We start from the raw sequence: 144,179 nt of genomic DNA on the forward strand, positions 1-144,179 counted from the left end.
ATAGGTGTTTACATATGTCCATCTCAACTCAACTTTCAATACATTTTACAGAGTTCTTAAATACCAATAAAAAATGACAACACATATAAAAGACACAGGAGAAATTAGTAATCACTGACCAGCAAAACAAAAATGCAAACAGCAAAATTTCTTTTCGGCAAGTGCACCAATTTTCAATAAAGAACTCAAGTGAAAAACTTATTTATCACATTGAAAAATGACTACAATACAGAGTGAAAGATTAAAATGTTGGAAGTAGGGGAGTCTGAGTGGCTCAGTCGGTTAAGTGTCTGACTTAGGCTCAAGTCATGATCTCACAACTCCTGGGTTTGAGCCCCACATCAGGCTCTGTGCTGACAGCTCAGAGCCTGGAGCCTGCTTTGGATATTGTGTCTCCCTCTCTCTCTGCCCTTCTCCGACTTGTGCTGTCTCTCTCTCTCAAAACTAAATAAACATTAAAAAAATGTTGGAAATATTTTTTCTTTTGTGCCAACATTTAATATTCATCAACTTTTCAGAATACAAAAGTTTCAGCAACCAGTGTTTTTATACACTTTCCTTTTTCTAAATTATATATATATATATTATATATATAATATATATATACATTGTATATTATATATGGCAAAATTTCTTTATTATCCATAAATGGAAATCTGAAAAACATATGAAGTTAGATTCTATCTTTTTTTCCTAGATCTGATTTTCTAAAGAAAGCAGAAACCATTATTTTCTCGATGTTCCAAATTTCCTTTGCTATTCAGAAAATTTAGAAAAACACAAGACAACTTTATGTTAGACATCAGTAAAGGGATGTTTTCAGGGCAGTAACAAATCTGTGATTAGCATCTGGGTAAGAAGCAAAATGCCTTCTGTTAAGTGAAAAGAAAACAGTAAACCATAACATTCTAGGGAACTGGGAACCAAGTATTAAACTTCCTGAATTAAATTGTTCCTCTTTTCAAGAGCTAACAGAAACATCATACTGTGCCCTGCCCCCAAAATTCAAGAATGAAAGACAAAAAGAGCATACATAAAAAAAAAAAATGGATGACAATGAAACAGTTTAGCTTGACATGGAAGAAAACAAGTTTGGTAGCTTCCTGAACTACATGTATCTGGAAGTATTTTATTTTCTATGCTAACAAGTAACAATACAGAAGGAAAATTCAAATTCCTTACAATGGGAATCCAAAATCATTTGAGTTATATCATCCTAGGTATAAATCATAAATTTACAATCTATAAAAAATGCCTGAAACTTTTATGCTCTGGTTATTGGTGGGAGGGTTGTAGTGTTCCAAATTTTTGTTATATTTGCCTTTATAGAAAAAATTTGAATTTGCAAGACATTTCACAAGAGTCTGATTATTTTTCTCATACTGAGCTTGACATTGTTGTTGTTATGAGTAGGTGTCATTGGCACTGTTAGTATTAAGATGTTAGAGTTTACCCCAAGCTCTACATGAGAAATAAAATCATCTTATCCACATAGCTGTGCTTTGCTATAAAAGTGCAATAATTTATTAAAAAGAAAAGCATGGATTAGACCAGTATGAATAGAAATTAATAATAATCAGAAATGCAGTTAGCAGCAATTTTAAAAAGTTGTCGGATGCATTGCATTATTTAAAAATTTTTCTTAATTGTACTACTGTGACTTTTTAAAGCATTCTTACAAATTAAAATGAATATCAAGAAGCTAATTGCAAATATTTTTGACATAACACCTTTATATTATAAGATTATCCATGTTTAACATTTTTTCTTGTAAGATAAATTACTTTAAATTTTTAAAAATATGAAACACAGCTCCTAAAGTAAACATTTTCATTTTTACTCACTCATAAGATATCCTCACTTTTCTATGATACTATACACTTGTCTTAATTTCCTTAAGTTACCTTTAATGTCAGAGGCAATAATGTATTTAAAAGTGGCTTCATTTACTTCTGGCACTTTTTTTCAGCTACTTAATTTCCAGACCCATGAAAGGCATTTTTAAGATTATCTGTGGAAATGCTTACTTTTCATCTGTCTTAAATATACTGAAAACTCCAGCATGTTGGCTGTTATGTCCACTGGTATTAATTTACCTAAAGAGTTGGAAGCTCTCACGATTAAGAGAAAACACAGTATTAAGTATCACAAACAGCAGAAATAAACCTGTTGCCTGGTTAAGTACTGCAGATATCTGATAAGGAAGGGCTGGAGTATGAAAAGACTGGGGAAATGGTGGGCCTATGTGTGGTCTACAAACGGTTTACCTAACACTTGAAGTGTCTTGTAAAGACCCAAGACAAAATAGGATCATTCATGAGAGCCGGAGGTGCTACGGCCTCCTGGCTTTTATTTCTGTTGGTTAAAATATTCTCGTCTAGATGGATTTCCTGAGGCTGCCGTAACAAACCAACATAACCTGTGTGACTTGTGTGACTGAAACAATAGAAATGTCTCATAGTTCTGTAAGCAAGAAATCCAAAGTCAAGGTGTTAAAGGGTTGGTTCCTTCTAAGAGCTTTAAGGGAATATCTGCTTCATTCCTCTCCCTGAACTACTGGTAACCTCAGGCATGCCTTGGCTCAGAGATGGTGTTCTCCCTGGGTATCCACATCATCTTCCCTCCATGCATGTCTGTCTCGTGTACACATATTCCCTTTTCAAAAGGACACAGTCATGTTGGATTAAGACTCTCCCTAATGCCCTCATCTTAACGCTGTCATCTGCAAAGATATGTACAAAAAAGGTCATTTTTACATGTACTAGGGGCTTAGGACTTCAACATCTTTTGGGGTAACACAATTCAATACCCAATATTGTCAATCTGCTCATTGTATAGTTTAGGTAATTTCTCTTTTTCACTGTTAAAATAAAAATAAAGTATTTTTTATTGTGAAGTTATTTAAGTTTATTTATTTATTTATTTTTGAGAGAAAAATTATTTTAAAAAAATATTTATTTATTTAAAAAAATTATTTATTTATTTTGAGAGACAGAGAGAGTGGGGGGGGGGGAGGCACAGGGACAGGAAGAAAGAGAATCCCAAGTGAGCTCCACACTATCAGCACAGAGTGCCATGCCAGGCTTGAACCCATGAACCATGAGATTATGACCTGAGTTGAAATCAAGAGTCAGACACTTAACCAACTGAGCCACCCAGAGTCCCTGTGAAATTATTTTCAATAGCAAAACATTTGAAACATTTCACATGTCCATCAATGGGAAACTGGTTGCATAAACTATGTATGGAACCTAGCCTGGAGTAGTAGCTTTATATCCCATAAAACAAAGTATCCTAAAATTATAGGAGACGATAGAATCTCTTCAAAGTGCAAAAAGAAAATATAAGACTTGGATTCTATTTTTACTGAGATATAATTGACATATAACATAAGTTAAAACGTGTTGATTTGATACATGTATATATTGCCAAATGATCTCCACCATAATATTAGCTAGAATCTCCATCAGCACACACTTATCATTCCTTTTTTAATGGTATAAACATTAAGATCTATTTTTCTTTAAATAAAGCTGCATGTTTCATTTTTATTCATAACATTTAGTAACTCTTGATTAACCTTTGGACTTATTGAGCTCCCAGATAAGAACAATTGTCCCCTGAATCCATTTTGTTGTGTCTTCACTATAAGATCTCTTTAATTAAAGAAAATTAACTGTTGTTTCAACATTTATCTGAGGAATCTACTATAGAGAACAAACTGATGGTTACCAGTAGGGAGAGGATGGGTTCAATAGGTGATGGTGATTAACGAGTGAACTTATGATGTGCACCATGTGTTATACAGAAGTGTTGACTCAGTATATTGTACACCCAAAACTAATATTTCACATGTATGAACTAACAGGAATTTAAATAAAAACTTGGAAGGAAAAGAAAGAAAGAAAGAAAGAAAGAAAGAAAGAAAGAAAGAAAGAAAGAAAGAAAGAAAGAAAGAAAGAAAGAAAGAAAGAAAGAAAAAGAAAGCAAGAAAGCAAGCCCACTACTTTCAATATGGCATTTTGAATGAAAATTACCAAGCACTGGTCTTATTTCTACTAGACTTATTTTCCAAAAATGATGGAAAGTATTTTTCACAGGAGATAATTCCCTATGATCTTTTCATATACCACCCCCTCATTTATTACTCATGGCATTTCCACGTGCAACACTACTTTTTCCAACTATGATGTCACAGCATAATTCAAATCACTTCATTTGAAGGTCTATGTATATTCTCAGGTGGTGAAAAATATTAGCCAAAAGTTAAATACTGCTGTTGACTTTATTATGCAAGTTTATTAAAGGAATGCAAAATTCTTTTATTTCAAAGAGCTGCTATAAAATGAGTGACTATATAAACATTTTTCATTTGTTGCTAGTTCACGTCTCTATATCGTCCCAAAAAAGAAGGGAATGCTTAACATGATGCTTGCTTGCTATCACTCATTTCTAAGGAGTAAAATGTCAATTCTAAGTTTAGGGGACACATAAAAACCTAAAATACCTTAATTTTTACAAATACTCTGACCACTTGTGAATTCAGCAGTTATCACAAAGGTGAATCTCAGGCACATTCTCCAGGTTTCAATCTTATTGTACATATATAAGGCTACTCCTGAAACATGTATCCTCCTAACCAGTGAATAACTGAGAGCTGATTTCTGAATTTATAGCCTATTTCCTATTACTCCTCTAGGCATTGCCTAAGTCTCCCTCTGCTTTCTGAAATTTGGCTTTCTTAATCATCCCCCAAAGCAAGAGAATGTCCATTTGAATCAAATCCAAATGATTTTTTTGATCAAATTCTACTGTTCTTGCATTCTTAACATAATAACTGCAATTATTCTTGGGAATTTTGGATGTGTCAGACACATACTTGTACATACCGCTTAACTCTATAGATCTTAGAAATTTTTAAAATTTCTTTTGTCTTCAAAACAATCCAGAGGAGGAAAATAAGGCTCAGAGAGTAATTAGCTTGTCCAAATCATATAATTAGAAAGTAGAAGATGTGGGATTTGTATCCAGGGCATTCATCTTCAGAACCTACTTGATTGATCACTATGCTCTACCAACTCCAAGGAGCCTGGTAACTGTTAATATCTGATGGTGTATTGACATTCACCACTAAGATCTAGAGAAGGTTAGAGAAATGTAGTCAATGCTGAAAGTGAAACTGTCTAAGCTGATTCTAATTAAAGTCTGAGTCAGAAGAAGACTTATAGAATATCTAATAGTTTAACAAATGGTGAAGCTGAGGCTAAGAGAAAATAAATCACTTGCCTTATTGAACATCGCAATATATCTTAGAGTCAAACTTTGTTTTTTTCTACTCCAGGTCTCTGGCCTGTATCCTATGCTAATATATCTAACATGCTAATAAGACAATCTCTTGTTGCAAAAGTAGAACATTCTTAGGATAAAGGCTGTGTCTATAATCTTTCTATCCTCGCCCTTTAACTTATTGTTGGATTTATTTGGTGTTGACTGACTGAAATCTGAGCTGAAAGACATTATCTGTATTGTTTGTGCATTCTTAGGCAGCAGTGTCTTTTGACGTAGTGTCTTCAGTGACTGAGGTGAACATTATTCTAATTGATATTCACTTCAGTAACTGAACTCTCCTCCCAAGTGAACAATATAGGTAATAGCATTAAGTACCACCTGTTTAAGCCATTTATCTGTTATATATTGATCCCTTGTTCCCTGTGTTTCCAAGGTCTCATGCCATTTGAACTGAAATGATAATAAACAATTCTATAAATTCATAAGAATGTAACTAAAGGTAGGAAAAACAATTGGTAAACATATTTTTAGATTGAAGTTATCAAGAATCAAAGAGTTAAATATTAATATTTCTATATCTACATAAAATTCATAAAACTATATTTCTCTTTTGATCTTTATAAAACTGTATTTTCTTTAACAACCAATATTTCCTAATGAAATCATGTGTGTATATTAATCTCCCCAAAATATCAGTTACAATTCCTATTTCATGTTATATTTTTTACCTCATTCGATTTGAAATCCCCTGCCATAAAGCAATGTTTATTTTATTTTTATTATAATACAACACAAATTACAACCCCATTACTCATATGAGTTTTCTTCCCCTTAGAAAAATGTGATCTGCCCAGGTTTTAATAGGTCAAGGTTTTAATAGAATCCCTCTAACAACTATTTCATAGCTATTTACTGTTTCAATGCACATTTATTGTCTTAACAGAGTATAAGAGGTCAAGAATGTGGCTTTTATAAGCAATATGTATTTCTAAGCAGATTATCTTCAAGGCAGAGGTGATTTTTAAGACAGAAAATAAACTATTTATACATTTAATTATGTTATATTTGAAATAACATATTTGGAGAGTAAAAGTAGGTATTTACAAAATTTTAATTTCTACCAGCATGCAGTACCTATACCATCCACCACACATACAAATTAGGAAAAAAATAAACAAATAAATTATATCTGCTGTTATAAAGGTGACACAAGTTTAAAGACGTATGAGAGAAACTCAAACTAAAATAATCAGTAAAGATTCTATAGGAAGAATAAGTATTAAAGAGTAAAGGTATTCATTTTATATTTAAATTTATCATTATATATTGAAGAACCTCTGTGTTATCACAAGAACCACAAGTGTCTGAAGCTGATCTTCAATAGAGACGAAATCCATAAATAAGGGGCTCCTGGGTGGCTCAGTTGGGTAAGCATCCAACTGTTGATTTAGGCTCAGGTCATGATCTCATGGTGCAGGAGTTTGAGCCCCACTATGGTATGTGCTGACAGTAGGGAGCCTGCTAGGATCCTCTCTCTCCCCTATTCTCTGCCCCTCCTCCACTCACGGGCACAAGCACACACTCTCTCAAAATAAATAAACACATTTTATTTATTTGTTTTAATTTTTTTAACATTTATTTTTGAGACAGAGAGAGGCAGAGAATGAATGGCGGAGGGTCAGAGAGAGAGAGAGACACAGAATCTGAAACAGGCTCCAGGCTTTGAGCTGTCAGTACAGAGCCGGACGCGGGGCTCTAACCCACGGACCGTGAGATCATGACCTGAGCCGGAGTCGGACGCTTAAACGACTGAGCCACCCAGGCGCCCCAGTAAATACATTTTAAAAATGAAATTCATAAATGAAACAAGTTGCCCAATATTACTAATTTTACATCCAAACTATACTAACACTTACTGAGGATATTACTGAAGGAATCATGCAACAGAAAGCTCTGGGCAACTGAGTTACAGACAAATGATAAGCAAACAAATGATATAATTAGTTCGTAATTAATTTAATCATTTTACTTATATAATTTCTTAAATGAAATCGGAAGGTACAGGACAGGACAGGACAGGAAAGGAAAGGAAAGGAAATGATATATAGGACATACTACTTTCTAATTCATTCTATGGGACAAGAATTACCAGGATACCAAAGCAAAACAAGACACAATGAGAAAGGAAAACTACAGACCAATATTCCTTATGAACATTGCAAAAATCTTCAACAAAATACCAGCAAACTGAATTTCACAGCATATTAAAATGACCAAGTGGAATTTATTCCTGGACTGCAAGGATGGTTCAACATAAGAAAATCAATCAGTGTAATACAACACATTGATAAAATGAAGGAAAAATAAACACAAAATCATTCTCAACTGATACAGAAAAAAAAAACAGTAAAAAGTGAAGATTCTTTAGTGATAAAAAATACTCAGCAAAGTAGTAGGAATAGAAGAAAACACTTTCAACATAATAAAGGCCACCGCAAACATCAGAAGGATGCCCACTTTTACCACTTCTATTCAACAAAGTACTGAGAATTCTAGGCAAAGCAACTAGGCTGAAAGAAAGAAAGAAAGAAAGAAAGAAAGAAAGAAAGAAAGAAAGAAAGAAAGAGAAAGAAAGAGAAATACAAGGCATCCACATTGGAAAGGAAGAAGTAATATTTATCTTTTTTGTAGAAGATGTGATCTCACATGTAGAAAACCCTAAAGATACACACACACACACACACACACACACACACACACACACACACACTGTTATAATAAACTTATTCAGTAAAGTAGAAGGATACAAAGCCAATACACAAAAACCAGTTACATTTCTATACCCTAACAATGAATATCCTTAGAAGGAAATTACAAAAACAACTTCACCTTGAATAGCATCAAAAAGAATAAAATACTGAATAATTGACTAAGGAAATAAAGACTTGTACAATGAAAACTAGAAAATATTGTTGAAGAAATTGAAAACATAAACAAAAAATGTTCAATGTCAATACTATTCAAAGCAGTCTACAGATTCAATTCAATCCCTATAAAAATCCCAATTATACTTTTTACATAAATAGATAACTCATCCTAAAAAAATTAAATCATATGATTTCAAAAGAGCCCTGAATAGACATAACAATCATGAAAAACAAGAACAACACCAATTGGCTTACACTTCCTGATTTCAAAAGGTTTTATGAAAAACCTCCAGTAATCAAAACAGTGTGGTACTGCCATAAAGACAGACATACAGAATAGAATGAAATGGAATTAAGATCCAAGAAATAAACTCTAACATGGATAGTCAAACTATTCTTCACAAGACGGTCAAGACTATTCAATGGAAAAAGGGCACTCTTCTTAAAAAACAGTGCTGAGAAAACTAGATATCCAAGTGTACCTAAAACTATAAAACTTTTAGGAGGAAACATAGGACAAAAGCTTCATGACATGATTTGGCAGAGATTTCTTAGATATGATACCAAAAGCCCCAGACAACAAAAGAAAAGTTAATAAATTAAACTTCATGAAAATTAAAAAAAAATATTTCCTTCAAATTGAATATGTACATATCTCTGGCTCACTCTATCTCCTGGACTCCCATATAACCTGAAGGTATGTATACCTAAATACATGTACGATGAAATCATACAACATTTTAAACAGAATGTGCACATCAAAATACATTATCAACAGAGCAAAAAGGCAACACCCAGAATGAGAAAAAATATTTCCAATCATTTATCTGACAAGAAATTAATATCCAGGATAAATAGAGAACTTCTAAAACTCAATAAAAAACAGTCACCCTGGTCCAAATACTGACAAAGGATTTGAATTCTCTAAAGATGTACAAATGGCCAATAAGCACATTTTTTTTAAAAGGGCTCAACTGGGGCGCCTGGGTGGCTCAGTCGGTTAAGCGTCCTACTTCAGCTCAGGTCATGATCTCGGGGTCCGTGAGTTCGAGCCCGACGGGGCTCTGGGCTGATGGCTCAGAGCCTGGAGCCTGCTTCCGATTCTGTCTCCCTCTCTCTCTGCCCTTCACCCGTTCATGCTCTGTCTCTCTCTGTCTCAAAAATAAATAAACGTTAAAAAAAAATTTTAAAAAAAAGGGCTCAACTCATCATTAGGAAATGAAAATCAAAACTACAGTGAGATACCACCACTCAAGAAATTAGAATCCTTGTGCACTGTTGGAGGGTGTGTAAAATGGTACAGCTGCTGTGGAAACAGTATTGTAGTTGCTCAGAAACTTAAAAATATACTTACCATATGATCAAGTAATTCCACTTTAGATAAATACCCAAGAGCATTGAAAGCAGAGTCTTACAATATTTGTACATCCACATTCATAGCAGCATCATTAACAACTAAAACATGCAAGCAGTTTAAATGTCCATTAATGGATGAATGATAAGCAAAATATGGTATATACAAGAGAGTATTACTCAGCCTTATTTATAAGGGAAAGAAATTCTGACATATACCACAACATGGATGAACCTTGAGGACATTATGTTAAGTGAAATAAGCCAATAGCAAAAGCAAAAATACTGCATGATTCCACTTATATGAGGTACCTACAACAGTCAAAATGGTAGAGACAGAAAGTTAAATTGTGGCTGTCAAGAATGGAAAGTTATTACTTCCTGGGCATAAAATTTATGTTTAGCAAGATAAAAAGAATTCTGGAGATGAATGGTGGTGATGATTATACAACAATATGAATGTCGACTTAAATTTGGTTAATATGGTAAATTTTATGTTCATTGTATTTTACCACAAAAATTTAATAGACCTGGAATAAAGAGAGTTTGGCAAAGTTACCATCTCTGTCTCCACTTATAATTGTTACACTAAGCAATTCGGCCAGCACAAAGCAAGAGAAAATCATAACAGAAGGAAAAGGGAAGGTTGTCAGGTGGAGCAGAACAGGTCTCACAGAATTTACTGTCAAGACACAATACATAAAAAACAACCTTACATGAATTATTTCGTGAAAAATAATTTTCATAACCATTTATACATGATCTTATTTGTGTGAATAAAAATAAAAATGATATGTTTGAATATGAAATGTTATTTCATATGATTGAAATAAAGATCTCTAAAAAAAACCCACACATATATTCACAAGGATTAGAGATATTTGCTACGATTGATGCTTATTTAAACAGACCAGTATTATCATGATGCTTCAATTGTGTATCAGGTTTGTAAATTATACCAATGCAATATATAAAATATGCCACTAAGCTAAAATCATTGTAGACAACCAAATTCTTCTACTTTTTTTTTTCTTCGAAAAACAGTATATTACACTAGTCAGACATAGACTGTGCATCCAGGTTGCCTGGGTTGGAATCCCAGATGTTCTATCACTTATAAGCTGTGCAAACTGGCCACTTAAGTTCTCTCTGCTTCATAAATTTCTTGTCAGATTTAGGTATCAATGCATGCACAATATGGATATACACATGCACAAAAATATGCCACATAGCATGCAGAAAAATATTAGTTAATTTTAATTATTATTTTTATTGCCCTACTGTGCTATATTAAATAAGATGAATTGTGTTTACACCTAGGTAAATGATTAGTCTAATAAAATGTGTAGGCTACAAATGTGTAGCCTTCTCTCGTGGTACGAAGTATTCGAACGCTCTCAGCTTTCTATCTAACTTTAAATATCAGTGTATCTTGAAATCCTAATCTTTGTGATTATCATTTTCCAATTATGTTTCTGAAAATTCAGATAAAGAAGAAATATAACTCTGGGTTTCTTGCAATGAATTAAAAAAAAAAAAAAAAAAACAGGGGCGCCTGGGTGGCTCAGTCGGTTAAGCGTCCGACTTCAGCTCAGGTCACGATCTCACAGTCCGTGAGTTCGAGCCCCGCGTCGGGCTCTGGGCCGATGGCTCAGAGCCTGGAGCCTGCTTCTGATTCTGTGTCTCCCTCTCTCTCTGCCCCTCCCCTGTTCATGCTCTGTCTCTCTCTGTCTCAAAAATAAATAAACGTTAAAAAAAAATTTATTAAAAAAAAAAAAAACAGAAATCACCATGATGGGCATTTAACTTTATCATATCGATTATTATAAAAATTAGATTGAAAGAAAAATCAACTCAGTAATTACTTTTTTTTTAATATATGAAATTTATTGTCAAATTGGTTTCCATACAACACCCAGTGGTCATCCCAAAAGATGCCCTCTTCAATACCCACCACCTACCCTACCCTCCCTCCCACCCCCCATCAACCCTCAGTTTGTTCTCAGTTTTTAAGAGTCTCTTATGCTTGGGCTCTCTCCCACTCTAACCTCTTTTTTTTTTTCCTTCCCCTCCCCCATGGGTTTCTGTTAAGTTTCTCAGGATCCACATAAGCGTGAAACCATATGGTATCTGTCTTTCTCTGTATGGCTTATTTCACTTAGCATCACACTCTCCAGTTCCATCCACGTTGCTACAAAGAGCCATATTTCATTCTTTCTCATTGCCCTGTACTACTCCATTGCGTATATAAACCACATCTTCTTTATCCATTCGTCAGTTGATGGACATTTAGGCTCTTTCCATAATTTGGCTATTGTTGAGAGTGCTGCTATAAACATTGGGGTACAAGTGCCCCTATGCATCAGTACTCCTGTATCCCTTGGGTAAATTCCTAGCAGTGCTACTGCTGGGTCACGGGGTAGGTCTATTTTTAATTTTTTGAGGAACCTCCACAGTGTTTTCCAGAGCGGCTGCACCAGTTTGCATTCCCACCAACAGTGCAAGAGGGTTCCCATTTCTCCACATCCTCTCCAGCATCTATAGTCTCCTGATTTGTTCATTTTGGCCACTCTGACTGGCGTGAGGTGATATCACTCAGTAATTACTTTGATAAATAAGAAATAAGTTTTCAAGCAATAAGTTTTATTTTTTTTAAATTTTTGTAATGTATATTTATTTTTGAGAGAGAGAGAGAGAGAGAGAGGGAGAGAGAGAGAGAGGGAGGGAGAGAGAGAGAGAGAGGGAGAAAGAGAGCGAGCGAGCGAGCGAGCATGTGGGGAGGGGGAGGGGCAGAAAGAGAGGGAGACCCAGAATGTGAAGCAGGCTCCAGACTCTGAGCTTCCAGCACAGAGCCCCACATGGGGCTCGAACCCATAAACTGCAGGTCTGACACTCAACAAACTGAGCCACCCAGGCATCCCTCAAGCAATGAGTTTTAAATTGTACGTGTATAGCTACTGAATAATGTACTCTGTTCCTCTGTTCTGATTTGATTCATACACCTTGGAATACATTGCATCTATTCAATATGAAAGTTTTGCAGTGGCCTCATCAAAATGTGTGAGTGTGGATTTTTTTTTTTTTTTGGTGGGGGAAAACAATATATATGATAAAATCCTTTCAGAACAGTATGGAAAGTTTGGATTATTGAATACTAGTTCATAACAAATTTGTTTAGCAACTATAAAAAATTTAGATGCATATTTTGTGCCTTATGTCAAAGCATTTTTCAAACTAACTAAAGATCCAAAGGTAGAAAACACTTAACCCATGCAAGCATTTAAAATAAGTGTTAAGGGCTTTCGTTTTTTTTCAGTTTTATTAAGAAATAATTGACATACATCACTATATAAGTTTAAGGTATACAGCACAATGGTATATATATATATATGATTACACAAGGAGTTCAGCTACCATCCATTTTCTCATATAGTTACAATAAAGAAAAACTTTCCCCTTGTAATGAGAACTCCTAGGATTTACTCTTAGCAACATTGTTATATATCATACAGCAGTGTTACATCATCATGCTGCACATTCCATTGTAGCACTTACTTATCTTGTAACTGGAAGTTTGTACCCTTTGACCACCTTCCTTCAATTTCCTCTTCCACTATCCTCTGCCTCCAATAACCACAAGTCTAATCTCATTATCTATGAATTTTTGTTTTTGTGGGGTTCTTTTGGATTTCACATGTAAATTAAATCATACAGTATTTATTTGTCTGACTTATTTTACCTACTATAATGCCTCCGAAGTCCATCTATGTTCTTGTAAATGGTAGGATTTCCTCATTTCTTTGTGGCTGAATATCACATACCACAACTTCTTTATCCATTCATCCATTAATGAACACAGGCTGCTTCCATATCTTGGCTTTAAATAATGATTCTATGAATGTGGGGTGGAGATATTTTTTCAAGTTAGTATTTTTGTTTTCTTTGGATACAGTCCCAGAAGTGGAATTGCTAGATCACACAAGAGTTTTATTTTTCATTTTTAAAGGATCCTCCATACTGTTTTCCATAGTAGCTATACCAATTTACATTCCCACCAACAGTGCACAGTGGTTCCCTTTTCTCCACATCCACACCAGCATTTCTTATCTCTCGTCTTTTTGATGATGGTCATTGTAACAGGCATGTGATACCCTATTGTGGCTTTCATTTCTATTTCCTTACTGACTAGTGATGTTCAACATCTTTTTATGTACCTACTGGCTTTCCTATATCTTCTTTTGAGAAGTATCTGTTCAGGCCCTTTAACAATTTTTAATTGGGTTATTTATTATTTCACTATTGAGTTTTAGGGGTTCTTTATACATTTTGGATATTAAGTCTAATCAAGTAAATGGTTTGCAACGTTTTCCAATTCCACAGGTTGTCTTTTCATTTTTTATGGTTTCTTTGGGTGCACAAAAGCTGTTTAGTTTAATGTAGTCTCACTTGTTTATTTTTTTTAATTTGTTGCTTTGCTTTAGGTTGTCATATCCAAAAAATTTGTTATCAAGATCTATATCAAGGAGATTTACTCCTATATTTTCTCTTAGAAGTTTCATGGTTTCAGGTCTTACATTTAAGCCTTTAGTCTATTTTAAGTTAACGTTTGAGAGTAGTGTGTAGATCCAATCTCTTTCTTTCACACGTGTATATACAATGATCTCAGCACCATTCATTGAAGAGACTCTTTCTCCACTGAGTATTCTTGGCTCCCTTCACAAATATTAGTTGATCCTATATACTTGGTTTATTTCTGGGCTTTCAATTCTCTTCCATTGGTCTATTTGTCTATTTTATGCTAGTGCCATACTTTTTTGATGACTATAGCTTTATAGCATAGCTTGAAATTAAGAAGTGTGATATCTCCTGCTTTGTTCTTTCTAGAATTTTATTTTGGAGCTTTTGTGTTTCCATATAAATTTTAGGAGTATTTTTCATACTTCTATAAAAAATGCCATTGGAATTTGATAAGGATTGTAATGAATCTACAGATGACTTTTGGTAATATTCACATTTTAACAATATGAATTCTTCTAATCCATGAACATGGAATACTTTTTCATTTATTTATGTCTTATTCAGTTTATTTCATCAATGTCTTATACTTTCAGAGTAAAGAGCGCTTATTTCCTTAATTTATTTCTAAGTGTTTTATTGTTTTTAATACTATTGAATAGGATCAAATTATTTCTTGTTCAGAAAATTCATTGTTAGTATATAGAAATGCTACTGACTTTTTTTTCAATTTTGTATTCTGCAACTTTACTGATTTCATTGACAGTTATGGTTGAGTCTCTGGGGTTTTCTATGTATAAAATTAAGTCACCTGAAGAAAAAGACAGTTTTACCTCTTCCTTTCCAATTCTGATAACTTTTATCTCTTTTTCTTGCCTGACTGCTTTAGCTAAGACTTCTAGTACTATGTGCCTAAGAGTAGTGTGAATGTCTTGTTCCTGACCTTAGAGGAAAAGCTTTCAATCTTTTACCTTTGAGTATGTTAGCTGTGGGTTTGTCATATATGGCCTTTATTATGTTGAGATATGTTATTATGGCTAATTTTTAAAGATTTTTTATCATGAATGGATGTTGAATTTTCTCAAAAGCTTTTGTGGTGTCTACTGAAATGATCATATGATTTTCTTTCATTCCATTAATGTGATATATCACACTGATTGATTTGCATATGTTGAACTATCTCTGCATCCCAAGGATAAATCCCACTTGATCATGATGTATGAATTTGGTTTGTTAGTAGTTTATTAAGAAATTTGTCATCTATATTCATCAGGGATGTTGGCCTGTAGCTTTTCTTTTGTAGTAATGTTCTTTTCTGGTTTTTGTATCAGGATAATACTGGTCTCATAAAATAAGTTTGGGAGTATTTTCTCCTCTTCAACTTTTTTGGAAGTGTCTGAAAAGAATTGGTGTTGATTCTTCTTGAAATGTTTGACAAAATTCACTAGTGAAGCCATCTGGTCATGGGATTTTCTTTGTTGGGACATTTGCTTCAATCTCCATACCAGTAATTAGTCTATTCTGGTTTTCTATTTCTTCCTGATTCAGTCTTGGTAAGTTGCATGTTTCTAAGAATTTTTCCATTTCTTTAATTTGTCCTGTCTGTTGGTGTATAGTTGTTCATAGTAGCCTCTTATGATCCTTTGAATTTCTGTGGAATAAGTTGTAATGTCCCCTTTTTCATTAAGAATTTTGTTTCTTTGGGTTCTTTTTCTTTTCTTGTTATTCTAGCTAATGGTTTGTCAATTTTGTTTATCTTTTCAAAGAACCAACTCTTAGTTTGGTTCATCTTTTCTGTTATTTTTTCTGCTCTATTTCATTTATTTATAATATAATCTTTACTATTTCCTTTCTTCTGTTAACTTGAGGCTCAGTTTGTTCTTCCTTTTCCAGCTTCTGGAGAGTCAGGTTGTTTATGGGATCTTTCTTGCTTATTGATGTAAAATTTTATTGCTTTGAATCTCCCTCTTAAAACTGCTTTTGCTGCAACCTCTAAGTTCTGATATGCTGTTTCCATTTTCATTTGTCTCAAGAAGCTTTTATTTCCCCTTTATTTCCTTATTGGATGTTTTGGTTATTCAGGAAAATGTTGTTTTATTTCCATATGTTTATAAATGTTCCACTTTTACTCTTGTGATTTTTTAGTTTCATGCCATTGTGATCAGAGAAGATGCTTGGTATGTTTTCAATCTATTTGAATCTTGTTTTGTGGCCTAACATATGGCCCATCCTAGAAAATGTTCCGGGTGCTTAAAAAGAATGTGTATTCTGCTGTTGGATAAAATCTTCTGAATTTGTCTGTTAGCACCATTTGATTGATACTGTTTTTCAAATCTGCTGTTTCCTTGTTGATTCTCTGTCTGATCTATCCTTTGTTGAAAGTAGAGTTTAAAGTTTCCAACTGTAATTGCATTACTATTTATTTCTTCTTTTAGCTCTACTCATTTTTGCTTATTTAGGTGCTCCAAAGTTGGGCACATAAATCTTTACAATGTTGTATCTTCTTGATACATTGGCTTCTTTATCATTATATAATGACTTTCTTCTCTCTTGCCATTCTTAAAGATTTTTTGGTCTAATACAAGTATAGCTATCCCTTTTCTGTTTACTATTTGCTTGAAATGTCTTTTTCCATCCCTTTACTTTCAATCTCTGTGTGTCTTTAAGTGTAAAGTGAGTCTTTTGTAGGCAACATATTATTTTTTTTAATTTTTTAATTTTTTATTTATTTTTGAGACAAAGAGAGACAGAACATGAGTAGGGGTAGGGGCAGAGAGACAGGGAAACACAGAATCAGAAGCAGGCTCCAGGCTCTGAGCTGTCAGCACAGAGCCTAATGCGGGGCTCGAACCCACAAACTGTGAGATCATGACCTGAACTGAAGTCGGGCACTTAACCAACTGAATCACCCAGGCGCCCCAACATATTATATATTTTTAAAACCAATTCAGCCATTCTATGTCTTTGATTTGCTGAATCTAATCTGTTTATGTTTAAAGTAATTATTGATAAGGACTTATTATTGCCATTTTGTTCATTGTTTTCTGGTTGTTTGTTGATCCATTGTTCCTTGTTTCTTATCCTGCTGTCTTTTTTTTGCATATGTTTTGATATTTTTTGTTATAGGTATGCTTTGACTTATTTTTTGTGTTTTTTGTTTGTTTTTTTGTTTGTTTTTATGTGTTTGTGTGTAATGACTATAGGATATTCCCTTGAGGTTACCATGAGGCTTATAAAAGCTTAAACTTATCCTGTTTTAAACTGATAACAACTTCAATCGAATTCATAAACTTTACACTTTTCTCTTCCTCCTCGCATTTTAGGCTATAGCTATTACCTTTTTTTCTGTATTTTGTAACTAATAACAGATGATTACAGTTATAGTTATTTTCACTATGATTTTTTTTAACTTTTAGAGATGTGACTGAAGTAGATACCACTATCACCATATTGCAGAATCTAACCATAACTATATATTTACCAGAAGCAGTGAGATTTATAGTACTTTTTAAATGTTTTTGTGATGTTAATTAACATTCTTTTACTTCCACTCAAATAACTCCCTTTAGCATTTATTATTAAGGCAGGACTAGTGGTAATGAACTCTGTCAGTTTTGTTTTCAGGGAAGTTTTTATTCTTCCTTTGTTTCTAAAGGATAGCTTCTCTGGGTATAGAATTTCTGGTTGGCAGTTATTTTATTTCACTATCTTGAATATGTCACCCCATTCTTTCTTTGTCTGAAAAGTTTCTGTTTGAAAATATGCCAATAATCTTATGCGGGTTCCCTTATATGCAACTCCTCTACTTTCTCTCGCCGCTTTTAAAATTCTTTATGTCTTTCACTTTTGACAATTTAGTTGTAATGGGTCTTGGTGTAGCCCTATTCATTTTCAACCTATTTGGGATTCTTTGGGGCCTCAAGGATCTAGATATCCATTTCTCTCCCAAGGGTTGGAAAGTTTTCAACCATGGTTGCTTTAAATGTGCTTTCAGTCCCTTCTCTTTCTCTTCTCCTTTTGAAATTCCATAATGTAAACATTGTTTCTTTTAGGGGTGCATGGGTAGCTCAGTCAAAAATCTGACTTCAGCTCAAGTCATGATCTTGCAGTTCACATGTTCAAGCCCCACATCGGGCTCTGTGCTGAAAGCTCAGAGCCTGAAGCCTGCTTCAGATTGAATGTGTTTCTCTCTGCCCCACCACCCTCATGCTCTCTCTCTCAAAAATAAATTTTAAAAAAATATATTAAAAAATAAACAAAAATTGTTAAATTGTGTCCTATAATTCTTATAGGTTTTCTTTACTTTTTTTCATTCTTTTCTCTTTTGTCCCTCTGAATAGCCAATGTTCTATCTTCCAGGTTGCTGATTCTTACCTCTGCATGGTCAAGTCTACTTTTGATATACTTTATTGAATTCTTCAGCTAAGTTATATTTTTCAACTCTAAGATTTCTGTTTTTTTTTAATGAAGATTGCTATTTCTTTGTTAAACTTCTCATTTTTTTTCATGAATTGTTTTCTTAATTTTGTTTAGTTGTCTGTGTTTTCTTATAGTTCACTCAGCTTTTTCAAGAGGATTATTCTGAATTCTTTAACAGTTCATAAATTTTCCATTTTTATTAGGGTGAATTATTGGAGCTTTATTAGTTTTTAGTTACCTTTGGAGGTGTCATATTTACCTGATTTTTTTTGTAATCCTTATTTCCTTACATTGGTATCTGTGCATCTGAGTAATTTTGCTTCTCTTCCAGACACTACTGGTATGCTTTGGCAGAGACAGGTTTTCACCAGTAAGCTCAGTTGGGGTTTCTGGGTGTATCTGCTTATAATTTCCTTGGGAAGGTGGGGCCTGCTATTATGGTCTGTTTTGGAGAAAGGCAATTTTTTGAGCCTGAAGATGGGCATGGGGAGGTGTGCTACTGGCTATCAGTTGAACAGTCCTGCTGCCTTACTTTTGTATTGAAGTGAGGTTATAGGATGGGCTTCACAGACAAGACATCTTGTCTGCTTTACTGGATGACCAGGACTAGACCCTATATTCAATAGTAGATGGGATATAAACTTACTTCCCTGCCCTGGTAGGGCAGCAAAATGGGCCTAGAACTCAGGGCCTGAACTGCTTCTTGTCCAGCGAAAGTGTTCAAATTTTAACCTGCACTGGTGTGTTGAAATGCTATTTCACTCATTTCCTAGTAAAATATTCAGACATTCCACTACTAGAAAGGTTTAAAGATTACTAATATGTTTAAAGAGTTCATCAGTTCCATCATATCAACCATCAAAGGATTAGACAGAATCACTGTGTCTAAGCAAAAAGTCATGCCAATAATAAGACAAATGAAACTAACTATAGAATGATTAGCAATAAGTAATTAAATATTGGTGTTTTCCAGGCTTTTGGCAAGTGAGTTTTAATGGCCTTCAGGTTATGTCATTGCAACTTTCCTGGTGCACTTAAAGAGCTTAAAAAACTATTTAATGAATAATTTAGCAGATTTAAAGTTGTGTACCCTATGAAAGAATTCAGTTGATTTCAAAAATTTAGTTGAGAAATCAATTGTGTGGTTTTCACTGGGACTGGCTGCAGTTTCATTGGGACAAGGGAGAAGTTAATATTAAATTATATACCAGGTTTAGCCTAGAACCAGCACATGAGGAATACAATTCAGGTTTTTAAGGATATAATGTCAGAAATTAGATCTTGTTGACTCAGTTCTAATTCCTTTAGGACCTTTGACTGCATCGTTAGTCTTCATTGCTACCTGTATCCTACAGATAACCATCACTTAGACAAGTTTATTATAACTTTATTTCAAAGCTAAAGAATATTTTTATCTATTTTTGGGATACTTTCACACATTTAGTTGTGCCAGTCTATAATGTATACTTTCCTTTCAAAAAATGTGTTTTAATTCACTGCCAACTAGTAAAAATTACCATCTGGTCATGATAAAAGCAGTTCTTCCTTTTCTTTTTTTTTTTTTTCATTTCATTTCACCCCCAATCCACTCAGAATCAGACTCTTTGCAAAGCTTTGACTCAAGGTCAGAGTGAAGTAAAATATTGCACTTTTCTTCTAAGTAAAAAGAGCTGAGTCGTATATACTCTACACTACTGTACACTTAAGCTTTCTTGTTAAATTAAAAATTGGAATCTAAAACATCTAGGGCAACCTCTTCTTGATTACTGAGGACAAAATAATTTTATTTGACTTGACTGCATTTCTACTGCATTAGAAATGCACTGCACATAACCTTCCTCAATTGTAGGCGCTAGTCGAGTATCTGATTTTAAGCTGGAAAACATTTCAATCAAATTGCAGCTTAAATTAAACTAATTCTATCATTTCAAGAGTAACTATTGAGTACTACTTATAAAGGTCATATGACCTACTTTTCTCTCCTAATCTTAAATTCTGAGGAGTTGCATAGGTACATTAAAATGCTCTTAAGCTGATTGAATTTGTTGGCAAGGTTGGAAGGTGACTAAAAGACAACTCTACAGTCAAGTGTTAAAAGTGTGATCAAACTTTTGCATTCATCCTAGAAAGAAGACAATAATACCAGCAATTTATTATGTGAAACACAAAGTATGGTTGAAATTACAAAGGTAAGATAGCAAACTCCTGAAACCTATATTCTAGTACTGAAGATTTGTATTTTAAGAAGAAGTAAACTTTTTTATATGATAGTTTGTTACAGTGTTTAATATTAATATTAGCATTTAATAATGAAAATAATTTATATAAAAGTATCCCAAATCTCTCACATATATTAGGTACTCAATACCTAGAGTCTGATGAATTATTGTGTATAAATAATAAAAAAAAAACCCCACATTTGTTATATACCCACTATGGAACTGACACTGTCTTTTAAGATTCATGTGCATCATGTTTTAATTGTAATAACAACCCTATGATATAGATACATGATATAATATGTAAATATCCCCTTCTTACAAATGGGGAAATTGAGAAAGAGAAGAATTAAATAATTTGTTTCAAGTCTGATTGTGTGATTCCTTTCCACAAGTTCCTCACCACTATGAGGTGCTGACTCTCTATGAAGTGTAATTGAAAAACACATGGGCCCTTGACTTCAATGATCTTATGTTCCACTGAAAATACGCTCTATTATAGTAGATATAATCTTTTAATTCATTTCTGATATTCAATTGAAAGACTTGGCTAATATTTGAGCAAGTTTAATGTTATATTAAAAATATTAGCCATCTTGTTTCTACTTTACAAAGTAATATTTTGAGTACTTCACATAGTGAACACTTACAACAATTTCACACAAAATGAAAACATAAACATGAATTTAATATATTTTCATATTGGTGAATATCCTATAAGATAGATTTATAATTCTGTCTCATCAGTAATGCTTGTCCATCCAATTTATAGCTTACCTTTCTAGAAAGAGTTTACAGAACTAGAAGAGAAGCAATTACTGACATGAAATCGAGGAGAACCAATACAAATATCTATCTAGCACTAGGATTTTTTTCTTTTTTGTCAGAAATGTATATGTTCAGCCAGATCCAAATTAAGTAAATAGCAATGCTTTCAGTCTTTCAGTTTATCATTATAAATGTGCTGCATATAATCCATATCAGTAGTTAGGTGCAGTGCAGCTTTCTGTATCCTTGACTAGAGAAACGCACCATATTCCATGTGAAAATAAACCACCACTTCTACAGTCATGGATATTAACACTTGGAATATACTCAAAAATAAATATGAGGAAGATCTGAGAAAACTTTTTTTTTGTATCCATTATTACTTGTTGCACTATGATGTTTTTAAGTTCAAGAACAAATATGGGAATGCATACTAAGCAGGGAAAAAAAAATTAAAGGCATAAACATTTGACTTCTACTGAAAACCAAATTCAAAAGTTCTCACAGAAGCTTTTAAAGAAGGTTTATGGAATAAATAACAAATTGGGGATATGGACAACATATATGCTTTTTAAAATATTTTTCCAGGAATGACATTATTCTTTTTTAGTATTTGTTTGTTTCTTTGTTTGTTTAGAAATTAGGGAAGGTGCAGATAGAGGGGGAGATAGAGATAGAGTGTAGATAGAGAATCACAAGCAGGCTCCATGCTGTCAGTGCAGAGCCCAAAGCGGGGCTCAAACACAGGAACCATGAGATCATGACCTGAGCCAAAATTAAGTGTCAGACACTTAACCGACTAAGCCACCCAGGTGCCCCAAAGAATGACAATATTCTGAAAGCAAAAGAGGGAGTGGAACTCATAAAGTTTATATACTTTATGATTCTTATATTTTAATTTGTAAGAGAAATATACGTATTTTCATTATAAAATCTTAAGTCCCTGATGATAAAGGCCTTTGCTCTATGTCATTCTGTAACTTGGAAAGAGATTTCAACTGACATCAATTTTCATCTAGCTAATGTAATTTAAAAATATCTTTTGCAAGTGTTAGACAAGCTTATAAAATTTAAAAATTTGTCTCTTGATTTTTTGTAATTTTTATTTTTATTATTATTCAATTTAATATTTGTAGTCTTTCCTAAAGTCCCCATGAATATTTTTAGGAAATAGAATTTCCTGAGAGACAGTGTGAGAAATAAACCTCCACAGCTCAAGATAGGATTAAATGACATACATTCCACATATCAGACCAAAAGATACCAACACCAATCTCTACCAAATTTCTACATTAACACAATTAGGAATTTAACAAAAAATAACATATAGATTTCAAGGTTTAGAAAGAAGTAAGTGTGCTAATGGTCATGATTTGAAGTTTTGGAGGTTAAAATTTATAAGACAAAGTGTATATAGATGTTGAAAGGAGGAAATTAACACAGGAAGCATCCACTTTATTTTAAAGATCCAATAGATAAGGCATCTGCATACATATTATGTCCTCAGTCTTCGTTAATACGTAAGACTGTATATGAAAATAGAAGTTCAACATGCTCCCATGAGATTAGGATATGCAGGAAACTGTCCTCTGAACTATTCTTCATTTATAATCACTTACTGGATGAACTTATCCAGTCTCATGGATTTCAACATCATTCATATGCCACCTGTGCCTATCTCATCTTGGGTCTTGGCTCCTGTTCCCTCTTGCCTGTTCAAGGAAACTTCCAGATTTCTCCTGTCTTTCTTCTCTAGTGGATTAGATAATTAGCATACAAATAAATATGTAAAACCTTTTTCATATATGATTATATATGATAATATACATGAAAACACACACATATATATATACATATACCGCCACTTAAAAAAAATTCTCACTCGTACCTTTATCCCGCTCTAGTTACTGTCCTACATCTTTTCTGTCTTCACAACATTTTTTAAAAGTATTACCCGTAGTCACAGCTCTGTTTCCTTTGCTCTGGTTGTCTTGAATCCATATCTCCAGTCTGCCTTAATTTTCCTCATCCCACTGAAATTTATTTTATCACCATCACCAAAGGTAACTGCACTGCCAAATCCTGTAACACTTCCTAGTCCTCATATTACTGGACTTATCTTCAACAAATTGCCTGACCAACTAGGTTACTGTCTTCATCTTGAAATATTATCTGAATATCACCCATTTGCTTCCCCTTTGCCCATTTTGTTTCATTAGCTTTAACTAAAACTACTATTGCTGATTTTGTGTATAGCCTTTCAAACTGTATGTATATCAAGATTTTTCAAAAATTGGAAAATATGTCACACAATGTTGTATGTTTTGCTTTTATAATTCCTTTACACTATAGTAAGTTTTCCACAATGTTGATATCAAGATAGTATCTCTGAACTGACAAATTAATGAGAAAATATTAAAATAACTATAATTTACTCAAGGATGTCAGAATCTTTCTGGTTGTATGTAATTATGTCTCATCATATATTAAAACTATAAAAAGTAGGAAATAGTGGAAATAATCAACAGTAAAAAATAATATATAATGTGATCCATCTTTGTCACTCTTTTTTTAGATTTTTAAAAAGAATCCAAAGTACATGCTAAGTATATACATCAATATGAAGATCTTACTATTCATGTCTTCATCATGTATATTTATTGATCCTAGTTAAATTGAAACTGGGACACCTCTACTCATTTCCTTAGATAAATTTGCTTCCTTAAATTTTAAGTGACTTTAACAAAGTCTCTAAGTGGTATAAAATATGGTATATTGAGAGGTGCTGATGACAGAAAAATATTTTTAAACATTTTCAAAAGACAGGAGTTCTATGATGAGTTAAAACTTTGGTTCTCCATCTAATCAACTGACAACAAACCACAGATTGCAGGTCAATACTTCTGTATGTAACGACTTAACCTTTCATTAAATACTCTAGAAGTAGTTTGAGGTCATTGATTCTAACAAGTACAAACTATGAATATATATGCATAAGGTTTTTTTTTTTTTCAAATTCATTGTTTGCCTAGCTGTACACTATATGCTTGGACCTCTCTTTTGATCTGTGCTCTGGGTCCTTCAGAATAGAAGAAAGAATTAGCCTCATTAAGCTTCTGATCTGTTGTTTATTAGTTTTTTTAATGGTTGCTATTTATCATATCATACAATTTTAATTCTGAAGATCAGGCACAAAGATAGTAAGAATCAATTCATAGTACATGAATGACTTATTTAATGTGACATTCTATAAAGAAAGGAGAATAATTAAAAATACCTAAACTATGGGATGAGAACTCCAAACAATTTGCCTAATAGGAAATATAACTTTAGATGTAATCAACTAAAATTAAAACACACCATATGGCTAATAAGTCTTCAGTCACTTCATTTTATGGGTGGAGGAACCCTTTCTACAGATGTGGGGCTAGGAAACATACCTTAATGTTGGTCATATGTTGATTTTTGGACTTTTTTGTTCCTCCTAAGTCTTTGCTGTTTCTAATTTCTCTCTATATATTACACAGTCTAAGTATTAGAACTGTCTCTGTCACAACAGAAACTTCAATAGATATGAGCTTTTACCATGGATTATTAAAAATTCTTTCTTTGTAACAAAACTGATTTCTGAATTTTTATCAATATGCAGTATATTTTCAGAAAAGTGAACATATAAATACAGCTGAATGAATTCCATAAACTAAACACACCATGTACTCAACGTTTAAATCAAAAAATAAAACATTACCAGCACCCTAGAAGCTCCCCTTCTACCACTTCCAGTCACAAAAGACCTCCTAATTTTCTGCTTTATACAAATAAAATTATGCAGGGTGTGCCTTTTGTGTCTGGCTTCTCCTACTCAGCAATCTATTTTTGAGAGCCATTTATATTGCTGCCTGTGGCTATAGTTCATTCTTTTTGCTCTATAGTATTATAATGCATGAATATGCAATGATTAATTTATCTATCCTGCTTTTGCTGGGTATTTGGTTAGTTTCCAATGGGTGGCTATTATGAATACTGCTGACACAAACATTCCAGGACATTTCTATTTTGAACACATGTATACATTTCTGTTGGAGTGTGAGATCATAGCAAATACATATCATCATATCATCTTTAAGGGCATAGTTGCTATTTTTCAAATTATTTACCTTTTACAATTTCTGTTTCTGCTATTCCCATTTGTACAGATCTTCAGACTTATCCCCACTTCTCCAATGAAGACTCACAGACAACAGTAAAAGGTCTCCATTACCTTGTCAATGGCGCTTCTGGTTGACATACGTTCAGAGCTCCTATTCAGTACTGATATTCAGACTTGCATAGCAGTACTTAGTTAGCATTTTATGGTCCCTAGTTCTTTATAAGGTCTTTAGCACAATTCTTTAGCACAGCCTGCAGCTTGTGTTCAATAAGAAAAATGCCTCTCCAGTTATACAGAAATAAGATTAATACTATTTCCTGTCTCATTTTAGTAATTATTTTTCCAATAATAGATGGAATTTTGCTGTTTAGTTATTTCATGCTTATAAATTATGAACCACAGATTCATACACAATATTTAATTTAATTGTCACACACTAACATTATATACTCATATTAGCATCCCTTGTTATTCAGGAGAGTAAGTCAGAATAAGTAATGTTCTAAGCCACATTTTAAATTAAATGTTATAGCTGTTGACATTAAGGACCATAATAATTGAAGAAATAAACATTAGTAAGTAGCACCTTACAAAAATATCTAGGGAAAGGCCAACAAACTATCACGTTGATGTAAATATTCTTTAAATGTCTATCTATGCCAAATCTTATTTACCTAATTTGCCACTATATATTCATCATACCCAATTAGAAAACAAAACAGTCTGAGACAGTGCTACGGTCTGAATATGTCTGCCCCAAAATCCATATGTCGAAATCCTAACCCCTAAAGCTAATCCTACCCTCTGTTAATAGGTGTGGACTTTGAGAGGTACTTAAGTCATCAGAGTGGAGCCTACTTGAATGAGACTAGTGCCCTTATTTTATTTATTTTTTAATGTTAATTTTTATATTTTGAGAGAGATAGTAAGCAGGAGAGGAGCAGAGAAAGAGAATCCCGAGCAGAATCTGGGCTGTTAGCACATAACCCAACACAGGGTTTAATCCTACAAACAGAACTGGGAGATCATGATTCGAGCCCAAATCAAAAATCCAATGCCCAACCAACTGAGTCACCCTGGCACCCTTATAAAAGTCTCCAGAGAGCTCCCTACCACCTTCCACTATGTGAGGGTACAATAAGAGGTCTGTGACCTGGAAAAGGGCCCTCACCCAACCATTGCCAGTTCCATGATCTTGGATTTCCAGCCTCTATAACTGAGAAATAAAAATCTATTGTTTTATAAGCTACCCAGCCTGTGGTATTCTGTTATAGCAGCATGAACAAAGATAGACAGGAATATTCCTTTAATATCTACTGTACATTTTAACATGGCCGATTCTAAACCAAAAGGATGTATCTTTTTTTCCATATGTAAAGTATACACTAAAACTCTTAAAGTAACTCAATATTTTTAACTATTGTGAAAAAGATTAGCACACATTCATTTCAAATGTTATTCTTTATATTTTGAGGACATGCTGAAGAAATGTGCTAAAGAATCACAAAGATAAATAAAGCTGTTGTTAATTTATCACATATTTCACCTGTACAAACTCATATCTGTGTATTTTTACATGGTATCAATACATTCCTTCCTCTTGCTATTGGATAGATATTATGCAACTTAAGACTAAAAAGTTACTGAAACCAAATATACCTGCAATATTAGTTTCTCCATAGTAATCCCTATTGTACCAAATTGAAATATAAGATTTTGCAAGAAGTCACTGTGAAATTAAACTCAAAGAACAAATATTTGCATAACATACCTAATAATTGCTACCACAGTAATATTCAAAATGTTATGCCAAATTACATATGAATTAGTACACAGGATTACTAGGGCAAGCCATAGAATTTGAAAATTAAATTGACTGTTGATGTCAACAGTATCTTGACTCATTTTCAATAATTTTTTTATTAATAGATTTATTTTAAATGTTTATTTTTGACAGAGTGAGAGAGCGTGTGTGCATGCGGGTGTAAAGAAGCAGTGGAGGGGCAGAAAGTGCGGGAGACAGAGCATCTGAAGCAGACTCAGTGCTGACAGCAGAGAGCTCAACGCGGGGCTTGAACTCAGGAACCATGAGATCATGACCTGAGCTAAAGTTGGATGTTCAACCAACTGAGCCACTCAGGCATCCCTATTAATGGATTTTATACCCTCAATAACACTCCAAAACACTGCTAATCTCAATTCTTCAAATGTACCTACCATTCAAAATTCAAATGTCGTTATTATGCTGATAATAACTGTAACAGTAACCATGATATCCCTTTCTAATTGATTGCATTTGAACCAAAAATACTTATCTGAACCTCTTTTCTTTCTTCCATGCACTTTTCACTTTCATACATTTTTTTTAACCCACTACATTCTATACTAAGTGCCTGAGCTTATCTCTTGGATTTACACAAATTTACACTCTTCCTTTCACCTTCTATATTTTACATTCACCAATCACTTTATATCTTATAATAATAATGATCTCGCAATAGCTAACTGATAGCTTTTCAGTTTTAGCAAAAATGAGCTTTCTGAAGCTTATGAAGGGTATGTATACTCGTTGTCACACACTGATCTTCTACCTCACTTTCTCCTTTAAAAAAAAAAAAAAAAGGAGTCCTTGCTCTCTACACCTGCCTCATGGTATACTACCATTTACCATGACTTTTCTCTAACCACCTGTACTATACCTACTTACCAGCCCACTCCAACCCTCTTTATTGGTTTCTCTTTCACTACTTCCTTCTCTAAACCTGGGCACTTTGGTTTAGTCTTCTGCCTTTAGATTTCCTCTTTTCATCTACTTCTATGATCTCAAATATTATTTCTATGTGATGACTCAAATACTCTATCCAGCACCTTACATCAGCATTTCCACTTACAGCATAGCAGCTTTCATTTCATATCCCACTCTCATTTCAGACTAATCTAAAATCAAACTTAATATTTCCCCTATAAAACTAGTTCTCTTGTCTTACTCTGCTTTTCAAAATGTCTACCTTTTTTCCTAGATATCATTTTGACTACTACTTTCCCCTTATATTCATATTCTGGAAATAGATTCTATCAGCTATTTTTTTTAATTAAGCCGAACATCTCTCTCTCATATTCTTTCCATCATCATCACCCCCCTTTCAGTTTCTGTACTCCTAGGCCGTGCATAGTCCAAGTACACTCTCCTGTTTGCTTGTTACATATAGTATTGTCATACTAGCATTCCCAGAAACCCCACTCTGTCTTTACACACCAACTCCACATTCCCTGGCCCAGATCACCAAATTCCTTGACAGCATAGTCAAGATCAGCCTTTGTAGACTCCTCAACTAGAAACAGAAAGCACAGACATGTCTGCCATTTTAAGTGGCCACAATTCTACACATCAATGTTTGAAGAAGCCGCTAAATTTTCTGGCTTTGCATGGACCATATCTAAACATTTAAACATCCTTACTCTCAGTCTTATTACAAACTGTCATAGGGTCCAAGATACATCATCCAAGGAAAGCATCAAACTTGCCTCTATAAAGCATTCCCTAGTCATAATGGAATGCAAATAAACCTTCTGTAGCTTTTGCTGAATTGGACACCTTGAGGATCTTTATGTCAGCTTTATTTTGTTGCTGGACATAGGGCATTATCTCAACTGCATGTTATTGCTTATTTTTTTACTACAGAACATCATTATATTGCAAACATTTTTAGACTGAAATATTTTCAAGATTGTAAACCTTAATATTTTTGTTTTATATTTTTATGAAAGTAAACTAGTTTTACTGGATATAAACTAGTTTTACTGGATTTATTAATTATAACTCCAATCACCCTTTTAATCCCTATAAATTTATCTCATTTAGTTTTCATTTAAAGTAAACGCTATTATATTACCACTCTATAGATGAAGAAGCAAAGGTTCTGAAAGCATCAAATACTTACTCAAGTTCACACAGACAAAATGAGATGTGGGTAAGATTTATACCAAGTAGCCAGGCTCAAGAGACCACTCTGTTAAAACCTCGTCTGCTACTCTCCAATATAAGTACTACTGCTGCTGTTGCTATGTCATTTCCCATAAATCCTCCAGTGTGAGATGACAAGCTTTACATTTTTCTCTTCATGTATTTATTTTTAAAAGTTAATAATCCATTCTATGTACAATTTTACATATTGGCTTTTTTTTTAAATTGTTTAATGTTTATTTTTGAGAAATACAGAGACAGGGTGCAAATGGGGGAGGGGCAGAGGGAGAAGGAGACAGAATCTGAAGCAGGCTCCAGGCTCTGAGCTGACAGCACAGAGCCCGATGTGGGGCTCGAACTCACGAACCTCGAGATCATGACGCAAGCCGAAGTGGGACGCTTAACCGACTGTGCCACCCAGGTGTCCCAACATATTGTTTTGTTTTATATATATACTATAGTACCATGTGGATTTAAGATCATTTTTTCTTGATTTTTGAAAATTTAGGTGTGGTCCATGATGTAGTACATGTAAAGTACCAAGAATAGTACTTGACACAAAGTGGTTTTCCTCAAATCAATAAAATGTTTGTTTTTTTTAAAACATCAAGTTGTATCTTCTAGTCAGAAAACCTGAAAACAGATAATCCCACAGATCTTGTTTTATATACAAAGCTGTATCATCTCATTTATCATCCTTTCATCTGTCATTGAGTTTTAGATAAGATGAACAAGGCTAGGCTTATAGGAGTTACACTTAATGGGCTACCATAGTTAGTGCCAGATGGTCTTAGAAAGTTGGGTTGTCTACAAATAATGTAATTCTCCAAATCAAGTGTGCAATGGAGTTACCTTGAGGACTTGTTACAAAATAGATTGCTGGGATCCATCTCCTGAGTTTGCTTCCATAGATGGGGGAAGGGGCCCAAGAATTTTTGTTGTAATGTAACAATGATACTGTTGACCTAGGACCCACATCTTGAGTGTCACCAGGATATAAGATTTAGTTTCAGGAAAATTATGACAGGCCCTAAAGTGTCTCTAAAGTACAAGTTCCTGTCTAGATAATCCCTAACATAATCACATGGTGTTTCATGCCTTTAGAATTTGCTTATAAAAGAGTAATAAAATCAAACTGGTAGCACACAGACAACTTGCTTTGCTCTCAAGAGGCCTTTCATTTTCTGGAATTTGGGGTTTTTTTCTTTACTTTACTTCAACCTGATGTCCAGAGTTCCTGCTCTGCCTACCACTCCCTTGTTTCCTCCACCGAAACACAGTTATGGTTACTGGCCAAAAACCCTTTTCAGAACTCCAAATTTACCCCAGAATAATTTCATAATTTTGGGCTCCCATAATAATATGGTATACCACTTTTGTGGTACTTAGCACATTTTGCTTTTTATTGATCATTTCTATGCATATTTCATAACTCTCTTACAAATGGCTAAGTGTGTCTTAATTTTTGCTTCTAAAGTATCTTACTCAAAATAGCCTTTTGATGAACATTTATTCAATAAGCATTTATTGGACCCACAGGGAATTGGGAGAAAGAACATACAGCTGACTAAGCACCACTTTCCAGTTCTATGAGGAAGCTGAATCATAAAATTGGTCAGAAATTGAACAGGATTTTTTTTCTTCATTTGCCCTGCAATAAGCCTTACTTTCAAAACACAAGCAATAGAAAAATAACAAAAATGTTTGTTTCAAGTTGCTACCTCCTATTACATACTCTGAACAAGTGGGACTTTTCAATTATATAGTTTTTTCCCAGTTAATAGAAGAGGATGAAGAATTTCTATTTTTATATGTAGCAACACTTTTTTTAAATTACATCATCTGTAAACCTCTAAAAGTTTGTAAGAAAAAATTATATATATATATATATATATATATATATATATATATATATATATATACACACACACACACACACACATACATGTGTATTCCCTCATGATTTGGCCATATCACCTGAAATTTTCCAAAGTTAGACAAGTAGATTTATGGAATTGGATTTTATGTCAAATACAGAGCTATTTTTTAAGGAATTACCATTCATCTAGCTGGTTAAATAATTCTATGCTACCACAAAATTTCAACTAGGCAGCTCCCTCAGAAAAAAATGTTTATCAAGGTAGGATGAGTTCAATTATTCATTCTTTACAGGTGAAGAAAATGAGAAATTTAGGTTAATTGCTTATTTAAGGTTACCACTAGAAAGTCAACCAAACTTCAAGCCTAAGTTTATTTTTTTTTCAGTTATAATTATACTTTAAGCTCTTTTTTTGTTATAAGTTTGGGTTAGCTTTTCTCATTCAAATATTACTAAAAATGACTATGTTGATGTTTTATGGTGAAGTTCAATGGCCTCTGATAAGATTATAGCTTATTATTATATTTTATGTACAATATAATAATTTGCTTTCTTTTTCAATTTAGGCTCATGACCCAATCCACATGAACTCACCAAGAAAATCTTACAAGCTCTATTTTTCTAATCCCCCAACTCTAAGAATGTATGTTATACTTTGTTATTTAGTGGCCAGAATCATATGTATATTTTCATGTTTTAAGCATTAGGAATCATAGGGATTCTTTTTTTTTTAAATATATGAAATTTATTGCCAAATTGGTTTCCATACAACACCCAGTGCTCATCCCAAAAGGTGCCCTCCTCAATACCCATCACCCACCCTCCTCTCCCACCCCCCATCAACCCTCAGTTTGTTCTCAGTTTTTAACAGTCTCTTATGCTTTGGCTCTCTCCCACTCTAACCTCTTTTTTTTTTTTTCCCCTTCCCCTCCCCCATGGGTTTCTGTTAAGTTTCTCAGGATCCACATAAGAGTGAACCATATGGTATCTGTCTTTCTCTGTATGGCTTATTTCACTTAGCATCATACTCTCCAGTTCCATCCACGTTACTACAAAAGGCCATATTTCATTCTTTCTCATTGCCACGTAGTATTCCATTGTGTATATAAACCACAATTTCTTTATCCATTCATCAGTTGATGGACATTTAGGCTCTTTCCATAATGTGGCTATTGTTGAGAGTGCTGCTATAAACATTGGGGTACAAGTGCCCCTATGCATCAGTACTCCTGTATCCCTTGGATAAATTCCTAGCAGTGCTATTGCTGGGTCATAGGGTAGGTCTATTTTTAACTTTCTGAGGAACCTCCACACTGCTTTCCAGAGCAGCTGCACCAATTTGCATTCCCACCAACAGTGCAAGAGGGTTTCCGTTTCTCCACATCCTCTCCAGCATCTATAGTCTAGGAATCATAGGGATTCTTTGAACAAAAAAATGAAAGTTTTTAAAAGGTTTTACTCTCAAGAACATTTCAGTATTTTCCATTAAAACTTTCACTTTATTGTCAAAGTTTCTTGTTGAATATTATTTAAAGATTTGGAAAATACTTCCAAGATTTTTCATTAGCATGGAATAAGTGTTCAAAAATAAATTATTTACTGAAGTTAATTTCATATCCATAAGAATATCTAATTTATAAAAAGTGCATTTGTTGAACACATGCACCAACATAGAAGACAGGATTTAGGTCTTTGAATGCTTAAGAATGATGAAAAGTAAAATTGGCCTTCAGTTTCATCCATTATTAGACATGTTTTCCTCAAGAATTGGCATTCCAGACAAAGAGAATGTGTGCTTTAACCTTGGAAATAAATAATGCATTTACTTATTTGATTAAAGATTGCACAGTGAATTTAATAAAGTCTATATAGTATCTTCTAATGCAATATAAACTCAATTTTCTACTTACAAACAGCTTTACAACAGAATTTAGAAGAAACATCCTTCAGAAAATTGTCTTTCCTTCCCCCACAAATGCTTCAAATAAATCATATATCCCTGTTTGGAATGCTTCGTTTTATCTAAATATGACACTCTGTTGGCATGTCTTCTACATCATTGAAAATGTAGGGAACCAAACCTTGTCATGAAAATGCTGGGTATCCACATCTCACATAACTAAAAAAACAAATATGAGTTGCAGGTTTTCATTGAACTCAACACGCTTCTCAGTATTTATTATGTCAAGAGTATTCCTATGCTTCATGAATAGTTATGGAGCAAGATAAACTTTCTTCTTATTCTTGTAAAGCATATACAATATTCCATTGGATATACCTTTTAAGGTGGAATTTTGAGTGAGAAAGAAAATAAAAGCCAGTTGGAGGATGAATTGCAAAGCAATACTGAACCTAGGAGTCTTCTAAGGCCTTTCCAAGAAAGGCGCATCTGCACTGACACTTGAAGGATATGTAGGAGCTACTTTGCATAAAATGGGGCAAAGAATAGGGAACCATCCCTGTGAAGGTGTGACAGTGAGGATCTGGCTCTATGAGGAGATGATCAGCAAAGAGCCATGGACTTGACACTTTTGACTATGTGTTGGTTGAAGCTATGGGAACAGAGGTTTCTTAGGTGGAGTGTATAATTTAAGCCCTAATAAAGATTTTCCATTTAAGAAACAGGAAAAGGACCAACATGTAAAAGAGCTGGGAAAGCATTGGTCATTCATGGAAAACAACAGCTAGGAGACTGTGGGTGTTCAGTCGATTAACCCAAGAGTATTCTAGATGAGAGGTGGGATCAAATAGTCCAAACACAGACTGACAAATGTCATCCGTTAACAACACTAACACCATTAAATTCTTGGGAAGGGCAGTTTCTGTGGAATGCTTTAACGAGTGAAGGGTCCAGATGAGGGAATCAGATGGAGGTGGCTTGGTGGGTGGTAAGAAAGTAAAGAGAAAGCAGGAAAGAACTCAAAGAAATATAAAACTGATATGAGTACAGAAACCTCTCCGTTAACTCACTGCTTGTTCATCAGAAGGTTACTTTCTCTAAACCTCAGTCTCTTCAGTTTTAAATGTTGGTAATAAACATAATTTCAAATTTTATTGTGCAAATTATAAAACAATATACGTTAAATAATAGCACAGTTCATGAACATGGAAAGCATTTAATGCATTTAAAAAATCCTGGTTGCTAACATAGTTATTAATATGTTATTAGCAACCTTATTTTTAAGAGGGAAAATAAGGGGTATTTTTTTAATAGGAGAGATTTACAATTGCTTCAATACTATGAGCATGGTATTGATTGAGGATAAAAAAAGGGGAAGGAGATAATTTAATAAATATAGACTCATCTGTGAAATCTGTGGGCACAAAAGTAGAATTCATAGAATTAACAAACAATCAAAGAGACTGATTTAAATATGTTATTGTTGCAACACATGAAACAAAAACAGAGCAATGGCTATTTTTCAGTATCTACTGTTCTAATTGGCTACCTTTGTGATCATGCATGTAACACCCTGGCCACCAGTTTTAATACAAAACAAAACAAAACAAAACAAAACAAAACAAAACAAAACAAAACAAAACAAAACAAAACAGTTTCTTGCATATGTGGAAATGTCCCATAACATTTAGATTTCAAGTTATTTGTTCAAAATTTTGACTCTTTTGGCTTGTAAAAAAAAAAAAAAAAAAGGAAAGAAAAAACTCTTCAAATTTTTCAATACTTTCCAAGTGAGTATTTTCTCTATTCCAGGAACACTTCTCAGTGCTAAAGGATACTTCGTCAGGATTACGTTGAGGCAATTATGGGATCCTAAATACTGCTTTCATTAATATCCTCCTCCCATCACTCTTAGAAATGGGCATCTTACTCAAGTAATTCCTTAAAATCCCTGCCACGCTGCTTGTGTTAACTCTAATAATTTATTTAGAGAGGCTAAAAATAAGCTTGCTTTTTAATGCACGGTGACTAAGATAATGGAAAGTACAATATTCCATCATGCATTTTAAATGTACTATTTCTACCTGGGCACCTCTTTGCCTTTAGAACAAGGTATTGGGATGAAGAAGGATGTAACTTGTGCAGTTAGACACAATGCCTGCTAATCAGAGTGTCGTGTATTCATTTATAATTTTAGATGTCATTTTAATTATTGTAGCTACTATAATATCTTTTTGGATATATACATGTATGTATATATATATAAAAAATAAGCTGAGAGATAGAATTATTTGAAAAGATAAGTTGCTTAGCCCGGCTTATTTACACAATTAATGTATGTACTTGCAGTCATGTCAAAATATCTGAACTAAATTCACTTCTATACAAAGCAAAACTCTGCAAGTAACTGAATTTTTCCCCAAGATTGGCATATAGACAATTCTAAAAAAAAATTCCTGGTTTAAGAACTATCTCAAGCTGGCAGTACACACTGGCATGTGCTCCATCCTGCTGACAGTCACTTCATTTCTGAGATCCTTACGGAAAAGGAAAAAAATGGATAGTTTAGTGGGTTTCAAGTTTAAAAGATTATATTGTAATACCCTTTCAGAGGAAAGCTAGGACACTATTTTTGAGTAAAATTTGTAGTTATAACTTCTTCCCCCTTTCTTCCACCTATCCAACAGGCAAAAAATAAAACATATGAATAAACACACCCCTACACACACATATCCCATAGAAATCAAAGATAGGAGTTTGTGTGCCAAAATTCAGTAACAGTGAAAAATGCATGGATTTAAAAAATCATCTGTAGAGATAGAAGGTCAAATTAACTGTATACTTGATAATATCTAGCTCTAGAAACTGAAAAGATACAGAGATACAAATTACCAGATAGGAAAATGTCAATTCCTCTATTTATTTTTCATCAATAGAAATCATGGAGTGGAAAACAGTTTCTTAATAAAGCTGCTTTTATCATTTGAGGGAGTAGAAAAGTAAGTGCTTCAGGGGGTAGGAAGTGGGCACCAATATTTGAGTGCCTGTTATCTGTCAGGCACTGTGTTTTGCATTTTATATAAATCATCTCATTTCAACATCATTAGATTGATGCTTCTAGGTCTATTTTTAATATGAGAAAACTAAGGCTCTGAGACTTTACTTCACTTGTGCCATGATGGGTAGTGGTTGAGGCATGACTCAAATTCAGACATGTCACTTACACAGTCTATAAGCCATCCATTATACAACCACTGCTTTCCAAATGCAGATAAATCTATATTGGAAACATTATAAAGACTTGGTACAAATCCAGGAAAATAAGCCTTAAATGAGCATTAAATTAAGAGAAAATGGCTTAATACCAAACATTTTCACAACTATTAATTTACCATTATTTGGAGTATTATTGTGACTTATAAGGAACCATGCACAAATTAATCAATTACACACTCATATTCTTTCTGCTATTCACGTTCCTGAAGTTATGTCTTATGGTTCTACTCAGCCAATTTTAGGCATGATCTCTCTATTTTAATAGGATTACTTAATTGCCCAATCATGAAATGAATGGTGTGACTGATTCTTAAGATGAACTAATTAAACTCCTGCCTCCTTAATAACCAAGTTAAGACATACAGATTTGTGACCTCTTGGAAAATAATTAAGATTCTATAATTTAAAGGGCAACAAACTCTGAGGACATAGCTCCTAACATCATCACTAATAATTACTAACTATAATTATTAATGCCATTAACTTACTGGATTTCAAAATAAACTCACTTCATTACTTCTATGCCAAAAGAGCATTCAGGTTTTCTTCAAAGTGCCATGCAGTTGTATAGAATAAAATACTTCACATATTTAATGCCTTGACCCTTCATTTTTCAGAAGAATGTAGAAGACACAGATTTGAAAGGTGTGGGTTGGGCAGGAGTGAAAACATGTATATTGTAGAAAGTGATGAACTTAACAGTTTATAGTTTAAGTTGTAAAAGAATATATTTCTAACTGAACTAAAGCTAAGGTGAAATGTCAATTGCTTAAAATAAGAGTAAGTAATGCTGACCGTGTGAGTACTGATGAAAAATAAATTAGCAATTTGAAAGTATGACTTGTAGGAGTATGATTCTTATAGTCCCCATTTTGAGAACAATATTCTTAGAATGGAAATATTTAGGAATATGATTTTATAATGAAAATATATATACTTAGTGACAAAAATTATAAACTTTGAGGTTACATGTGTAATATAATACAATTTAGCAAAATAGAATAAAATTATTTTTTGTGAACTATCATCAGAATGATCAGGGAATCAAAAATAATAAAAGAAAATATGCTCAATGTCTATACGAGGAATGAGGTAAATAAGACACATTTTTAAAAGAATTGTGTAAAAATTTTATTTAAAAAATATAACTACCTTTCTTATTTATGTACCTTCCAATTAGTTCATTAGATAGTTTTCAATATTCTGCAAAAACACCTGAATATAGGCAAAGAGGATCTGAAAGGTAGGAAACAATCATACTGTTTCCTGTATTGAGAGCTCATCAAAATGCTACCTCTGTTTGAAACCTACTTTGGCCAGACCTACTGCTAAGAAATGACAAAAAAAAAAAAATGTTTTATAGAAACAAGGTGAATCATCTTCTTTGAGCCATTTTGAGTAATTTGGTAAATAACTTTTTACCATGTATTAGTGTTATGGGCTCAATTATGTCCCCACAAAATTTATATGCTAAAGTCCTAAACCATTAGTTGAGCAGAACATAACTGTATTTGGAGATAGATTCTTTAAGAAATGACTCAACTGAGGCCATTAAGTGGGTTCTTTCTATTTGAGAAAAAGAGACAGTGCGTGAAAGGGGCAGGGGCAGAGAGAGATGGAGACAGAATCTGAAGCAGGCTCCAGGCTCTGAGCTGTCTGGACAGAGCCCGACATGGGGCTCGAACTCTTGAGCCATGAGATAATGACCTGAGATGAAGTCGGACACTTAACTGAGCCACCCAGGTGCCTCAAGTGGGTCCTAATTCTATCTGACTGGTATCCTTATAAGAAGAAATTTGGATCTGCAAAGTGTCAGCAGGGGCAGGCATGCACAGGACAACTACAAAGGGACAAAGCAGTGAGAAGGCACCATCTATAAGCAAAAGAGAGAGGCCTGGAAAGTCATCGCCCTCAGAGGAAACCAACTCTTCCAGTATGCTGACCTTGAACTCCCAGTCTCCAGACTGTGAGAAAATAAGACTTTGTTGTTTAAGACATTCAGATCATGGTATTTTGGTGTGGTAGCCCTAGCAAACTAATCCAGTCAGTACAACTTTTTTGGCCTAAAGGACTTAATGGATTTCCCCAAATTCAGCACCCAATTATGTTATCATTGTTTTCAGGTGCTTTTTTTTTATTGTATTTTATCGAGTATTAGAATAACATTTTTTGAAGTCAGAAGACCATAAACAACATTTTGTTCCAATATTTTGGTTTTACATATAGAATCATATGAGGCTACATCAACTTGCCCTTTGAAAATGTAAAAGTCAGACATGTTTAACTAGGTTAAGATACAATCTTATACTGAGAATTTTCCAGTGCCAACGGACTGACTTAAAGGAAAAGGAGATAGGTTTAGAAAGAATGATGTTTACTGAACTTTGTAATTCAAACAAGCTACCTAGTAGTAAGAAAAACCACAGACCTTCCACTTGAAATAACACATTTTGTCTAGCAGCCAAAATAAAAGAATCTATGTCTCCACAAAGCACAATAGAAATATTTTCACACCTGGAATATACTTGCCACAGATTTACGAGAAGGAAAAATGTCCACACCATACAAAACAAAATAGGAAATATTGGGGCACCTGGGTGGCTCAAATGGTTGAGCATCCAACTTCAGCTCAGGTCATGATCTCACAGCTTGTGAGTTTGAGCCCCACATCCGGCTCTGTGCTAACAACTCAGAGCCTGGAGCCTGCTTGGGATTCTGTGTCTGTCTCTCTGTCTCTGTCCCTCCCCTGCTCATACTCTGTCTCTCAAAAAGATAAATAAACGTTAAAAAAACAAAAAAGAAAAAAATCAGGAAGGAAGCTTATATACTAACTTGGAATCCTAGAAATATAAAATATGTAGAGTTCGAACATGTTAGTGGTGACTCCAGTTCAGGCAAAGAAACAAAGATTTATAGAGAATTTATGAAATATCCAAAGTTAAACATGTTCTACCTAACCAAGCCAGACCTAGAACCTAACATTGGTTATATTCTTTCCACCAGTCATGTCTTATCTCCCTTATCTTAAAATGTGCTGTTTTCTCCCCTTACATATGAGTCCTACACTGATTATAACATCAGTAAAACAGATGGAACAAAACGCTTACTGTTTCATTCGGCAGATTGGATATGTCTTCCCAGTTTTCTGACTGCAAAAGCCATCCTCTTTCTTTTCTCTCTGTTTCCTCTGCCTGTGACAAACTTCATCTAGCAAACTCCTAATCATCCTTCATCTCCCTGATTATTTTGTTTGAGTGCTAAATTTTCCTTCATGAGCACATATCATTTATAATTTACATAGTTTTGGTTTTTGACCATATTGTCTCTTTCTTCCACTGAAGTGTAAGTGCCACAAATGCAGTTATCTGACCTGAGTTAACATTGTATATCCCATGCTTATAACAGTAAATGTCTACAATAGTAATGGTTAAGTATTGATGGACTAAAGGAAGGAAGGAATGTCTGATTAAACAAATCATATGCATTTTTGTGATAACTTAATGTGTGAATGAGATCCTAGGCTTAAACAGGGAAGTTAATCACACTGTATAAAAATCACACTGGAAATATACAGGCTTTATAACAATAAGGTACTAAAATGGCTTACAGTCTAATTTCCAAATTAAACAGTTTATTTTCAGAAATTACCATGTCACCTTTTCTAATCTTACTTGCTCTCAATCAGGATGACACATACAAGCCATCAATGCAATGTTTTTTTTTTATTCTTTTTGTCTTAAAAATTGCATACAGAATAAAATTCTTGTATTCCTAATAGAAATCCTCTCCTAAATGAGTACAACTTTGAAGGAACACAAATCTGTTATATAAATAAAAAATTAAAAAGTTAAGCTGAAATTTTCTTGGTGTAGTACATAGACTAAACAAAGTAGTAGCTAGGAATTTTGATAAGAAAAGGAAGACAGAATAATAAACTCATCATGAAAGTTTCACAAGCTGTCTAGGATGGAGAGTTGAGGATAGAGAGGAAGGCAAAGATAAAATGTAGTCACTTATCACAAGTTGCCCTCCAAACATGGAATAAAAATCCCTTTATACCAATGTTTTTTTTTTAAATCTACTCTACCTTCCAAACCATGTCAAATTATCAATATCATCATGTTGCACCAATATATACACATTTTCTGATGGTTTTATTTTGCATATGGCACCACATACCTCTCCTTAACGTTATCTGAAAAAATAAGAAATTGCATGTAAATGCTACGACCAGAATAGCCCATGTTCTGAAAAACTCTGTTTTTATCAATATTGAAAGTAATATTGACAGGAATAACAACTCTGTTGAGGAAGGCTTTAATTAGATTATACACAATGATCAAGTTGGTTATTGCCTTAAAAGCCAGAACGCTTTCTTTTTAAGCATCAAGTAGCTTAGAATTGTAAAGTAAAAACACACAGCGACATTGATTTTATCATGTACGCTGAAGTAAAAAACAAAACAAAACAAAACTTTCTACTTAGGAGTATATGCAGGAAATTATGTGGGGAACTTGGCATAAACATTCATACAAAATTGCCCTTGCACATTTTATTAAATTATTAAATTATAAATTAGGAAAAAAAATCACTAAGGCAAACTAATTATGCTTCAAGCTCTTTCTTTTCTTCTGAAAATGAATCTTAAAACTGATAAGATTATTAGGGTAGAAATTTGAATCATAGAAAGAAAGAAACTAAATGAAAAACCAATACATACATTATTTATATGTATAATATATGAAAATATATGATTATTACCTGTAATTCTAACTTACATATGCTCCATTTAAAAATACTTTAGTAAAAAAATCACTTGTTTTTCTTTTAAATTAGGTTATGAGATGTTTATTATATTTATATGTAGTTCTTGAACACCAGTTAACGTAATCAATTCTACTACAGAATACATTATTTAAGGTTGAAATGAAAACTCAAAGCTTCATATTATTATTAAATAAACTGCAAGCTGTATAATATCTTCCATTCTGTGGCCTAAAATATCATTAAGGTCATGGTATCTATCAACCTGCCCAGAATTATAACTGTAAAGAAGTAAACAAAAACCTATTTTCTCAAAAAAAAAAAAAAAGCCTCAGTAGATATTGTCCAATTTATTTTTCTCCACAAAGCAGGCCAAGCCCAGATGACAGTCATTGGTGGTAAATAGAAGATCTGTCACTCCACATGCATTCAAACAATGGATATTAATGGAGTGCCTCCTACATGTGGTCACTGTTTATTAGCAAATACAACAAGAATCTTTGCCCACAAGAAGCTGATATTTTTGTCACATTACATTCTACTGGTGAACATATGAGGAATAAAATCTGAGAAACATTAATAATATATTCCACTAAGACAATCTCTAGTGATGTATATTTCCAGACTTACCTCAATGATTCCATGTGATTTTTATGATATATAAATGAAAATGCTAATGGATTTGAACATCCCCAAATTAAAATGTAATTCTCACAATAATTATGGATGGGCATAAAGAAATTACTCACAGGAAACAAAAATGCGTCACATCAAATGGCTTTCCAATGCTATTAGGGCACAATGTTTCTATTTGCGACATGAAAGCCTAACAATTCAGAGAATAGTTCTTGTGAATTTTGTTGAGGGAGAAGGCATTGCAGAAAATCCCACAAATTATTTGTCAGACTCCAACAATACAAGGCCTAGCAAAATATATAGTTTCCTAACTGATTATGATTTAGTTCCAAGAGATGGCACTCCCATAGCTCTGAGATAACAGGACAACATTCAAAGATTAAATTTACATTCATAACAAGTGCCAACTTTAAAAATTTTTTTTAATTTATTTATTTTTGAGAGACAGAGCGTGAGCAGGTGAGGGACAGAGGGAAAGGGAGACACAGAATCCAAAGCAGGCTCCAGGCTCCAAGGTGTCAGCACAGAGCTCGATGTGGGGCTTGAACTCACGACATGAGCTCATGACATGATCCGAAGTAAGATGCTCAACCAACTAAGCCATGCAGGTGCCCCAACAAGTGCCAACTTTTGCTCAGCTACACAAGGTGTCTTGGGATATGTTCTCACTTGAAGGGAGATGAATATGATATAATTAACCCCTGAACAGCTGAAACTAATTGATAAGTACCTACTATGTGCTAGGAACTATGGTAAGCACTGAGTATGCATCACACTGAGGATACAGTGTGGTGGATTCTATGGTGGGAAAACTCTAAACCAGAGCAATAGCTCTGGTCTTTGACACCACTGTATCCAGCACTGTTGCAGGTCCTTTTTATATATTAATTTTTCCTGAATATCTACATGAGGTCATAGTGCCTGTTATGGATGAACAAAGTTGTTTCAAACAGTTAAGAATAGGCCCAGTGAGGTTTAGTGGCACAGGATGGGAAGCTAGGATTGTCTAGTTGTAGGCCTTTGACCTAAACCCCTATAAACCGTCTAGCCTAAGGTGCGTAACTCAGAGTCAGATTTGAACTGCCATCAAATGGTAGCCTTGTAAACCCAAAATTTCAACAATAATGAAGTTTATGGAACACACTTTAAGTGAACAGAGTATCTTTACAAGCATTATCTTTTATAGCCTTCACAATCACTATCAGATTATGCTCTTTTTTAAAAAAGTAGGAAATGGAAGGCTGGAATGGGGTTACATCAACACAAAACTGCTCTCAGACTCATGTGTACAAACTGTCTTTCATGCAAAGAAATTTGTATTCTACTCATTGTCCTATTGTAAAATGAATCACAGAATTCAATTAAACACTCATCTTGAAAACAAGAGCATAAGTGGAAGTTCCTCACTGGCATTCGTGCAAATAAAATAATGATGTTAAACATACATCTAATCTTTTGTTGTACATATTGAGTCTGCTCTAGCTACTGTTAAGTTATACATTCATAATGACAAAACCATGAAATGAATTTTTTTATGTTTGTACCAGCAAAAATCTAAATAGGGAGAGGGCAAAAGGGCGAATTTGTTATATTTGTCCAGTATTTCCTTCTACCAACAACACCCAGTGGCATCCCTTTACCTTGGAGTTTGTTCTATGCTGTTTATATTCTAACTTTCTAACTGCCTCTCCTAAACAACAACAAAACAAATGGATCTATTACTGATACTTTTTTTTAATTCCCTTATATAATCATATTTAAATTTTGTATATAGCTACATTACTGTGTAGAACATCTGGATTTCTGCTAAGATTTTTCCTGGAATATTAACTCTGCAATTTTCCTCATAAACATTTGGAAAATACCAAGTATAAATATTAAATTCCTTTTTTAAATTTTTTTCTTGGAGCATAACTATCCACAGCAAATGATGAACTTTAAAACAGAGATATAGTACACACCTCTTCCTAAATTTATCTTTTTTTTTTCTTAGAAAATGGTGTTCAGGCTGGGGATAACAGTAGTTTGGGAACATTAATGATAAAGCAAGTTTAAGGAGAAAATGGGAACATTAACACAGGTTTTTCCCTTGTCCATAATATAATATTTTTGATGTAGATGAATCATGAATCTGGTTCTTTAAGTGGGAGGAGTTGAAGGGATAGATTATTTGGGAGCAAAGAGGAGACACATTGGCAGCCCAGCCTTTTTTATGCTTCTGCCCTGTGTCCTGCATAATGAAGATACAAGCACTCTCTCTCCACATCCTACCCTGGGCCTGGCAGCACTAAGGGATATGATAAGTATTGTATCTAGCATTTCTGAATGTCAGAGGGCAGGAGAGGCCTGAAGAAGAGAAAACTTACATGTATCAAATACAGCAATGACCACAGAAAGAAGATCAGACATAATAAATAAACTTAATACTTCAATCTAGCAAATCATATGGCACAGGATTTCCTCTTGACATGCTTCTTTTATGTTGGCTGCATGAATAGAGAAGGATATCTCTAGGGTTTGAGGAAAATAAGTTTATTTATAAAAGTGCTTGATATTAACAAGTCCATGTAAATAATAACACTGATCATAACAGAAAAACTGCAAGGGAAAAGTGAAAAAGCTAAAATATATACCTGATCAAATAAAATATACTACAAAATGTTTCTCATTTATGTCTAATTGCAACTGGTTTAATAACAATAATGTAGATCAGAATCAAGGTGATTTGATATTGTCATAAGGCATTTCTTTAAAAATTATGTTATATAAACATTGCTTATCCTGCTCAGTAATGTTCTTGAATTGAAGAAAAAAGCCTAACAGAATCAGGATCAGAGTCTTTGTTTTTATTTTCATTTTGTATTTTTTGGTGTGAGAGCTATGACTATTTCAAGAAGGTCTACATTATGTTTGTGTGAACGTTAAGTTATCTTAAATAGTAGAAATCTTGCTACACTTCCAGACAGATATTTTTCAAAGAAAAAATTGATAAATTAGCATTATTAAAAGGAAAAAATTCTGTTTCACAAAAGACACTTAGGAAAATGAAAATAGCTGAACCTATTGCAATAATCATTTTGCCATGTTTGTAAATAAAGCTAGTATGTTGTATGCCTTAAACTTTTCAGTGATGCATGTTAATTTTTTCTCAATAAAACTATAAAGAAAAAATAAAAGGCACATACTAAGAGAAAGTCTTTCAAAACACATATCAGAAAAAGGCCTGGTATTTATACAATTCAACACCAAAACAACAAGTAATAATAATAAACAAACAAACAAACAAACAAACAAACAAAAAGTCTACAACCAATCCAAATACAAAATTGGCAGTGGATCTGCATAGAATTTTTTCCAAAGAAAACGTACAGATAGCCAATAAACACATGAAAAGATGCTCAACATCTCTAGTCATAAGGAAAATGTGAATCAAAACCACAGTAAGATATCATCTTACACCTGTAAGAATGGTTAAAATAAAAAAGGAAATAACAAATGTTGATGAGTATGTGGAGAGAAAAGAACTCTTTGTTAACTATTAGTGGGATTGTAAAATGGTAGAGCCACTGTAGAAAACAGTATGGACAGTAACCAAAAAATTAAAAATAGAAAATCCATATGATTCATTACCTCCACTACTAAGTATTTACCCAAAGAAAACAAAAACACTAATTTGGAAGGATATATGTGAGCCTATGTTTATTGCAATTTTACTCAAATAGCCAAGCCATGGAAGCAACCTAACTGCCCATCGATAGATGAATGGATAAAGATGATTTGATACACACACACACACACACACACACACACACACAGAATATTATGCAGCTATAAAGAAAAATGAGATATTGCCATTAGCAACAACATGGATGCAGCTAAGTGGTATTATGCTAAGTGAAAAAAGTCAGAATGAAAAAGACAAATACCATATGATTTGACTCATATGTAGAATCTAAAAACAAAACAAATGAATAAACAAACAAAAAGTAGAATCAGACCTATAAATACACAGAACAAACTCATGGTTGCCATAGGGAAGGGGAATGGGGGATGAGAAAAATGTGTGAAGGGGAGCAGGAAATACAGGCTTCAAGTCATGGAATGAAAAAAATCATGGGAACAAAAGCCAAAGCATAGAGAAGATAGTCAATGATATTGTAATAGCATTGTATGGTGACAGATGGTAGCCACACTTGTGGTGAACACAGCATAACATATAGAGATCTTAAATCACTGTGCTATCCACATGAAGCTAATGTGACACTGTGTCCACTACACTCAAATAATTTTTTAAAGTAAATTTCAAATAGAAAGGTCCAGTATGTAAAATACACAAAGAACTTTAAAAATGCAAAAAAAAATTTTTTTAAATAGGCAAAGGCCTGAAGAGCCACCTCACCAATAAGATACACAGATGACAAATAAATATATCGAACAGATGTTCAACATCATATGTCATCAAGAAATGCAAAGTAAAACAATGAGATTCTATTGTACAAATGAGACACTATGGTATGTCATCAAGAAACTCAAGTTAAAACAATAATGAGACATCTATTAGAGTGACCAACATCCAGATCACTGACAATGCCAAATGATGACAAAGTTGTAGGGCAACAGGAATTCTCATTCATTGCCAGTGGGAAGGCAAAATGGTACAGCCACTTTGGAAGACAGGTTGGCCATTTCTTACAAAACTAAACATACTCTTACCATATGATCCAGCAATCACACTCCTTGGTATTTAGTTAAATGAGTTAAAAACATACATCTACACAAAAATATGCCAACAAACGTTTATAGCAGCTTTACTCATCATGGCCTAAACTTGGAAGCAACCAAGATGTCCTTCACAAGCAAATGGATCAACAAAGAGTGGTACATCCAGACAATGGAATGTTATTCAGCACTAAAAGAAATGAGCTATTAAGCCATGGAAAGAGATGAAGGGGACTTAAATGCTGATTACTAAGTGGAAGAAGCTAATCTAGAAAAACTACATACCTAACTACTCTGTGATTTCAACTATATGACATTTTGGAGAAGGCAAAACTATGAAGACAGTAAAACAGTGGTTGACAAGGATTGAGGGCCAGGGGATGAAGGCATGAATAGATGGAACACAGATAATTTTTAGGGCAGTGAAAATTATTCTATATGATACTGTAATGATGAATACATGTCATCATATATTAGGCCAAGCCCATAGAATATAAAACACAAGAGTGATTCCTAATATAAACTACAAACTTTAGTTACTAATAATGCATAATACCGGATTATCAATTATTAACAAATTTACCACACTAATGAAAAATGTTAAAAATAAGAAAAATTAGGATGTGAAGGAGTAGCTAGAATGTTGTCTTTTTCACTCGATTTTTTCTTCTGTAAACCTGAACTGCTTAAGTCTATTAAATCAAGCAGGGCAGAGAATGGTTGTCACTTAATTGAACAAACGGACACAAGTTGGAAAAGTGACTGACAATTGTGCCTATACTGCTTTTCTAGATTCTTTTTCATTATGATTTCACTCTTTATGCTGTAAAACAGAATAAAATCAAATATCTAGAGAAATTTACTTTAATGATTGTAGTAAAAAAACTTTCACTCCAAAGTCAGAATCTTCTCTTTAGAACTGAATAGCTCGTTTTCTAATGGATTTAAACATAGTTTCATACAAAGAGAAACAAGTTGAGGGATACATTAACCACTTTCTCCACCAAACTCCATATTATGACAGCATTTGTGAGGCATTGCAATTTCGGATTAAGACCTATTTTTAGGACTCTGTGGACTTACCGTCAAATCTGAAAATTTAAGACATTAAAGTCCAGTCTGTGTTTCATCTGCTGTCCTTTACAGTTACCAAAAGGTCAATTTATTGTGTTTCCTTTTCCTCTTTTTTCATATTATCTTGCACTTCAGCTTAATACAAATATTAGCTAAAGTTCTTATTTTACTTTCCTTGAAAAAGTAAAATACACTGAGACTGGACCATTACAGTTACTGAAAAAAAGCTGCAAAATGCACACAAAGGACAGAAGCATCAGCAATTATTCAGGGAAAAAGATAGGATTTGAACTTTTTATTGCATAAAAAGGCAAGTGGAAAGGGAAATCATTTCTTTCCACTATATGTGAGTAATTGCATTAAAAACTTAAGAAAGGCCCTTTAAATAAGTAGTTTCCATGTGTTTTTAATGTCAGAAATAGTGTATAACTTGTTTAAATGAGATGTCATCTCGCTGCATTCCAAAGTTCAAAAGTAAGTCCAATTTCAACTGCTAGAGGCACACTGATTTCTAATATATTACATTTAGAAAAAAGTGGAAATTTGATGATATAGAGAGGGGCCCACCAACTATGAGCCCACAGACTAAATTTGGTATATGGCTAATTTTGTATACCTCATGGCTAAAAATGGTTTTCACAAATTTAAAGTTTTAAGGAGGAGGAAGAAGAGAAGGAAGTAAAGACAGAGAGAATAAATATGGCTAGCAAACCCTAAAATATTTACTGTATAGTCTTTCACAGAAAAAGTTTGTGAATCCTAACAAAACATTGCATATCTTGCCAAAAAATGACTTCCTTTGCAAACATTTCAGAATTGAGACATGCATATTTTTCTTCTATTAAGTATGGTGTGTCTCCCATAAGATGTGTCATTAACATGCTCTTAGCCAATCCAGAAAACACATTGGAATAGAACTACATCATAAATACAATTTCATATACTAATTTTTTTTAATGTTTATTCATTTTGGAGAGACAGAGACAGAGCGTGAGTAGGGGAGGGGCAGAGAGTGAGGGAGACACAGAATCTGAAGCAGGCTCCAGGCTCTGAACTGTCAGCACAGAGCCCGACATGGGGATCTAACTCACAGACCGTGAGATCATGACCTGAGCTGAAGTCAGACACCCAACTGACTGAGCCACCCGGGTGCCCCTACAATTTCATATTCTATTTGAATCTTTATCCTTTACTCATATTTACTTATTAGGATAGATATATCACTGTGCATTGTAATACTTTAGTTCTTTAGCATAGCTAACATGTTTTCTCCTTATATGTGTTCTGAAATAAAATGTTTAAATGTTGAGATTTAGGTATGTGGGGAGGACAATGAAGGAAGAAATGAACTAGACTTCTGCAAGAGGAATCTGACCTCTAATTGTTTCTTGAATCCATTATTTGTCTTATTTTTTTCCATTCTTTGCACAAATGAGAATGTCTAGTTTTACAAAGGGGACTACTAATCTTAGGATAAAAATTTTAATTTGGGGAGGGATGACTGAATGCAGACACTATGATTTAGAGATTGTATATCAATTTTGTCAAATAATCTTTTTGATGAAATTCGGTGATACACAGTACACACGCATGCACGTGCGCACACACACACACACACACACACACACACACACACCTCCATATATATGGATAAAGCTACTGACATAGATCCTACCTGATACATCATGTACCTTCATTCTGAAACTCTTTCTCAAGGACAAGTCATTTGTTTACAATTTGCTTATGTCTGTTTACAAATGATTTAGCCTACAAAAATGATTAAACATGAGAACACATTATACATAAAATTCAGATTACAAATGAAAGCTCAACTTCAACAATAACTATAGCAATAACAAATATAATTTGTAATGAATTTAAATAGCTTTCAGAAGCATTAGCTCTGGAATGTGAAGAAAAACCAGAATTTTTTTTTTCCAGTGGTTTGTCACAGCAGTGTTTTCCAGTACCCTATGTGTTCAACATTGACACCAAAAGTTAGATGACAAAACCTATTTTGTTGAGAAAGGGAACACTTCAGCCAAGGACACCAAAACTAAATCTTCATTTCTGTTTGTTTGTTTTTAAGGTGATGTAACTTTTATTTTTTTATTTATTTTTTTTAACGTTTATTTATTTTTGAGACAGAGAGAGACAGAGCATGGACGGGGGAGGGTCAGAGAGAGGGAGACACAGAATCTGAAACGGGCTCCAGGCTCTGAGCTGTCAGCACAGAGCCCGACGCGGGGCTTGAACTCACGGACCGCGAGATCATGACCTGAGCCGAAGTCGGCCACTTAACCGACTGAGCCACCCATGCGCCCCAAGGTGATGTAACTTTTAATGGAAGAAAAGAAACACTTTCCATCAGGCCATGTTGAGTCAACATTTCAATCTAGGTCAAAGCATAAGTCATCAACATCATGTCTTTGAAGCTTTATATCAGGTGACATGTAAAATCAGTATCATCAAAAGTGACTTCTGAGGAGCTATGGGTAAAAGGAACATACAAATTCTTCTCAGGCAAATTCATAAGCAAAATGGGAAAGAATATCTATGTATATCCAAGAAAAGTAGCTATTATAAATCAACAGAACCCAAAACAGAAGACTCACCAAACATATCAAAGAAAGAGAAATAAGGAATAGGCATACATGGTGAATGGCACAAAGATATTAAGGACAAAAAGGATCCCAAGACAGTGCTATTATTTCAGCAAAATATAAATTGACACACCAAACTGTAAAATATGACTTGAAATCAATCCAGAAGGCAAGTAGAAACAAATACAAGACACTAGTTTTTTTTTTCTTTTGATAATTAGTATTTTAAATATAAAAATTAAAAAAGACTATCACTGTGTAAATTATTTCTCATTCCAATCCTCATGTTGAACTATTCCAAACTAAACATTAATCATTTTAAGAATAACAATAGAGGCTATAAATACTATATGGAAAGAAATATCCTTATAGATGTTGAGCACACATTAATCTTAAGTGGTAAGCGTTATATCTGAAGGTATTTGTAGAGAGTTAAAATTTATTTTCATAACATAACTTAGTAGTTAAGCAGTATAATGGATAAATTGAGATTCAAATTAGAAAACATGTTATTTTCAAAATAGAAGAACTTGTTTAATTATTTGAGTATAAATATTACTATATCTCAGAAAAACAGTATGAAATTTCAGGCCTCATTGAGAGGCCACACTCTAGTAAGGGTGATAGATCAGTATGGTAATTATCATACAACATGGGGTGCTACATGGAGGGCCCCAGCAGGGAAAGCCATACTCTATGTGAAGAACCATGGAAACCAGACAGAAGAACATATTTTAGCTGCACTGAATTATAGATTTGCATGGGGTTTGGGCAAAACCTCCTGGATGTGCATAAATAATGAAGGTATAAAAAAGTCAAAGTGTCAGAAAAATGTTTCAGTATCATCAGTCATGATTGCCATTCTATTCATCAGGAGAGTTGAAAAGAAAAAAGAAAAATAATGGCTTACTCTATACTTATTAAACCACAATCTTCAGCTTGAATTCACAAATCTAAGTTAGAAAACACACACACACACACACACACACACACACACACACACACACACACACACCACGGGTGTTCCTTATTTTGACAACCTACATATTTTACATAGTGAGAAGATTAATAAAATTTCACTAAAACTAACACCTAGGTCCTGATCCCATTCACTCCTTTATCACTTTGTACAAACTTCCCTTTGCCAAGGTTACGTGGGGTCTTCACTTCATTAATACCAATGGACAATGTTAATCTCTCATCCATATTGGATTCCTTTGATTCTGGCTGTGCATATGCCCAGAGTAGTCTCTTTCCTCATCTATGATTTGCTCTTCCCCCTTCAGAATGCTTTAATGACTTCTTCATTCTCTAATACTCACTTTAAATAGACTGAAGTATTTGGCCCTACCTTAAATATCCAGACAGACCTGACGTCATCCTCCTATTTGCTTTCTTTGTTCAAACTGTATTAACCTTCTCTTAGTTCCTCAGACACAGAACACAGAACACATCTTGTATGATCCATTGAATGGTCTGATGATGATACTTTCTTTTTGCCACAAAAGTCTTCACTGATCATGCTGATAATGAAATTGTTGTTTTAAAGTCTTACCATCTATTATACCCACACTTAAATTTTCCACAGTGTATGCTGTACTTGGCATAATTTTAATTTCCACAATTATTTCCTCTTGCTTATCAACGCTCTCTTTCTACAGTTTCATCTACACCAAAAATCAGCAAAATGTTTTGTAAATAACAGAAAGTAAACAATCTAGGCTTTGTGAGCCTAGAGGAAAAACTGAGCAACTGTCCTTATCACAAGACAGTCTTTCTTTTGTATAGTTTATATTTTACAATTAAAAATGTAAAAAATATTTATAGTCCATGCCAAATCAGGCAGCAGAATGGATTTGGTTCATGGGCAGTAGTTTATCAATGCTTGACCTAGATACATGACATTAAACATGATCTATAGGCCTATGATTTTCATACTCACATCTCTATCCAAGTCATCTTCTTGTTGACTACTGGATATATTCATTTGAATTCTAAAATACACCTCAATTTAATGTAGGGGGGAAAAGTAAAATAAATAACATGCATGACTCCATGTACACATCTGTCACTTAGAGTCTATCCCATGTTATCAAACCTCCCCAATCTCAATAAAAGATTGTAACCATGTACCTACATTTAAATGCTTGATGTAATTTTTGATCAGTAAGTTCCACTGGGTCTATCTTAAAAACAACTTCAAAATTCAACCAATTTTACAACTTTATTGCTACAACTTTAAGCAACATAATTGTTACAATCACAATCCCAACCACCATCATCCTTCCCCTGAACAAGTATAATGGTCAACTAAATAATCCTTGTTCCCCCACCACTGTATTCCTCACCAGTAATATACCTTTCATACTACAGGTGGAAGGAGTGGTGTTAAGAGTAAATCTAATCGTATCACCATCTATATTAAAGCTTTCAATTGATTTGTTTTCTATCTCAACATTGACTACAAAATCCTCATCCCTTACAGCTCTTAATCTCATGTCTCTCCCATACCCTTCCTTTATTCCAGCCAAACTGGCCAGCGCTACACAAAACTATTAGGCTGATTTCTGTTCTAGAACTTTTATATTTGCTATTCCTTCTGATTGGAATACCTGGGGTCAGCAAAGTACATGAGTTTGTCTTTTCATTCCAATCTCACCTGAAGCATCACCTCCTCAAAGAGAAAATTCTCTGACCTTCCCATAGCTGAATCACTGCCTCTCCACATGCCAGTTGTATTCAACTACACCATCACATTTCATCTTCTTCATAGCAGTGTACTTCATAGCCCTCCATAACATTGATTAGGTTGAATATCTGGGTGCCTTTTTCCCTGTCCCTTTCTACTACAATAATGTTGTGGTTATAAAACCACTTGAGTCTCTGCCTTCATTGCTATATCCCCAGTGCCTGGCATGTAGTAGGTACTCTATTCTGATCGCCTTGTTGACCACTATGCATATATTAATCTTTTTGACTAATTTTTTTTACACTATTTCTCTTCTACCCCTCTGTACTCTTCTCTCTTATTTATCTTCTGGCTTTCTACTCATCTTTAAATTTTATATTATTCTGTGGCCTCAGAATTTCCCCATTATATTGTGAAGCTTAATTTTCTCAAAAAAAAACAAGCAAACACTATTTTGGCAAGAAAGCCAGAAGGTAAGATAGAATACAGTAAATGTTTGTTTGGTATAAGTAGACACGTCATTACCAGGAAGACAATTCCACCAAGAAACAAAGAAACAAAAGCACTTCCGATTATTCCTGGTTCCCAGATTTGAATCCAGTAAGTTTTTTTCACTTTTAAGCATCCTTGACCATAGAGATGAAAGACATCTACTTAGAGTCAAAACTTATTATCACTGTCTACATTTAGATTCCAGAAATACAACTTAATATGGTATCAATTTATGTGATAGTAATTCAGGAGCAGTTTTATCAACATCTTCCAACAGAACAAATGTCTTTTCTAATTAGCATCTTCAATTAAGTACCTAAATCTAATGAAGAATAAGTTATACATTATGCTAAATTTTCATTGGCTCACTATTCTAGAAAGCTTTCAAATTAATTAAAAACAAGATATTCAGTAATGGAAAAGAGAAAGAGATAAAAGCCTGTTTTAATCAATTTAAATTAGAATTTAACATTACTTTAATACACTAGTTTGTACTTGACTGCAAGAATAATAAAGCAAAATTATTGAGTCTTAAGTAGCGACCACTGTATAATCTGAAAAGTCAAAATGAATTACCAAAAAGAAATTTAAAAATCCTTCAATAGCTTCCCACTTCACTCCAAACAAAAGCCAAAGTCATTAAAATGGCAAGTGAGACTCTACATAGTCTATATCCCTTCCTCTCTGTTCTGTTACCTCTCAGATCTCCTACCAACCCCACCACATGCGCTTTGCTCTAGACACATTCGTTTCTTTGCTGTTCTAAAAAACACCAGGCATGACCTTGTTCAAGATTTACACACTTACTGCTCTGTGTGGCTCAGGCCCTAACTACCTTGGGCTTTCAATCACCATCTTCTTCATGAGGTCATTCCAGACTATCCAATTAAAAACTGACTTCTCCGAATTCCCTGCTCCCCATCACTGCATTCTTTTTCACCATCAACCCGACCATACTTAACATATTTATGTTGCTCGTTGTCTGTCATCCCTCTCCCTCCATGGAGGGAATGCAAGCTCCAGATGGCAGGACTGCTTGTCAATTTTCTTAACTACTTTATCACTAGCATCCAGAATAGTTCCTGGTTCAAGGTAAATCCTTTATAAGCTTCTGTTGAGTAGATACCTATATAGTCTGAGCCATCAAGGAGCTTATAAATAAGGAAAAGACACAAATGAACAATTATAGCGCATATTGAGAAATATTGATAGGGTTGTTATGGGGACCTATGAAAACTATAGAGAACAACATCAAAAAAATAGTGTGGAATCTGGGCAGAGACAGAACAGGGGATATCTGAGTTAAGGGACAAAAGGAAGATAGGCAGCTAAAGAAAAAAGAGAAAGGAAGATCCAGAAAATAAGAATTAGAAGTTACTGCAGGAAAAATAAGTTTAAAAAAATCATCATAAGAACAAAAGCATAATACACATTGCATCTCAATTATTATGTCACACACAATTAACTATAAAAACCAAAAATAGTTTACGCTTTGATAAAACTATGGTTAATAAATAGATCAATATGTGACATGACCAAATAGAAATCTCAGTGCTTCCTAACTTCAGAAAAAGTAAGGGAAGAAAGTTGTTGATGTATGAGGCACATGTCCGTTAAAGACCAGCACTAGCTTGTGAACATTGTGTACAACCTTCATAATGGAAAGGTGTCAGATTAATTTTTTTGAAGTCTCTTGAAATCTAAGTTGGCAACTCTGAAAATCATGTGTAATTCATGAGCTTTTAAAGGAAACATAATAAGTGACAGAGAAGTGATTTTCAAGTGCTCAGGTATATGTGGCATTATAGGTTGAAGAGGTAGAAAGAAACAGAATTAAGAGTAAGCAGTAATTTCTGCCAAAGACCAGGACATACAGTCTCATACATGTGACTATTTTGCATTTCTTGAGTCCACTGTCTAGGCTCTTTAGTTTGTTTGTTCTGGAGTTTGTACACACACACACACACACACACACACACACAAACTTAACTTGCATTAAAAGCACAATTTAACACTTCATACCATGAGACTATAAAGTTAGGTGGAGTAGGCTAAGTGCCTTCCTGAGGAAGGAGCCAGGTTAATCAGTTACTTACCACTTTATTTCTATTTTTTGGTAGGTAAAGTACCACTAAAATTTCACTAAAATTAATTTTTTAATTCACATTATATTTTAATTTTATTAGCACATTTCAGAATACCTTACTTTATATATTTCTAATACCTGCTTCTATCACTTCTTCTCTTTTTTCCCCTATTTATACCATTTCTATTCCTCTTTCTATATCTTCAGCTATTATGGCCTCTTTATTCTAAATTTAACACACCCACCCACACACACATGCACACACATGCACGCACACGTGGCTGGGAAGAGAAATGAGGCTAGTATATCCCATAGAAGATAATGTCCAATAAACCTACATTTTCTTGAAGTTAAATTCCATAACAAATTCCAAACACAACAAAAATCTCCAAATTAAATTTTAATTCTAAACCAAGTGCCCTCACAGTCCCAAAACACGTAAAAACAGAGCATTAAAGCTCAATAAAAAATGCTAAGATCACTTGGAACAGTGTTTAAAATATTTTTTCCTAAATAAATTCAGTTTTTAGAGATTAGGAGGACCCTAATTAAAATGAGATTTTCCTTACAAAACAAATTAAATAAAATAAATGGTAAATAAAACCCACACTTTATTATGGTGCATGATTAGGGTATTTTGTAGAATATTGTGAATGAATGCCACCTAAAGATTAGATAATACTATATAATTTTAGGAGAAAGTGGTATCAATTACCATGTTCTTCTCCCATAAAAATGAAATATTCTACAACTAAACCCTATTTTTTTCCTATGGCAATGGCTTTGATGATTAGGAAATCACCTTAAAACACTGTAACAAAATACCATACAATGATTTCATTTTAAACAATCAAATCTAAGTTGTGAAGAGAAATCCCTTTATGTACAAAAAAAAGTATATTTTTAAGAGAGTATTCCACAACAAGTCTTTATAATTAGATATTTATGGCATCACCTTCCTTACTTCACAGGCTCCCAAGCAGATTGCATAAAAGAACATGCATTGACATCTTTTAGGAATATAACCTTCAGATGTCTGGAAAGAATTTAAAATGCATAGTTTTCTCAGAAATCTTAATTTTGAGGGCAAAATCTCAATGAATGTTATTCTCTTTCAAGTAAATCCATTTGTGTTCTTAAATAACTACTTTGTTTACCATATGATATGAATTTTTAATCTAGGGAAATGTGTATAGCATGTAATGTCTAAGAATGGCTAGCTTTTTGTTGTTGTTAATTTCAAGAAGCTGTTAGAATTTAAATGTTGTTGGGGTGGATATTTATGGGAGTTTTAAGTATTGGATTTGCATTTATATATTAAGAAGTTTAAATCAAAAACTAAAACTGGACATAAATAATTCTGCTACAGACCAACTTATACACATACACACATATATATTCTTAACTAGCACAAAGGAAAACTCTTTACATTTGATAAGGAATGCCAAAAACATTAAGCCTTCTATTGGATAGCAGAGTTCAATTTCACCACTACTTAGCTTGATGATATTTTAAGGTCAGGTCTCCTGGCATACACAACTAATCATCATTCAATACTGACTGCCAAATGTTTGAGCTCACTTCTCTTAAAACAGTATTCAATTATAAGATGAGAACAATTTATCTAAGCAGCCTGGAAAAACATAAACTCTGGTGGCATTAAGGTCCTTCAAGGTGATTATTTCTCACTCGTAATGATTCTAAGATATTAAAACTCATAGATCATATGATCTGCTATACTCTAATTGAAAAACAGTAGCTATAAATCTTCACTCAAAAATGGATACTATCTTCATTTACTGACAGAAGTATACAATCACTTAAATTTATTTTTATGAATGAAACAAAAAAATGAGGGGAAAAAATAATGCCTTTGGCACACACGGAAAAGATTTCATTGGAGAGAGGGAAAAAGAAAAAGAGATGGGAGAGAAAACTCTATATCTATCCCTCCATCCACCTATCCATCTACCCATCCATCCTTAACAACTTGCAAAATAGGACAACCAAATGATTTATTTTTTTAAAATTTTGCCCTGTATCTCAAATAGCATTTTACAAGGGAGATCATGAAACTAAAAATCATAATTGCTGAATGTTATCAGATTTTTTTGAATGCTTAATGTCTAATCCAAAATCTGGTCATGAAAGAAACAGAAATCAATTTGCCCTCAAAGTTTAAGTTTGCTACATGATCTCCACTGGCTTCTTCAAAATTTCAAACTTTCTTACATATAGCATCAGAGATGGAATTTCAGCATATAAATAATCATGGAAACTAAATTGATTAAAATGCTCTGTATATTCATGATAATAAAATAGTACTATATTTAAACCCTATATTACTTACAAAAATCAGGAATATGGCACTAATTCAAAAACTATGACAAACTTGTTTTTGGAAACAGAGTGGCATACACACTCCATTCTTCTTATTATTATTCTTATTATGTACCAGAAAAAACAGCACTCCTTTATTAAAGCCATTAAGATAGGAATATATTTTTAAGGTCTGTCAAACAATATTTCTGAATGTTTTGTTTTTAAATTCAAAATCATATCTTTACTTTTAACAAGAATTCACCTTGCTAATCATATCTTTACTTTCAACAAGAATTCCAAACTGCTTCATCCTGCCTTTATATTCACATGCATCTCAGTGGCTGACTTTTATTAAATTTTTATATAAATTACACCTTTACCTTAATATACATCTCATATCATTACTTGAACATATTGTTGTAGAAAGAAAGAAACTAAATTGTTGAGCTCAGAATTAATTTCTTAGCTCTAAACACAGTAACTGCTGCCTATACCTCCTAGAATTCTGTAAATAAGTTGGGCTCCCTGATGTCTGTGTACAGTCCCTCTGGGCAGTCAGCTTTCCCATGGCCAAAACTGTTATGTTTTATACCTATACATATTAGATGCCAGTTCAGTTTTATCTAGATTGTCCCTAAAAGTAAATGTAGTGTGTTTGGAAATGTGTATGTTCACAACTATCTGTGGTAGTGTTTTTTTTTTTCATTTTTTAATAAACATTTTATTTTAGAATAGTTTTAGATTTACAGAAAATTTATAAAGATAGTTCATAAAGCTCCCACATACCTGACACTCAATTTCTAGTACTAACATCTGTGATAGTTCTTTTAAAGACAAAGTAAACCTGAACAATTATGTTACTTGCTTCATTTTCTTTTTTAAAAATCACATAAATCCCACTTTATCTTAAGGATTGGCTTTATTTTCATTTACTAAGGAGTTTCTAATGCAAGAACCACCTGAGTAGCATAGAAGAGGGCAGAGTGCAAGACAGGGAATGCTACTCCAAGGATATGCACTGATTATTCTGTAAGTCAGAAGTCAGGAAAATAGATGAGTCAAGCAGATGCTTTTCTTGAGAGAGATGAAAACTTGAAAAGGGACAACTACCTGACTGGAGCCCATACTCCACTCCTTCCTTCTTAATTGAACATGATGCCCCTAGAGAGATCACCAGCCAACATTCTTACTTAGAATTTAGGACGCATTTCCTATGGCATGTTTGTTGTAAGTGGTGATTGCACACAGTTGAATTAATGCTGATTATGATGCTTTATGTACATTCTAGAATATATACATATTTGTCTTCTGTCCCCACAACTTAATTACTATTTCTAACATGGCTTTTATGGGGAAAGAAGATCCAAGTTTCCCAATGGCTTACAAATCATTAGCATATAATCTAATGATAAATATGGAGAGCTTGTATGTAAATGCAATGTAGTTTTGCTCTCATCTCTTAGTTAAAGAAACTTTAAGTTAAAATAATTTTATTACTTTTGCACACATATTTGCTATAAGAATCATACTTCATTGATGCGTTATCACACCTTTGGAAGTCCCAAAGATCAAAGTTTAAGACAAAGCTATAAACTCAATGTAAAGAAAACTTCATTTATATATTTTACTGTATTATTTCTCACCAATAGTAAAGTACCATGAAATTTTTATTTAAAAATATATCCAGTAATATAAAGTTTTCATTTTAAAACTTTTATCTTTAAATTCTGTGTAATTGCATGTCCAACGATGAAAAAAATTAGTATTTATTGAGCTTTATTGATCTAAATGATACTATGCTGCTTGGGTTGTATTTGAAATCGTAAGATTTCTTATCATGCCTATGAAACTTCCTTCATTTAATCTAGCTACCTAAAGGAAGCAAAAAATCCCTTAATCATAAAATTAAAGCATTCCATTATGCTTTCTATTAAGTTGTTTTGCCCCATGAATCACTGTCTATTTTAATTTATTCTTTTAAAAAGAAACTAAATTACTTAACTTGCATTTATCATCACAAGCTTCAGTATAGCTAAGTATGGGATTGATTTCAGGGAGTGTTTTTCACACATGACAGTCACTATCAAGGAAAAGAATATCTAAGCAATCAATATTGAAGAAAGAATAAAAGGCTTGGACAAATAAAAGAGATGATACTTACTTTTCCTCTAACATTTTAAATATCCAATATTTACCTATTACCCATTAAGAAAAGCCATAATCCCTGGAAATGATCGCCTTTGAAAGGGTTTTGGCAGTCTTGTGTAATACTAAATGTACTGTTGGATCACTGTTGCAGAAAAACAGTTGTCCTGCTGCATTTTAGTGATCTGACACATTGCCAGAGGAATAAACAACTCTTTTAGCCAACAGAAATGTGATGTAGCTGCTGCCTACACATTCTTGTTTTAGATCTTTGGTGAAAAAAAAAATACTATGTGTATTAAATACGATTTCCTTCCATTATTTTTATCAAAAAATAAAAACAAAGTGAGAACTAAATTATATTCTTAATGGCATAAAAGAAACACTCTAAAATCAAAACCTATTTCATTATTAAAACTTATTGTCTGTCTGTATGTATGTATATACCTATTATCACACAAAGACGCATACATGCATTTCTATTTTTGAATACCATCATTCTATTTCACTTCAAAAATAAATTAAATGCAATTACATATGGTAAGCAAACAATGTCCTTTTTGAATCATCTTTTTGAAAGATTTATTAAATTTACTTTCATATACACAATATTTATTGATTATTTTGGAAACCGAAGGACTAACAAAACCTCAACAACTCTACTCCAATTATACAACACCACTATACACTTTCAATTCCATCTAGGGTAATATACCTGCCTGTATACCTTTCCTACTCATAGATTTCAAGTCTTAACAAAAGTAGAAACAATGTCAAAATGGATTCTCCTCCAAGGGAAAAGAATGTCATGGGAGTCAGGACTTTTTTCACATAAAACATTAAATTACAATTTGTGTCTGAGCAGCATCACACCTCCAAAAATAATACAACATTTATCACAAAACACATATCATAGACACTAGTTTTGGCATAAACCACTCTACACAGCTACTGTCAAATCAGTACACTGAAAAACCGTATTAGAAATTCTATGGTCCTTTCCTACTCTGTGAATGACACTTCAGGGCACCACAACCTCAGGACTCTGCTCCACCATTAATTTCTTCCAAATACATTTGGCAAAGCAATGAGAAACATCAAATTTTTCACTTAATTTCTGAAGAACATCACACCCTTTAGAGAATATGTTCTTGAAATTTAAAAATTAAAACAAAAACCACTTACGGAAAGGCACAGAGATCCAAAAACTTCTCTTAAAAAGTATAAAACCTTCAATTAATACAGTCTTGTCAAGTTACACATACACACACACACAAACATTTCTGTATCTCTAAAATCTACTACAACAGAATAAAGCCAATTTTTTAGCAGTCGCTTCAAATGGGATAACAACAACTCACACCTAATTCTAGCTCAACTTAACTAATTTGGAAATATTATAACACACTTTAACAAAAACCTTGGAGGAAGACTGCAACAAATACTCAAAACATCAAACTAAAGCTTCACATAACTTCAAAGTAAAGTGAAACTCATATCCAGCTCTCAAAATATTAAAACATGCTCTCGCCTACCTTGACCTTGACCATTCCCCTGCTGACTCCAAAAGATCACGGTCATCATTAGCAGTTTCGGAGTCCACGTCCACATCCTTCTGGTAACACTTCCTTGTCTTCTGGCCATTGCATTTTAAACTGCATATTCAGTGGGATGGGTGTGAAAAGTATAATAAATTACAACCTTAAAAATGTATTGCCATTCAAATCCCATATCTAATATGCAATGTGTATTTAAAAACTATCATGCTCAGATGGAAATATATTTGAAAATCACGTGTCTCTTTGGGATTCTCATAATGATGATTAATATGAGAACTCGTTCATCCTCAGCCTCATATTCCAAACATGTATCTAAATGATATTTTCCAATGGCACTTTGCAAAATAAGCCATTAAACCTGTGAATACTTAAAAAGTATTACCAAAATATCTACTGGAAATCAGTCAGGCAAAAAATTGTACATGGACACTAGTCATATATAACTTGTTATTTGAGGTAAATAGATACACCATGTCATCTTTATGCACACATACAAAAATGATTTTTCAACACATTTATGTAAATTTGACCTAAATATCTCCTAAAATATTATTGAATTTTGAATTTAATGGTATTCTAGTTATATCAGTAACTTTAACTACATGAAGAGATTAATCATGTCCACAAAACTAATCTTTTATACTTAAAATTGAGAGTAACATTATAGAAGCCACAAAACATTTGCAATTCCAATTTCAGATATCTGAATACAAACCAGGCACTCTCATATACTCAGATAAAATATGATATCTCACACAAAATAAAATGTACTTGAATGCTTGTTTTCACACTGGTTAATAATGAAAAATTAAAATGCTTAAGTGTCTACCAAATAGATTTTATTCTTATAACTGAATGATGTATACTAACTAAAATGAATAAACTAAGCCACATGTATCAACATGAATAAATGTCAAAAATAAAAAGTTGAACAAAATTAGCAAGTTGCAAAATAATAGGTTCAATACTATATACTATATATTTTCTATGCAATATAAAATTGTTGAAATCATATATTTTTGTATATGTATAAATATTTACTTCAACATGATAATGCATAACAATGGTAAACACTACCAAATCCCAAATTAGTAAATTACAAGATTACAATTTAAATAGGTATCCAAAGAAAACTTCACTCAAAGATTACCCCAAATCCCAATTTTTCCAAAGTTGACAAAGTATACAGTTAAGGCAAGTAAATTTAAAGATTTCCAGAATAAACCCTCTATTCAAAATGCTACATAGTTATAATTCTAGCAGACTTGGAAGGAAATCTAGGCACCCAGAACTTTTTCTTCTCCCTTTCTCCCACATCAAGAAGGGTAGTTAATTATTCATTTTGTATTACTTCATACTCACAATATCAGAAATAAAGGGAAATTGAAGGACCATCTAACTCATCCTCCTCATTTTAATTTTTTTAATGTTTATTCATTTTTGAGAGAGATAGAGACAGAGCACGGGTGGCGGATCATTCTCCTCATTTTAAAAGAGCAAACAGTCCAAGAAGCCTGCAATGACATCTCCAAGCTCAAGTGTAACAATTCAATGATGACAGACGATGATAGTGTTAGTACTAATAATATTCCTTGAAATTTTTTTGTATTCCAGGATATCTTACTGTGCTAAAAACCTTGTATTTCTTGTCTCATGTAGTTCACTATGAACTAAGCAATAACAAAAATCACCATTTCATAGCTGAGAAAACAGAGGCTTAGAGAAAAGACACATAATTCCCAAGTCATATTATTAGCAGCCATCATTGTTGTCACTTGAGCCAAAACACAGAGACTTCAGAGCCTATGTTTTGAACAACAGATTAGTAAGAAGAAATGTAGCCCTAAGTCTAACTATAGTCCATCAAGCATTCCAAAAAGAATACTGAGAGGAAAAGGAGATCTCCTGCATATAGTAACTCATGTATTCATTCCAAATAAATATCTTCAAATTGAAAATCATTAAAACACCAGTTGAATGATTACAGTTAATCTCTTAAAGTATAAACCCTTTCCAGAGAATGTGGGGTGTCCAGGACAAATCTCCACCCTCTGCCAACACACATTAGCATTGCTAATAACTTTACATTGAAGAATAAGATGAGTAATAATAGAAAAAAGCAAAGGTGATGCTTGGTTATTTGCTTAGGGAGCAGGGTAGGAAATTGTTGCCAAAGACCAACCCTAGTGATGTGTGTGTGTGTGTGTACATGTACACATTCTTTTAGCCACTAATTTGTAGATCTTTGTCCTCTTGAATCACTGCATAACCATTTTTATCTGGTATCAGCAATGTCAAAATTCAGATTCAAATCACCCTTCAATGGATTGCTTTGGCAAATTTATTCTTATTTAATATTTCCTGAACTTCTGCTAGCCTACACACTACTCAATTTAAATGGTGCCTGTGGCAGTATTTGAAAAATCTAAAAACACTCTTCAGAAAGGATTGGCATATAAAACACCAGTTCCACTATATATTTTAGTAAAATTTTAAAGAACAGATGGCTTTCAAATTGTTATTGTAATCAAAATAAAATGTAACCTTCCTCTCTGAGTTGATGTTTATGGAAAACTAATATATTATAAATGCCAAGTTACTATGATGTGTTATCTATATACTATTCCTGCCATTCTATAAATATAAAAATCATAACTTTCTAAGAAACTTTTATATAAATCAACAACTGTGCTCACATAACATAAAATCAATACTTCTTCTATTTCTATGAAAGAAAAACAAAATAACTAAAAAAGAACATGCTAGATGAACCATAGTAAACAGTCCAAGAAGTAACATTGACCATAAGACATGCCATGGACTTCTCTAAATCTCTTTTTGTAACACTATTTTCATGCATTTGACAATAAAAAGTAGATGAACAATGTCAGTGTTAAGTACTTTTACTTGTGCCTGTTACTTTTTAAAGATTAGAATAAGTCCTAAAACATGGATAATTGGGTCCATTGTGCTTTTCTGTCCGAAGATAGATTTGATATTCCCTAAGTGGAGAATAATTTAAGACTTCAGGTTGGTAATGCCTATATAAAACACCTGACTCAATCGTCTTCCTATGACTCTCTTCATGTTGAAGGTCACCAAAGGAAAAAAAAAGTAGATGTTAGGAATGTATTATGTATGATTTCTTATTACATGTAATAAGAAAATTAGTTGGGTGTGCAAGGATTTTGGAGCAAACAGCACTATGGGATTGTGTCCTGGAGTATGAAGACTCCAAGGTATATTTACAAGGTGTCACTCTGTCGGATGATGCCCACAATGGTACCACTTGTTTGAGGGAGGCTTCATACCTACGGTACCAACTAGGGAGGGCAGTCTTGAATTAAGGATCCTGGCTATAGAACACCTACTATCAACACAAGTGGAAGTTTCCATTACAGAACATATCTGCATTATCTCTGCAACTTCTAAAATTCTTCTGCCCATTCCCAGTAGTTCCACTTCTCACATGGATTTTCTAGATGTTCTCTTCCACCCCAGCCAGCAGACCCGACCAGGCATCCTTGGTTGTATGTATGCATGAAACTGGTTCTTAAGTGAAATCTATTTCTGAATCCAGATAAGTAATGCCCCCAGACTTGTCATTCCATTATCATCTCTAGGCTGTAGCTCCAGCCAGTTTCTTGTGTAAGATTTTACAGCAGCTTCTTCAAAGAAAAAAATCTCCTCTGGAACAGTTTTCTTGCAAGACCCTAACTTGGCAATTGAAGTGCTTCTCCATTGAGAGAGTTAGGCTGTGCCAAAAAGCCTCCAGGTTGATGCTTCTTTTGCTTAACTTCTCCATTAAAAGACAACCTCTCTGATCACCCTTTTAAAACTAGAGACCAAAGAACCAAATGAGATCAGGAAGTGACCATAGCTCACAGGTCATCAATTCTTCTTCTTAGTATATTATAGGAACACAATCTAAGCCAGAAAAACATAGAGCCCATTATAGTTCTTGAGTTCCAGTTATTAACATTGATTTTTTTCAATGGAAAATTTTTATTAGAAGCCATCACATGACTTACATTCAGTAATAACTTAGATTAAGATATATATTGGAGTCTCACTTTAACATTGTCCTTGAACTGGGTGCCAGACTCATTTTTAAAAGGGCCCTTTTTGACATTAGTAAATTCTTGTAGGTAGGATCTATCTCAGTCCAAAATATACCTGGTATGTAGTGATGATGGCCAAAGTTCTGTATAATCCAAATTAATATTGCAATATGTGTAAATATAAGTGTACATATAATAATATTAATTTATTTTATTTTTCAACAGTATAAAACTTTGAAGCTGAAAATATTACTGTAGGCCACCATGCTTTAGAATAAAAGCCCAGGCAGTGATAAGAAACTTAGATGCTGACCCCATTTAATATCTTGACAAATTAATTAATCTTTTTAAGATTCAGTCTCTACATAGGTGACAAATGAAAAAAAAATCTCTAAAATTCCTATAAGCTATAAAGTATTAAAATTATACTATGTCATTAATTCAAGAGAGATACTGATAAATAGTTTGCATTTTAAAAAACCAAACATCTTGAAATATAACATAGCATGCAATTCTGTCCCAAAATGTGGTCCACAAATGTTCTACTTCAGAATAATCTAGGATACCTGGTAAAATGTACAGTCCTATGTGTCACTGTGGACACACTGAATCAGAATTTCTGGAGATGAAGCCTTGGAATATACATCATAATAAAGCCCCCAAATAGTTTTTAGTCATAAAGCTAGGAATTTGTGGTTTATACCATCCCACTTAAAATTATACATAGATTTAATAGAAATCCATAGTCTTTCTAATCTTAACGATAGAAACTCTATATTCAGACTGCCTTTTCAGAAAAACACGACATAAGTAGTCATCTATGTCTAAGTTTGAATAAATAGGCCCAAGAGACCTAAAACAAGTTTAGTAGTAATGTTCCTATTGTTTGAGATCCCAAAGGAACCACAAGAGCCTAACATCTCTCCAGAGAGGCAGAGTGATCTTCCTAAACACGATGGAATTACTGAAGAAGCATAAGTCCATTCCTACATATCCTGACATCCTCTCAAGTGGACTTAAGGCTGAGTAATCTCCAGACCAGATTCCCTGACCTCGTTAAGGTAGGACAAGGAGACTCTGAGATTTGGAAATTAAGGGAAGTGAATAGTCTATGGACACCACCAGACACAGCAGATACCAATTGAAGAACTGATTAATTCACTCAACAGATATGTGTCAGATAGTATACTAGTTACCGAGCTACTGTAGTGAACAAGAACGCCAGAGTCCCTGCACTCATAGGGCTTGAATTCTACAGAGAAAGTCAAGTGTGGAAAACCCAATTAAAAGAAGAAAATAAATCATTGCAAAATATGTCCATATGCAATATCAAACCAAGAGGTGGATGACAAGAGTTGGGTGGGGGGGGGGGGGGGACATCTGACTTGAACCACTTCTTCAAGTGATGATATTTAAGCTTAGATCCGAAAACAACAAGAACTAGCTTTGCATATAATGGGGAGAGTCTCTTAGGAAATGAAACCAGAATTTTCAAGAACCCCGATATAAGGACGATCTTGGCATATAGAAGTAATTAAGAGCTATGAATTTCATTGGAGTGAAGCAGGAAGAAAGACTGATGTGATGTAACTGAAAGATAAGATATGAAACTATACAGAGCTATTATTGGTAATGGCATAGAAAGTGGGTTTTAGTCCAAGTACATTGAAAGAGTAGGAAGAGATATGAACTGATAAACACTTTAAGATATCACTTTGGTTTCTATGTGGCTAATAAAGTATTGGGAGTTAAGAATAAAATTAGGTAGACTAATGAGGCAGGATAACAGATGTTAAGAAAGAACCAAATTTGGCTAGACTATACATTAGAAATAAAAATCAGTGGGAAAATTCTACATATATTTGGAAACAAAATATTTTTAAATGAATGTTGGATTGGGTATTGTGAGAATACAGAGGAAGAATACAAAAATTATCGTTAGCTTCTGCCTTAGTTATCTGAATGGTTAGGGGTGCCATTTTCTGGGACATGTTTTCTCTCAAGTATCCATATGCTGCTGTCAAAGGAGGCAAGGACCTTCAGAGGTAATATATGGGTCAGACTCTAAAATGGAAAATTACTAGCTCTTTAGTATAGAAATGGTGTTTAGAGCTTAGAGAGTGTGTATGTGTATGAAGAGCAGAGAGATTAGAATGAAACCCAAGGAAATATCAATATTTAGTAGTAATGAGTAGAGGCCTAGAAACACATTTTCCTATTAACGGTTGGGAAATGTACCTTAGGATATTTGCAAGGGAGTGCCACAGATGAACCATGATATGTGCACTCAAAATGGTGGAAAAGGAAGACATCAGAGTACTGATGAATTGTGAAGAAACAACAAATGCTATGGTCTAGGATGAATGTCAGTGAAGATGAAGAATCTTAGGCGTGAGTTAATGAGTTACGAGCAAATGAATTAGAAGAGGAATGAAGTCCAGTTGGTGAACATTTGCCATTAAGATCTTGGTGGTACAAGCACTGGTGTGCAAAAGATAGATTTGACCATGAATTGGTAACTAAAGTGGAGGAAGGAAATGAAAAAGAAATGGAGATAAGGATGTCACGACGACAAGTGAACAGGGCACTTTGATGATCCTTCCATTTGGATGTTGAAGTCACTGAAAATGATACTAGGACTTAGCTGAAATAGACTTTGAAAAAGGATGAAATAAAGCCTTAAATAAATGGCAACAGTGACCAAGAGATCTGTTTGTTATCAACAATACACAAAGAACATGACTAATATTTCCAAAGTGTTTTCGTTTCAAAGGAACAGTATGATTTGCAACAAGGAAAGAAATTAGCAATATGAAAGCTATAATGAAGAACAAGAACAACATCTGGCCATAAGGCATGTGGAGGGTGGGGAAAAAAAACAATGTCTATTTGTGAAGGCTACAGAGAAAGTTACCCTTTGGTGCCAACCAAGTTTTATTTTAAGAGAATTAAACAATTTAACAGTTTTAACAGTTTCCAGTAGCTTAGTATACTACATAAAATTAAGAGTTTACACAAAAGTATAAATCCCAACATCATATATCTCAAAATCTCCCAAACCAGGTAATTCCTTGTTTTTCTAAGTTTCTCCTTATACTACGAAAGTCACTTTGTCTTATTCAGTGAACAGTATTAGTGCACTAACACACACACACACACACACACACACACACACACACTCAAATGTACACATCTTATTTAGCTGCAGATCTCATTTTGAAGCTACATTCAAAGTAAATAAATGATTCCATAATCTCAAGCATGGAGATTTTGAGGAAATAGAGCATGGCTTTTTATAAAAGAAGTTAACCTGAGTACAAGAAAACAGTAAGAGTATCCAACGTTGGAAGCTGACTTAGCTGAGTCACCTGTGCCACCAGCAAGGCATCTAAAAGTAAAACAGTGCTGGCAGAGTCTTATAAAGGAAGTAGAAGCCACCTAACTGAGGTTCAGCTCTTAAATGCCTGGTCAAGATATAGCACCTAGATGGGACTTCACAGGTTCAAATTTTATAAAGATGAATACTTGTTAAATTAAAAGATCTATTTAAGGAGAAATAGGAAGATATACTGTCTATAGTATTGGATAGATGTAAAATGCTGTCTAGGAAAATAGCTTGCATCTTTGAATTGTTTCTTCTTTGACATAGTTAACTTAGAAATAAAAACCATGGGGTGCCTGAGTGGTTCAGTCAGTTAAGCATCCAACTTGGTTTCTGTTTGGGTCATGATCTCACAATTTTGTGAGCTCGAGACCCACACTGGGCTCTGTGCTAACAGTGAGGAGCCTGCTTGGAATTCTCTGTCTTCCTTGAGAAAAAGGAAGTGCCCTTCTCCCACTTGTGCTGTCTCTGTCTCTAAATAAATAAACAAACAAACAATCAATCAAACTTAAAAAAATAAAAACTATGAAATTAGAAAAAAAAAGCTATGAGATGAGCGTGGGTGTGTGCATGCGTGTGTGTGTGAGTGCATGTGTGTATGCATTTGCCATAGATCTTCAGCCATCACACTATCTTCTAACTACGGAATTCAAATGAAACAAATACAGAGCAATTTACTTCAGGGCAAGCTACTATGAGTGAAAAAAATGAGAATTTGTTAAATCAATATAGAATGCCCTTGCTTTCCATAGTTCTGAGAGTGTATGGAAAAGTCCAAGTAATCAATCTCTCTGCTACATGCAGCCATCATGGCAGTCAAGAAATTCCACAAGACACTCTTTACATGTGGATTTGGAAAAGAGAATAGAAAAAACTGCTTTGTTGTACTCAGTATTCTATGTACAACATACATTTTGTGCTACATGCTGGTGTTACATTGTGATTACCCATAACTCTATGTGAAAGAGGTAGTTTAATGAGCAATAGTCTTAAAGTTAATAAGCCTGACACTGGTTGGTTCAGTTACTAATTGGATAAATAACCTTGTACTAGTTATTTAACCTTTCTAAGATAAATTGAAGACGCTGGATTCCTCCTACAGGTGACACTTATATTGATTTTAGTCAACTTATCCTGTTAAACAGTAAATTGTACAACACAGAACTTTTCTCTAGACTTTACAATTTCATAAGACCCCCTAAACTTGTCTTTCCCAACGTCAAGAAACACTGAGGAATAAAAATGGACTCCCTTCCAATTCAGCAGGAACTATCTGAACTAAATGCATTTATGTACACTACTCATTTTTTTAAAAAATACATACAACCAACCAGCTGCATAAAGTTCTAAGTTCTTTAGAGGGCTTTGCTATGGAATGTAGAGAAGATGGTCATCTACTGTCATTCCCATCTTCCAGCTGCCTTCAATATCTTGAAGTTTATTTACACTCAAAAATTAGAATCCTCTCTGAGAGAGCTTACCTAAAAGAGAAATCAGGCTAATTTTTCAGTAAAAGTATTCTAGAATAATAAATGCATTTCTGCTCAAAGCACTGGGATTCTGGTAATGATCATTTTCCTAATGAGGCACAGGAATTGTGACTGTAAAAAGTTGGTGTATGATATCTGCCAAGTTCAAATGAGCCTCATTTTTATGGGCCTTCTACTAAGGTCAAGTATAATGACTCAAACTAGTGAACTTAAAAATTGTTTTAAAATGCTTGATGGAGACATTTCAGATGATGATCTGAGATTTATTTCTGTTACGTTTGCTGCATTCAATGTGCTACCAAGATTTAATCAGATTAATCAACTACCATAAACTGTGAAACATACTGCTCCTTACAATCACCTTAAGAACTTTTAAACAGGTCAAACCTAGAAGATATGCTTTTAGTAATAATTTACTGGAGCGAATAAATTTTATTTAATTTAGTTGTTTTGAGATGTTTTTAACAAAGGAGACTTGGGAAATCAAGGCATAATTGTTTGTTGTTTTTTTTTTTAACGTTTATTTATTTTTGAGACAGAAAGAGACAGAGCATGAACGGGGGAGGGTCACAGAGAGAGGGAGACACAGAATCTGAAACAGGCTCCAGGCTCTGAGCTGTCAGCACAGAGCCCGACGCGGGGCTTGAACCCACCGACCGCTAGATTGTGACCTGAGCCGAAGTCGGACGCTTAACCGACCAAGCCACCCAGGCGCCCCAAGGCATAATTGTTTTAAAGAAACATTTTTGGGGGAGTTATTAAAATTATTAAAGATAATTTAAACTTATGAATCTGATGCCATTAATCATAAACTACAGAAAAAGTAATTGTAAAACTTCATGAGAAGTAATATTTTTATAAAGTTGTATTATTAATTTCAACTGGATACATTCCATATTACTGGGAAATATTAAGAATTATCATTCCTTGGCTAGCAAAGCCTTTATTCCCTGGAGGAACATCATGCTCCCTGCAGGTATAATGTTCAGCATATTTGTCAGATTTGTCTTCTGGTTTCCTGTAAGCAGTTTATGAATGATAAAGGAAAAGAAAACAAAAAGGTGCACTACATTTAAAACTTTGATCAAAAGAACGTTCTTTGAGTTTTAAAACACGACTGGCTTAGTTTTGTGAACTATTTTCACAAGTTGGAGATGGGGAGCAAATACAACACTTCATAATCTTATTTTCTTTTAATCCTGTTGTTCTTGAAAACTTTCAGGTAGCACCAATTTTGCAACTTTGCTTCTCCTTAACAGTTTATCTATCACTATTGTAACACTTTTCATCTGTTTCCACCACTGGACTATGCCTATATTACTTAACATAATGTCCTATACATAACTGATTGGTAAACATATTATTAGAATGCATAGTAGAAATTGGATTTTCAGTGGGATATCCTATTTCCCCCTATTCTGGTCTTCAATTCAAATCACTCAAGCTGTCTTTGCCATCCTAATCCTCATCAGAGGCATTGGTCCAAGTGACCTTGGTTTATAGTACTCAAACTAAAATTATTAATGACTTTATAGTGCTAGAAAGATTGTAGGGTTATCCAACACAACCTTGAATGCACCATCCAAGACTCACATAATCAAAAACATGTTTATTAGCTTTCAAGATACCCCCTTTTTAAACCTACATATCGTTTGTATACGTAAATAAAACAGTTCATCTCTCTACATTTTCATTATCCTGACATGAAGGACTTTCTTAAGAAAATGAGTTCCCAATTCTTTCCTGAAATGCCCACTCAATTCTTCAGCAACCATCTATAGCAAAAAAAAAAAAAAAAAAAAAAATATATATATATATATATATATATATATATATATATATATATATATGGTTTAAACGTGTTAGTTTCTTATTGCTGCTATCACAAATTAACACAAACTCAGTGGCTTAAAACAACATAAGTTTATTTTCTAATGGTTCTAGACGTCAGAAGTCCGAAACAAGTCTTCCTAGTAGGACTAAAATTAAGTCATCATCCAGGGCTATGTTACTTCTAGAGGCTCTTTTGGAAAGAACCATTCTAGAAGTTGAATGTATCTTTTGTCTCTATCCACAAAACTTACTACTCCAACCTCTCTTTCAGTCACTTCATCTCCTTCTAATGATTTTGTCCTCCTTCTTATAGGGTCTCTGTGATTACACTGGACCTACACAAATAATGAAAGATAATCTCTGCATTTTAAGGTCAGATGATTAACAATTTTCATTTCACCTGCAACCTTAACTCCCCCTTGCTATGTAATACAACATATTCACAAATTCTGGGGATTAGGATGTAGATGTCATTGGGAAGACATTATTCATACCATACTCAGTAATTGGAAAAAGGTAAAATAAGGTATAATGCACTGCTCACTCTGGCAATGAAATTCTATATGATATAAAGATCTAGCACAAATTATTTTAAAAGGTTTTAGCTACTAGATTATTGATCAGTTTTAGTATATTCTAGAAAAATCTCATGTCCTTGATGTTAACCCATCACACACAAGTAAATGGTCTTTTTAAAATTAAAAAGGAATATTCAAGGCTACCTGAGGAATAGAAAAGTAGAGCTGCTATACCTCAAGGGGCCTGATTTCTGCGTATCATAACCCTAGCAATACAGGCACACACATGCTAAATTCCTTTCGGACACAGTCTGGATACTATTTCCCCCATGCCTACCAAATGCCTTTATTCTCATCACTGTTTACATTCGGCCCTACTTTTTTTTAGAGCTTACCTTTATTAGCTTTTTCCCTTTGCTTCGCCTTATTTTTCTCCTCTGAACTGGATTTCCTTTCTTATGCATTCCATATGCTCACACACTTGATTATGCTCTGCTTCACAGGATTCTCTCATTTTATGCATACACCCCTCCCTAACATACACACATAAGCTGCTCTGTCAGCCTCAGTTACCTAACCTTAATACACTCGGTAGTAACATCTCCTGCTCAGACTCTGTCTCCAGCCTGAAAACTTATTTTTCATCTTGTAGCCTAACTTAAGCTTCATAATTAAGCAAAGCCCCTATTTGATGGACTAGTAGGGTTTCTGCCCCTAAAAGTCTGGCTAATGCACAGAAACACATTTGGGAATACAAATTGACTTTTATGTATAGAAGCCAGATGTATTTCATGCCTACGTGAGCTTAGGGAAGCAAGTTCATCTCATATATCACAATAAACATCTGTTCCACTGAATTTCACTGCCGGATACTCATCACACTTAGGCAACAAAACACTTAAGGAAATAAAAGCTCTTTCCAATAATAATAATATTAAAAAGTACATCAGAAAGCTTTGTTAAAAAAAAGAAAAGAAAAAAGTCTTCCTCTAGCAGTTAAGCCTGAAGTAGGAACTACTAAAAACAATAAAATAATTATTGAAATATAGTTTCTGATAAGGAATCTCGGCCCTATAAAATTTAGAGAAAGTGATGGGTGAGTTTATATTTGAAAGGCTGCTTTCAACAGCAAAGAGTGTGTTCTGATATTTGAATATACTTTGGAAAATGCAAAAATTTAAAAGAACTAAAAGAAAACAATCGACATGGGCACAAACGTGCATATAGTTTCACAGATAGTTTTACAGTTTTACTTATAGCATGAATAAGTTCATACTACAGTTTTGTTAAAATGTCACACATATACAATTTCCTCCATGTTTTTTGCATTTGACTAGCAATACAGATGCTAATACATTTAGTATTCATTTGAGTCTCAGTGTTTCCTGCCAATGTACTTAGTCTTTTTTTTCTTATTTTTTAAATTTTTTAAATGTTTATTTATTATTTTTTGAGAAAGAGAGAAAGAGAAAGTGAGTGGGGGAGAGGCAGAGAGAGGGAGACACAGAATCCGTAGCAGGCTCCCGGCTCTGAGCTGTCAGCACAGAGCTTGATGCAGGGCTCAAACCCATGGGCCCTGAGATCTTGACCTGAGCTGAAATCAGAAGCTCAACCAACTGAGCCACCCAGGTCCCCTGTCCTTTTTTCCTATTGGATCATTCATAATGATTTATTGGACTATTTATACGTCAAATATGTCAAGTGAATTGCAAATACTTTCTCCTCATTTGGCATTTTCTTTTTATATCTAGTGATGGTATCATTTGAAATATTAAAGTTTTTCACTTTAACAAAGTCCAATCCATCAGTCTTTATTAGTTTCTGTCTTTGGTTGGGTTATACTTTGGAAAGTTAATTTAGCCCTAATATTACAAATGACATTTGCCTATATATTTTTTCTTTATATTTGGAGGCGTTTACTCAGTGCCTACTGTGAAATTAATTGGGTGTATTATAACTTTTTACAACTATGAAGCACATAGCCAATTACTTGAACATCATTTTATGAATCATTTATCATTTCCCCACTGATTTGAAAGACCATATTTATCATATATCAGATTTTAAGTTTACTGACATTATATAACACTATGTAGTTGTGAAATTATGCAAATTCAAGCATAACAGCCAGTTTACTTCTTCACCATTATCCCCTGAAGGGATGGATAGAGGAACTGCTTTCTTATGGTTTCAGTGTATAACATAACATTGTTTAAATGACATTCTAGCAACTCAGAAACTTTAATTTCTGGTTCTGAAATGTGTTTCACCTTGACAAATCTGTCCTGCAATTTGCCTGTGAGGGTAGAGACTGAATTCTGTGATAGTTACATTCCTATTACTTAAAATTGTGTCAGGTACTGAGTAGGTGCTCAAAAATATCTGTTTAATGATTACATTGATGGATGTCTGGTTTTCCATTGCAGTGGTGCTACCTACCACACTCTGAATAATTTTAACAGCTTTTCTCTGTCAAAAATCAAACATTCATCACAATTTTGCATGTGCTCATATACATGCACATGCACCCTTTACAGAGACACATTGCTTTCCAAATATCAACAAAGAATATAAGATATTTGTTAGTTCTAAAGGTCTAGTCATAAAGAAAATAACAATATAAAACCATAAATGTGAGACAGGAATATGGGAGGTCAAATTACCAAATGAAAATTTCTCCTTTTTTAATTTGTTGCTAATGAGGTGCAAAAGTAATGAATGTAAAAAAATAAAAGTACACAATATATGGGGCACCTGGGTGGCTCAGTCGGTTGGGTGTCCGACTTCGGCTCAGGTCATCATCTCGTGGTTTGTGGGTTCGAGCCCTGCATGTGGCTCTGTCCTAACAGCTCAGAGTTTGGAGACTGCTTCTGATTCTGTGTCTCCTCCTCTCTCTGTCCCTCCCATGTTCATGCTCTGTCTCTCAATAATAAATAAATGTTTAATTTTTTTAAAAAAGTACACAATATATGTATATATCACATGCACTCAGTTTCATGGATATATTTATATATATATATATATATATATATATATATATATATATATACAGATAAGTATGGATATTTGTGCTAAATAACATGCTATCCCTTTTATATTTATAGTACACATAATGTACATACCTGCACAACAAATTTGAATGATTTTCATAAAATTTCAATTCTATTAATTTCCTCAGCTAACAACCGAAGAGCATTTAAATCAAAATCAACTCATTTGGAAGTTTTTTTTAACCAATATCTCCCATTTATTCTCATTTTTATGGCTCCTTATGTTGCCATTTTGTGTCCATTTTGCCATAATTGATACATATTTGAAAGAGTCACCCTAAGGAATTGACCCTTTGGATAAGATCTCTAAAACTGAATTTGCATCAATTATATGTGTGTACACAAATACTTAAAATAGAAAGGTCAAATGTAAAAATATGTATACATATGTGAAAAATAATTTAACTCAGATATTTTATGTTATCTATGCATTTAGTTCTGTTAATAAAATTAGTATTTTATACATCTTGGTAGTAAACCTGTTTGTTTTAAGGCAGTTGCTTCCATCTGAACTACTACATTGTTATAACACACTGAGAATTTGATACTTCACCACAACACACAAAGAGTAATAAAAAAAATTAAAATTAAATAAATGAGTTGCCAGAAAATATATTTTTTGATGGATCAAATAACTTAAATTTGTCAGTCAGTGGGACAGCAAGGTGATAACAGATGAAAACCAAAGTTCTCAAGGCCAGTGAATAACAATAAGGATGCTGTATTCTGAGCATCAATCACCATTACCACAAATCTCTGATACCCACACTGCCAAATATTTCACATACAACCTTAATAGTGATTAATAGATGTGCCAAAGTACTGAAACTGGAATGAGACTTTGTAGAAAAAGTGATGTTCAAAAGCATTTGACAATTCATCATTTCTACCTCTGGAAAGACTGCTTTTGTCAATGTTACCTACACAGATCTTGATTTTATTTACCTAATATTTAGCAAATATAGCTTTAGTGAAAATGTTAAGATTTACAGAATACAGTGTGTGAAATTATTGAGTGATTATAAAAGAAATCTACAACAAATCCCAACTACACAAATTTGCCAACAGTGGCAGGAAAAGGTAACTTACAGCATCATCTTCTTTCCCATAATCCTCAGCAACACTGCCCATTCTTCTCTTTAGATAATTGATGTACATCATCTAAAGTCCTGTGTACCTGCCACCTCAGCACACACCCTCTATCCTTGCCTTCCAATCAGACTATGTCTTAAAAGCCTTTCTATGTAGGAGTTCTAGAGCCACCACTAAAAATACATACTTGTTGCCAGTATTGGAATGGCTCCCTTTGAAAATTCAGAACTCACTGTACTGAAAAAAAGAATCTAATTTTCAAAAATTGCTTTAGAATAAATAAACTTTAAAAAGGGGTGGGGGCGGGCTTCTGGGTGGCTCAGTCAGTTAAACATCTGACTTCAGCTCAGGTCATGATCTCCGAGTTCCTGAGCTCCAGCTTTGGGCTCCGCCCTGACAATGCATGTGAAGTCTGTGTGGGATTCTCTCTCTCTGTCTCTATCTCTCTCTCTCTCTGCCCCTCACTCACTCGCGCTCTCCCTTTCTCAAAAATAAATATATAAATGTAAAAAACTTGTTTTAGAATACTGTGAACTCTGTGAAATAAATTGTGCTGGAATTAGACAACTTTCTTCATTTCAGCCTTCTCATCCATTTTCTCATATTTTCCTTATAGTCACAGCTAATAGTAATACATTCATTGTTAGATTTCACTAATTGATTATTGCACAAAATAAATAGTTTCAACCATATTTCTGATGCTTCTACTGCTCTGGTTCTAGGGAATCCTGTATTTTTTAATAAGTTATCTTTTGATTAAAAAAATCCCTGACTTTCATTCGTGAAAAAGCCATCATTTCTTCTTATAAGCATAATAATGGCAAACATACACTAAATCTTGTGATCAACCTAGAGAAAAACTTAATCGTATTATTTTCATATCAGTTAATAAGAAGAACTATGTCATTTATTGTCCTCAGATCTAGTGCTATGGATAAGTTTTCAACCCAGAGGCAGTTGGTTTTATGAGCAAAAAGAGGAAGACAACCAGCAGTCTTATGCCCACACTGAGACATGTCCACACACACTTGCTTCCACAGCCAAAGTAATGCCATATGTCTTCAGTGATGTGGGTGGGCAAAAGTAACAGTTGGCCTGCTAGAGACAGCCATATGTACCGGCAGCCTATCACACCATCCTTTTTACTTATGGTTGCTGAAAGCTTAGTTGAAGCTCTTGCCCTCATGAATAGCATGGCTGGAGAAGATGCTTCCACAGTAGAAAAATACCACTTATTGTGCAATTACCCTATTCTGGACATGAAAGTAAAAAAATATGCTTGTACATTACTCTCCTTATCATCATCTACTTAAACATCAACAGAGTTCCTTCACCCAGTCTCACCTTCCCACACTAAAATGTTTTACATTTATGTGAAAAGGGACAAATGTGCAGTTTTTTATCAAAAATGATCATTTGTAATCATCCCTGTTTAATTCAATGTTATACCAACCTCTATTTGTAGCTAGATATTCATAAAACTATATTGCTGGACATTGAAAATATTTAAAAAAAGAAAAATATGTAAAAACTTAAGAGTATTCAAATTAGTTCTGGAAAGCAAGGAGATAGCAATAAGCAAAACTGCATCAGACACACACTACTGTTTACAAGGTAAAAGAGAAACATGGGTTTTAAATTTTTGTAACAGCTTTGTACCTTAACAGGCTTTCTCTTGAATCTCCATAAGTGCAAAGAAAATTCAGCTATTGTACTGGTAAAAAAATTTATTGTTTTAAGGTCATTCTTAACACTGATCAGATAAGATAATTTACTTTTTCTCTTAATGGCTTCTTTTTGACAAATGAGAGAGCTTTTAGGAAGGACAATGCTCCCTGCACAACAACCAGTAAAGCATGTCACATTCATTTACAACATAATTTTAAGAAAAATGAAGGACAAACTCTTGAGACAGTAAGAATTCATTTGCATTAAATTAATGTGAGCAGGGCACTTCATGCTCCCTTTGGCAACAGTGGGATAGGGGAACAAATGAATCCACCTTATATAACAGTTCTCCCTTGGATTACAGAAGATTTGTAAAGTTGACATGACCATCATTAAATTTCCCCTGGAAGTCTACAATTATTGTGTAGAACTCATGAGATTAAATATTCACAATGAATATTTGTGAAGAGTGCCAATTATTATGGAAATAGTATCTGACATCCCTTGAGTATGTCCTGAAAAATTTTTAAAGAGCACCAAGCTTTCTGTGGTTTCTTACATTGATTTGGCTTTGTAAACAAGGGCTAACTTCATAAAGAAGAACTATCAGATATTGCTCTATGTAATTTAAACTTAAGTCATCCAGATGTTGGCCCTGACAGATAATAGGTATAATTAATATTTTTGACCCTAGAAGTGCAAATGATTTCACTTATACTTACCTAAAATTACACCTAATAAATGTAAGGGATCACCATCTGTTGTTGGAAAATTACCAATCAACATCTTCTAAAAGATCTAAAAACCCCCAAATTTATAATTTCCCCACAAGGAAGCAAGCACATTAATTTCAGAGCCTCAAAGCACACAGATATTACTACTATACGTGGTATGCTGAATAATGGTCCCCAACGATACTCTCTTCCTAAATCCCACACTCTGTAGATGTATTACCTTACATAATCAAAGGGACTTTGCAAACATGATTGAGTTAAGAATACTGAGATGGAGATCCTGGATCATCCAGGTGAGCCCAGGGTAATCACAAGAGTCCTTGAAGGAAAGATGGAGGAGTTAGAGGAAGAGGCAATGTAGAGACAGATAGGATAGGAACAATGCACTTTGAAAATGGAGGAAGGGGCCATATGCCAATGAATTCAGATGGCCACTAGAAGCAAGAAAAGGCAAGAAAATGGATTCTCCCCTCAGAGCCTCCAGAAGGAATCAGCTTCGTAGACATATTGACTCTAGCCCAGTGAAACTGCTTTGAGAATTCTGAACTCCAAAACTGTAAGGCAATAAATTTTTTTAAGCCATTAAGTTTGTGGTAATTTGTTAGAGCAGCTCTAGGAAACTAATATACCATTATAATGAGCAAAGGAAAGCAGATGAAACAGTGATGAACTTGAGAGATCCTAGGGGGAAAAAATAGGGAGCATTAAACTTAATAACTGGATTTATCTTGGTAACTATTTACTTGTTTACCCCTGAGCCACATTATTAATTTGATCATAACCATTCAATCAATATGAATCAACCAGTATGTCTAATTTAGAGATGAAAAGATTCTATTTACTCTTCCTCTAACCCCATGCAGAAAGCCTTGAGCAACCTTATATCTGATAGAGGGCATATCTTCCTGTAAGAATCTTCCTGTTTAGCAGAGAAGTTATATCTGAAATTAAGTCCTATTAAGCCAATCTGCAGACAGTATATACAATATTCAAGTATTACCCTTTAAGAACACCATTAGGACTGAGTTTATGATGCTATCTTCACCAACAGAATCAAAGTTAATTTGAAAGATTCTCAAAGCAATAGTAAAAACTTGTGTCCATTCTTTCCTCTTGTTAAAAATAAATTATGGGGAGGGGGGCACCTGGGTGGCTCAGTTGATTGAGCATCCGGCTTTGGCTCAGGTCATGATCTCACAGTTTATGGGTTCAAGCCCTGTATCGGGCTCTATGCTGACAGCTGCTTCGAATTCTGTGTCTCCCTCTCTCTCTGCTCCTCCCCGCTCATTCTCTCTCTCTCTCTCTCTCTCTCTCTCTCTCTCTCTCTCTCTCTCTCTCTCTTCAAAAATAAATAAAAACATTAAAAAAATAAAATAAAATAAATTATTGGCCAACTCTCCATTTTGTTTATGCTAATTGGATTAAGTCCAGACATAAATTTTACTACCACAAACAGGAAATCATTTAAATAGAAAATTCTCACCTATTGCTGACAAAATGACAGTATAAAACTGTCAAGAGTTGTAAGGAATAAGTTTAGCAAGATAAACGTGTCCCTTTCCTTATCAAAACTTGTCCTGAGACCTGGCTTGCTTCTTTTCTGATGCTTAAGCACAATAAAAATTATAAGAACACTCCTACTTTTCTAGTGTTTAATCAGAAGAGAAGCAGGAAATGGGAATGTTTTGTCCAAGATTGACATGGAATTTGAGGAAGTACATTAAAAAATTGGAAAAAATATGTAGACTATCTCCATAGTAGTATATGGAAGGACAAAAAAAAGTATATGGAAGGACTTGTCTACCATGTATTACATCCTTTACGTAAATGATTTTATCAAATTTCTTTAATGTACTAACTCTTCAAAACAAGCATTTTATAGATAAAGAAAAGATCACAAAAAAGGATCTTGATCAATGCCACACAGCTATTAAAAGGTAGAACTACGGTGAATATAACAGCAAGAATAAAATAACAGTCTTACCCTACTTGGAACTGGACCCACACTAAAATGCAAAACATGGATAAAGAACCAATAAGTTAGATACTAGTAATCTCATTTCACAGAAGAAGCATCTGAGGTGAATAGAGGCTACACCATTTGTTTCAAGTTCATACCACTAGCAAGAGGCAATTTCAAATCCAGATCTGCATGACACTTTATTACTCCAATATCCAGGTGCATTATTTCCAGGATTAACTGTGATAATTCTTGTTAACCCTAAATGAGTGTCTGACAGTAAGTGCTCTACAATTTATCCTTATTCTTATTTAGTGTGAGAATTATTAAACTTCTTCACCCGTCTTTTGCAGTCTCACTACTCATCCATATTACAGTTTTCCATGAAAAATAAAGTTCAACATATGCATCTTTTTTGGATGCAAATTTTGGAGCTCAAGTAATACATCACCACTAAACTGCTAGTATAAGTTTGGAATGAAAAAAAGGAAAGTTTTCATTGAGTAAAAAATAATTGGATTGTTCATCCCTTTATCTATAGTATAGCTCATTAAATGTATATTTGTATTAAAAAACATAATTTCCTATAACTCTTCCTATGCTTAAGTAATACATTTAAAGAACTGATTCAACAAATCAGAATAATTCATGAATTATATTAGGCAAAACTTTTGTTCAGTGACTTCTGCTTTTTCTTTCCTACATGTAGCCCATCTTAAGAATTTGTCTTAAAGCCCATAAATTTGTCTTAAAGTCAACCTTCTAGCCTTCTCCCAGTTCCTCTACTTTTTCTTAGTTTCTCTTAAGTAGTGAATAAAATGTGTTTATCCAAAGTTACCTTGGCATTGGAACAATGCAGTGAAAACTGTGGTTGTCAATCATGTCCGCTGTTCATACATCTCCATATTTTTCTGCACTAAATCTCCTCTAATACTCTCTATGCTGTCAGTGTCACCATAAAAGGAGATAAGGCATGAATCTCATAATGTAAAACTTAAAATGCTTAGTCCTCTTAATAGCCCATGCTTACTCTGAACTACTCATGTTAAAATGAGCAACTAAGAGAACATGGCACTTTTATTTATTTTGATTAATTAATTTCTTTTGGAGAGGGAGAGAGAGAGCACGCAAGTGAGGGACAAAGGGGAGGGAAGGACAGAATCCCAAGAAACCACTCTCAGAACCCAGACACAGGGCTCAATCTCACCACCATGATGGAGATCAAGACCTGAGCCAAAATCAAGAGCCAAATACTTAACTAACTGAGCCACTCAGGCGCCCCCAACAGGACACTTTTAGAAAAGCAGAGTCCAAAATTCAATTCATATCTCTGCCAATTTTTATCCAAGAAAGCATGACCCTATGGACATCCTATGTTTGAAAAAAAAAAAAAAAAAAAAGAAAAGAAATCATTTTCATCAATGAATGTTCATGATACTTCTGTAGTAAGAATCGTCGCTGTTCCACTTGCTCCCCCTCAGCACTACTATTTTCACGCACATGGGTCAGACAACATCCAGGGTTAATCAGTGACTCTACCAAAAGGATTTTTTGGGGCAGTGTGGGGTGGGAGTTTTTGTCACTAAAGCTGTCTCAGACTGTGCACAGGGTTGTCTGGAAATTCGAGGGCAACAATGTCCCCAGTCTCTGAAGCAGCCCTTAATGATGCAAATCACCCTTGTTGAGGAATGTCTGCATATAAATATTTCTAGATAAAGATGTAACATGGTCCCCATTCCTTCATAAGGGAGAATATGACATATCTTTTTTTTCTTACCCTCCTCTCTCTCTCCTTCCTCCCAGCTGACAGTCTGAATAACTGCACAGGAATAAGGCTTTAGTCAGCATTCTCAAGAGGACTTATTCTCTGAGATGGTAAACAATGATGAGCTTCACTCACACCCTGTTTGAGCTACTTTATAGGATCTGAGAGACGATTATGAGACTCCAGAAAAACCATTGTAAGCTGCCCTTTTAATACCAACACCTGCAAGGAATTGGTTGGATGGTCAAGAACCAAAGAACCTATTATCTTGGTTCATTCGAGAATACACCATGAGTGTGCCTGTGATCCTGTGATCAGATGCAAAGTTGTACATCATATACTTAGTCCCCATACATAACTATTTTTGTTAGGTCTATCAGAGGAAAAAAATAGTTTCAAAGTGTTTTTGAGACTCCAAGAAGTTTCCTTTAGTATTTATTATTTATTATTTATTTATAGTATTTATATAGTATTTATTATAGTATTTATTTCTCTTGCTCACCTTTTTCCCATACCCCAAAAGGTTCTATTAAACATGTATACACACACAAATGTATCATTCCCCCAAAACTCACGTACTGTCTTTGTAACTCAAATGGCTTTTTAAGAGCCTAAGTATAGCAGAATGTTACTACTTAAGAATGAAAATGGATAAAAAAAAACTGAAACAAATAAAAAAAAAAATTTCTCTCTCTCAAAGGTTAAAATGAGGTTTACTTTAAATTAGCCTATATCAGACAAAGTACTCAAGGAATATATAAAACTTGGATTCATTTTTACAAATGTGGTTATATATCAAAAATAAAATTGTTCAGTTTCTAACTTCTTCTTCCCCCATATCCTATACAGGCATACATAACCTGTTAATGTTCAAGGAATCTAAAAACAAGTCCTTGTGAAGTCTGGCAGTTTACTCTGAAAGCAAGTTTTAGCTGTGTTTCAAGTTCACACTAAGCAATTTTAAAATGCATCTAAATGTGGACTATCTTCTATCTTGATTATAAGACATAAATTATTCCAACACTACTCTTAGTAAATATTGAGTCTGTGTTTCAAATCCACTCTTATAAAGGAGGACACAAGGTCAGCTGTTAAGGAGTTTAGGAGTGATTTGAAGATGAGGAGCAGATGAGTATAACTCTATACAATTACATTTTCTTGTATGTAAAAAAAAACCCAGTTTTAATAAATACTCAGAAAAAAAAGCAATACTTTAGGTATTTTTACATAAGGCATATTTGTATATCACTATTGTCATAGTTTCAACTAAAAGCAGCAATGCACGTTTTGGGAAAAGAATTGAATGTGAAGTTAATTAGCCTAGGCTTACAGTTCTACTTTATAACAAAAAGATTGTAGACATTTAGGGAAATTAATCCCTCTATGTCATACGTTTTTCACCTGAAAAGTAGAAATAATATTACTGATCTTTCTAAACTTCTGTAAGAAATTAGAAATGGAAGAGATGAGGAAGAATAGGACTCATGGTAGCAGACAAGATGGATTTATTGAATCCAAATTGATATTAAAGGTAGAAAAAAAGTAAAATATTTCACCTTAATTGATAAAACTGTAGCTGCATTGAGAAATTCAAATATCTCAATTTGAAAAAACAGTAAGCTCTCTTAAGCATAAAATAATACTAGACCCTTGCAGAGAATTTAGTAAATATTTGAAAATTATATAGATTTCATCCCCCAATTTGGGTTCTGAAATTTATTTGTTAAATTCATAATGTATATACTTCACTACTATTAAAATGCATGGTAGCCCATATGACTAATTGTATGACCACCAATTTTTACTGAAAAATATCCAGCAAGGTTCATGAAGTAAGTATTGGATCCAAAAACAAAAATAGCAACACCGACCACCTAAAAGGCAATCATAAAAAAATTAAAAATTAAAAAAAAAAGTCTTATGACCATGATGATTAAAAGTTAGTGCTATTAGTAAGAAAGCAACTTCTAAACTAAATAAACTCATAATACACCTTAGTAATCTTTCCTCCCACAACGGAAAGAAAAAGAAAAAGAGAAAGAAAAAGAAAGAGAAGAAAAGATGAGAAAAGAAAAGAAAAGAAAAGAGAAAAGACAGGGAGAAAGAGAGAACTGAAGTAAGAAAGAAAATGTGAAAAAAATTAAACTAAGGAAGTTCTGTGGGAAATGTCCACAATTTCATTCCCAGAATTTCTTCCATCCCTTTCCCCAAAGTCCTTTCAGGAAAATAAAGTTGTTCTCCTCTTAATGTGAACTCATCACTTTTTCCATAGCATTTTCAAAATAATAAATATACTTCCTGTCAGTCAGACACTTAAAAGTCGTGCTGTAAAAGAACTACTGGTAATAATTTTGGAACAATATGGTAATAATATGGTAATAATTTTGGAACAAAGCTGAAGAGGAAATGAATCAACATGGCTTTTAAGCTAAATTGCCATCAATTCCAGAGCCTGTCTAGAGAGCCTGAAGTTCTCTGCCTTTTAATAAGCTTATGGTGAGTACTGAGCAAAAGAACCACCAGTTCCTCATAGTGTTACCCTCTGGTAAATCAGGGTGAGAGCAATACTGCTCCCCACTTAGAGAGCAAGGTTATCCTGTCCCAGCACATACTAGGACTCCTTACTTCCACACCTTTCCAATCCTTTGACTGGACTTGGAAAATTGGGCATGAGCCAAGGAGAAGGAGGGACAGAAGGACAAAATAGGCAGCCAGAAAAACAAATGACTGTCTAGAAAGCTTATATATAAAACACATATAACGCATGCATTTGAGGACATTTCCTAAAATCCAGTCACTTCAGCTGAATTCCATCAGAATCCCCTCATCCTTGCTGTGAGGATCGCAACTGCCCACCGCCCACCCACCCCCAGCCTTTGCAGCCACGCCAAAATCAGTCTGTCATGACTTTGGATAAATTGTAAAGCCAGCAGTGTTTGGGGAGCTGAGCAAGCTCGCCAGTTCAAAGCCTTTAGTTCGAGACCCCTCAGTACATCTCTCGGTTTAACTCACCTGGAGTCAGGTCTAGACAGCAGCCTCCGCCCAGGGCGACTGGGAAGCAGCCCTGGGAAGCTCAGCAGAGTCCGCCTGAATAATGGAAGCAGTGCAGCTGAGCAGCACCCCCCCCCCCCCCCCGACCTGCTGCTCTAGCTGCTCCCAGATTTCTTCCACTCCCCACCCGGAGCCGTCCTTCCTTTCTCCTCCTCCTCCCAGCCTGCCGCTACTGCACTCCCTCTTCCTGGCGGTGGCGCAGAGAGGAGTCCTCCCAGCCTCCCTCCTCAGGCGCACGAGCTGTCCGTGGTGCTAAAGAAGTGGCTCCGGGCTCTACAGGGCCGGCGGTGCACACAAGCCTTCTTCTGTGACACCGGAGTCCCAGGAGCAGTGCCACGGATTTGCCTCGTGAGGTCACCGGAGAAATGGGCTGGAAGAGGAGACCAGCTGTACCCGTTAGTATCTAACATTCCCTTGCCGTTTTAAATAATCAATAACCTCAGACTTCTTCCTAAACATCTCCAGTAATTCACAAGTGCTAAAAAGTAAAAGATTTGAGAACATATCTGTATTAACATTATTCTCTATACAGAGACAATAATTTGGCTGGATTCTAAGACTGACAAATCCAAGAAGTGGTATAACGTTCAGTGAAATTATTTTAATATATTTGGGGGTACTTGGGGCTCTCTAATCCAAACAAGCAATCACCTAGGCACATCGATTCTTAAGGGAAGTCAAAGGATACTTATTAAATGACAGGCTCTTTGTTTAATAGCCTCCCTTTTCAGCTCAATCTTTACCACAATTCAATGAAGCAGTATTATCAGCTCTACTTTGTATTTTAAAAAATTAGAGACAGAGTAACTTGCTCAAGGTCACAGAGATTCTGTTTCTAAACCTAAATAATAACTGAAATCAGTATGTCCACAATCCATACCCCATGTACAATGTCTTGCAGCATCTCAGGTAATACTGTGCAAGCGAACCAATAAAGATAATGGAACTACTAACAAATACACACCAGGAGCCTAATGAATACCTTGAATCACAGTGGGACTTGTGAATAGTCAAATACTCCAAATAACAACAGCAAAGATGCATCCTAACCAAGTGATTACTTACAACAACAGTCGGAATTAGAAAAGGTAAATAATGTTCAAAATCTTCAGAATCAATTATCAGTCACATGTGAGTTGAATTTCCCGCCCTAAAAAAAAAGAGGCCAGATACTGGCTCTTCCAAGAACCTGAAATGGTCATGGTCTTTTTGCAATGGAACAAGGCCTAGTAAACCAACAACACAAGTTTCCCATTTAGAATATGCAATTACTATTTAATATTTTTAAACTATCAGTAGTCATCCATTTCAACTAACTTTACATGAAAAATTCATTACCCATTCAAGCTTCCAGTATATGAGATAGCATTGGAAGTTAAATTTACTTGAACCTATAGAAATATAGAAAGTTAATAAAGTAAGTAATTCAATTGACTTCTTTACTAATATGTCATGATGTATTTCCTCCTCAGGCAACGAATTAGAATTCCTCCTACAGTATGAAATACTATAATATGAGTTCTATATTTTTCTTTGTAGAGATAGAAGTATTAAGAAGTACAGTCAGATTTCTTATAGCCAAATCTATCCTGATTATTCATACTATGCTCCATTCTTCTTATTTTCTTCTTATTTTCAAGGAAATATTCTTCTTATTTTCAAGGAAATGTATGTGATAAAAGATAGATCATTGGTTCTTAGGAGGTGAGCAATCTTTTCTCAATTTTGTTTTATTTTTTTTTAATGTTTACTTAGTTTTGAGACAGTGAGAGACAGAGCACAAGTGGTAGAGTGGCAGAGAGAGACTGAGACAGAATCCAAAGTAGGCTCCAGGTTCCAGCTGTCAGCATAGAGCCTGACTTAGGGTTCAGAGCCAAGAACTGCCAGATCATGACCTGAGCCAGTCTACACTTAACCAACTGAGCCACCCAGACGCCCCCAGGAGGTAAGCAATCTTTAAGCAACTATGTCAACACCAACCACTAACTAAATAAGAATAATTTTGCTCAGGGGCACCTGGGTAGCTCATTATGTTAAGCATCTGACTTTGCCTCAGGTCATGGTCTCACAGGGTGGATTCAAGCCCCAGCCCCATCGGGCTCTGTGCTGACAGCTCACAGCCTGGAGCCTGCTTCAGATTCTGTGTCTCCCTCTCTCTCTGTCCCTCCCCCACTCACTCTCTGTCTCTCTCTCAAAAATAAATAAACATTAAAAAATAATTTTTAAAAATTTTAAAAAGAATAAATTTTGCTCATAGTTATAAAAGACTATGATCAAGGTATGACTAACTGCATTCTACTTTATTAATTTTACTACTCTTTCTAATTGAACATACAAATATGTACATATATTTTTTATCCTACCTAAATATTGATATCGGCATAAAATCGTAACTATCCTTCAATACTCAGTGTACATGTACCCATAAATTTCTCTCTGATTTGCCTTGCAAATATATTTTCTTCCTTTGAATGTTAACAACATGCTATTTGTTGTTTCTTTGCAATGCTTACACTCAGTTTTTTTTAAGTTCTGTCCAACTACAAACTGTCCTAACAATCACACTATATAGATAAAAGAACGTTTTTATACAATGTGTTGAACGAACAGATTCATGCTAAATTTTCATATACTTATAAAAGCGTAATTATTTCTCCTTAAAATTTGATGGGTATATGTTTCATCTATTCAACTAGACAATAAGATTCTAAAGGAGAAGGATTTTGTCTGAATGTTATGTTTTTCATACATTATCAATCTAGAGTTCTGCACCGGAGATGGGAGTAAAGTATTTGGTTAAACTTGATTTATTTTTTCCTTCAATTATTCAAAAAATATGTGCAAACCTTGTGCAAAATGTGCAGTGTATAATTGTGTTCAAACTTGATATGGTCCTTGACTTTATGGAATTTACAGTCTAACAAAAGAATAACACATTTATGCATTCTTACTGAATAAATGGAAAGTCTATCTGAACTTCTTGGCCAAGGCCATAACATGAAAGCAAAAAGGCTGCCTGCCTGAAAACACTAAAAGGAACTCTCAAGAGGATCTCTCTGTTGAAATAGTACATCTCATTATGGAAATAACGAGAACAATTAGTAACTGTGCAAAGGACAGCACACATGCATCTTTGTGGTTTCTGACCTTTCAGCTTCCTCAAAGGCAAGACCACAAACCTTTCAACACCATGAATAGTATTAATCTTAGCAGAGAGTGTAACATTTTCACATACTTTATTCTATTTTTCCTTAAAGTGATTTTAATTTTTAGCTGACTTTAATGGATTTTGTAGTGAAAATGTTTGTGCCAAATAACTCTCCAGTGAAGTCTTCTTACCATGAACCAATCTCATACTCTAGTTCATTTCTGGAATGTCTGTTTGCCTTTAGTTTATGATAAAATCCCTTATCTACTTTTACTGGGAACCATCACATAGCAACACATGCGTCCACATTTGATTGGATTTTAGCTTGCAAGTGTTCACTTTTATATCAGAAAGAAGAGGAAACAAGGGAAAATATGTTTGGAAAAATATCCAAGAGGCTATCATACCATCTAAGATCAGGATTTTTCTGAAATATTAGAGATGACCCCACAGCCAGGCCCTAGAACGACTGAGGCAGCTCACACCCAATCATTTTGTATAACCAAAATTATCTCCTAAAATGGTTTGAATTTTTAAAACCAATTTTATGTGTGTACAGGAATTCATGAAGTGGAGTTAGGGAAAGGACTATAAATAAGTAAGCAGTTAGGAAAAAAATATTCCACAAAAATCAGGAAGTTTCTGAAAGAGATAAAAAGCCAAATGCTTGTTCTGAATGGATCTGGAAAAGCTTATAATTCATAACTCCATACATCAAGTATAACTTAAAGTATAACATAAAAATAACAGATAACTTAGCAAAGGACCTCTATAGGAACCATCTTTATGTTTTCCATACTTTTTATTTTCCTGACTAACAGAGATATTCATTTACAACTCGAATAATAAAATGCATTGCATTGATCTCATGTAGGAGACAGAGGAGCATGCCTCAGTGCTATAAAAGTGAGTCATCACTGGAACGACATATGTAGTACCTAGAAAATACTACAGCCTAATATCTTCTCCCATAGGCTAAAATTTTCACCCCTGGAGTCATGCCTTTGAATGTGTCAGGGGTTTGCTACTAAAAATAAATATATTTGCCAGAGGAGTAGATAAATCTTTAGACTATTATTCACTAAAATTTAGCATGCATTTATATATTCAGTCCATTTGCTTCATATGACAAATATATCCGAGGATCTGCTATGCAAGATGGAATCATCTTGCAAAATGCGGTTACTTGAAGAAACTGAGAGGTATGCTGTGATGACAAGAATGAAAAGATGAGAGCATAGCAGGAGGTAACTTCAAAAAGAACGGGCTCCAATGGATAATTACAATTTGGGAGGGGATAAACAAGCCTTTTGGGAGGGGATAAACAAGGGCTATTTCAGAACTTTGAGTTAATTTAATGATTCTAATTCTTAGCTTCCTCATCAGTAAAATAAGGAAAATAACACTAACTGTTAATCAGTCTACATAAATAAAGCACACAGAATAGTTCCTGATAAATAAGGAACTATCAATTATTCATATTATATTAATTTTATTAATAAACTGAGAACTTAAATAGTAAAATATGGCTACTTAAGGTAAGATATAAGGAAGCCTCCAAATTCACTTTGACAATTGGCTGAGGGCTACTTAGAAAAAAATAGCTAAACTGGGGAGCCTGGGTGGCTCAGTCAAGTCAGTTGAGAATCTGACTCTTGATTTTGGCTTAGGTCATGATCCCACGGTCATGGGATTGAGCCCTACGTTATCCTCCACTCTGAGCATGGAGCCTACTTAAGATATTCTCTCTCTCTCTCTCTCTCTCTCTCTCTCTCTCTCTCTCTCTCTCTCTCACACACACACACACACACACACACACACACACACACACATGTTTGCACTCTTGCTCTCTCTCAAAAATGAAAGAAAAAGTCGCTAAATTAATATTACATGTACATACGATTTTAAGATAACTTCCCCATATTCTGAACATCTCTATCACTTTGTCTAGATATTTTATTGCACTTTTCCATTTCTCTCTTGATTTATGGTTATTTATGTAATTTTTTGGATTCTTCTGAAAATAAACTTGTAGGGAGATAGATGCTTGAGGAGATTTGTCAAAGTCATCTTTCTATTTCCTACAGCAAGTAACCAGTAGTACTAATCCGGTGTTGGTTGAATAAATAAACATAGGAAGATTATTTCAGATTTTTTTCTTTGCTTTTAGTATGAATTGTACCTATAGCAGTGAGAGAGAAATGATAAGCAGGGAAAGCATAGGGATTAGTCTTTAAATCTATAATTCTGTTTTATTTGAGAAACTGACATACTTTCACTTCTGATGAAATCATGACATTCTATGTATATGGATTCACTACTGCACAAAGTGTGGTCTGTGAACCAACAGCATCAGCAGTAGCATAGCATCCCCCGGTGCTTCTCAGAAACCATACCTACTGAATCAGAATCTGCACTTTAATAAGACCCAAGTGATTAACATACACTTTTAAGATTGAGAGCCCTTTATGTCTAAATTTCATTGTCAATAAAGGAGTATACCATAATTATTATAATAATAATGGTAATATTAACAAAAATATAGCTAGCATTTAATAATCTTATAAATCATATAACCTTGCTTTTCCAGACACTAAGCAAAGTCTTTTATATAATATTTGTTATAATTCCATGAAGTTGCCAGTAATAGCATCACCTGAACTGAAATTGAGAAATTTTAAGTAACTTACCCAAGGTCACAGAGCTAGTAAATCACAGAAAAGACTTTTAAACTCTGGCTGCCTCCCTCCAAAGCCCAAGCCCTGTTTAACTCATGGTTAATACATTTGCTTCCACCTTCCATTTCCTGACTGTGGTTTCCTTTCTATTTCATTAACTTTATTTTTACAAGACTGAATTTTTAAGACTCTCCAATAATTTTTGGAAAACAGTGTATTATAGATTAGTAAAGGCAATATCAAATATCATCTATGAGAAATTGTGAAGAAGTAGCTCCAAAAATATTCATTTACTAAAAAGAATCTGTTTGCTAATTTTTCAAAATTTTTATGGTGAAGCTATTTAGTATAAAACAAGGTAGTCTCTCTACTTATAATTTCTACCTGGCATTTCTAAATAGAATAATATTATTTAAATACCCCCCAAAATTTCGTAAACAGCCTAAAAGCAGAGAATATGAATTGCTGTATAAGACAAAAAAAGAGCATAAGTATGCCACATGAATGACATCTATAAGAATCATGGGAATTCTATTTGGTATTTAGTATTTAGTTCCATTCTTCAGTGTGATCACAAAGAAGTGTCTATATGATTCACTGTGCATTATGGGACAATAAATCTTCTCATTAGGCTCAGAGGTATGTTAAGATTTACAGTCTAGGAACGTCTACTAGATATTATTACTCATTTCATGGATTGCACCTACCCCGATATTCTTATTTTCCCATAGGAGGGTGCACATGAAAAGGATTTACTTTAAACTCAGCAATGAGTGGGACTTCTGTGTAGCCAGACATTTTAAGGACAGACTGGCTTGTAAAGGGGTAGAGCTGTGACCCTGGTCTTTTTGTTGGAGAGAAGTATTCCCCCAGCCTTACTGTATTTTCTCCAAAGCACCCTTGTGTTGTTTTTCCTTGATCCCTGGTTCCTATGATATGACCCCTCTCCCATTCTATCAGTTGGTTTCTGAGGAAACTGCATAAACCCCCCAAAGGAGACTGAGAAAAATGAAAATATTACTTAGAACAGAAAAATTCCATTTTAATACTTCCACATATAATTCAATATGCAAATAAAGATACTGCCATCTACTACCTAGAGGAGACATCCTAGAATCTTAAAATTAGAAAGCCTTTAGAATATTATCAAATATTTAGAATATTTATCAAAAAGTTTCTTATTAGAGATTAAAGAGATAAGGTCTGGGCACACTATGGAATTTGCCCTAGGTCACGCAGCTAGCCAGGCTGCAGCAGATTTTTTGTTCCTCCAGGATATATATTATCTTTATTCCTCTCTGACATGTATTATCTTTTTCAGTCCATAGTGGGGACACAGTATCCAATTCAGGGGCCTAATTTTCTCTGTGAATCTCTTTTAATCTTCATTAATATCCCTTAAGAGTATCATAAGAAATAATCAGCAGCATTTGGATATTTTTAGATACACTTGGAAAAATTGTTTGAAATATCAATGATAAGAACTTCAGAAACTAAAAAAGTAAACACCAGATAAAATAAAATTATATTTAAACTTCCATGTGACATACATGACAATTTAGTCGTCTCATTTATATAGTTGGGCTTTTCATGTTTCAGTATAAAATATTTGAAAAAAAAGAGCACTTCAACACATAAAATGTAAATACATAAAGATGAGGAATGAAAGAGTAAATAAAAAATAATCAAGCTAAAGAAAATCACAGTGTCATCCTCAGATCATAAAAGAATTCTCATCCTGAAGAATCAGGAAAGCTTGAACATGTAAAGTACCCTCACCTAACTATACTGATAATGGTATATATTTTTAAAAGGTTTTCAGAGAAGATGAAAATATTTTATTATGCATTCAGTAAAGTGCTATGCTAGTGTTTCTTACTCTCAGCTATTTTTCAAATTCCCATAATCTCTATAGATGACAAAATCACATAATTATGGAAAAAAAAAGAATAAACCCTACAAAGGCAGTAATACAATTCTGTTTTCAACTATAAAATATTTCTGAGCACACATTTCCTTATCACACTGATATGTGTTTAACTTCTTTTTCACTTCCACCTGCCAAAATGGTTAAAGCAATCCATTATAAGAGGATAGATCTTTTTTTTTTCCTTGCAAAGATTTTTTTTACATAATATTCTAACATTTCCAATTTAATTTCACTTGAAAAATATTTCCACAGTATGTATACAATTAGAAGTCTGACAGCATATATAATTTAAATGGAGTTCTAAAAATGATATGACAAATATTATAAACTTCTGAACTTTCAACTAATTAAAATTATCCTTATCAAAATGACTTTTCTACACATTTAGCATTTGGAAATTCATTCAGGATGCATTGTCAGTGTAAAATTCAGCAGCTCATTTTCAATTTAATATTTGAACTGAATTTTACAAAAAGTTATGATAAAGCAAAGTAAAAAGGGGCAGAATTTTTAAACAAAACTTTATTTACAACTGTAAGATTGAGGAAGCAAATAAATTAAAATAATTAGAATTATTGGGGCACCTGGGTGGCTCTGTCCCTTAAGTATCCAACTCGTGGTTTCATCTCAAGTCATGATCTCACGGTTTCATGAGTTTGAGACAGCGTTGGGCTCTGCATTGACAGTGTGGAGCCTGCTTGGGATTTTCTATGTTTCCCTCTCTCTTTCTACCCTTCCCCTGCTCACGCTGTCTCTGTATGTCTTAAAATAAATAAACTTTAAAAAAAAATTCTTTAAATAATTAGAACTATTTTAATAAATAATGTATAACCCAATGAGCAAAATGTTCCTTGACTTGCTAGATGATTTTACCAGGTTGTGTATAGTTTCTGAGCCTCAGTTTGCTATTCTCCATAATCCAAAGATTGGTCCAGATATTGCTTCATGTTCTGTTAAACTATGCAAAGCTATTTAACAAATTTGTACTTGTATCCTTCTTCACCCTACTTTATACAATAGAACTGTTTCTGTTCCTACTGTAAGTCTCTTCAATGGGATCCAGAGCCAGCCTCTCCTACTTTCCCAAATAATTCAGAAATCCCCTTGCTGTCCTGAAGCCTTTTCATGAATAACACCACCATCCAGCCATTTTCTCAACCCACACACTAAATATACTCATAATCATCCCTCCTGTCATTATCTTCCTATGCATATCCAATCTGTGGTCCTACATTTCAAACTTGAAAATATGTCTCCAATGAAATCATGCAACTCAACCTCAGTAAGAACCATGCTAGTAAAAACCATCAACTCCTAAGTTCAATATTCCAATGGGTCCTAACATACTTGCATATATTTCCAGTCCCTGCACCCCCACCACCACCAGTATGTTTTCTCCACATGGCAAAGAGAGTAATTATTTTTAAAGTAATTACATCATATCACTGCCCTGAATAAACCTTTCAGAAGCTTCCTAATGTTTATGGAAGAAACCCACACCCTATATCAGAGCCCCTAACCCTAACCATGTCTATAGCCTCATATCATGCACCCCACCCCCGCCTTGTTTATCATGCTATAGCCGTACTGAATCTCTGTTACCCATACATACCAAGTATTCTCATGTCATAGAGCCTTGGCATGTGCTCTTCTCATTCCTTGAAATTGTCTTTTTCATCTCTCAATCCTCAGCTTATGTCATTTCCTCAAAGTGACCTTTCTTAATCCTAGCTTATTTCACCCTATCTTCAACACCTTTTTTTTGATTCTCTCATGTTTCCATTCATAGTACTTATTATAATATGAAAATCTCATGTCTATTTATGTGATTGCTGATTTTTATCTAGGAAAGACCTTTTAATAATTTCTCATAGGTCAGGGTTCAATACCTTTGTCCCTAAAACTCAATCACCAGCACTGGGCATAGAATCTAATACAACAAATGCTAATTGGACAAACAAGTGTCACAAAGATCAAATCAAATAAACCTCAGGGATTGAAGGCATGTTCTTTTGTACTCCTATGCTGAAGATGAAAATAGATTTAGGCTATAAAAAGAAAAAAATTATCCAGTTATATTAGTACTAAAGAGAGTTATTTTTTAGTCCTCAAATTGGGTTGGGTTATCCAAAAATCTGAAATGAAGATTCAGGTACAGGAAGTTTATGAGGCAGTGTCCCAGACATTAAAACCTATAGAAGGGAAAAAAGAGGAAGCAACTCTAGGCAGAGAGAGATGATGAGCAGTGAAGGCAATCTCAACAAAGCCCTCCCCAAAACTACAGGGTGTTCCTGAGCTCAGATGGCCCTTCAGTGGTGCATGAATTGGAAACAGATGAATGGGTCTTAACACCCCATACATCAGTTCATCTTTGGGTGAGGTTGCCCTGGGAAGGGACATGACCATGGGTGAGTCAGCTCTCTGCTGCAGCCAAGAAAATTCTAGAAGACTGACAACTAAGAGCTCTCTCTACAACACTTCTAGCAACTGGGAACATTCAATGCAAAATATCAGAATCCAGTATAATCACAATAAATTCCACTTACATTGAAGCCATAATTAATTCAGAATTGGTGTTTTTTTTCTACTGGTCATATTAGCTCACAAGTACATTTGAGAAACAACATAAAGTGGAAGGTAAAATTGTGGGTAGTAGCATAAAAACTCTGTTAGATTCCTGGCATTGATATTAAATACCTGGGCAATATATGTAATGCATAGATTAATCTCTGGATCTGTTTGCCCATCTAAAAACTCCAGGAACTCAGACAAGTGGAATTTTAGTTGCTTGAAGTTGTAATTAAAAAACAAAAAAAACAAACAAAAAAAAAAACCACCTTTGCAGACAGACTTTTTTGTGATAAGGTGTTTTTTTTTTTTAATGTTTATTTATTTTTGATAGAGAAAGACAGAGCGTGAGCAGAGGACGGGCAGAGAGAGAGAGAGAGGGAAACACAGAATCCGAAGCAGACTCCAGGCTCTGAGCTGTCAGCACAGAGCCCAACACGGGGATCTAACTCACAGACCGTGAGATCATGACCTGAGCTGAAGTCGGACGGTTAACTGACTGAGCCATCCAGGCATCCTTCAAAATGTTTTTTTAATTATTTTATTATGTTTGTATTAAAGGAGGAAAATACAACTCTTGAGAAGAATGGTTATGTTTCTTTCCACAGATCATCTTTCCCTGAGTAGCACCAAATGAACTAAAATATTCACCAAATCAAATTTACTCAGAAAAAGAAAATACCTGCATACAAATTCCAAAAATAGTGACCAAATACAAACAACTTGGACAAATGAGAAAGCAGAAGTGGGATGCAGAAACCTTTGCTAGTGATATTCTTCTCTCTGGATGGTTTAGATGGTTTTTAAGATTCTTTCCTTAACCTTGATATTTAATAAATACACTAGAATTTGTCCTTGTAGCTGTTATTTAGGTTTCATCTCAGAATCCTCAATACCAAAAGGCAAGTAAAAAAACATCTCTACAGGGGTGCCTGGGTGGCTCAGTTGGTTAAGACTCCGACTGGCTCAGGTCATTATCTCACGGTCTGTGAGTTCGAGCCCCGCACCAGGCTCTGTGCTGACAGCTCAGAGCCTGGAGCCTGCTTCAGATTCTGTGTCCCTCTCTCTCTGACCCTCCCCCGTTCATGCTCTGTCTCTCTCTGTCTCAAAAATAAATAAACATTAAAAAAAATCTCTACAAAGTTTTAATCTGAGAAGAAAAAAATATATATATGCCCAGTGCAGTTATCATTTATGTATTCCCAGATCATAGGAAAGCATTGTTTAGTAAGAACAGAACTCAAGAAGGATATCATCCATCTATTCTTCTCCTTTAAAAAGTCCATTAAAAAAAAAAGTCCATGGGGCACCCAGGTGGCTCAATTGGTTAATCTTCCAACTCTTGATTTTGGCTAGGGCATGATCCCGGGTCGTGGGATCAAGCTCCACATCAGACTCTGTGCTAAGCAGGCAACCTGCTTAAGATTCTCTCTCTCCCTCTGCCCCTCTTCTGCTCACTCTTCTATCTCTCTCTCAAAAAAAAAAAAAAAATCCATTTGAAGATGAGAAACATACCAAAATGAAGAATTCACAAATAAAAATATTATAGAAAAATATTGATCTTACTTAACATTGTTTTAGCAAATAGAATTAAGTCTTTAAAAAAAAAAGATTGTGCTTAGAGGAACAGAATGAGATGTAGCTTAACAAGGGCAATAACGTATGGTTAACATTTCAATACATATTTACCACCAATGAAGAAGATAAAAGATGTGTATATGTAAGCATTCTTCATTTTACAAAATATTGTTTCATTCTTATGTTGAAATTTGAGGAATACATGTTTAAATACATAATTTAGAAGTGTAAACATAAACATTATTTTTTTAGTCTATCCTTTCAAATTCCTGGGAAATGGTTGGAAAAAAAAATACATATATATATACTTATATATGGCACAGCATGAAATATTATGGCATAAATTGAGTCAATATAGAAAGCCTTAGAAGTAAAAAACAAACTTGTATGCCAAAAATTTGGCAAAACTACTTATAAAAAAATGAAAAAAAAAACACTTATGAAAAATAGGCCATTAAAGTCTATTGTAAAAGCACATGAAGATACACAAATGACTATATCATGTGAATCCAATAAGCATCACAACAGTTACAAACAAGATGGTGGGAAATAAAGGGAAATAAAGACATGGGAAATAAAGGAAGAATGCAGGATTAAAACAATAGTATCAGAAAGAGCTAATTCAGAAAATCTGAAATATTGAAAGAGAAAAACTATAATTAATATAGAGTTAAGGGCGCCTAGGTGGCTCAATTGGTTGAGCATCTGACTTTTGATTTTGACTCAGGTCATGATCCCAGGGTTATGGGATTGAGCCCTGCATCAGGCTCCATGCTGAGTGTGGAGCCTATTTAAGATTCTCTCTCTCTCTCTCTCTGCCCCTCTTCCCCACTTACACTTTCTTTCTAAAATAAAATAAAATAGGCAAAATATACTTCTTTAAAATATATACACATAACTAATCTTTATTGTCCAAATGAGACAAACACTGAAACACAAGAAGAAATAAAGACACAGTTTAGAGAAATTTAACCTTTTGACAGATTAAGTAGAAAAGTCAGCAGGATCCATGAATAATGACATCAGTAAACATAGACAAATGCCTATGTACTAAACTCTGTATGTTATAGGACCCACAACTTCTTTCCAAGTGCTGACAGCATAATTATGAAAATGACCCCTATTTTGGGCCACAGGGAAACTTCAGTAAGGTCCCTGAATAAGCAAGCACATGTGTAGAACATAGAATTATGGTGCAGTCATTAAGAGCAAATTTCTGTGTGTGCCCACAAATTTACTTACCAGAGGGCCTCCTGCGGCCAAGAATTTTTTTAGTTATAACTTAGTCGCAGACCTAGGCTATGATGCCTGTCCAAGAGCAAATGGGAGGAAAAGACAGTTTGGCCTCTTAGAGAAGTCATTGTAAACTTAGGAAAAGGAAGAATTTGTCAAAGGCTTCTCTGCTTCAAAACCTGGATGGAGAGTTGATTCTAGTTTGATATGTACAAAGCAACTGACACCACAATCTCTTCTAGCTCAACCATCCTATTGGCAGTGTTATGTACTTGGAAATGGACATCAAGTGAATTCAAAGACTTCAACCAAATTAACACTGGGAGATCAGCTGTGGCATCGAGCCCCCTTATCGAAATGTAAGCTGAAGGAAGAAACACCCCACCTCTTCTAGAAACTGTTGTGCCAAGGCAGAAACACTGGCAATGATAATACGCACAGTCACAAATCACAGCCATTGCTATGGTCCAGGTAGTCTCATCTCTTCTAAGATAGTTTTCATGGGAGGTGATATCAAGATTCCCCCACTGCCTTGAACCGCTATAGCAAGTTCTGAAATTCTGAGTGACACACTTATGTGGTGGGAGGGGTGGGGGGGGGGAGGAATTAAAACATGTATTACTGGCAACGCTGAATTTCATCTTTAAAAACAATTACATAGCACAATAGAAAATCATTAGTAATCTGCCTTTTATACTTTATGAAAATAAAGTAAATAGAAAATAAAGAAATAAGAAAATCGAGAAAATAGCCTTCATTGAAAATGAGGAAAATGTGAAACCTAATATGTTTAGACATAAGACTCAATTGAGAGAACTCAAAATGTTACTGTTATTTTTTAGTTAAATCATAGTGTCTCTGAATATTTACTTTTAATGGAGGAAAGCAAATACATGAATATAAAAAGGAGTTTATTAAGCAAATGTCACTTTAATTTGCTTCTAGAATGTCTTGATGTGACCTTCTGGTAGTTGATTCATCATTCTTATTTTGTTTCAGGCATGCTAAAATTAAGATTAGCTTCATTGTGTAGGCAGATAGTGTTGGTAAGGGGCTGCTAAAGTGTGAGGGTGGCAGGGGGAAACCAGTGAGTAGTTAACAGGTATTTAATATTTATTTTCAATATTGAAAAACAAAACTACTGATAAAATATGAATAAGACAAGTGTTAATTAAAAATCATATTTTATTTTTAAAAACCTCAATTAATTTAACATGCCCCTCAGACCTGAAGCCCAGGAAGAATTACCAGCTCTCTATTTGGTACTCTCATTCTAACCCCTATATAATTTTCTGTGACACCTGGAAGTGTGTAATTTTTAAAATATCTCTCTACTCATCAATTATATTATAAAACCCTAAAATGAGATAATGTCTTATCTACCATGCCTAAATAAAAATATGAAAAGAATAAATCAATGACTTTATCTAACTATCATGATTCCTATTTCTCCCACCACAAATATGCAAAAGTTGTTATACACATAGTAAGTTAAAGGTCTATCATTCAGAGTTTTATTTTGTAAGTTAATGTATTGTTACATGCAATTCAATTTATAATGTGTTCATCAGTTATCTCCTCCACAAGATAGTAACTACAACTTACAATTTTGTAAATGGCAATGGGTACTCTGGCTCAAATTTATCATTGAGACTTTTGAATCATGATGAGTAGAATCTGGAGAAGAAGAAACTATTTAATGAACCATATTTAATTTCAGTGTAGCAAGAGGTAAACACAAATTCAAAATTAAGGGAATAGTGTTCGTTTTATGAAAATCCACAAATCACTGATGGTAGGAATGCAAATTGGTGCAGACACTAAAAAAAAAAAAAAATAGAGTTTTTTTTTTAGTAGAGTTCCTCAAAAAATTAAAAATATAATTGGGGCCCTAGATGGCTCAGTCAGTTAAGGATCTAATTCTTGGTTTTGGCTCAGGTCAGTATCTCATGGTTCATGAGTTAGAGCCCTCCGTTGGGCTCTCTACGCTGACAGTACAGAGCCTGGATGGGATTCTCCCTCTCTGACCCTCCCCTGCTTGCTCACTCACTCTCTCTCTCAAAATAAATAAATAAACTTAAAAAAATAAAAATAGAACTATCATATGATCTAGCAATTGCACTTCTGGACTTCTGGGTAACTATCCAAAGAAAATGAAAACACCAATCTAATGAGATATATGTGTTCCTATGTTCATTGCAGCATTATTTATAATTGCCAACATATGATTACAACCTAAGTGTCCATCAATAGATGTGTGTGTATACATCAATAGATGTGTATGTATATATATATATATATATATATATATATATATATATATATACACACACACACACACACACACACACACATGCATCACACACACATACATACACACAACACACTGAAATATTGCTCAACCATAAAAATGAATGAAATTTTGCCATTTGCAAAGCATAGCTGGACCTACAGAGTATTAGGCTAAGTGAAATAAGTCAAACAGGAAAAGATTAATACTATATGATTTCACTTATGTGTGGAATTTTAAATCAAAACAGATGAATAAGCAAAACAAAACAAAACAGAAATATACTCAGATACAGGAAATGAACTGTTGGTTGCCTGCGAGGCTTGGGGTTGGGAGGGAAGGAAAGTAGGTAAAGGGGATTAAGAGGTATAGACTTCCAGCTGTAAAATAAATAAGTCATGAGGATGTAATTACAGCATAGGGAATACAGTCAATAATATTGTAATAACTTTGTATGGTTACAGATGGTAACTAGACTTAGGGTGGGGACCATTTCATAATGCATAAAACTGACTCATTATAATACACACCTGAAACTAATAGGATATTATATGTCACATATACTTTAGTAAATAAAGAACTTTTCACTACCGACCACATTTTTTTTCCATTTATTTTTTTTGTCCATATATTTACAGTAAAATCTCCCCTATGAAATTTCACAACATGGAGATAATCCATTATGAAATAAAATCAATATGAGATTGGGTCATGATGGATCTGAGATGAATGGGTCAGTTTCCCATCAGTTTAAGTGCTTAACCTTACTAGCTCCTATGACTTCCTGAAGCTACTTTTCACTTAAAAGCATCATTAACCTAATAATTTAGCAATAATATAAGATGTATTGAACTAGTTGCATTGAATTACACCCCCCTCTTTTTACTTACTTACCTGATTTTTAGTGTCATAGAAAGAAATACCAATATAAAAGACTTCAATCAACACAAGTACTGTTTCCTTAAAGGTGGAAATATTTTGCTAAAATTCTGCATATAAAAGTCTCTTATTAATATTAATTTCCAAACTATTAAAAATGCTGCCTGTTTTTCCTTTTTAAATCTTATAGTAGCTTAATGAGATCTATAAGACACCTATTTTTATTCTAGAGTCATTTCAAGTTCATTTTATTGAAATAGTTCATGAATTCTTATTCATTCTGAATCCACATTCTATGTGTTCCAATTTAAGGCATTATCAACAAGCATTAAGTAAGTATCCACTTAAATAAGGAACCTTACTAACTTGAAGTAATGAGAGGAGTATTTGTCCCTCTTATGATAAACAGAGCAGAAAAGAAACAAATGTGATAATGGAAGATAATTACATAGTTCTGTAAAGGCATCAATCAGTTTCTTGGAAAGTTCCTCAAGGAACACTACTACTAAGTTACTATGAGCTGGTTAATCCTTTCATTTATCCTTTCAAAAAGCATGTCAAAAGCATTTACTAAAAGTCAGTATCAGACTAACTGAAATATTAACTCAGTAACTGCCTCCCTCCCTACAGAATATGTTATGCAAAAGTATTTTTTGACTGAAATGATAGAATGTTCATTTGAATCATGTTTGACGGTGTCTAGGATATTGTGTTTCAGAAACATTAAAAAACCCATTAAACAGAGGGGGCTCCTTTTTTCACCTTTATAAACATGACTGAGAGAAAAAATCAATACTTAAAAAAAATGGCCTTCAAACATGGACAAACCTGGTTTTCAGTTTCAACCCCACCAGTTAAGAGTAATCTCAGGAAACTTTCTTCTCTGAACTCGTTTTTCATGTGTAAGCAAACTAAAAACACCTGTCTCTTAGTTTGTAGTAAAGATAAAATGAACTATATGTGAAATTCTAAATACACTGATTTAATATAGGAAATTACCTTGATGATTATTAGTTTGTTTTCTCATTATTGCTATATAACACCCTAATCTTAGTGACATAATATAGCAAATATTTTAAGATGCTCATGAATCTGTGGGTCAGGACTTGGAAAAGAGAACAGAGGGGAAGAATTGCCCCTGCCTGCAAACTCTGGGGCCTTAGCTGAGAAAAACCAAGTAGGAAGAATCATCTAGAGATTTCTTCACTCACTTATTTGGTACTTGGGGTGGAATCACCCAGAGACTGGAACTATCACCTGAAGCATCTACATGTGTCTTCGTGTGGCATGGATTTCCCCCAGCATAACAATTGGTTCCTAAGAAGGTTCACCAAAACCTTTCCAAAAGCAAGTGATCCAGAAGAACCAGGTAGAAGTTGTATGGACTTTTTACCACCTAGCCTGAGAAAACATACGGTGCCATTTCCCTCTAAGTCTACACAAGTGCACCAAGATTTCTGTGGGTAAGGGGACATAGGTCCCACCTATCAATGTGAAAAGTTGAGAAGAATGTGCAGAGGCCAATTCATAAGATACCCCAGGTCCCATTCTTCACCATAGATCAAACAAGCGGATCATTGTCAGAGCTTGCTAGAATCCTGCTTAGGAGCATTTGCAACCAGGTGAGAACATTTCTCAGTCACAGCTACTAAAAATGTGACCAAGTCGGTCCTAGAAAATATGATTCCTGATTTTAAGCTAGTTAGAAATAAATTCAAGCTGCTTTAAAAGGGGACATGTTTATTCTCTAAATGTGGGTTTTACATTTTTTTCACTTAAGACTTTTTTCTCTGTAACTTTAGGCAGTGAAAATTATGTATAGTCACATTATACGTACTATTGATAGGGTCTCAACATCCACTCCCTGCACTTATATAAATAGGAATTTGTAAGAAATTAAGTACTGTGATCTGAATTTCACTGATTTCTTTAATGTCTGCCAGTTATAATGCCATATATCATACTAAAACATGGAAGACCTTTCCAAAATTTAACAACTCATTTAGCACAATAAAATTATGCATCTCACGTGACACATGTCAATATATTTTTATTAGTGAAAATATGAGGTTTGATGCTCTCATATTTTAAAATAGTTACTAAAAGTATAGTTGCATAAAATCCTTACTGCATCTTTTTTATAAGATAATTTGAAATTTGCTGATACTCTTTTGATTATCTTTTAACTATGTTCCTTTTCCTGTTATAGTGAACTAGAGGACTCACTTCTGAAAGGCACATTTGGTGTGATTGGCTAGTTTCAGCGTATTCTCCAGTGACAGGAAAAAAAATGAAATGATGAGCATATGGTGGAAATGTTGCCAATTGGTAAAGAGTTCTCTTGGATGCCGCAGACCATTTTTAGACTTGGAATGTTGAACTGCTACCACAGGACACAAAGTAGTAGCTAAATAATTTCTTTTTCCTCATGCTCTGACTTTTGCTCATTTTTGTTCATCTCTGTTTTGTGCCATTTCTGTTTGTTTCGATTCTACCCAACATGGTGGTAAACACTAGCCTTCTCTTTCAAGGACTGTCGCTTTCCGACAATTTAGTTATGTAAGTAGCACAAGGCTGATGAAATTTTCAACCTGACATGACTAATCATGGCTTTCCTATGATCATTAACTTCTAAGAGCAATTGTGCTCCTTATTTGAATTAATTGGAATGTCATATTAATATGCTGAAATGTCCAGCAGCTAATCACTTTGATGTAGAACTTTGTTGTTCAAGATGAATGGGGGACACAATGGGCAGCAGTGAAGGGTAGACCTTAATGCTCTACTAAGATATTAAAGCCACAAAATAAGATTCCTTATTCATTTCTTCTGACTCAAACTGCTGCTTGAAAATGGCATCAGAGGGGCGCCTGGGTGGCTCAGTCGGTTAAGCGGCCGACTTCAGCTCAGGTCATGATCTCGCGGTCTGTGAGTTCGAGCCCCGCGTCGGGCTCTGTGCCGACAGCTCAGAGCCTGGAGCCTGTTTCAGATTCTGTGTCTCCCTCTCTCTCTGACCCTCCCCCGTTCATGCTCTGTCTCTCTCTGTCTCAAAAATAAATAAACATTAAAAAAATAATAATAATAAAAAAAAAGAAAATGGCATCAGATATGATGCTTTCTTCCCTATGTTTTTGCAAAACAGATGATACAGGAATTGCTTTCATTCAAATGCTTTCTTCTATTAATAGTAGTTCTTAGTTTGCTTATTTGAAAGTGTGCCTTACAGCTCTTGTGACAGTTAAGAATATATCTTTTTCTGGGGCGCCTGGGTGGTTCAGTCGGCTAAGCGTCCTTCTTCGGCTCAGGTCATGATCTCACGGCTGGTGAGTTGGAGCCCCGCGTTGGGCTCTGTCCTGACAACTCAGAGCATGGAGCCTGCTTCGGATTCTGTGTCTCCCTCTCTCTCTGCCCTTCCCCCACTCATGCCATGTCTCTGTCTCAAAAATGAATAAACATTAAAAAAAAATTTAAAAAGAATATATCTTTTTCTAAAGGCTAAAATATTTCAAGGATGAATTAATATACATTATAATTTCTCCTTGGAACTTGACAGTGGCTATTTGGTCTGTCATAATTCTGTGTGGTCGCGAAATTAAGCATCATATTTAGTTAAGTGCCACTTTGTTAGGGTTTGGATGGTTGTTATTGCATTTGGGGGTGAGGGGCTGATTCAAAAGTGAACAAGATTCAGTTCCCGCAGTCTTTGGGGAGGTAGGGAGAGACATGGAGAGTTATTTGCAGATAGGTCTGACACAGTAGCTAGTTTATTTAAGACATACACAAGTTTAGCCTCTAAGTTTTTTGAAGAGCAAGGAGAGCACTGTCAGATCTGAAAGTTAGGAAGATTATTCTAAAAGCATGTGTGGTATGTATTGCTGGGAGTTTGGGATGTAGGGAGGGAATTAAGAGGTTCTTAGATTGGAATGGAGTAATAAAAGCTACCATAAAAGTTTGGAATGAATGCTCTTAAAGCTTTGATAGCATTGGGTGTTGGTTATAGATGGTGACTTTGAAATATCAGGCATAAAAGGAACTAGCACTTGCCAAAAATTAAATGGAGTGGAGAGGAATGGAAAGAGATGGAATTTGGATCCTGAAGAACTGAAATTCCTAGTTTTATACGTCACCAATTATGTCCATCTCGATAAAAGACATATTGTTCCATGAAACAAATAAACACCTTTAAATATTTTCAAAATATTCATTTTGGAAAGAGATCGGAAAATGCTGAGGTTGCACAAAACCCACAGCCAGATGCAGTGGTCCTGAGGGTGAAGAGAAAGGGAGAGGAAAAAAGAGAGTTCCAGACAAAGGAAATAAGACCTCATGGTTCCAGGGACAGTGTCCACAGTGCCAGAGGAGAAAGGGCTTCCTTGTCCCCATCATAAACAGAGTCCCTTACCTCATAATAAAGAGGAACCACTGAAGCATTTTTAAATAACCATCTCTTTCAGAATGTGAACACATTAAAGGAGACTGAAGAGGACACAGGGAGATCTGAGAGGCTGTGGCAAGAGTGCCACCAAGAGCCAAAGTGTACATTTAAGGAGAGAAAAAAGAGTTAAACTTCACAGACAAACAGTTTATGTAAAACCCATCACTTAAATTACTGCAGCCTTAACCACTGTCAGAGATGATTGGACCTTATTAGAGTCACAGTGGGGGAAAAAAAAAAAAGTTCGGGGATTGGGTTAAATGGGTGACACTCATGAAGGAGGGCACTTATCAGGATGAGCACTGGGTGTCATATGTAAGAGACGAATCACTGGGTTCTACTCCTGAAGCCAAGACTACACTGTATGTTAACTAACTTGAAAATAAATTAAAAAAAAAAAAGTATTATGTTAAGTGGAAGAAAAAAAGAGAAAGAAATGTTCAATGTCCAGCTTTAGTTAAAATGAAAACAATAACAATTGCAATTTTGATTTTTTGAGTAAAAATTGTGTTCCCAAGGCTTATCGAAGTACTTCCTGTTTATTTCTTATACCAACACAGTGAGGTGAATTTTATTATCTCAGTTTCATAACTGAAGCAACTGAAGCTCAGAGAGGTTTAAATATGTGACCAACATCACACAGGTAGGAAAGTAATAGTTTATACCCCTGGAGGTGCAGGCCCAAGTTTTAATGATTGTGTTGACATCAGAACTATTCTTTATTCTCAATGACCTTGTCCCCCACACACACACTTTATTTTAACACACTTACAAAGCAGATGTCAATTTTCAGAGTTTACAACTTAGTTCGTATCATATTGATTGCCTTTTAGGTTGCCTATTGCCTGCAGGCCTTTGGGGAGGTTCCTTAATTTATTGGCAACATATTAAATGAGAGTTTATATTCAGTTTCCACCCCTGAGATATTTTCTTAACGTCAACAAATCCCAACCCAAGTGGAATTATATAGACTGAAAGAGCTGAATTTGGTATGCTCATACCTTCATGTCTTTTTCCTTACATATTGATTTTTTTAGAGCTTTGAATCCATCTACTTCTGGGTCTGTAGAAGTCTACCCATTAACCACAATTCTACAATGTACTTTGTTAATCTTGTAAATTCATACATCATGATACAGGAAGAAAAGAAGTAAAGGTAAATTTAGCTGTAATGGCTTTTTCTTTATTGACATTTATTATTGAAGCCCAGCTAACCTTAAAATGGTCTCAAATCACAAATGAGTCATTTACTTTAAAAGCATAGCCTAGATTAGCAATAAACAAGGGCATCCTACCCTTACTCCCCTAAAGTGTTGTGACTAAAAAAATAACCATTTTTTAAATAAGGATGAATAAAAATGCCATGTTAAATTTCTCTTTTTGTATGTCTTGATAGTTTAATTGGCTTTAGCAGGTTTATTAGGACTGAACTTTTGAAACTATTTTGAGGGTTACAATTTTAATCTAAAAATTATAGACGGTTTTCAGAAAAAAACATTTTTTTTAGAATTAGAGGTGATTTCTCCTGACATAAAGTTTAACAGTAGTTTTCCATTATACACACAGTTTAGGGGTCAAACTTTAAATATAGCCTTTCTCTTAGTTGCTTGGGACATAATTTAACCAGCACAAAGCAGGATTCCTTCAATTCATCAGTACTTAAAGTTTCCAGGTGGGTCTTTTCAAATCCCCATAGACTACAACATGTAGCGCTCCAACAGTTACACACACACACACACACACACACACACCCCAAATCATATCCATTTTGGGGAAAGAAGATTATTGCCAGAAGAAGGGAAATGTTATATAAAGGTATTTCAGGTATTCATTTTAAGGCAGACATCTAGCAAGTGTTAAAAAAGTTTTCAAAGTTACTTTTAGGTTTACAAGGCAAACACTCCCCTAAAGAGTGCTGTCTGTAACACAAAGTAGCACTAAAGTACACAATTACAGTCTATGACATTTACATAAAGGGATAGTACATGAGTTTGTTTATTTCTAGTATAAAGAGTAAAATTTGTAATGAGATTTTCCTATGGAGAAGTGTTTTTAAAATGTACATAAACAACTGTGCTGAAATCTGGAATAAATTCATGCTTATTACTTTGACAGAAACATTTAAATGATGTGTGTTAGGGTATATATAATATTTTAAATCTAGAAACTTAGCTACATGGTCTCATCCTAAAATCTGCCAAAGAACCAAGCTTAAATTTGTGAAGAAAAAAAAAAGTAACACATAACATTCTACATTGCTTACTGTACGCCAGGCACTGGTCGAAATGCTTTACATATATTAACTTATTTAACAGAATGAGGAACATAATCTGTTTCAACATCAGTTAAGTAATTTTGACAACCAAGCAGCTGATATAGAAATAACTGGCTACAGATGGAACTACTGAGTTTACTCAGAAGTAAATGTTTGCCAGCTATTGGTGTGGTGAAAACATAGCCGTAATATGACACTTTTATGGAGGAATGAAATATACTTGCATTTGGAAATATATTAAATGTGAGGACATTTTTAAGTTTGAGTTTCTCACTTGCATTATAGTTTTTAAGAATCTGATCATGATACTACACAGGACGCTTTTTATAAGCTCTCTTGATATATCATCATGTTAGCAGGAGAATGGGTGACTATCAGCTGCTACTCAATCCATTGAAAAAGATACATCTGGTTACCTACCACAAAAAGAAATTCAATAGAAAGGAGCTCAACTGGATAACTCCACCATGAAAATTAGCAGGTAAGGAATGTACAGGTACATTTGAGTGTCTGTCATAAACACGAAGTCCTTTGAAATATTTACCACCAAAAAAATATAACTAACGTATGATTAGGCTTCTCCTTTCATATTAGTTGAGAAATATGGTAATTGTTTTTAAGTAACACGAATTGATAAAATTATAAATATGAATTAAATCAAAATCAAATACACACATAAAATAAATACAACATTAGATTTCCATACATAAAATTTCATACATTTTTTAATCATAATAAAGATGCAGATTTAGTCAATGCTTAATGTAGTGCTAACACCCCCAATCATGTCAAAAGCTAAGTCTATCAACTAATTTATGATCATTTTGAGGGTAAACCTGCCTTGGTGTGTACATGTTCCCAATTAAACTCAAATTCAAATTAAACAGTCGTTATTTTTACCCATCAAAATCAATTTTAACATTCTTAATCTAAAATGTGCAAAGTTCAAAAAAGTATAATTTAAGATATTTTCAGAATAAAATAAGTTTAATTTAGAATATATTAGAGGTAAAATATCTCCTCACACATTCAACATAAAAGCCATAATAGAGTATAAAATATTTATGTACAGCCCTAAGAATATTATAAATAGGTCACTAGTGGAACTGCACTATTTGCTTAATCCTTGGCATCACAGACCAGCTTTAGTTGCTGAATAAGAGGTGGCCATGACACGGCCATCAGACAATCAATTCTCCTTAATAGCAACCATAATAGATTTTGCCTCTAAATCCAAACCATCCATAAGTATTTTTGCTAATGAGATCTTTATAAAGCCAGACTGTGGGCTGGTAAAGATTTTCTACCAGGTCATCAAGAGACTGTACAATATACTGGCTAAGAACATGTAAAGGGTCAGATTGCCAGAGTTTGTTTAAACTGCCTGTTTAAATTACAGAGTCTCTTTATTCCTCTACCTTTCCCATCTGTAAATGGGCACAATTTCAGCACCTCTCTGAAGCATTGTGTCGTTACAGAGTTAAAAACTGAAGGATTTTTAAGTACTACTACTAAGTACTAACTACTATGAATGGAATTAGTATCAAAATGATAACTCAACTCTGAATGGCAGTAGCTTTCCTCAGACTCATTCATTCTAATAGAAAAAAATTCGGGTAAACACGACCAGACTTGGAAGTTTGAATGAAGGCTGAATACAATTAATAGCTGATTAACTGAAACTCTTACTAGTTAAAGGCATTGAATTTGGAATCCCATTTCTTAAATATCATTTCCTCCTCCAAGTCAGATTTTAAGATACTTCTATTTGTCCTCCCCTCCCAATTCTTTTCTTCTTTACCCACATATGTAGTTGGTTTTCACTACATACCATATTCCCTGATTTTAGTAAACTTTTTATGCCTCACTTTCCCATCTAAATAATATAATCTTATTATTTTATTTTTTTATAAAAGCTTTAAAATGAATGTGGGCTATTAATAGCAATATTAGATAATTGTTTTCTATCACCTGATCTTTCACTTTTCAAGTGACGGCCCAGTGATACTCAGGCCCTAAGTAACTCATACCAACAGACATGTATGCAAATTTGGGGAAGATATCTTAATAGCAAAATTGATTTCCATTGAGAAATAATCATCATAAGAACTAAGATTCTTTATCACTCTATTCTCTTCCAAATAAACCACTTACTTTGGTCAACATCAAAGCACAGGGAATTTCCATGTCTGGTTTTAAAATTTTTCAGTGTGTCAACCATTCTAAAAGAAAAAAAAAAATTTCATGGACTCCTAGTGTCTACTTAAATTCCTTTGGGTATCCATATATAAAACTCTATCAAATTCATTATTCTTACAGCTCTTAAGTAATTACAAAACAAACTCAATATACATATAACCACATAAAATTAATAGCATAAATTTAATATAGTGAATAATGCTTATTGAAACTAATTTGACAATGAACAGTTATGAACAGATATAGCTACATATATTTAAAATATTAAAAGTGAAACAATTGTTTTGAATTTTAAACCAGAAATCGATAGTTATTGTAAAATTAAGTATTCTATTAATGGTATAGAATCCAAAGCAATTTATATCCAAGTTAACTCTATGATAATGTGTACTTTACATCAGTTTTTTATTAGGTTGTATGCTATAGTGAAAGGAATGTGACTACTGTATTAATCAGCCCTGATTTTGAATTTGACTTCTGTCATTTACTCAATATGAGAAATACCACTGAATTTCTCTGAATCTGCTTCTTCATCTATAAGTGACAACTGCTACTTGAGAAAATCCTGACACTTATGAGATTTAATTAACACATGTAAAATACCAGCATGGTCCTATTATTTAGCAGATATTCTGTAATTATTAGTCACAACTAATTTACTTTCTTTTGGATTCAGAAATTAAAAAAAAACTTTTTAATGTTTTTATTTATTTTTGAAGAAGAGAGAGAGAGAGAGATGGAGCATGAGTGGGGGAGGAGCAGGGAGAGAGAGACACAGAATCTGAAGCAGGCTCCAGGCTGTGAGCTGTCAGCACAAAGCCTGATGCAGGGCTCAAACTCACGAACTGTGAGATCATGACCTGAGCCGAAGACGGACGCTCAACCAGCTGAGCCACCCAGGTGCCCCTGGATTCAGAAATTTTAAATGCTTACTATATATGTTACATTGCACAATTATATTTACATAGATTTTTTTTAATATTTGTTTTATGACTTTACTATATTTCTAGAATAAAGAAATGTAGATTTTTAGGAACTGTATTAACATGGGTAGTTTTTCTCAATGAATGTTTATGAAAGAGATTGTAGAATTTGTATATTAAAAATAAGTAACTTTAAAAACCATGATCTAAATTTCAGTATTTCAAATAAGTTATACTTCATATATCCACAGTAATTTGTCTTTTTTTTCTCATAATAGAAACTTTATAATGAAAATACCTGACTCCTTGAGATTTTTAAATACATTGAATTGCTCTAGAACTGTGGGCACTGGTTAATAACAGCAAAAGGATATCAGATGATTGCAATAATGCAAACAGGATTAGATTCTTTATTCAGTCTCCTATGAATCTAAAAGCTTATCAGTTAGTTTCCAGATTTACTAATTTCAGGGAAACAATCTTGAGACAAAGACAAAACAGTGAGGGGTTCAAAACTAGCAATATAATTGTGCAGGCCTTTTCTTATTGTCCAGGGCTTTTCTTATCACATCAGGATGGACACTTAAAATATGTGGTCTCCAGAACATATATGCAACCACATCAACTACACAGACGGAGCCACTTTGGGTAGAAAACATCCCCATTTTGTATTCATATGATCATGCTTGATAAATCCATGCATTCCATATTATTTTACATTGGCAATTTTAGACAACCATGAAATTCTTACCAAAAGCATTTGCAAGGTAAGGATTCTTTCACCAGAAAATGCAATCAATTTGTTTGTCAGGATGTCTGTCATTAGTATGTTTAGAACCAGATTTGATTTGGTTACTTTCTCTCTCAATGGTCAAACCCCAATAAAGGGAGAGAATGTATTTCATGCCTGCTGCTTAACTATTTACTTCCTAGTTAGATAGTAGGATAAAAATAAAATATGGCACATAGTAGGTCTTTAAATGAATGAAAAGCCAGGAATGAACAAAATATGGAAATATTAATCCATGGAGATTGTACACAATTGTGACCACTGTAATGGTGCAGAGTCTGAATCAATAAACAGAACAGAGCTCAAGACATGGCTGGAGAAAAGGCAGGTATATAACCAGGAATAGAGGTTATACCATAAATGAATGTAGAGAGAAAGAAGTATATCTAATTAAGCAAAGAATCAGAAAAACTGAAAGGACATAGATATGGGAAGGAAAGACCAAAGGATCTCTAGAAGCCATGGTAGTCCAAGGCAGAGCTCAGAAACTTTTCAAGCCATCTGGACATTAATGGCACTGTGAGCAACAACCATTTACTTGACATTCTGCTGGAGCAGGAGCCTACATCAGGCAGGTGGAAGCATATATGCAATCACTCCAGCCTAAGAAAGAAACTGTACTCACATAAGCTGTGCCTTTATACCAAGCCTTTTCAATCATATACCACACAGTCACCAATGAAAGTTAGTTTGGGGAAGTCAAAAACAGAATTTTCCTTGATTGCTCCTTCTTTACTCCCATTCCCTACTTTATGTCTGTGTTTAACTATAATCCTTCTTTTCTGACAATATTTTAATCCCATTCATAGCACTTTGCTAATAATTTAACTTTATTAATAGATTCAAGTTCTCTAGTCTTCAATTTCTGTACCTTCCATAGATAAAGGTTGACACTCACCAGAGGGTTCTATTCATTCCTATCCACTCTGGGAATCTGTCCTATCTATCCTCCATGATCTTAATCCTGGAGAATCCAATCTATAATATCTAATTAATGGCATCTCTTCCCCAAGAAATGGGATTTCCCAGCTGCCCCTGAGGAAAAAAAAATGTGGCTTTGACTCAGCCTGGGTAAATAGGTTTTGATATATCTAATTAAAATTATAGCTACATAATCTTAGCTTAGCTGATTCAGATAACACACCTTCATTCAGAATGAACTAAATGCTAGGTTCTACACAATTGCTTTTACGTATGTTATGCAGGAACCCATTTTTATTGTCTTCTTTTAAGAAAAGAATTTTATGATGCTTTCCCTGATTTATCAGATACAATTTCTAAAACATCTGCAATTCTGTGTGTTTTTTCATACTATGGCGAACCAGGACATGATACTAATTGAGGAGATTCCTTGGAGTCTTAAAGCTGTCAAGTGTCTAAAGATTTCTTTTTGTAATGCAATGTCTCAGTTCATTGCACACAACATCAAAACCTCAAGATCAGAGAGAATGTAAATTGTATTTTAACTGATACTTACAAAGAAAAAGTGCATTCAATCCCTCAAAGTGTTCTTGAAGAAAAAGGATTTGTTCAAAATATTTTCTATACTCATCCCCAAATGATAGAGGCCTATGGTTAACTATCATTTCAAATAGTGGCCTAGTAATTATCTTGACTCCTTGGTGAACATTTATTTTTCTCTCCACTATTATTATACAATGAAAGCTTAAAAATATATAAAGTCACCTACCTACAAAAGCAAAAAGAATGGGTAGTATGAACCCAAGAGACTACCTGGGAGAAAGTCATGAGCATTAAACACATTTGCATGTATTTGACTACCTAGTGAAGCACACCAATTATACAGTTCCCAAAAGACAGCTTAGTGATAGAAAATTACTTCAAATAGCTTTTTGGTCTATTTGATTGATTATGTATGACCCAGTCATAGCAGTTTGATTTTTACTGTAGACTAAAAAGTAAAAGAAAGCAGGCTGAGGTATATTACTCAAAAAAGCAAGTATATGAAGGACCACATATGCAAGTACTTATTCTATAGTGCTGAAAATTAGATTCTGAGCAACCACAAAACACGTTGTTTTACATTTCCAGACATTGATTTTAATCTGAGGAGCTGAAATAACACTGTGTGGACCTGGAAGAAATAATGAGTAAATGGAATCATAATCAGCTCAAAAGTCAAAGGAATTTGTACCCAGAATGGCTTAACTTCACAGAAAGATGCCTGTGCAAAGAAGAGCTAATTCCTTTGGTTGCTTTTGAGTTATGGACATGGAAGAAAAGTCACTTGACTTCCTGGATAATTTTATGATATCTCTTGCTTTCATTATCTCTTTGCTCTGGAAATAAATTTTGAGGAGCCAGATTCTACTTTTGGATTTTGTTTGCTAAAGGAATTAATCATGACTCTTCCCTTTACCTCTTGGGATCCAACTTCACTCTATTCTAGTCTTTTCTTGATTCAACTTCTGCACATTTCCTCGCAGAGGTTAAGGAAATAATCATTAAAAAAGGAAAAAAGAAATAAGAAAAAAGAAAGACAACAGGTCCAAAATGGATTACTTATGCTAAGCCCCACATCATCAAAACAAATTTAAGTACCCTTTCAACTCCCCCAGATACAAATCTTAAACTAGTTAATCAGCACTCTCCTGAGGGGCCAACATGGCAGAAAAGCGCGGAAGTTTTTTTTTGCATTTCTCATCCCTGAAATGCAGCCAAATCAACACTAAACCATCCTGAACACCTAAAAAACTGATTTGAGGATTAACACAACAATCTGCACAACCTGAACCACAGAACTCAGCAGGTACGCGGCACCGAGAGATAAATGGGGTAGAGAGAAGCTGCAGAAGGCAGGAAGCTGTTTTTGCTTGCAGAGAGAGGATGGAGAGGGGGCGGGCGGAGGGGTGGGAGTACAGGAAAGCACCCCTCTCCCAAAAAGCAGTGGAAAAGTGAAAACAGCTGCAGGCACTGAACTAAAAGAGGAGAAAGGAGAGGGTTTAAATCTCTATAAACAGAGAGAGCTGAGTCTTAAACTCTGTAGCTCCATACCTGGCGGTGCTCTGGTGGGAAAGGCGAATTCCCAGGAGCAGAGTGAGGTCCTCAGGGTTTTTGGAGGATAATTTGATAGAGGCTGTGTGGCCACCCCACAGGCAAAGCAGTCCCAGCAGACCCCGGAGAACAACCACATTTGCTGGTGTTGGAACAAGGATGTTAAGGGTGCAGACTGGCGCCAGACGTGTGTTGTGATTTTCCATAAAACTTGAAACGCTGCTGCTACAAGATTGCGGGAACTTTTTCTGGGGTGGGCTGGAACCCAGTCACAGGCTCTGGGCATCAGCAGCAGTGTGGTCTCACGAACATTCCTGGCGGCGGGCCGGCACCCGGCCATTGCTCAGAGAGACCCTCCCCCAGAAGGTCTGAGTGGGTCAAAGCCGCAGTCCCTCAGAAGTGAAGGGTTGGGAAACACAGCCGCATCTGAGATAAAACTCAGGAGGGAGGTGTCGCCTGGCAGCCTGACAGCTTGGTCACAGACCGTGTAGAAGCCGGGAGTGGATGGAATCCAGAGATAAAGGAGAGGTGCTTGATTGCCAGTCCTGGAGAGCTCAGAGTTCTGACACTAGAGAATGGGTAGCTGGGTGACACCATTTTCACCCATCCCGCGCATGTGCATACACACCTACGTTCGCCACAGCAATTCACCCCAGTAAGCTAAGCAGCGCCATCTGGTGGAGAATGGAGCTGTTACATAATATCCTGCCCAACGGGGCCAACAGCGCTCTTGACAAACACAAGTCTCTCCACCTGCTTAGTTTACAGACTATAAAGTGCTTCATAGCTTGACTTCTACGGGAAACCAGGTGTAATTTCAATCGTATTTCATTCTGTTTGCTGGTCCCTTTATTCATTTTTTTCCTTTTCTTTTCTTATTCTTGAAATCAGGAAGAGAAAAAAATTATTTTTACTTTCCATTTTTATTAAAAAGATTTTTCTCTATTTTTTTCTACTATATTTTTTACTTTTTTATATATTTTTAAAAATTCTATTTTACTTTCATCTTTGCATTTTATTCTATTTTATTGTACTCATTTTTTCGAGTTTTCAAACATTTTCCTTTATTTTTCCTTTTTGCCTTTTTTCTTTTTTTTCTTTTCTTATCTTTCCCTTTTTTTTTTTTTTACAATCAAGCTTCTTTCAACAACCAGACCAAATACACCTAGGATCTAGCATTCTTTATGTGATTTCTTTATGTTGTTTTCAATTTTTTATTTTTTTTTTTACTTTATTAACTCCTTTTCTTCCTCCAAAATGACGAAAAAAAGGCATTCACCCCAAAAGAAAGAACAGGAAGAAATGACAGCCAGTGACTTAATCAACACAGATACAAGCAAGATGTCTGAACCAGAATTTAGAATCACAATAATAAGAATACTAGCTGAGGTTGAAAGCATATTAGGATCCCTTTCTGCAGAGATAAAAGAAGTAAAAGCTAGCCAGGATGAAATAAAAAATTCTATACCTGAGCTGCAATCTCGAATGGATGCCATGGAGGAAAGGATGAATTATACAGAGCAGCAAATCAGGATATAGAGGAAAAACTTATGGAAAATAATGAAGCAGAAAAAGAGGAATACTAAGGCAAAAGAGCACAAAATAAAAATCAGAGAACTCAGCAATTCATTAAAAAGAAATAACATCAGAATCATAGGGGTCCCAGAAGATGAGGAGAAAAAAAAGGGTAGAAAATTTACGTGAGCAAATCATAGGGGAAAACTTTCCTAACCTGGGGAAAAACACAGACATCAAAATCCAGGAAGCACAGAGGAATCCCATTAGATTCAACAAAAAGCAATCATCAACAAGGCATACCATAGTCAAATTCACAAAATACTCAGGCAAGGAGAGAATCATGAAAACAGCAAGGGAAAAAAGTCCTTAACCTACAAGAGAAGAGAGATCAGGTTTGCAGCAGACCTATCCACAGAAACTTGGCAGGCCAGAAAGGAGTGGCATGATATATTCAATGTGCTGCATCAGAAAAATATGCAGTCAAGAATTCTTTATCCAGCAAGGCTGTTATTCAAAATAGAAGGAGAGATTAAAAAAAAAAAAAGGTTCCCAGACAAACAAAAATTAAAGGAGTTTGTGATCACTAAACTAGCCCTGCAAAAAATCTAAACGGGGACTCTCTGAAGGGGGAAAATATGAAAAAAAAAAAAAAAAAAAAAAAAAAAAGACCAAAAGCAACAAAGACTTGAAAGGACCAGAGAACACCACCAGAAACTCCAACTCTACAGGTCACATAATGGCAATAAATTCATATCTTTCAGTACTCACTCTAAATGTCAATGAACCAAATTCTCCAATCAAAAGACATAGGGTATGAGAGTGGATAAGAAAACAAAATCTATATGCTGCTTTGCTTATGAGACACTCGTTTAGGCCTAAAGACACTTGCAGATTCAAAGTTAGGGGATAGCATGATAGATCATGCTAATGATCAGCAAAAGAAAGCCACAGTGGCCATATTTATATCATACAATTTAGATTTTGAAATAAACACTGTAAAAAGAGATGAAAAAAGGGTGATAATTAAGGGGTCTATCCCCCAAGAAGACCTAACAATTGTAAACATTTTATGCTCCAAACGTGGAGTTCCCAAATATATAAATCGATTAATCACAAACATAAAGAAACTCATTGATAACAATACCATAATAATAAGGGACTTCAACACCCCACTTACAACAATGGAAAGATCATCTAGCAGAAAATAAACAAGGAAAAAATTGCTATGAATGACACACTGGACTGGGTGGACTTAACAGATATATTCAGAACATTTCATCCTAAAGAAGCAGAATGCACATTCTTCTCACATGCACCTAGGACATTCTCCAGAATAGATCACATACCGGAACCCAAATCAGCCCTCACCAAGTACAAAACAATCAAGATCATACCATGCATATTTTTACACCACAGTGCTATGAAACTCGAAATCAACCACAAGAAAAAAATTTGGAAAGATAACAAATACTTGGACACTAAAGAGTATCCTCCTAAAGAATGAATGAGCTAAACAAGAAATTAAAGTGAAAATTAAAAAGTACGTTGAAGCCAATGAAAATGATAACACCACAGCCCAAAACCTCTGGGATGCAGCAAAGGCAGTCATAAAAGGCAAGTATGTAGCAATCCAAGCCTTCCTAAAGAAGGAAGAAATTTCTCAGATACACAACTTAACCTTACACCTCAAAGAGCTGGAAAAAGAACAGCAAATAAAACCCAAAACCAACAGAAGGCAGGAAGTAATACAGAACAGAAATCAATGCTATGGAAACCAAACCAAAACAAAACAAAACAAACAAACAACAACAACAAAACAGTAGAACAGATCAATGAAACCAGGAGCTGGTTCTTTGAAAGAATTAACAAAATTGATAAACCCTTAGCCAATGTTATCAAAAAGAAAAAGGAAATGGCCCAAATAAATGAATTCAAGAATGAAAGAGGAGAGATCACAACCAACACTGCAGAAATACAAACAATAATAAGAGGATATTATGAGCAAGTGTACACCAATAAAATGGGCAATCTGGAAGAAATAGATTCCTAGAAACATATAAACTACCATAACTGAAATAGGAATAAATAGAGAATTTGAACAGACCCATAACCAGTAAAGAAATAGAACTGGTAATCAAAACATCTCCCAAAAAACTAGAGTCAAGGGCTGGATGGCTTTACAGTGGAATTCTCCCAAACATTTAAAGAAGAGCTAACACCTATTCTCTTGAGGTTGTTCCAAAAAATAGAAATGGAAGGAAAACTTCCAAACTCTTTCTATGAAGCCAGCATTACCTTGATTCCAAAACCAGACAAAGACCCCATTAAAAAGGAGAACTGAGGTCAATTTCCCAGATAAACATGGATGCAAAAATCCTCAACAAGATACTAGTCAACAGGATCCAACAATACATTAAAAGAATTATTCACTATGACCAAGTGGGATTTATGCCTGGGATGCAGGGCTAGTTCCACATCCACAAAACAATCAATGTGATACATCACATTAATAAAAGAAAGGACAAGAACCGCATGATCCTCTCAATAGATGCAGAGAAAGCATTTGACAAAATACAGCATCCTTTCTTGATAAAAACCCTCAAAATAGTAGGGATAGAAGGATCATACCTCAAGATCATAAAAGCCATATATGAAAGACCCACCGCTAATATCATCCTCAATGGAGAAAAACTGAGAGCTTTCCCCCTAAGGTCAGGAACATGACAGGAATGTCCACTCTCATCACTGATAGTCAATATAGTATTGGAAGCCTTAGCCTCAGAAAACACAAAGGAATAAAAGGCATCCAAATCAGCCAGGAAGAGGTCAAACTTTCACTCTTCGCAGATGCCATGATATTCTATATGGAAAAATCAAAAGATTCCACCAAAACGCTGGTAAAACTGATCCCTGAATTAAGCAAAGTCACAGGATATAAAATCAACGCACAGAAACCGGTTGCATTCCTATCCACCAATAATGAAGCAGCAGAAAGAGAAATCAAGGAATCGATCCCATTTACAATTGCACCAAAAAGCATAAAATACTTAGGAATAAATCTAACCAAAGAGGTGAAAAATCTATACACTGAAAACTATAGAAAGTTTATGAAAGAATTGAAGAAAACACACACACAAATGGAAAAACATTCTATGCTCCTGGATAGGAAGAACAAATATTGTTAAAATGTCAATACTACCCAAAGCAATCTACATATTCAATGCAATCGCTATCAAAATAACACCAGAAGTCTTCACAGAGCTAGAACAAACAATCCTAAAAATGTATGGAACCAGGTAAGACCCCGAACAGCCAAAGCAATCTTGCAAAAGAAAACCGAACCTGGAGGCATCACACTCCCAGACTTCAAGACGTATTACAAAGCTGTGATCATCAAGACAGTATGGTACTGGCGCAAAAACCAAAACTCAGATCAATGGAACAGAATAGAGAACCCAGAAATGGATCCACAGATGTATGGACAATAAAAGAGGAAAGAATATCCCATCTCTTCAGCAAATGGTGCTAGGAAATCTGGACAGAGACATGCAGAAAAATGAATCTGGACCACTTTCTTACACCATACACAAAAATAAACTCAAATGGAGTTTGAGTTTCATCCACAAAAATGGATGAAAGACCTAAATGTAAGACAGAAAGCCATCAAAATCCTCAAGGAGAAAGCAGGCAAAAACCTCTTTGACTTCTGCTGCAGCAACTTCTTACTCAACACGTCTCCAGGGGCAAGGGAAACAAAAGCAAAAATGAACTTCTGGAACCTTATCAAAATAAAAAGCTTCTCCACACCGAAGGAAACAATCAGCAAAACTGAAAGGCAACCAACAGAATAGGAGAAGATATTTGCAAATGACATATCAGATAAAGTTAGTATCCAAAATCTATAAAGAACTTATCAAACTCAACACCCAAAAAACAAACAATCCAAATGGCCAAAGACACGAATAGACACTTCTCCAAAGGAGATATCCAGATGGCGAACAGACACATGAAAAAATGCTCAACATCACATATCATCAGGGACATATAGATCAAAACCACTAAGATACCACCTGTCAGAATGGCTAACATTAACAACTCAGGCAACAACAGATGTTAGCAAGGACTGAAAAAAGAGGATCTCTTTTGCACTACTGGTGGGAATGCTAACTGGTGAAGCCACTCTGGAAAACAGTATGGAGGTTCCTCGAAAAATTAAAAATAGACCTACCCTATAACCCACTAATTGCACTACTATGTATTTATCCAAGGTGTGCTGTTTTGAAGTGGCACATGCACCCCAATGTTTATAGTAGTCCTATCGACAATAGCCAAAGTATGGAGAGAGCCCAAATGTCCATTTACAGATGAATGGATAAAGAAGATGTGGTATATATATCTATACAATGGAATATAACTTGGCAATCAAAAAGAATGAAATCTTGCGATTTCAACTACGTGAATAGAACTGGAGTGTATTATGCTAAACAAAATTAGTCAGAGAAAGACAAATATCATATGACTTCACTCATATGATGAATTTAAGAGACAAGACAGATGAACATAAGCAAAGGGAAGCAAAAATAATATAAAAACAGGGAGAGGGACAAAACATAAAAGACTCTTAAATACAGTGAATAAACAGAGGGTTGCTGGCGGGGTTGTGGGAGAGGGGATGGTCTAAATGGGTAAGGGGCATTAAGGAATCTACTCCTGAAATGATTGTTGCACCATAATCTAACTAACTTAGATATAAGTTAAACAATAAATAAAATTTTTTAAAAGGTACCTTAAAAAAAAAAAAAAAAGGAAACTCCTGAGCAGCACTAGTTAAGTAATCTGCCTGATACCAGATAATTGATTCCTTTCTGATTGGCAGGCAAACAACATTTGTAGAAATTAGATCTTTGAATTGTGATTTGTGAATTAGCTTTAGGGTACCCACTGACAGCAAATACTTTCTGTCTTAAGGACAGCTACTGCCTTCTTTTTGTCTCATTTTGTGTCCTAAGAATTCTGTTTGGTAACCATCAGGTTGGGCCCCCAAAATATGACCTACACTCTTGATCTCAATACCAAATTCCTTGAATATCAGTAAGGATTGGAGACAGATGGAGTAATTTTTATCACAAAAGACATAATAAAGGGAAATGCAGTATGTATTGTTTCTAAAAGAAATATTTTGATTTTCTCTGTACAGCAGAATGATATAGGTGGACTGCATAGAAAAAGAGATTTCAAGCTCCTAGCATGATTTTACCTGCTATGATTATTATTTTGATGTGTCAACTTGATTGGGCCATAGAGTGCCTAGATTAAACATTATTGCTGGATATGTCTGTGAGGGTGTTGCTACATAGGATTAATGTTTGAATCAGTGGCCTCCGATTGCCCTCCCCAAGGGGGTGAGCATCATCTAATCTGTTGATATCCTGACTGGAGCAAAAAGCAGAGAAAGGTAGCATTCATTCCCTTCCAGCCTGTCTAATTGAGCTGACTTATTCTGCTGCCCTTGGACTAGAATTTATACTATCAACTTCCCTGGTTCTCAGGCCTTCAGACTCAGACTGCAATTACACCACTGGTTTTCATGGATCTCCAGTTTACAAACAACAGATGGTGGAATTTCTCAGCCTCCATAATCGTGTGAGCCAACTCTACAACAAATCTCTTAATATATCCTATTTTATATATCCTATTGGTTCTGTTTCTCTGGAGAACCCAAACACACCTGCCTTATTGGTGATATATGTATTAAATACCCTTGTTTTTATTCCTTTTTCATCTTGGAGAGAGGTTTCTAGTAATGTCTTAGAGTACCACCGTCCTTTAGACTTTGCTTACTCATTATTTTTATCAATGGCATGGATACAGATATGGATGTAAACATATGTTGGATTATTGAACTCAAAATTCAAAAATAAGATGCCTACATTTATAAAACCAAATTTAGGAGAAACAAGTATCAAGTTCTATATTTAGGTTTATGAAATGTAAGTAGTTTTTGAGATACCCAAACTTGAAACACATATCACAGCATCATATAAACTTTGGTTCATTTGTCTTGCCTTCCCTATTTATAGCAAATATAAGATTTTTATTTGTTTTTCAATATCTTTAGCAGCTTTAATGGTACTTATTACCTAGAATTTGTTCAGTAATAAATGTTAGATGGATTAATGAATAAATGAATATAGGAAGGAAAATTTTAAAGTATTTTATTTTGCTAAGATCAGAATGAATTAGTTCATTATAAGCTAAATTTCTGCTAACACTAAAACTTAGGTTAAAACTATAGTAAGTTTGATAAAAAGTATTATATCATAAGAGTGATTAAGAAATTAAAATATTGATATTGTTTTCTGAGACTCTTATTTCAAAGGATACATTAACCTAATGCAGAGCCTCAAGAATATACTTCAAATATGAGAAGCCCTTTGGAATTCATGAAAAATTTAGATAACTTTAGGATACCTCAAGTTTAATTCAAAGAAAAAAATAAGAAAATTTTCCTTACATACTTGCAAGCAGTCCAAAGATAGGTTAGACATTCTGTTTTTCCAGAAGAGTACAAATTTTATAAAAGACAAGTACCTGAAAAAATAAAAGCCATTTTAAAGTTATTATGAATAATTACTTTGGCTGCTTCACAAAGTGTGTACTTTTTATTTAATAGGATTCAAGCAGATCACCATTCACAAATGTCAAAGGAGGTCTGTTTTCTACTGAATGACCTCTAAAGGCTTCACAATTCTAAGTTCAAGGTTAAGTGATTTCATGGTCTGAATAATTATATAGAATCCTAATGAATTTCTTCTATAGCCTGTGGTTAATTTTGGTACTCACATACTGTGAGCTGAACACACAAGGGGAAGTTGGCATGGATATAGTAAGTAAGAGAACATGGCTTAAAAGCTGTTGGCAGGAACTTTCTTAATGTAAGGGAAAGTCATGGGTAAGAATAGTGTTACGAGCATCCAAATAATGATGCGAGGTCAGAGATACAGGACATTACACAGAGATGTGGACAAGCTAATAAACTTGGGAATGCTATATTTTTTAAATGGTAAAATGGTGAGTGGTAAATGGTAAAATATTAAAACTATTCTATTAACTGTGGATGAGCAGGACTAACAGGAAGGAAGACTGAAGGTAGAAAATTAAGCAATAGTGACCATATCTTGCCTGAATATTTTGAACAGAGCACGGGGCTAACATTGTTGAAAAGTCCAGTTCTATGTGTGCAAGGAAAGTGCATACTAGCTGAGTCAAGTGATATTATAAAAATAATTATGATTTCAACTAGCAGGTCTGATTTTTTTTTAGTAGCTTCATATTACAGTTGACTAATTTTATTCACTATCTTCTAAAAGCCAAATAAGGGCTGATAAATTTCATTGGCTTAAGATTGTCAGAAAAATATAAATATAAGTATTCCCCACCTCTAACAGCAACAGGGATGCTCATTCCTCTACCCATCACCAACATGAACTATTGATTGTGTTATTCAAAAAAGTATAAAGCTTTTATTGAGTCTGAAATGATATGCAAAATGCTTAGGATACTGTATGGCACACAGTAAGTACTCAAAGTATTAGTTGTCCTTATTACATGTAATGCTTCAGGAAATAGGTGACCAAGATTAGAATAGTGATAATAGAAAAAGCAAAGAAAGACAAGAATAAACTCTATTTATAAAGAAAAACAGAAAAAAAGTATTCATTGAAAGTGAAGGTTTAAGAGGGGAAAAAAATTAGAAACAATAGAATAAAAAGCACACAAAATCCAACTAACCAAGCTGGAAAAAAAAAAAAAAATCAAAACACAAGTAGTGTCACTAATAAGTGGTAAAATGGACCTAATTTCCCTGCTCAGTATTCACAGTGTTAGGCCTCATGTGCTCAAGGGCATTAAGGTAAATACAGAGAATGCCTGGAGATTGGCTAGAGCGACAGTCTAAAGAGGAAGCTGAAAAAGTCAGTCACTCTCCGGGTATTATTGACAGTGCCTGGGAGAGAGTGACATAGAGTTTATTAGGCAGCCAGGGCCAGAATTCTGTAAAATGATGACAGTAAATGCATGTTAATATCATCCTGAGTGGTAACAAAACAAGATGGCTCAGAGTTTGGTCAAAAAAATAAGAGCAGAGAGTAGAACAAGGGAAATGCAATGGTGAGGAAGCAGAGGTTAAGGATTTCTAAAAGAAGGGAATAATCAGGCATACTAAGAAGAGGACATAAATCATTTTATTTTTACCTGCCTAATTTTTTTCTAGTCTACAAAAAAAGCAATGCTGACCTCCCAAGGACACACTCTAGAAGTGTAAAGGCATTTAAATCCCTGTGAAGTGTAATGAAATACATTGAAAGATTTTGAAAAATTAGAGCTATAGACAATTGATATTTACATGAATAGCTTACTTTAAACCAAAATATCATACAAATCTTGCCAGTGAGTAAAATGACTTAGAATGAATACGGTACAGATAAAAATGAACAAAAAACTTGTTAATATAACCAATGAACATGATTAGAATTAAGAGAACTGAAGTCCTGAAATTTCAGTAAAAAAACTCACTTTTATTCATTTAAAAGAATATTGAAAAATTCGTTGAGCAACCTATTTTGGGGTCAGCATTGTTCTCAAGTTTATATTCTAGAGTAGAAGTGAATGAATGGATGCATGAAGGAATGAGTGAATGGGCAAACAATATAAATAAGATAATTTAAATTGGTAAGATATTTCATAGAGGAAATAGAACAGGAATAAAGTGGAAGGAGCTGGGCTGAGGTGCTATTTTCTATCAGGTGACTAGGGAAAGCTTCTTTGAGTTTACCTTTGAACACAGATATGAATAATGTGTGTGTATGATAGTAACTATCAGTTATCAGGAATAGCAAATCCAAAGGCCTTGAGATGCAAGTGCACTGGGTACGTGTACATAGTGCCCTGCCCGGAAACAACTGGTGCACAAAAAAAAAGGGTTAACCGGAAGGAATTTAACGGAAGGGCTATTTGGAACTAACAATGTGGCTTGGTGAGGGACTCCCAGGAACAAAGAACCACAGGAAATATTTAATACCCTAAATCTAATGGGGCAAAAAAGGAGAAACAGCGTCATTGGAATCTGGTGAGAGAAGATCTTAGAAGAAAAGTTCCCTTTAGGAACTCTAGCTATAAAGAAATGTAGCCATGCCAGGATGATGCTAAGGAAGAAGAATGGGGGATAGATACTCCAGGCTATCTCTTGTCCAGTCTTCCAATCTCTTGCCTGGCCTCCTATTTGCTAAACGCAAGAGAAAGCCAGAGGGCAAAGGATCCTAGGGGACTAAACCATAAAGTACAGTCAACAGGACAGAGAAGGAAAAAAAGTAAGATATAAGAGGGAAAGGAGCCAATGCAGTACAATCAGCACAGAGAAGAATCAAAAGAAGTCAGTGTGGTTGTAGCTCAATGAGCAAGGGAATCCTCTTGGGAAATAGAAATGTTTCTTTTTAAAAGATCACTTTGCCATTGTGTCAAGAAAAGGTGCAGAAAGACAAGAATCTGAAAGCAAATACACCAGTGATGAGTCTATGACAAACTCTATGGCAGGCTGGAAAAGCAGTGAGAAGTGCATTGGATTTTTGAATTATTTTGATATCATCCAACCCTAAATAATATTAGACCCAGAATGCTATCATGTAGAATACCTTTAAGTCAATTGTAAAATCTTTTAATGTGCATCCATTTTGTCCTACACCCTGGGATAGAGTGATAACTTCAGAACAACACTTCCCCTTCTTAAAGGAGCTCACAGCTGAGCAGAAGCAGAACAAGTATAACATTACAATAAGTGTACATGCTTCAATAATAAAAAAGAGAGGAGTTGAGAGCACTCTGTCACTTCATTTGGAGGTGTGTTAGTGGAATGGACTTTTCAGCTGATTTGATTACAGTTTAAGCATATTACTGAGGAAGAGGGACTAAAGGTGGGGAGGAAAACTGAGACAAAAGGGTGTGCTGGTCAAGAGTCAGATGCGCAAAGGTATAGGGTCCTGAGCAAGTGGAGGAAGAGCATTCAGGCCCCTAAGGGGTGCAAATGGGAAAGGTAATGAGGACGGAATCAGAGACGTTCTGCTCTTTCTGTTTGGATTCCTTGGGTATTTTAGAAATTCTTTTGCATGGATCATACCCCAGACACACTAAATCAATTTCAGGGAGAGTGGCTTGGGAGCAGAATGTCCTCAGTGATTTGGATGAAAAGCCATGACTGATAGTTGCTATCTCTAAATCCTAAAGAGCCTGCATTTCAGGATAAGAACCTAGGTTTGATTCTGAATATATGAAAGACCTAGCAGTGTAAATGAGATCGGCTGAGAGGAGCAAAATTGGAGTTGGGAAGAAGTTCTAGTATATAATTCAGTCCAGGTGAGAGGCAAGGAGGGATGTACCAATAGCAAGAGAAATGAAGACGGATAAGTATGAAAGATTTCAGAGGTATGGTGGTGACTAACTAGATGTGACTGGGGCAGAAGGTAAGATGGATGGAGGGGACCATGAAGTTGGAGTGTCTGACACTGATGACCAGGTGTGTGACCTCCACAACCAGCATATGGGAAGCAGAAAGAGGTGCAGGTTGGCACAGAGAATGTGTGAACAGAACAAGAGGTGGAGGAGAAATGTTCAGTAATGGGCACTGAGAATATTAGAAGCGAGTCCCACATGGGTCTCTAGCTGAAAGGAATGTTGAAAATATGGGTACAGATCCAAGAGCCATAAAATTACAAGTATTTCTGATGTGACTATAAATAAAATCACTCAAAGGATATATACATATATATATGTATATATATATATATATATATATGACTGTAAATATATAGGATATATATAAATATAAAGGACTGTATATAAAGGAGATATATATGCCTGTAAATAAAATCACTCAAAGGATATGTATGTATATATATATTCTCTGGCTAGAGAATGGAGGGCCAGCTCCTGGGAGGTGGGGAGGCAAACAGAGGGCAATCAGAATTTAAGGGCAGTTGAGGTTATAAAAGACTAGAAAGAAAAATAATGTGTAACTTTAGAGGCATAAAAGCCAAGCAAAATGGCATCACATAAGCTTAAAAATAGGAGCATTTAAATGAGTGGCCAACATGGGGCACCTGGGTGGCTCAATCACTTAAGCGTCCTACTTTGGCTCAAGTAATGACCTCACAGTCTGTGAGTTCAAGCCTCATGTCGGTCTCTGTGCTGACAGCTCAGAGCCTGGAGCTTGCTTCGGTTTCTGTGTCTCCTCTCTCTGCTCTTTCCTTGCTCTCTCTCTCTCTCTCGCTCTCTCTCTCTCTCAAAATAATAAACAATTTTTAAAAATTTTAATAAAAAAACAAATGAGTGGCCAACATTCATTTATTTACTTAATAAAAACAAAATAAGGACAGTAATTCCAGTTTCTAACTCAAGTTTCTAAATCAATGGAGCTAAGAATCAAGTTAGGTGACTATTTTGAGATGAGCACTAGGCATCTTGGCAGGGACCATTGGGACTGTCCCCCGTATTACCAACAATTTATATATAGTACACATATGATCAACTTCAAGCAAACTGAGGTCACTGACTGGATTACTTATATTTCTATCCCTACTCACTCAATATATACCACAATATCTGACTTACGGTGCGTGACTAATACAGCTCTATAACTTTTTATTGGAAAAATAAAATGGCCGAAAGAAGATATCCAAAGTACCAACACAATGAGCTATTAATATTACATTTATTATTTTGTCCTGAAAAGCTTCTTTAGGAATTTCAGCTAAGGAATAATGTAGTTCTGGTCTTAGATATTGAAGTGATAGTATATAACATTTGCTTGCCTGGATTGCAAAGTACCTGTGCATTTGTCATGTGGAAGAGGACGTAAAGAGAATTTTCAAATCAAAAATTTAAATAAGCAATAAGGCTCATACTTTTATATACACACCCTGTTCTAAAGCTTCTTGGTAAGGATTTAACTGATTTCTTAATTTGAGTCTGCTTATGAGTTAACAGGATAATTCTCTTTACCAGTCACAAGAATGGCATTTGTAGAAGGAAATCTTTTGAAAGTCTATCATCAAGTACATTTTCAGAAAAATTTAGCATTTATTGAAATGCCAGGCTAGTCATATAATGGATAGCAATGAGGAATTTACTCTTCATATATTTTAGCTTTTTAGCCTTTTTTTCCCCTATGAATGTTTGTTTTCAATCCATTTTGCTTCTCAAGATAGTAAGAATTTTAAGGCATGTTTATAAGTTTCTTTTTTGGCCAATTAATTGTATTACATTTTTTACCTGTTTCTGTATGTGTACTTACTATCTGTTTGCATTTTTTTTAATTTTTTTTTAATGTTTATTTATTTTTGAGACAGAGAGAGACAGAGCATGAACAGGGGAGGGGCAGAGAGAGAGGGAGACACAGAATCTGAAACAGGCTCCAGGCTCTGAGCTGTCAGCACAGAGCCCGATGCGGGGCTCGAACTCACGGACCGTGAGATCATGACCTGAGCCGAAGTCAGACGCTTAACCGACTGAGCCACCCAGGCGCCCCTCTGTTTGCATTTTTTAACTGGAAAGAAAAAAGGATACGAATTTTACTTGTAAATATTCTTCATTAATCCATATAATTTCACAAATTTAGAATGTCAAAGTTAAAATTGTAGGAAATAAAGTTATCATTTATCTGCTGAATCTCCTTACAAATCTCTTACAAATAAGAGAACAATAAATCCTATACTCTTGTGGAATATAGGAACAAGAAAACATTTTGAATAAAATTGTGCTGTGAACTCAAGGTATAATCTAAAACAAAATACTTTTTCAAGATTCAGTTTTATGATAGGATGCATTCTCTCTCATTCTCTGCATTTTCTGATTCAAGATATTTCACAGTTCTAAAGGAGAACCAAAATAGAATAATAATTACAAAATAAAACAAAAAGAAATTGAGAAAGATAATTGAACAACTTACTCTCAGCAACTGGATTTTTAAGAAACAAAAATGCTCTGAAAATACTCTCTGATTATTTAAACCAGCCTAAGATCTGAGTGTATATGCCCTATGTGTGTCATAGAGAAAAAAAAAATTACCTTTTGGGGAGCAGAGTGATTAAATTTCTAAGATTTATTGTTTAACCTCAGGAAGACTTTCAGTAACTTTGTATAAAATGTGTACAGTTAATGGAAGGCATGCTATGCTTCCTATAAGAATTTGTTCCAAGTCTTTGTGTATAATTAATGGCTTGTCTACATATTTTTTCAATAAAACTATTCATACAGAATGTTAAGTAGGCATTTTCAATACCAGAATGAATGTATCTTTGTGAAGATACCATTTATCTACCATAACATCCAAAGCATAATGAGGAGACTTTGATACACTGCAGATTTAGAACGGACTTGGAAAACAAAGCCCCAAGATACTGTCTTGTCAGCACAAAGTAAATAAATTCATCACAGGAAGTTGAGGTTTAAATTCACAAACTTGTCAGCAATGAAATTAAAGTGATTTTTTTTACAAGTTTCTTGACTTTGTATTATATGGGTTAGAGATTTGCTTTCCAATCAGGCAATTGGTGCATATAAAACTTGAAATTGAGAGTTCTGCCTTTTAATTAGATAAACTATAAAAAAACCCAAGAATAATTGAAACAGCAACTGAAAATCAAAGAACAAGTTATTTTATTTTTTTAAAACACATCTAGATTTTTTATAGCAATAGGGTAGAAATTCAGCTATTCACTAAATTTAACTTCTGATTTTATATTTTGACAAAATCATCAAAATATGAAAATAAAATTTACCATTCTGATATGCCAGCAAGTAAGAGTTGTTCTTTATTCACATTTTCTGATGGAAATATAGAAACAAAGAATCCTAAAGTAGATAGCTAGTAATTGGAAATACACAAATCATATATAATCCCTGAAACAAACTAGCTTTTTACATGGTATGCTTCAGGAAGGAAAGCATGCTATCTGGAGACCAAGTCACCTTTTCCCAACAGTTCTTAAATTTCTCTGAGGAATTGCATTTTTTTAATTCTGCAGTTATATACCTGCCTTCCAAATTATGAAAAACAAAGTGTTAAGGTTGAAAGATAAATTATCACCCAAAGGATACAAAAATACTAATTCAAAGGGACACATGCACCCCAATGTGTATAGCAGCATTATCAACAAGAGCCAAGTTATGGAAACAGCCCAAGTATGCATCAACTGGTGAATGGAAAAAGGAGACGTGGTACACACACACACACACACACACACACACACTGGAATATTACTCAACAATAAAAAAGGATGGAACCTTGCCATTTGCAACAACCTGCATGGGGATAGAGAGTGTTATGCTAAGGGAAATAAGTCAGTCAGAGAAAGACACATACATGTTATTTCACTCATATGTGGAGTTTAAGAGACAAAACAAATGAGTATGGGGAAAAAATAGAGAGGCACACCGAGAGAAAAAGATTCTTAACCATAGAGAACAACTGATTGTTACCAGAAGGGATATGGTTGGGGGGATGGGTTAAATGGGTGATGGGGATTAAGGAGGGGACTTGCTGTGATGAGCACTGGGTGTTGTATGGAAGCGGTGAATCACTATGTTGTACACCTGAAACTAATATTACACTGTATGTTTACCAACTGGAATTTAAATAAAAACTTTTCTAAAAACTTTAAAAAACAAACAAAAAAAATACCTAAACAATAAAAGCTAAATATTTACCTGTGAATCATAAATTCTGAACCTTTTAAATTACAAGTATATATAGAAAGGAGATTCTTCTACAGGGATCCAAGGTGAGAACTGCAAAGTTTTGTCAAAATCTGTATGTAAGCTTTTTGTTTGTTTAAGGGTTATTGAGATTAATATGTGTTCAAAGATATCTGTGACCTAGTGAAAATCAAAAAACGTTTTCAACTTTGTGCTGGAGCTGGCTTGCACTATACCAGCTTGTGGGAGCCGATTATTAAATTTTCAGGAATTTTGTGAGCTGATTGTGAAACTGCTGGTAGCTTGAAATTGGTCATGGTGATTGTATTCACACCATAGAAATGGAAAAATGCTACAAATCAGGCTTTTCTCCCTTCCTCACTCTCCTCTTCTAGTCAGTATGCCAGGATAATTACTCTTTGTTTTCACAAGAGAAAAAAGGCCTATTATGAATAAGGGTAAATTATTTACTTTTTTGTTTTTACACTATTCCGTGTCCACTGCTTAATAGTGTTTTAATAATATATAATTGAATTTAACATTAACATTTAAATGTCATTAATAGCAACTCTTTGTTAGGTAGCAAATTCCTCGGTGGAGGAATACAAACATTCCACCAGATATAGAATGATAACACAGAATGATTTTATTAAACAATAAATCTTGAAAATTTAATATTTTTTCCTAGGAATTTATACATAAGATTTTAACTTATAAGCAAATATCTCAAATAAAGTAAAAATTTTTTGAATTATAAATTTTCCACTCACCAAGCTGCTGAGACATTTTACTTTCTGGTATTTTAAAATGAAAACAAAACATAAGACTGTGTCGATGAAGCAAGTGAAAATCAAAAGGGTACAGACTTTTGCAAGTAACATGTGCTAAAAATAAAATGAAAAAGTTTGAAGTCTTAAAAACAAATCTGTAAGAGAACTAAATGCCTAGGAAGATATAACCCCAGTAAATTATGAAAAGCTATGGAAAAAAGGAAGTAACAAACAAAGTAAAAATCCCTGATAAAGCCAAAAAAAAATTGGATGGCAGTCAAAAAAAAACTGGAAGGAAAAAAATAAACCTTATAACAAGGCAGAACTTTGGAAATGCATCCCCTGGAGACATATAATAGAGCTGTGAATTTAGTGGAGGTGGTGGATAGGCAATGCTGGGTGACTAAGGACTGTTAACATAATTAAAAAGATGGGGGATTTCTGTAGCTGAAGATAAAAACCCTGAAATATATGATGATGTAGTCAAATGAATGTCTTTTCTTTATGCACCTATTTCTCAAGAGCTGATAATACAAAGGAAAAATTTAGTGCATAAAGTTCAAAGTTTCCATTTGTATACTAATCTATCAAATATTTTACAGCAATTAGACTAGAGAGCTCCCACTTTGCAATAGCTGCGCGGAAATCTTGATACTTTCCCAGGGTGTAAGAAAAGTCAGAGTCTATGTGATACCGTATGAAACAACCAGGGAAGATTTTCTTTTTTAAAATTTGAACTATAGATAGATAGATACATAGATACATAGATACATAGATAGATCTTTTTGAGTTTTTTTTCTAAAATTCCATTCAGAATATGAGTTTTAACTAGATTTGTCATTATAAAATGAAACGAAACCAAACTCACCAGCCAACATCAATAGTAGCATTGTTTTCACAGAGCATGTACATTTGTATAAAGTTACTTTATGTGGAGTCATTTTGATATTTAAATTGGAACTTTTAATATTTTCAGAATTTTTTAGAGATTTTGATGAATGAATTCCTCAGAAACAAAGGTTTTTATTAACAAACTACTGTTAAAGAATTTATACATTATAAAATAATCGTGAACATACTGACAGATTTGAGTTTTTCGTTAACAGAATTGACATTTTATCAAAATAATAAAATTTTTGAAGTTTATTTTCTTTGCCCTCAACCTTCTCTTTCTGAACTCTTTTCTCCTCTGGGATATAAAAATTTTCCTAATTTCAGACATCTGGGAAAGCTATCAGTTCTCTTGTCCCTTCCCACTCATATAGATTTATAATTGCTATATGATTATTTCCAAAGTTGCATTTGACCAATGACATATGTTATAAATTAAATGCTCTTAAGATAATGTGCCAGTTAAACTTTTCATATATAATTACTGAGTGAGGATATTTGTTCATTGACCCTTAAAGTCTCAAACACTAGTAAGCTCTCTGGATTGACTGATTTGGGTCCAGATGAAAATGCTGAAGTTCTATATTTCAAGGGGCTCATAGTACTAAAAGTGTCTGTTTCCTCAGTCAGCAGTTTCATCCAGGATCTGGTTCTCTACTGGGCTCTCCCATTCCAAATGCACAGATTTTGAGCCCCAGCGCTGGAAACTGACTCCATGGGTTTGGATCTAAGCTATATTATAGTAAGAAATTAGCTTTACGTCCATTCTCTTTTTCTTCATTTGCGAAGTATCACCAGAGATGTATATAGATAGGGGCCAGGTAGTTCATGTGTAATAATAGAGAAAAGGCAGACTAGGTGAGTGCAGACATAGTAAAGTGGGTATAAATAGTTTTAGGAGTTATGAAAGTTCTCTTGTGGTTGATTCCATTGTTCTCAGAGAAGTAGCAACCAAAAAGAGACTGATTTCTGGGGAAGTGTTGGAGGTCTATAAAATGGGAGAAGATGCAAAACTGCTATCTAGACAAATTAGCTGGTGAATGGACTGGGACATATGCAGTACTGATTGATTAATAGGCAGTGTTAAGATTCGCAGTACAAATTTGCAGTGGGAGAAGACTGTGTGTTTTGTGATTTGTTTCATATATCCAGTTGCTCAGGAATAAATGATGATTAAATGGAAATTTGGACCTAGCCAGGATTATTTGCTAAGCTGATTCAACAAAGTGAAAAGGAAATGAGGACGTTGAAGCTACATGCAAGGGAATGATTGACCATGGAATTTAGGCAGGAAACAGGCTAAGAGAGGACCTCGAAAGAATATGGTTCAATGTTAACATGATAAGAAAATAATAGAGGCCCCAGATTGACTAAAAGGTTTTAAAGTCAGAGTATGGGAGGAAATGATGAAAGGAGATCAGAGAATGGGGTACATGAAATTATGGGCCCAGAGGAGTTGCTGTTCTAAATGACAAGATCTTGGCCATTCAGGAAGTGTGGTCTGTAGACCAGCAGCATCAGCACTACCTAGAAAATTGCTAGAATTGCATAGTCTCAGACTCTACCCCAGATTTACTGATTCAGAAACTCCAAGGACACATCCCAGTAATCTTTATTTTTACACAACTTGAGACAATTATGATGTACGCAGTAATTAGGTCTAGGATGTATCCCGTAGAGAAGAGTGAACAGGTAGGGTAGTGTGATAATGTGATAGAAGAAATATATATCTGGTCTTTGCCCCAGACCTTGGCACAGAGCTCCTAAAACCACTTAATTGCAAGCGCGATAAGCGTCTTTTGTTATTCATAATAGCTCCCTTTTACCTGAATCTGAGTTTATGCTCATGAGATGACTAGGGTGGCCGGGGGCCCCTAGATAGTCTCAGGGTGGTTGCCGTTCACCAGAAAGACCTAGACAGGATTAAAGGTTGGAATTTTCATTCCCACTTTCTGGGGATGGCAGAAGGGCTGCAGATGAAATCATTAGCCATTGGCAATTAACCCAATCAATTACACCTACCTAGTAAAAATGATAAAACCTCTGGGAAAAAGAAAAATGAGAATTTGGGGAGCTTCTGGGTTGGTGAACACAACCAGGCGCTGGTGGGGTGACACAACCAGCCTGGGTGCTGGGTATTATCAAACCTACACCAGAAGCTGTAGGAACTCTGATTTATAATTGGTGGGTGGTGGGTCACAAGTACTGGAGGCCCAAACTTGTGACTGGTATCTGGTGAGATTGTCCTTAACTTGTGGAATAGGACACTGAGGAACAGTTTCAAAACTGAATTGAATTGTAAGACACCCAGTTGATACATAGAGAGTGGAGATCTGGTTAGTGTTGTAGGGGCCCAGGGCAGACCGCCCCCAAATGTACCACAATGGCATATAGATTATTTTGAATTGAAGCTACTTGGGAAGGAATCCAGACAAGGACACTCAGACCCTCCTAGAAAGTGGGAAACAAATCTCCCATATGAAAATACCACCTTACATGTACTAAGTGAAAAGACACCTTTAGCACCAAAGTGACATTAAAGTTAATTAGGCTATAGAAATGAACCTTGTTACTTTTTTACTAATCTACTACCTCAGCCCAAATTCCACTTAGAACTCCTTACTAATTGAAGTTCCCAAACATCTGTTTTCCTTATCCTGTAAATTCCTCACAAACTTATTATTCCTGTCTAAAATGTATAAAAACTGACTCTTTTGACAGTTTTTGCTGCATCCCGAAGGTTTTGGATAATTGTGCTTTGATTTTCATTTGTTTCCATGTATTGTTTTATTTCTTCTTTGATTTCCTGGTAAACCCATTCATTGTTTAGTAGCATGTTGCTTAACCTCCATATATTTGTGGTCTTTCCAGATTTTTTCTTGTGGTTGATTTCTAGTTTCATAGCATTGTGGTCAGAAAAGATTCATGATATGACTTTAATTTTTTGTATTTGTTGGGGTCAGTTTTGTGACCTAATATGTGATCTATTCTGGAGAATATTCTATGTGCACTTGGAAAAAAATGTGTATTCTACAGTTTTAGGATGGAATGTTCTGAATATAAATGTCCATCTGGTCCAATGTGTCATTCAAAGCCATTGTTTCTTTGTTTATCTTCTGTTTAGATGATCTGTCCATTGATGTCAATTAATCTTCAACAATGCAAGGAAGAATGTCCAATAGAAAAAAGACAGTCTCTAAAACAAATGACGTTGGAAAAACTGGACAGCAACATACATAAGGATAAAACTGCACCACTTTCTTACATCATACACAAAAACAAATTCAAAATGAATTAAAGACCTAAATGTGAGACCTAAACCTATAAAAATCCTAGAAGAGAACATAGGCAGTACCTTTGAAATCAGCCATATCAACTTCTTTCTAGATATGTCTCCAGAAACAAGGGAATCAAAAGTAAAAATAAACTATTGAGACTACATCAAAATAAAAAGCTTCTGCACAGTGAAGGAAACAACCAACAAAACTAAAAGGCGACCTATGAAATGGGAGAAGATATTTGCAAATGACATATCTGATAAAGGGTTTGTAAACAAAATCTATAAAGAATTTATAAAACTCAAAACTCAAAAAAAATCTGATTAAAAAATAAGCAGAAGACATGAATAGACATTTTTCCAAAGATGAGGGACAGATGGCCAGAACAGACACATGAAAAGATGTTCAATACCACTGATCATCAGGGAAATGCAAATCAAAACTACAATGAGATGTCACTTCAAATCTGTCAGAATGGCTAAAACCAACAGCCCAAGAAACAACAGGTGTTGGTGAGGATGTGGAGAAAGGGGAACCCTCCTGACTGTTAGTGGGAATGCAAACTGCTGCAGCCACTCTGGAAAACAGTATGGCATTTCCTCAAAAGGTTAAAAACAGAACTACCCTATGATCCAGCAATTGCAGTACTAGATATTTACCCAAATAATACAAAACTACTAATTCAAAGGGATACATCGTCCATCCCAATATTTATGGCAGCCTCATCTATAATAGCCAAATTTTGGAAACAACACAAGTGTCCATCCTGATGAATTGATAAAGAAGAGGTACATATATAGTATACTATATATAGTATAGTAAAGTAAAGTATAGTATAGTATAGTATAGTATAGTATAGGTATAGGTATAGTATATATATAGTATATATATATAGTATATATATATAGTATATATATATATATATATAGTATAGTATATATATAGTATAGTATAGGTATAGTATAGGTATGTATATATATATATATATATATATATACTATATATATATATATATATATATATATATACACACACACACTATATATATATATACACAATATGTATATAAAATAATATTACTCAGCCATAAAAAAGAATGAAATCTTTCCATTTGCAATGACATAGATGGAGCTAGAGTGTATTATCCTAAGCAAAGTAAGTCAGTCAAAGAAAGACAAATACCATATGATTTCATTCATATGTGGAGTTTAAGTAACAAAAGAAACAAGTATAGTGAGGAAAGAAAGAGGAAAACCAAGAAATAGACTCTAAACTAGAGAGAATAAACTGATGGTTACCAGAAGGGAATGGGTGGGGGCATGGGTTAAATAGGTGATGGGGATTAAGGAGGCATTTGCGATGAACATCAGGTGTTGTATGGAAGTGTAGAATCCCTATACTGTACACCTAAAACTAGTATTACAATATATGTTAACTAACTTGGGAATTTAAATAAAAACCTAAAAATAAACAAACAAACAAACTGAAAAGTTACTACTTTAAGTCATGCCCATTTCGGATCTTTCCAGAAATGGAAATTGGAAAACAGTAGGAAGAAGCTTTGACAGAAAATCTGTCTTTATTCTCAGGAGGAAGTACAGGCAACTATACTACACAAAAGTTTAGAAGAACTTTTATAATTATTTGCTGTCATATTTTATAAACAGAACTGCCTGGAATTCTCTGTTAAACTAGAATCTTCTGTTAAACATCATTTTTATACTATTTATACAAGATCTTTGTTGTTGAAAATCTTAGTCTTCCTTTGATAATTCAGTTTTCAGAGGCTGAAATTGATTCATGTAACTCTTATTAAATGTAACTATGCATATGATTTGGGAATCATGAGGGAGATTTTTGGTCAGGTATTCCTAGCAGCTTTGTATTACATCACATATATCCTAGCTACTCATGTCATTACTTTTAAATCTAGTATTGAGTTGAGGTTTTGCTAACTATTTTAACTGCAAAGGATAAAGGTAATTCATTTCTCCGATTGAAAAATTTGGTTCCTTGGGAGCAGAAGCGTCTAGTTTCTCTCTTCTCTGGTCAGTATGAAAATACAAAAGAATGTGAACTTTGGATTATGACAGCCCTGAGTTCTGCTGTGGTTTCTTCCTCTCATAAGCTACGAAATCTACAGCAAGTTATGAACTCTTTCAGAGCATGAAAGCAATTACATTAGCTGGAAAAATGAGTGTGATAAATAGAAGAAAAGGTACCAGTACAATTTCTGGAACATAGTCAAATTGTATAAATGTTAGCTTTCTTCCTTTACGATTCAACATCTAATGATTCTGCGCCCAGTCCTGATATGTGAGGCTTTTCCCCCAACACCAAGCAATTCTCTGATACTAGCTGAGTGCCCTACAATTTCACTCAATTCTGACACTATCCACCTAAGATATTTACCTATCAGTCCCACAAGGCTGCCCCCCCCCAACTTCAGATGCCAATCTCAAGCCACCTATGCTTCTACCTAGGCTATTAATCGAAGGTTCCCACCACCCCCTACTCAGGATCACTTAATTTGCTAGAGCAGCTCACAGAACTCAGGAAACCAATTTATCCCCTTAACTACAGGTTTATTACAAAGGATTAAAGGATACAAATCAACAGCCAGAAAAAAAAAAAAAAAAAAGCAAAGGATGCAGAGGGTAAGGTATGGGAAAACATGTGGAGCTTCTACGCCCTGAGTGTACTATTCTCCCCAAATCACCACTTGTTAAGCAGCCCAGAAGCTCTATGAATCCCATCCATTGGAGTTAGTGGAGGCTTCATTATGTAGGCATGATTGATTAAATCACTGGCCGTTGGTGACTGATTCTACCTCACTAAAAATGAAGGAAAGGGACTATTCATGGTGGTTTCCCCTGCCTGCCAGCAACCCCAACCCCACATCTTTAGGGGATTCCTAAAAGTCACCTCATTAGCAAACTCAGGTATAGCTGAAAGGTACTTACTATGAATAAGACAGCATTCATCTCACCTTTATAGCTTTGAAGAAATTTCAGGGACAGAGGACAAGAGACTAAATATGACAAAAAAATGCTCTCATGGCTCTTACTGCTCAGGAAATTCCAAGGGTTTTGGGAGCTATAGGCCAGGAACCATGAACAAAGACCATAAGTCACAATGTCACTACCATCTAAATAGAAGCCAGCTGGCAATTGCAAGACACTAGTATGAAAATAAAAGTTTGCTGATGAATCTTCAATTATTGAGAACATACTTTATAGGAAGCAAAATTAGTAAACATTTTCTCCCCACACTCACACAAACTAGGAGACAGACAGTGTTCCGCCCAGATAGAGACAGTATTCTGTGTACACTTAAGAAGAATGTGAGACAATGGTTTTATTATCAGGTGCTGTCCTTTTACTGGCAATAACATCTGAAGAACTCAAGGGCGTATGAAATAGACCTTAAATGGACTTAAGGACTGGGAAATTTTCATAAGTGTGTTTTATGTCTTCTCTGGAAATCTGGGAACCAATAAAATCACTTTGATAATTCATTATGTTCTTTCCAAGTGAAACTATTTATGTTTTAAAATTTATAGATATGCATTATAATTATTAATGAAAAAGCATAGCATATTTCTTGTGAATCCATGAAAACTAGCTATATAACAAGGGAAATGGAATTTTGAGCTATCTTAAAGGAAGGTTACATAATTTGACAAAAGTTTATGAATTCCTTTCCCTACTATAAAAGTATATATATCCCAAATAAATGATTGAAAGTAAGTGATCTCCTTAAAGAACTTGACTGTGAAATAGGTTTTTATTTCCGTACAAACTGTAGTACTGTTGTTCTGTAACTAAAAAGAAAGCACTTAAAAGTGAGAATAAAGATGTAGCTTATTAGCACCTTATTTTGTGGATCAGACCTGCAAAATTAAATCTTTCTTAGGGACAGATTGAAGTTAGTTGTGTATATGGAGCATAAATTGATAGTGTACATATTTTCCTCTACTTAAATAGAAATGTGTAATTTGCACTTCAAAACCCTATTATAAATTAGCTGTGTCCTAAGCAGTTATTGGTAAGTATTAAATTTATTCTCATTAATTATCAAATAGGCCCTTGGCTTATTATAATGAGATGTTCCTATGATCCAAAGTTGAACAATATAGACAGATTTAAGAATCTTCAATTCTTTGGAAAATCAGGGATAATAAGGGCAATATTTACAGAATACTATTTCTACTCAAACATATTTTGACTTACAATAAGCTCTATCAATGTTAACGACACAAGTGTTTCTGACTAGCAGCAAGAGCCATTATAGTTATGTACAATTATCCAGAGATGAATTAAACATCTAGATGGAAAGAATTCAAGGGTTATAAGAATAAATATTATATCAGACATTTAAAAAAATTTAACATTTATTTATTTTTGAGACACAGAGCATGAGCAGGGGAGGGGCAGAGAGAGAGAGACAGAGAGGGAGACACAGAATTCAAAGCAGGCTCTAGGCGCTGAGCTGTTAGCACAGAGCCTGAAGTGGGGCTGGAACCCACCAACTGTGAGATCATGACCTGAGCTGAAGTCGAACACTTAAATGACTGAGCCACCCAGATGCCCCTCTATCAGGCATTTTTTAGGCATCTTTTGATACATTGCTATACTTGAGTATTTTTGTGACAAAAAAACATAACCTGAGTAGCTTGAATATCTATGTTATCAAAGGAAAAAATATTCAAAGCATGATTTTATAAATAGAGCATATGTGTAAATCAAAAGCATAAAACCTCTACATTTAAAATTGTCTTTAATAAAAAAAAAATGAAAGTAAGCAATTGGACAGCCAGTTATGGGCATTATCATAAGACTACCCTGGTAACCAAGTACCAAGAGGACCTTTGGAAGTAAAAAGCCTAGTGAACCATTTGCCCCCACGAGACCATCATTGCTGCCACCAATTATTACTCAAAAAGGCAATGGTAGAGATAAAAGACTGATGCTGAATCCTATGTGTATTTAAACCAGACATTTACCTATTATTACTTAAAGTGACTTGCAAAACAATATCTAGAGGTAATATCTATTATTACTTAAAGTGACTTGAAAAACAATATCTTTAGAAGGTTCGGCCTTCTAAAGAAGCTTCCAACTGAGATAGGCTGGTCTGCTGGGAGATTGTTATTGTTTTGGTGTTTAAGGCAGTTGACTCTAAGTATCTTGAAAGTGATACACATTATTGAGGGACAGAAGTTGTCCAATTTCTGGACTATTCTGGATTTTATATTTTACGGTTGAAATACCAAAATTGGCTTATCATTATGGGTGAAAACATACCAAATTAGATTTTGCTCCAATCTCAAAACTCCCGGCTGCTGGAGAAATGTTCTACAATTAGGAATATACATCCAAGGTTGTTGATGGTACCTTCTGATAAACTATACATGATGGCATATACTCATTTGCTGCCTAAACCCACTTTATAAGACACTTTTAATGAAAATCAGGGTTGAGAAACTATTTTTTAATGACAAGCTACAACACAGAAAAAGAAATGCATCCATTCTGGACACCTGCAAGGAATATACAGCCTCTGTTACTATATGATTCTGTTTTTAGACACAATTCTTAAATTGTTACTTCTCTTTTATTTTCAAAAATCTGTAGGAGGACTTTGAGAAAACATCTAGATGATTCGATAAATAGGAAATAAATGTTAGCATGCCGAATTAAGCTAGTGATCCAACTAGTAAGTGGTAATTTACAAGTTAAAGTCGTATAAACGGAAACAAAAGGAACACTTGCCTAAAAATTTTTCAATGCTTGAAAATTATCCTGACTATCCTGAAACCCACACAATTTGATATATTCTACAGTCATAATTCAAAAAGATAGCTTTATATACCATATGGAATTTATATTTATACTGAGTTTAAGTAAGGAATATATTACTTGTTATCAGAGAAGGATAATAAACTCACATCAGAATTGATGTGCATGAATCACGTTAGAATATCACTGATGTAGAAATTAAACAATATGTTCAGTCCCAGAGGTGTGAAGAACATAGAAAAATTTTAAATTTGGCTATTAAATTCCTTCCCCAAAAGGTCTTTGAGTCAAGACACTTGTGTCCATTACATATCCTCAGAGTCTCAGGTGTCAAATCACATTCTGTTGCAGCTGTAAATTAACCAGACATTAAAAAAGAAACAGTCAAAGATCTAGATAGGTAGTAAGGGTGAGGGAAGTTCACCTGCAGGTGGATTGGTCCTGACAGGGGTAGGTAGTATGCCAAATGATAGGTCACCAGAACAAGAACAAAGCAACAAATTAGCAGAGTCCCAGTTATAACTGGAACTAGGTATAGGACTTGGAATCTATCCCTACTTTTCTCACTTAGCATCTAGGGTTTTAATGTCTTAATAAGGTCAGAGAATGCCCTTGATTTGTTTGTTTGATTTAATTCTTGCATAGTTTAGGACTATGCCTTCAACTTAGCTATTTGTTGAATAATTGATGATGACTAAAATCTGTCCACAGGTCAGTGTAGTACTAAGGAGGGACTTCAGCTATTAAGGTACCTATTAGAAGTCTTACTTTTTAAAAAGCCTCTAATTAATTATTGATAAGTATTGCTGACAATTTCACTCTCACAAGGTAGAGAAAGCAGAAAGGTTATTTGGCCTCTTGGCTCCTCTTCCTTTGCCTTCCA

This window comes from Neofelis nebulosa, chromosome 5 (genome assembly GCF_028018385.1).
Source record: "Neofelis nebulosa isolate mNeoNeb1 chromosome 5, mNeoNeb1.pri, whole genome shotgun sequence".
Classification (NCBI taxonomy): Eukaryota; Metazoa; Chordata; class Mammalia; order Carnivora; family Felidae; genus Neofelis; species Neofelis nebulosa.